Source organism: Narcine bancroftii, chromosome 4 (assembly GCF_036971445.1).
Source record: "Narcine bancroftii isolate sNarBan1 chromosome 4, sNarBan1.hap1, whole genome shotgun sequence".
Taxonomy (NCBI): Eukaryota; Metazoa; Chordata; class Chondrichthyes; order Torpediniformes; family Narcinidae; genus Narcine; species Narcine bancroftii.
In genome coordinates, this window is record NC_091472.1 from 52,401,382 (window position 1) to 52,545,560 (window position 144,179).

The window sequence follows — 144,179 nt, forward strand, 5'->3', positions numbered from 1 at the left end:
TGCCAGTGGGACACTGCCAGGTCTTTTGACTTGAGCCAAGAGGACCACCTTCCAAATGGTGGCATTTTCTCACTCCACCTGACTATTCCACCTGGGGTTGTAGCTTGTGGTCGTACTAGTGGCTATGCCTCTAGCCAACAGATACTGTTGCAGCTTGTCACTCATGAAATAGGACCCCCCGATCACTATGGACATAGTTCAGGTACCCGAAATGAGTGAACATGCTGCAGAGTGCCTTGATGACAGTGGGTCAGGTCATATTGGGACAGGGGATAGCAAATGGGAATCTGGAGAACTCATCTATGACATAGAGAAAATAGACATTTCTATAGGATGAGGACAGGGGTCCCTTGAAATCAAAGGGACATGTGTCTTAGATGAGGTGCACCTTGTTGGGCCGGAAGAAATGTGGTTTACATTCCGCACAGGCCCAGCAGTGTCTGTTCAGAGATCTGACATCCTCAATGGAGTTCGGGAGTGTGGTGAATCTCTGCTAAGCTGCCTGTCTCCCATCTGGCAAGCCTTGCTGAACATTGGCTGTGCATTATCTCTACCATTAAGGACACTTCCCTTGGGTATAACTGTTTGGGCACTCATTGTCTTTCATTATTGTACCATAAGTTTCTGCTAATAAAAGCCATGAATATTGTTTGACCACATCGTCTTTGTCTACTTCATCAATTGGCACTACAATTTTATTCAAGCCAGAGCCACTGATAATCGACCAGTCTGCCCCGAAGGCCAGAGAAATTTTCAACCACTGTATTGCTTGTTTCGATTACTACATGGCTCGAGAAAACATGGTCGATGAGGCAATACAGTGAGGCCACCTGAATTCCCTGCTGGGTGAAGTTCCTTTTGCCCTAACGCAAGGAGCTACCACTCTGGCTATAGCCCGGGAACATCTGACCACTTACTATGTGGCGCCATGGAACGTGGTGCTTGCTTGACACCAGTTGCTGATTAGATGCCAGAAACTCAGGGAAAGTGATGCTGCCTATGCACTAGCTCTCGACTCACTGGCAAACGAATGTGATGTCAGGGCAGTCAATGTGCAACAACACCGCAATGTCTTGAAGCTGGATGCTTTTTGTCAACGGAATCGACTCCAGTTACATCCGACAGAGGCTGCTGGAGACAGAGCCATTAACCTACGATCGGGCAGTTACTCTAGCCAAAACACTGAGAAGTGCTATGCGGTCCAGTGAAATTCTAGAAACCGAAGGGGAAACATCCAGGAGTGCTGGAACCCTGAGGGAAAGAAAAGGGCCATTATCTTCCAACAACAAAAATGTATATTTCCTTACAGTAATCAATGAATATTCAAGGTTTCTCTTTGCGATACCCTGCCCTGACATCTCGTCAGTGTCTGTCATTAAGGCACTTGTCAGAATTTTCAGCATTTTTGGTTTTCCCAATTACATTCATACAGATAGAGGCTCAGCATTCATGAGCGCTGAACTACGCCAAGCCCTGCTATGAAAGGGGATTTCCACCAGCCGTACCACAAGCTACAACCCACAGGACAATGGGCAGGTCGAAAGGGCTAACGCTATAGTCTGGAAGATTGTTAACCTTGCATTAAAGATACATGGTTACCCTGTTACCCAGTGGTAGGAGGTGCTGTATTCTATTCGGTCTCTATTGTGTACTGCAACAAATCAAACAGCTCACGAATGTATGTTTGCTTTTCCTAGGAAATCAGGAAATGTGATGGACTGGCCAGCATGTTTATCTGAGCCTGGAACCGTGCTGCTGAAGAGCCATGCTTGAACGCATAAAACGGACCCTCTAGTCCAACCAGTTCAGTTACTGCATACTAACCCCAGCTATGCACATGTTAAATTCCAAACAGGACCACTGACACTGTACCTCTAAGGGATCTGGCCCCACCTGGTTCACCCCTTCCTCACACCCCTACTCAGAGTTAGCCTGAGAGATTGGACTCAAGCCTGTGACCTCTAGTAAGCTTTCAGATGTTGAGGCTCCATTGCCTCACGCTGACGATTCTGGAGCAGGTCCAGTAGTCCAACCTTTCCACACTATAGACCCAGGACCTGTATCAGTTCCCAAGGTTGCAAAGTGTACAAGGCCTGCATCTGTTACTCTGAGAAAATCAACTAGAATTCGTAAACAACCTGAGAGGCTGCAATATTTATAAAAATCTCATTATATTTTGATTGCTTTGCTAGTTACTGGTGTATTTTGGCTGTCAGAAAATTCTCAATGCCAAATATGGTATCCATGTATTTTTTGCTTAAATTTTACCTAGCACCTGTCCTTTTGATTTTAACCCTTCTTCTGCCAGGGGGAGACTGTGGTAAATCTCTGCTAAGCTGCCTGTTTCCCCTCTGGCAAGCCATGCTATATTAACATTAGCTGTCCATTATCTCTACTGTTAAAGACATTCCCCTTGAGTACTCATTGTCTTTCATTATTGTACCATAGGTTTCTATTAATAAAAGCCATGAATATTGTTTGACCACATCGTCTTTGTCTACTTCATCAACTGGCACTACAGGGAGGTTCCAAGCTTTTATGAAGTTGAACAATCTCGTGACTCCCAGTGGCAGAGGTCATCATGGAGGGACTGGAGGCGGCCAAGATACATGCTAGCACACTTCCCTTAGGATAGGGCATCTGGGATGGGGGGGAGGTGTCATTGAACATTCCTGGCCGATGCAGAATATCATAGTTGTAAGTGGGGAGCTCGATTCTCTACCTCACGATTTTCTCATTCTTTTTTTGAACATCTTTTTTATCATTTGTATCAATACAAAAAGGAATAATTCAGTAATATAGTAATTGTCATAAGTCATACACAATGATACAAAAAAAATTTTCTCCCCAACCCCCTCCCTTCCAAAAGAAAGAAGAAAAGATTGAAAATGAAAAAAACCCACCTACTTCTACATATATAATATTATTAGCATATATAATATTCATTGATTATTTTTATAGTTTCTAATTGAGAGGGATGGGTGAAGTGGAGAAGGTGAATGGAATTTTATTCATAAAATCAATATATGATTTCCAAATTTTATAAAAATTTTCAACTTGATTTCTTAAACTATATGTAATTTTTTCTAAAGGTATACCATTTTGCATTTCAATATGCCATCTGTCTAATTGTACCACCCTCTTAGTTTTCCACGTTACCGCTATACATTACTTTGCAGACACTACTGCTATACATAAAAGTTTTTCTTGATATTTGTCCAATTTAAGTTTTGTATCTTTATCATATATATATATATATTCAGAGCCAGCTCTTCAGCGCTTGACGTCCTGTTTTGCGAAAACTGCCAAAATGTTTGGCCTGGAAGTCAGCCTGAAGAAAACTGAGGTCCTCCATCAGCCAGCTCCCCACCATGACTACCAGCCCCCCCACATCTCCATTGGGCACACAAAACTCAAAACGGTCAACCAGTTTACCTATCTCGGCTGCACCATTTCATCAGATGCAAGGATCGACAACAAGATAGACAACAGACTCGCCAAGGCAAATAGCGCCTTTGGAAGACTACACAAAAGAGTCTGGAAAAACAACCAACTGAAAAACCTCACAAAGATAAGCGTATACAGAGCCGTTGTCATACCCACACTCCTGTTCGGCTCCAAATCATGGGTTCTCTACCAGCATCACCTACGGCTCCTAGAACTCTTCCACCAGCGTTGTCTCCGCTCCATCCTCAACATTCATTGGAGCGCTTTCATCCCTAACGTCGAAGTACTCGAGATGGCAGAGGTCGACAGCATCGAGTCCACGCTGCTGAAGATCCAGCTGCGCTGGGTGGGTCACGTCTCCAGAATGGAGGACCATCGCCTTCCCAAGATCGTGTTATATGGCGAGCTCTCCACTGGCCACCGTGACAGAGGTGCACCAAAGAAAAGGTACAAGGACTGCTTAAAGAAATCTCTTGGTGCCTGCCACATTGACCACCGCCAGTGGGCTGATAACGCCTCAAACCGTGCATCTTGGCGCCTCACAGTTTGGCGGGCAGCAACCTCCTTTGAAGAAGACCGCAGAGCCCACCTCACTGACAAAAGGCAAAGGAGGAAACACCCAACACCCAACCCCAACCAACCAATTTTCCCCTGCAACCGCTGCAACCATGTCTGCCTGTCCCGCATCGGACTTGTCAGCCACAAACGAGCCTGCAGCTGATGTGGACATTTACCCCCTCCATAAATCTTCGTCTGCGAAGCCAAGCCAAAGAACAATATATATATATATTCATATATATATTACCAAGTAAAAATATTCTTAGATCTTTTTTGTATCTTTATCTTCATAATTTGTCCTAGTAATACACTCAAATCATTGCAAAACCTTTTCATTTTTTCATAGGACCAAACCAAATGTAGAAAAGTCCCTGTTTCCTTAGTACATTGAAAACACTTATCCACATAATTAGAATTAAGTCCATTTAATTTATGTGGAGTATAATATAATTGATGAAGAAAATTATATGGAACCATTTGATATCCAGCATTAACTGTATTCATAACACTCGCTGGACACAATTTTGACCATATTTCCTCTTTAATTTGTATATTTAAATCTTTCTCCAATCGTAATTTTGATTTGTATAAATCTTTTTTCAGAGTAGTTTCTGGTACTTTTATACACAATCCTTTATCCGGAACCCTTTGGGGAACAGTATGTTCCGAATTTCGGATTTTTCCAGCCAGATTTAAACCCACCCGAATTGTGCTGCCATATCCACCCCCACCTCTTCCAGTCATGCTACCGTCTCCCCCCACCTCGCCAGCCCGACTTGCACTGCCGGTCTTCCCCCCCTCATTGCCCGCCTGACTCGCGTTGCCAGTCTTCCCCCCTTCGCCCACCCAACTCGTGCTGCTGGTGTCTCCCCTCCGCCTGCCCGACTCACGCTGCCAGACTTCACCCCCTTGCCCATGTGACTCACATTGCCAGATTTAACCCCCCCCCCCCACCCCATCGCCTGCCTGACTCGCGCTGCCGGTTTCCCACCCTCTGACCTCCCAACTTGCACTGCTGTCTCTCTCCCCACTTGCTGGATTTTGGAGCTTTCCAGAATTTAGATGTCCAGATAAAGGATAGTGTACCTGTAATAAATTTCTTAATCATAAGTGCATCTGTTATTATACAGGGTGGCCGAGGGACCGGCAGTACTGGGAGGTGGCAAGGCAGCCGAGGGACAAAAGTTAGGGGAGGTGGCCGGGCGGCCAAGTGACTGCGGTCAGGGAGGTGGCCGGGCGGCCGAGGGACCTGTGATCGGGCGGCTAAGGGACTGCGGTTGGGAGAGACAGCCAGGGGACTGTGAGTCAGGGGATACGTCCGGGTGGCTGAGGGACCAGTGGTCAGGGGAGGCGGGCGGGTGGCCGAGGACCGGTAGTCTGGGGAGATGGCCGGGCAGCCAAGGGACCAGCAATTGGGGGAGACGGCCGAGAAACCACAGTTGGGGGAGATGGCTGGGCGACTGGAAGGGGGTGGGGATGGATACAGCAGTACAATTCAGGTGGGCTTTCCGAAATCCGGAAAAATCCGAAATTTGGAACACAATGTCTCCCTAGGGTTCCGGATAAAGGATCGTGTTTCTGTACCTTCAAATTGACTTTGTTCTGGGAATTTCAAATATATTACTAATTTATTTTTTAAGTATGATTTTAATTGGTGATATCTAAAAATTGTATTATTTTGTAAATTATATTTGTCCTTTATTGCTCAAAAGTTAAAAAGTAAGATCTTAAAAACAATATTTTATCCTCTGGATGTCTTTACTATACCAAATATCAAATAAAGATTTATTCAAATTAAAAGGAATAAATTGATTTTGTTTTAACAACATTTTTGATAATTGAACATTTTTAATCCTTCTCTTCATATGAATTCCATTCCATATTTTTAATATGTTTTAAAATTGGTACCTCCATATTTCCTTTAAACAGTTCACTATTCCATTTATGTACAAAAACAAAGGCGAGAAATCAGACTGCTCAAACTACAGGGGAATCACGTTGCTCTCCATTGCAGGCAAAATCTTCGCTAGGATTCTACTAAATAGAATAATACCTAGTGTCGCTGAGAATATTCTCCCAGAATCACAGTGCGGCTTTCGCGCTAACAGAGGAACCACTGACATGGTCTTTGCCCTCAGACAGCTCCAAGAAAAGTGTAGAGAACAAAACAAAGGACTCTACATCACCTTTGTTGACCTCACCAAAGCCTTCGACACCGTGAGCAGGAAAGGGCTTTGGCAAATACTAGAGCGCATCGGATGTCCCCCAAAGTTCCTCAACATGATTATCCAACTGCACGAAAACCAACAAGGTCGGGTCAGATACAGCAATGAGCTCTCTGAACCCTTCTCCATTAACAATGGCGTGAAGCAAGGCTGTGTTCTCGCACCAACCCTCTTTTCAATCTTCTTCAGCATGATGCTGAACCAAGCCATGAAAGACCCCAACAATGAAGACGCTGTTTACATCCGGTACCGCACGGATGGCAGTCTCTTCAATCTGAGGCGCCTGCAAGCTCACACCAAGACACAAGAGAAACTTGTCCGTGAACTACTCTTTGCAGATGATGCCGCTTTAGTTGCCCATTCAGAGCCAGCTCTTCAGCGCTTGACGTCCTGCTTTGCGGAAACTGCCAAAATGTTTGGCCTGGAAGTCAGCCTGAAGAAAACTGAGGTCCTCCATCAGCCAGCTCCCCACCATGACTACCAGCCCCCCCACATCTCCATCGGGCACACAAAACTCAAAACGGTCAACCAGTTTACCTATCTCGGCTGCACCATTTCATCAGATGCAAGGATCGACAATGAGATAGACAACAGACTCGCCAAGGCAAATAGCGCCTTTGGAAGACTACACAAAAGAGTCTGGAAAAACAACCAACTGAAAAACCTCACAAAGATAAGCGTATACAGAGCCGTTGTCATACCCACACTCCTGTTCGGCTCCGAATCATGGGTCCTCTACCGGCACCACCTACGGCTCCTAGAACGCTTCCACCAGCGTTGTCTCCGCTCCATCCTCAACATCCATTGGAGCGCTCACACCCCTAACGTCGAGGTACTCGAGATGGCAGAGGTCGACAGCATCGAGTCCACGCTGCTGAAGATCCAGCTGCGCTGGATGGGTCACGTCTCCAGAATGGAGGACCATCGCCTTCCCAAGATCGTATTATATGGCGAGCTCTCCACTGGCCACCGTGACAGAGGTGCACCAAAGAAAAGGTACAAGGACTGCCTAAAGAAATCTCTTGGTGCCTGCCACATTGACCACCGCCAGTGGGCTGATAACGCCTCAAACCGTGCATCTTGGCGCCTCACAGTTTGGCGGGCAGCAGCCTCCTTTGAAGAAGACCGCAGAGCCCACCTCACTGACAAAAGGCAAAGGAGGAAAAACCCAACACCCAACCCCAACCAACCAATTTTCCCTTGCAACCGCTGCAATCGTGTCTGCCTGTCCCGCATCGGACTGGTCAGCCACAAACGAGCCTGCAGCTGACGTGGACTTTTTACCCCCTCCATAAATCTTCGTCCGCGAAGCCAAGCCAAAGAAAAAATTCCATTTATACAGAATTTATTCTGGGATAGTTTCTCCAATTTTATTCATTTCAATCTGAACCCAAGCTGTTTTTTCACCCACTTGATAACAGGAGGACAAAAATCTTGCACTTTAGTGTTGAACATAAAGACCACGGTTCGTTGGTCCATCAGCAAGGTAAATCTTTTCCCAGCCAGATAATGACGCCAGTGGCATACTGCCTTAATGATCACCTGTGCCTCCTTCTTGATGGAGGAGTGTCATGTCTTGGGGCCATGGAAATAAATACCACTGGCTTGCCCACCTGGTTGAGAGTGGTGGCCAGGGCGAAGTCAGAGAGATCGCTTTCCACTTGGAATGGCATGGATTTGTCCACAGTATGCATCGTGGCTTTAGCGATGTCTCCCTTGATTTAATTGAAAGCAGCCCAGGCTTCTGCCAATAAGGGCAAGTTCATGGATTTTTCTAGGGTCTAGGCCTTATCGGCATAATTGGGCATAGTAAGAAAAGAACCCAGGCACTATTTTAATGCCTTGAGGTTGTGAGGGATCTGGAGCTCCATGAGAGGACGCATGTGGTCGGGGTTTGGGGTAATTACACTATGTGCCACGATGCATCCAAAGAGGGCCTGCTTACACAGAAGCAGTTTGTGATGCCAGGTCCCAAAATGGCAGTGCCTGTGGCCCGCATGTGGAGGTCATGTTCTTATCGGCAGTGATCACTGCAACGTTGCGCTGGGCAGAATTGAGAGTCCTAGTGAGCTGGAAGGCCCTCTTCAGAGGCAATCTGTCCTCCTCAAGCAGTCGCTGATGGATGTAGTCAGACCCCGACACACAGGCATCCAGGACCAACTCCTCCACTCGCTGAGCTGCAGGTACAGGGTTCAAAACAGTGCTCCAGCAGTCCCTCCCTAGTTTGTACAGGGCCCAGAGAACTCATCCATGGACTCACCGGGCTGCTGTTTCCTCAAGGCCAGCATGTATCATGAGTACACCTCGTTCACCCAGGATCGGTAGAGTTTGCAGAGTTCGACCATGGCCTCTGGGTAGGTTGTGCAGTTTCTGATCGACTGGTACACTTGGTGGCCTACTCCTGCTTTCAGGGCCTTGAGTCTCTTCTCATCCAAGTCTACCAGGCCCGCTATGACTTCGAGAAAGTTTGGGAAGCAGGCAATCCACTACTCGTACTGCTCGACAGCTCCAGGTGCCTGTGGATCGATTTATAGCCTGTTGGATCTCAGCAGCTTGTCCACCCCGTGCGGAAAATTAAAGTGTATTAAATTGATACGCTCTATCAATGACTCCAAAAACTGAGAGGGAGATGGTAGGCTTTAATACACTTTAGATTGTAGCTGGCCCGACTCAATGTTCTCAAATGATTTGAGAGGGGGGAGGAAGGTCGACCTTTCTGGCCAGATCACAAGGGGAGGAGCTATTGGGGAGCGAGTCATCAATGGGCGGGCCAGCCACTCATATACAGCAGTATATAAATATCACCACATTGACCTATTGAGCTTCTCCTGCATTTTGTGTTCTCACTTCAACCACGGTGTCTACAAATTTTCATGATTTACTTCTGTCTCAGTGTCATTTGATAATGAGCTTATTGTAATTTCGATTGTACAATGTACCCATACAACAAAATTCTTACTTGCTGCAGCCAAACAGATACTTCATGAAAATAAATCAACTACACTGAAAAGGATAATAAGTATGAAAGATGGATGATAAATATTCACAGTTACTAGAGCGTAAGAAAAAAATTGCTGTTACGGAAGCGCAGACACCTGCAAAAAAAGATTTTCTCTTCAATATTAGATACATGGAGAAATGTGACTGTATACATTTATTTATGTTTAGTTTTTTTTTGACAATTTTGAGGCAAGATTATTGATTTAGTTTTAATACAAATTAGATAAATCTGATTTTTGGATATAAACACATTGAGTAATGATAATGAATGCAAAGAATTAATTAAACAAATCCTTATCATCAGCTCCATCATGGAAAAGATCACTTAGAGTGGAAGGAGTAAATGGCATAATGATGGCAATCTCACGTGGAAGTGAACAGTCCCCCTCCAAGTAAACGAGCTGGAATGGATGGATACATCCTTATTTAGACATCTCGATGCCGAGGAAGGATACAGTTATGGTTACTTCAAATTTTCTCGTTCATCTCTGACTGCTCACATGTACTTTACAGTTAATTATATCATCACGTTAACGACAGAGCTACTTTCCATAACAAACCAAAGGGCAATATTTGTATTTTTGATAATACTGGAATTTTGTATGCTTTCTTCTGGAGTTTAAAACTCTATCCATTCATGATTGCAGATGCACAAAATAAAAATAATCTTACAATATTGTGAGATCCTGTCAAACTTACGTCAGATAGACACCTAAAGAAATTAGTCCACTCTTCTAGCCCGTTTTTAAAATATTTTGTATCTTTCAAAATTTTAAGGGAATTTCCTTTCTTGCTCTTAAAAGCATGTTTTCGAAATATATCATTTGGACACTGTGACTGCAGCCCTCAAATATTGGTCTAGAATTTGCTGAAAAGTTGTGTAATTCCAACTAATGGTGCATAAACACATAAATGTTTCAGGAAATGGGTTCTAATATTAATGGCATTCTTCATGATTTACCAAGATATATGAGGAACCTCATTATCACTCACCTGTACAAATCCTGATGATTTTCCTGAACCCATTATAATTAATCATGACCACATATTTTCTGTATTTGTGTGTTTCTGTGTTGGGAAATTTAGACCAATTAATAATGTTATGAGTGATAAATATTATACCTTTGCTTAATTCTTAGATTGGGACTTAACAAGTGTCATTCTAAAGGAGGCTGATATCCATGATTCCCTGTTCAATTCACTATGTCACCTCTTAATTTACATAATAGGAAATTTTTGTCCCCATCAGTAAATTGTGGACCATTTTAAGAACATGATGATGAGTTGTTTTAGCAGTTATCCTGCAGTCTCAGTGCACGTGGGTTGAAGCAGTTATTCAGCCTGGTGGTTCTGGCTCTGATACTTTGTCTCTTTTCCCTGCCAGGTGTAGCTGGAAGATGCTGCATGTGGGGTAGTCAGGGTTGTCTCTGATTTTGTAAGCCCACTTTAAACAATGATCCTGGGAAATCACATTGATGTGGATGGCGGGAGGGGGAGATGTAAATCCTAGTGATCTTCTCTGTTATTTTTCTGGCTGTGTGCATTTACTTCTGATGGGATGCTCTACTGCAGTGGTTCCCAAACCTCCTTGGCTTCCAAGCCACATTCCTAAACTCTACCCACCACCCCCTCCCCCCCATCACACAACAACACACACACAACAAACACACATCCACACACAACACACATACACATAATGAGCACACACACAATGAAAAAACACACACAATGAACACATACAAAATGAACACACATACACAATGAACACATACAATGAACACGCACCCACAACAAACACACATAACAAACAAACACACACACACACACACACACACACACACACACACACACACACACACACACACACACACACACACACACACATGCACACATCCCTTTCTTGGTATGAGGACTACTACAAATTTTAAACAACAATTAAACTAACACTATATACAAGCGTATGTATTTTGCAAATAAAACTTTTGGTAAACCAATTTATTTTGCAATATGAAAGGGTAAATTTATATCTCAACTATAACTACATTGTCTTTAGGCTATAAAGAGCTTGATGTGTGGAAGCCGAGGTGAGGATCCACGATTGGGCCATTGGAAGCTTGATGGGCAGGCATTCAGGGAGAGAATCAGCCATTGGGAGTTGAAAGACGGGCTGGAGTGAGGATCAGTCATTGGGAGCTTGATAGGCGAGCGGCCAGGGCACAGAACGTTATCGGGCCATCAGGAGTTCGATGGGCTGGTGGCCAAGGTATGGAGATAATTTGAAATTCTTACAAACCTGGAGTCTTGGCCTTTGCAGATGTGAATGTGGTACATATCCTGTCCAAATCACGTCAACAAGAAACAGACAAACATTCACCACGCCCTTTTCCTTCACCGCCCCCTGATCACTCCTTTTCTCCTAACTAGCTCCTTGGATCTTTCTACTGCCCCCAGGAGGGCAGCAGTGCCCAATTTGGGAATCACTACTTTACAGCAACTGTACTACACTCTGTGATCCAGCCTGCCAGGATATTCTCAATAGAGCTCATGTAGATGGTTGATAGAATGCTACCTTACCCACCGCAGTCTTTTAAGGAAGTGCAGTCACTAGGCCCTTTCATGCAGTGAAACATCCCAACTGTAAAGGCGGAGCTTCTCTGCCCTTAGGCCAAGAGACTTACCTCTATGAATGTGCCGTGGCTGAGCTTCAAGGCGCCGACTGCAATCCTTCTCAGGGAAGTATTATCAGCAGAAAGCTGCGCTCTGTTGCCTCACATGAATGTACAGCCGCTGGCTAGGGGCAGCCTGATGACATTGCGATGACACTGTCAGACAGCAATCCATCTTCCCTCTCTCTCCCACCTACTCACCCCTCCCTCTCCATAATCCCTTCAAGGCATGGGTGGCCAGTGGGAGCAGGCGGGAGCTGTCAGGGCATGGGGGAGCAGGTGGAAGCTGTCAGGGGATTGGCCAACAGGTGCTATCAGGATGGGGCCATTAAGGTGGGGGCTGTCAGGGCAGGGTGAGCCAGAGCTGGGGCCATCATGGTGAGGGGCATCAAGGAGAGGGGCAACAGGGCAGGGGCTATCAGGGCAGGAACATTGGGCAAGGTCATGGGAGTGGCCAGTGTGGGCTGTGACAGCCCCACCAGTCGCTCGGGCAGCCCATCAGGCCATTTCAGCCTTCAGGGCTGCTCGTCAGTGACTCAAAATACGGCAAAGCAATGGCCATCTTCCCTACCCATAATTTCCCAAGCAGCTGCAATCATTATGGGAAACACAGAGTGGTTCCAGCTGCTTGGGGGATTATGGGTAGGGAAGACAGCCATTGCTCCGCTGCGTATTTATGAATGGCAGTGCTATGGCTCCTGTCGCCCCACATCAGCTCTGGAGGGCGCTACAAGGCACCACTCAACATGAATGCAATGCAAGAGCAGCCTTTTAGAGTTACTCTATGAAAGGTAAGTTGTATTTTTTCCTCTGTGCTTATAGCTGGTCTCCAGGTGGACGCTTGGCATGAAAGGGCCCACTGTTTTGCCTTCCTGACAAGTGAGGAATTGTGTGTCCAGGATTGGTCAATTGTTAAGTGGACTCTGAGGAACTTGCTGCCTTGTGTGAGTTCATCCTGGATAGGATTCTCTTTCCCTCAGCCACAGCTACACAAGGGCTCATTCTACAAGAGGAGAAGGAGTTTTCTTTGGCATCAGCCTGTTCTTATCATCAAACTGTTTGTAGATGTTCAGTCGATCTGGAAGGAAGGTGTTGTTGTTGTTAACTTGCAAGATTGTCTTGTGATTTATTATTGTATTAATATCTTACCACTTGCATCTTGCGTGGCCAGTGTTGCACAGCTGACTTTGCATCCCCTCTGCATACCCACACTTTGCCTTCTGGATTGCAAGGGAGAATTTAGCCTTGGCTGATCTTTGTACTAATGTGCCTCCTGTCCTGAAGTCTGCATCTTGAGCTCTGAGATGTGCATAGACACCTGCACCCCACCATGGTTTCTGGTTACCCCTGGTTGGGTAACATTTCATCTTTGTGACATTTTCAATGCACTTGCTGATGTACCCAGTCAGTGAGCTTTTGTACTTGTCAATGTTTACATAGCCTTTGTAGGTGCCCACCTTCCTGAAACAGCTCCAGTCCTTCGTCTCAAAGCAGGTATCTATCAGCTCTGTGCACCACACCAATACCACCCTCCCCCCTCCCCCCCCCCCCCCCCCACCCCACCACAGCCATCCTGATCTCCCTGGGAAGTGGTTTTGTTTGTTTTTCTATCGGTCTATATGCCGATATGAGACCTGAGTATCCAAGGTGGGGGTGGGAGTGGCAGCCTTGTACACTCCAGGGACATTGGTGTACACTTGATCCGCTGGTTGTGAAGTTGACATGCTGTTGAAACCATAATAGAACAGCTTTCAGGTTGGCATGGTTGAAGTTTCCACCTATAATCATGTGGTGGTGAAGGTGAAAATTCTGGGTTTTGTAGATGATACCATAAAGCTTCTTCATTGTGTCACCCTCATTCGCTGAACTGTGGAAATCAGTGTAGACGTGAATTCCCTAGACAGGAAGAAAGGTCTACATTTCACCATTAGGTATCCTCATTCTGCTGGGTAGAAGGTCTTTACATCGGAGAGACTTGTACATCAGTTCTCACTGATGTAAATGCACAGTCTATCGATGACACTTTCCTTATTTTAATATATCCTAATTTCAAAGTATCATCTTCCAAAGGGTGAGCTGTGATATCCCAAATTTAGATCTATTTAATCCAATAAATCAAACTCTGTGGTTGTTATTTTATGTAGTTTTAAGTCATTGATATGCAAGATAAACATCTTTCATAGCTTAGCAAAAAGACGTTCATAATGGTGAATAACAAAGCATTTACTGTATGAAGATACAAAGATATAGAGATAAAAATACTTAAAGAGAAACAAAAAAGTCAATGAAAAATTTCTAGTTCTCATGATTCCTTCTACATATTGTAGAAAAAGAAATAAGCAGTTAGCTTGGGCAGATCTTACGGCATATTACCTCATAGTCACTATGGCAACACTACAAACAATAGTTCTCTTAAAGAGAGTCACAAAATTAACTAAGAATCAAAACACAAGTTGTTAACCTTTGCACAGACCCCCCTCCCTCCCCCAACCCTCCTTGTGTCTTGCCAGCAGCAGCAACATCTCTGTCTACCCTGAGGATGTAGCTGGATCGATGAATCTGGAATGGAGTCCTGGAGCCGTGTTTCTGTAGTCACCAGAGCAAAACAGCCCTGCAGTTCTCTTTGGTTCAGTTGCAGCCCCTGATAATCCATTTTATTCTCTAGTGATCTTACATTTGCGAGTACAGTCATTGGGAGCGCAGGTCTGAATGGGTTAACTATCAGTCTGACACTGATTCCGGCCCACTTGTCGCACTTCGGTTTTCTCACACAGTCCTCCCAACAGCCTCCTCCACCTTTCCAGTGATCCATTCTGTAGTCAAACTTGCTTCCTTCAGTAAGTTAAAACTGCACAGTAACTTACTAGTCCAATCCTCCAGTTTGTAAGTCTAGGTCATATTTCTTATTTTCTTTTGTGTTTCCTGATCATAGACAATATGTGTTCAATAGGGGTCTCTTTATTCCACACATGCCTCCCCCACCTTCCTTCCCACTTGCATCTATCTCTTTCTTCCCTTGTTCTGAAGGATCACAGAACCCAATGTTGACAGTTTCCCTTTTCACATATGCTGGCTAACTGTTGAGTTTTCCAGCATTTTCTGGTTACAGCTCTCCAGCATTTGCACAGTTTTTTTGATTTTAATTCACAGCAGCAGCTTTGCCCTTGAAGCCAATTGATCATATCCCAACCCAGCACGGGATTTCAGATCCTAATTCTGCAGAAAGACTTTGAAGACTGCTTAAACCACACCACTAGGCTGAGTGGACTATCAAAGCTGTCAAGCTGTTCGAATGCTTCTGAATGTCTCTGATAGTTAACACCATCAAAAATAAATAAAAAATGAACATCACTTTCAATTGTTAAAAGCATAAAAATAAAACAACATTAAACTATATAGCAATTACAGTACGGATACAAGCCATCTCGGCCCCTCTAGTCCACTCCGATTTAAGTGATCTCCTATAGTCCCACCTACCTGCTCCCTGTCCTTAACCCTCCAACCCCCTCATATCCATGCACTTATCCAACCTTCTCTTAAATGACAAAATTGACCCTGCTTCAAACACCTCTTCCGGAAGGTCATTCCACTCAACCACTACTCTCTGAGCGAAGAAGCTTCCTCTCATGTTACTTCTAAACTTTTTTTCCCCCTAACCCTTAACTTTTGACCCCTTGTTCCAATCTCATCTACCCTCAAGGGCAAGAGCCTATTCACATCTATTTTGTCTATCCCCCTCATAATTTTAAATGTCTCTATCAAATCCCCCCTCAACCTTCTACATTCCACTGAATAAAGACCCAGTCTCCTCAAACTTTCTTTGTATTCTAGATATAGCAATCCAGACAACATTTTACTAAATAACTGCACCCTATCTACCTTATCCTTCCTATAATTTGGGGACCAGGACTGCACATAGTATTCCAAATTTGGCCTCACCAATGCCTTGAACAGTCTCAACATTACTTCCCAGCTCCTATATTCTATGCTTTGATTTATAAAGGCCAAAGCATACCAAAAGCCTTCTTTACCACCCTATCTACATTGGAATCCACATTTAAAGAATTATGGACTGTTATTCCAAGATATCTCTATTCCTCTGCATTTCTCAATGCCCCCCGCCCCCCCACCCCCATCACTGCATGTGTCCTGTTTTGATTATTCCTCTCAAAATGAAGCCCTTCACACTTATCAATATTAAATTCCATCTGCCACCTTTCAGACCACTCTTCTAAGCAGTCCAAATCCTTCTTTAGTCCCTGAAAACCAATTTCACTATCCACAACTCCCTCTATTTCTGATTCATCCGCATATTTACTAACCCAATTTAACACTCCATCATTCAAATCATTAATGTAAATGACAAACAACACAGGACCTAACATCTATCACTGAGGCACACCTCTCATCTTGACAGACAGTTATTCACCATGGCTCTCTGGCACCTATCTTCTAGCCACCGCTTAACACATCTGACTATCTCAACATTAATACCTAGCACCTGAACCTTCCTTATCATCCTTCCATGTGGAACCTTATTGAAGGACTTACTGAAATCCATATAGACTACATCTACTGCTCTATCCTCATCAACCTTCCGAGTCACCTCCTCAAAAAATTCAACAAGATTTGTTAAACATGACCTTCCCTGCACAAACCCATGTTGGGTGCCCCTGATCAGTCCCTGCCCCTCTAGTTACTTATACATATTATCTCTAAGAATATTTTCCATTTATTTACTGGCCACCAATGTCAAACGTACTTGCCTATAATTACTGGACCTACACTGGGAGCCCTTTTTAAACAGAAGAACCACATTTGTGACATGCCAATCCTGCAGCACCAAGCCTCCCTCCAGTGATTGTTGAAAAATCGCTGTCAGAGCCACTGCTATTTCTTTCCTGACTTCCCTCAAGGTCCTAGGGAAAATCCCATCGGGACCTGGAGACTTATCCACCTTCATATGACTCAAAAGTTCTAACACCCCCTCTTTCCTAATCCCTATATTTTCCATAATTACCCCTTTTGCTTCACTTATCCTATACAATTCCATATCCTTTTCCCTAGTGAATACCGTTGAGAAGAACTCATTCAATATCACCCCCATCTCATTTGGCTCCGCACACATTTGTCCACTCTTTCTCTAATGGACCAATTTTATCCTTCACTCTCCTTTTGTTATTCACATATTTGCAGAAACCCTTCAGATTTACTTTAACCCTGTTCACTATAGCCACCTCATACCTTCTTTTCGCTATCCTAATTTCTATCTTAAGCTTTTTATAATCCATGTATTTTCCAAGCATCTGATCCATACTTGATTGTATTTAAGCTTCTTGTATTTAATGTAGGCATCCCTTTTATTTTGAACTAACTTTCTAATCTCCCTTGAAAACCACTGGTCTCTCGAACCTTTGGCCCTGCCTTTTATCCTAACAGGAACATAATGATTCTGCACCCTCAAAATCTGCTCTGCCTCCTTCCCTTAAAACAAATCAGCTCAAACCACTCCTTGTAAATCCCTTCTCATTTCATCAAATCTGACTTTACCCACTCAAAAAACGTATTCTTCGGACCAGACATATCCCTTTCCATAACTATATTGAAACTAATGGAACCATGATCACTGGATCCGAAGTGCTCCCCAACACACACCTCAGTCACCTGCCCTATCTCATTCCCCAACAGTAGATCCAGCACTGCCCCTTTTCTATTGGGTACATCAACATATTGCTGCAAAAAACTATCCTGCACACATTTTACAAATTCTAATCCATCCAACCCCTTCACAGAATGTGTTTCCCAATCTATATTAGGAAAATTAAAATCCCCCACTAACACAACCCTGTGCTTATTACAAATCTCTGCTATCTCCTTACACATTTGCTCCTCTATTTCTCGCTCCTCACTTGGTGGTCTTTAATACATTCCTATAATTGTGAACTCTCCTTTTCCATTTTTAAATTCCATCCATACCACCTCCCCACCTCCCTTGATAAGCCCTCCAATCTATCTCATATCAGCGGTGCTGTAATATTTTCCCTGACAAGCAATGCCACACAGTGAAATCCCAGAACATTTAGCTGCCAGTCACATCCCTCCTGCAACCATTTCTTACTAATCGCCATGACATCATACTGCCAAGTGTTTATCCACACCTTCAGCTTGTTCACCTTCCTTACAATACGCCTAGCATTAATGTAAATGCATTTCAGAGATTTCCCACATCTCACCTTCCGCTTGTCCCCATCTTTACGGACAAATCTATTATTTATTACCATCATCCCACCTCCATCATGGCACCAATCCTTTTCCTTCACAATCACCTGTCTGAGCACCCCAAAACTTTGACTACAAGCCTCCTCTATTTGCGGACATACCGTCTCTTTGCTGTTCTCCTTTAAATGGATCCCTTCCCTCAACTGTACTAGTTTAAAGCCCCCTTAGTAGCCTTAGCAAATACCCCCACCATGATCCTGGTCCCCCTTGGATTCAGATGCAATCTGTCCATTCGGTAGAGGTCCTACCTCCCCCAAAAAAGGTCCTAGTGATCCAAGAACTTGAATCCCTGCCCCTAACTCCACACCTTTAGCCACTTATTCCATCCTCCACCTGATACTATTCTTGCCCTCACTATCACGTGGCACAGGAAGTAATCCAGAGATTACCCCTTTTGCAGTCCTTCTTTTTAACTCCCTACCTAACTCCCTATATTCATTTTTTAGGTCCACTTCACTCTTCCTCCCTATGTTGTTGGTACTAACATGTGCCACGACCTCTGGCTCATTACCCTTCCCCCCCCTTAGGATGTCATGGACACGAGAAATTACATCCTGGATCCTGGGACCAGGCAGGCAAACCACCATCCAGTTGTCTTTACTGTATCCACAGAATCCCCTATCTGTCCTGACCATCAAATCTCCTATAATTATTGCCATCCTTTTCCTTTCCCTACCCTTCTGGGCCACAGAGGCTGACCTTGTGCCAGAGGTACAGCCACTGGTGCTTTCCCCAGCTTGACTGCCCCCCGAAGAGTACTCAAGGAGGAGTACTTATTGTTGAGGGTTACAGGCACAGAGGCCCTCTCTTGTACCTGAAAGGGTAGCCTTTCCCCCTCCTAACTGTAACCCACTGATTCTCCTTTCGTGACCCTGGTGAGACCACCTGGTTATAACTTCTCTCTATGACGGCCTCACTCTCCCTGACCAGAGCGAGGTCATCGAACTGCAGCTCCAGTTCCCTGACTCGGTCCCTGAGATGCTACAGCTCAGCCCACCTAGTGCAGACGTGGATGTCTTGGAGGTTAGAAGACTCCAGAACCTCCCACATCTGACACTGAGAACAGCAATCTGCTCTCACACACATCCTTTCTCTCTCCCCATCATCTTACAAAGAGAAAAATAGATATAACAAATATACATTAGGGTTGAATTATTTAGAATTTAATAAACTTAAATAATTAGAAACCTATCTCATTCTCTTGTATCTGTCCCTCTGTACTGAACTTAATGGATTTGCTGTGCCTGCACTTGGAGGAGGTGTGGAGCACAGATTGGGAGGTTGTTGAAAGTTTCTCCTATACCACTGCTCTCCATAAGGAGTTTAACACTGAAGTGCAGGTGGTGAAATACCAGTGAGTTTCTCACAGGAAGTTTCCAAGCTCCACATTCTGAACTCATGAGCATACTCACATGGAACGCCAACATATCTCTGCAAAATCTGGACCACGATTAAGGCAATATCTGACTTTTTTTACAATGGACAATTTCAAGGTGAATACACAGATAATTTCAGATTTGCTGTATCACAGAGGAAGTTGGAGAAACGTTAAATTAACTTTTATTGAATTTCGCATGTTTAATTGCATAATGATGCTGACACATCGCATTAGTTCAACTGACCTAAAAATATTTTCTTGCTGATTTTCATTTGCATTCAGCATCTGACGCTTCTCATGTCAGTGTCCAATAGGAGTCGGCCAGCATTGATGGATTCCAGTTGCCCTAATACCACTTTTCCATAGTTGCAATGATCTGTTGAAAACTTTCACCATGTTCATTACTAACTGCATCAAAATCAGCGGGAAAGAAATTCAAGTGCCAATGAAGAAAATGAATTTTCAACTACATGCTGTACGTCATGGTTTCATATGTTTGAAGCATGTTAAAAATATGACAGGAAATCACTAAAATAGATTATATCTTTAAAAAAACACTCCACAATAGGAACATTTTAATGTGACTTTTGTGATCAGCAACCCAAAATCTATAAAATGCACTCAAAAGTATTCAGGAAGCAGAATCTTCATTGTCCAGTGTTTTCAGTTGATAATATAATTACTGTTCCCTGCACATGCATGTATCCAGTCAGCGGTGTGGTTGGCACTGATAACAAACATAAGAAATTATAATGAGCATTAAAATATTTCCTACATTTAATTCAACTGCCATTGGTTAATCCTGAATCATCCCACCTTTGCACTATCTAATGACCATGTACCTAAGGCCTGGGATACTTCATGTTGTAATCTTTTTTTTATTACTTACTCTTGTGGGTGGAACGGTTGGTGTAGGGTTAGTACAATGCCTTTACACCACCAGTGATCAGGACTGAGGTTCGATTCCCATGCATTCTGCAAGGAGTCTGTATGTTCCCTGAGGCCTGCAGTTTCTTCCCACCCTTTGAAATGTACAGGGGCTTGTAGGTCTATTTGGTGAAAATTAGGTGGCACGGACCCGTGGGCTGATATGGTCTGTTACCGTGCTGTATGTCTAAGTTTTAAAAAATTGTAATTAGTCATTATTGAGGTGTGGGAAGCATTTAAGGAACTGTATTATAAAGTGCAGCAATAGTAGAGATAGAGAGAAGAAGCTCATGAGTACTCCAGCATTACGATTACAACACTGGGGTCAACCATGAGCAAGTGCTGCCCATGTCCCATCTTTTTCTATTGGTTTTACAAGCTAAATAACTCAATTTCATTGAGGGTTTCTGGGTAGACTACTTCAGAACTAATTACTGACATGTTATAAAAAATAATTTATGAGAAGAGACAGAGTGAATAAAATATTAATTAACTTAAAGTTAAAGGAAATGAGTTAAATTTGACTTGCGGTTGGGAGGTAATTTTAACGCAGCTTACCTAGTGGAAGCTGAATAGGACGACGTATTTCTTACAACCTGCTTGATTTTAGCTTTCATTGTGTTTAATGGAAAATAAAATCGTCCATTTTCATATAATACTATCATTATCAGTAAAGGTTAAACTTCATTCTTTTGTCTGAATCGAGAGCAGTGCAAAGTTGTAAAAATAAAAGCTACAACAGTATTTAATTTAGAAAATAAACCATAACAAATGTAAATTAAGGGTATTTCAGTCTTTAGAATGAATAAATAATATTTTATTGAATTAGTACCTTTTTGTTCATGTTACATTCATATTTTTGTAATAAATGGTATTTATTAGCTTCGCAATCAGAGAGATTGAAAATTTACAATTTCTAAGTGATAACAATTTACTGTATATGGGAAAAATAATGGATACAAATAGAGATGAAGACTTTTGCAGGGCAAATTGAAGAATGGGGAAAGAAGATTTAGAGGGAGGGAAAGAATGAGAAACACAAGCACAAAACAGTTTTGGAGAACAAAAGAGTTTCTCGAGTCACCTTTGTCTATGGGCTACATTGATTGTCTTTAATCATTATCACAAGATCAATAAAAAGTAAAGGAAAACTTTCTATAGACATCATTAGTTTTTACCCATTTAAGATTAATCATAAAAAACCCAGATCTTTAATTCAGTAATTTGTATATTTAATGACCTGCTGCCGAATCTATGACAGTAATTAGCATAGCCTGAAATCTCATTAATATACAACAGCATGATTAATGCTGCATTAATGCAAACATGACTGAAGTTATTTGGGATATGTAGTAAGTAGATTAAAACAAAAATGTCCTGTTTGTTTTAGTTATCATGTTAATAAGAGAACTGTATGGAATTCAAAAAGTGATTTTAATAACCAACTCTGAAACTATTACTTTACATGAAGAATCTATTCAAAGAAATTTTCACAAGCCAGCCTCACAGTTTAGTATTTCAAATACTTGTCTCATAGTACCAGTTATCTTTAAATATTGTTTGGACTGCGAGCCAAGTGATCTTCATGCAAGAATGGTTTAGGAATATATTGGAGTTAAAATTTGGAGTAAAATACAGCTTTGAAGTTTAGTTCACTGTCTTGTCTGCACACGGAATAGGATTTGTGACGGGTTTGGGAACTACTTCTGTAGAGAACAAGATTTTGTGTTGCTTGAACGTTTTTAGCATTCTGTAAGCAATTTATCATTCACCTCAATCTTCTATATCAAAATTATTCCCAACTTCCTTACATTTTTCACTCATTTCTTTCTTGTTTCTTTTTAAAGGCATTTAATATCTTAAACATTAAATGTTTAAAAATACACCTATCTTGTATCAATTAGCCAAAGATCTTGAGATGCATATATCAATTGGATAACTTAATATCTCAAGTTAACATTATCGGCACAAGTCAAAGCTATAATTTCTAACTGGAAAATAAATGGGCTCTTTGAGTATTTGCATTTGAGGAAAATTTGAAAAATGGCAGATTATCTATTGGGTCAGAACTTGTTTCATTTAAATTCCATGATATTTTTGATGGGAACTTACTGTTATCCTGAGGTGGAGAAAGTACCGCACCCTCCACAGGACATTTAGAATCTATGTTAGAAGGATAAAATATGACCCATCTGCAGCTGATCAATCTACATGCTGTTATACAGTGCAAAGCCTTGTTTTATTTTTTTTTTAATTTTTCACACTATGAAACATATTAATCAAAATACAAACAAACATTTCCCTCTTGAATATACACAGTGGCATTTTCTCCCCTTTTCCCCACCCTCCCTTCCCTCCCTCCTTCCCACCCCCCTCCAAACCCATTAAACATTTAACATATACAATACAATAAACAATGTCGTCACACAATGAAATTAAACAAGAAAATTGTGTCATCTACTTTTACACACTGGATCAGGTCATTTTGTCTTCTACTCATTCTATTATTTTAGGGGGTGGAGGTCCATGGGATTAATTGATTTTGCGTCAATAATTATCATTACCAATTCCCTTAACAGAGAAATTCTTCAATGAACTGAAGAGAATAATAAGAAAATGTTCATGGAAAGGGGGGAAACCGAGGATAACGCTAGATAAATTAACAGAATGGTTCAAACAAGGTGGTTTGCAGTTAACAAACTTTAAAAATTATTATAGAGCAGCACAATTAAGGTATCTATCAGATTTTTATCAAACAAGGGAAAAACCAGATTGGACCAAGATAGAGCCTGATAAAATAGGGGAGAAGGTACCAGAACATATACTTTATAAGTGGGATGAAAAACTGGTGCAATATAGAAGTTCACCAGTACTACACCATTTACTCAACATATGGAAGAAGATTCATGTAGAAAGGAAAAAAAAATTACCAACTACCAAAATTATTATTGAACCAAAGAACTGTTGATCCAAACCAAGGCTTTTATTAACTAGAAGACTGGAGCATATCACATGTAGATCGACCAGTCCAGAATGACCTGGTCTGGCTAGGAGCAACCCTTTAAGACCTGCCAGTAGGCATGGCTATGCTCTCAGCCAATCACAGTCATCCTACACTACAATCTGTACATATATACATTGGTGATAGAATCTGTACTATCATACAGCAATTGTCCATTCTATTTGGAATGACAATTGATTGAATTATGCCAACACATAAAAAGCACAATTGAAAATTTGGCACTACCAACTGGTTTGTGAAATGTGAAATTTTAAGCAAGCTCTTTCTCTCTAATTTTGTTCACAAAGGACCAGTAGACTAACCAACCCAAGGCATGAGCAAAAATAATGAATTCAGTGTTAACTCAGCACATAATGAAAAGTAATAGAACAGAAAAGTTTTGTTTTGCATACCAGTAACAATTAAAAAGCAGAAGGAAAGAGGCTTCAATTCGTACTCGTTGATTTTTCAATGCCTGAGTGCAATAAGGTCGCCTTTATTATCGCAGTAAGCTCTCATCTAAACCCTATCTACTAAAGTGCAGTGAAAATACTCTTGGTCATTTTGTGATGAAGTTTTCAGCCATCTGGTACTGCTAAGCATTCTTCCCAAACGTTTCCATAGCAACCATATTAATTAACCTTTAACTTCCTGTATCTTGATGGAAATGGTTACATACATTAAGGGAATTTTTATTTTGCTTTTATTAATTGTTGAGTTTAAATGAAATACAAAAACTCAAGAATTCATGCATTTTTTAGTAGCTTTAATAACAGCAACATAAAAAGCATAGTTAATTTTCAAAATAAATTTGCTTTGTTTAGAAATTTTTGTTAATTCATTAAAATTCTCCACTAACAAATGTGTTAGAAGATACCTTCATTATCATATTATATTAAAATGGTAATTATTACTAATATAATTATAATTTAAATTTTAGATGAGTGAAATTAGAAATTTAATAGTTATATTGTAGTGAGAAATGATACAGCTATAGAATGGATTGTTGAAATTATCCTTAGTAAAAAGCTAAAGGACGTAATACTTATGTGCATGGAGCATGAAACTGACAAGTTAATACGGTTCTGCACTATAATTATGGGCACCAGTGTAACAGGTTTGTTTTCAGTCAGAATGTGATCAATTGTAGTCAAATAGTTATGGGTTCATATCTTAACAGGAACGTTTGTTTTGATGGGAATGTTTGCTAAGGCACCAATTGAGTCCCCATGCAGTGTTTGATTAATAGGAACAGTTGGATAACGATAATGTTCTATTCACCATGGGGATGTTCCCATTAAGAGGCTTCCACTATATAAGGCTTGCTGAGATGAAAACAAAACCTGTTCTTACTGGACCATCATCATTATTATATATCTCTTTCCCTTCTTAGAATGCTGTGACAACACATTCTTTCCTTGATGATACCACTGGATAGCAACTCAAAAACTGCCATAACCATTGGTGGTAAATATAGTATAATCATTTGGGACCAGTGTGATATGATTTGTTCGGCAACTGGTAACCTAACCAAATAACATGTTTTGTCAAGAGTATCCCTGGCTGTGAAATAAAATTGTATTTTACTGTTCAAATTGAATAGATTATTTGTACAGTAATAGGGAAGTATTGATTAAAAATATGAAAAACAATTGACTTTAAATTATATTTTTTAACCTGATACTTAATGTGGGAGTACACATGGACAGGAGTGTGCTTTCTTCCCCTGTCTACTTTGCTGTGAAATTAGGAAATGTCAAAGCTGTGTCTCAGATTCATGCTCTTCATTTGAAGTGTATCTGCTTTTTCAGTAGAGCCTAACATTATCCAAAATATCAACTTTTGAAGAAGGGAACTCCCTGAGTATCTTGGCTAATCTTTATCTTTCATTGGACTCTAAACATATATAGTCAAATATTTATTTATCTTAAATGGAATTGTGCTTTGCCGCATTTACTATATTCAATGTTAGTCTTCTTCAGAAGTACTCTTTTGAATGCTAAATGTTGTGGAATCTGTGCTTTACAAAAAATCATCAATTTCTGAAATTCCTGAACATTTGACTTGATACAGCACCCCACATCCTCTAGGGCAGGAGTTCTAAATTTTTGTATTTAAAGTATGTCCATGATGCACTATCAATAAACTTCAAAAACTAGAACTTGCCAGAATGATAGGCTTTTAATTGTTTAAACCATATGTATACTCATGTTGCTTGGCTGGAATCCAGAGCTCATTCTGGGGAGGGGTCTGGGTGTAACAGCCTTTATTAGGGGATTCCAAGGGGAGGCGTCACCGGTACAGTCAGCACAGAGGTGGGCCAGCCATATAGACAGAGACGGTATCACCACATTCATCCCCTCTTTTAAAAGGAAGTCCAGCGAGAGAGAAGTAGGTTCAGTCCGGTGGCTTTCTCTGCCTCTGCAAGTGCTGTAGTGGCGGCTGTGGGTCAGCTGCTTCGGCGATGTGATGTGTGTCGGCAGGCTGAGTGTCAGCAGGCTTGGCATCTGGCAGCTGAGGTTGGGCAGTTGGGGTAGGGTTTGGGTCTGGTGTGTGGCGGAGGAGAGGAGGCTATGCTGTGTGGTCGGAGAGCATCCCGAGTTCTCCCGCTCATGCTAGGATGAAGACAGGGTCTTCTCGCCCTTTCGGGTACACAACTTAAACATCTTGGGGGTTTGCATGGTGGAGATGGATCTTTTGACCAAGGAGACAGACATTTGGCTCCTTACATGCCTCCAGAGCAGGACTGGTCTTTGAGATATCAACCAGGATGGCTCCGTGGTCCCTGACATGGACTTTCTGAGGAAGGAAAACAGTATTTCATGTAGGGTGGCATTGGTGGTGGTACATAGGAATGTTCTAATGGCATGGAGTGCTTTGAGGAGGCCCTCCTGCCAGTGGGAGATGGGTAGGCCTTTTGACTTCAGAGCTAGGAGGACAGCATTCCAAACAGCTCCCTCTCTACCTGGCCATTCCATCGGAGGTTGTAACTGGTGGTCCTGCTGGTGGTAATACCCTTTATTAACAGGTACTGATGCAATGTCAGTCATGAAGGAAGACCCCCAGTCACTGTGGATGTGGCTTGGTTACCCGAATAGGGTGAAGATGCTGTACAGTGCTTTTATGATGGTAGCTGTGGACATGTCCGGGGTGGGGGCAGTAAAGGGAAAGTGTCAATGATGTTGAGGAAGTACACATTCTGGTTAGTGGAGGGCAGGGGTCCCTTGAAATCCATACTGAAGCGTTCAAAGAGTTGGGTGGACTTAATCAAGTGTGTCTTGTCCGGCCGGTAGAATCGTGGTTTGCACTCAGCACAGACCCAGCAGTTTCTGGTCAACACCCTGATATCTTCAATAGAGTAGAGGAGGTTTTGGGTTTTAACAAAGTGGTAAGGCCTGGTGACTCCAGGGGGCAGAGGTCATTATGGAGGGCTTGTAGCTGATCAAAGCTTGTACTGGGGAGGGGTCTCGGCGTAACAGCCTTAATTAGGGGATTCCAAGGGGAGGAGTCACTGGTACAGTCAGCACGGAGGTGGCCCAGCCATAAATACAGAGATGGTAACCAATAGTAATACAGTGGTGTCATCACACTCCCTGTATTTCATTTCTAAATGGATATTTGAAATAATTTTAAAATTCCTTCTTTCTGTTTTCACTTCCTCCAATTAGAAATAATTTCATTGTGTTCCCCAGATGAAATCCCTTTATCATTTCAAATGCCTTGATGAGATCACCTTTACTTTGGAAGCTTAAGTAAACACAAGCCAATCTTGTGTAGCCTGTCAATATAACTTAATCTTGTATTTTTTAAATCTTATTGTAACTTCTCTGGAGCAAAGTATCTTTTCTAAAGTTTATTTCCCAATTAAATCCATTATTCAATTACATTGTCAATTAAATCACTTATTGTTGAATTCCAAATATTTTTACATATGCAATGATATCTCATTACTCATTTTAATTTTTTTTACATTTGTAGAATTAATTTAGGTGTATGAGCATCTAAAGTCAGGTATCAGTTTCAGTTTTATCAAATGTAAACCACTTTTATTTACTTGTACATAATCCAAAATAAAGGATATTGTACATCCCCATTTTAAATTCAATAAAGGAATGTGGCCATTCATAGCACACATTTACAGTTTAACCCTGAAAATATTTATTTTCCATCCTTAATTAACCTTAATAAAAGTGATAACTCATTCTCTTTGACAGTTGCAGACTTTTGTGGCAGTTTCTGAACCTCCTGTACTCCCCCACCCGCCATCCCAACTACCATCAGGATGTTGATGGTGAGAGATTAGTAAACTCTCAGTGGCCATTCATTTTAATTCTGTGTCCCACTCCCATGCCAACATGTCTGTCCCTGGCCTGATGAACTGCCAAACCAGATCATTGTAAATTGGAAGTACGATAAATAATATTCCTTCTAGGCATTCCTGAACCAGATGGAATTAATATTGATTTCTCAGGTTTCCATAAGGCCTCTTCCCTGTCTCCTTCTCTTTCCTGAATAAATAATATTCCGTCTAGGCATTCCTGAACCAGATGGAATTAACATTGATTTCTCAGGTTTCCATAAGGCCTCTTCCCTGTCTCCTTCTCTTTCCTGAATAAATAATATTCCGTCTAGGCATTCCTGAACAAGATGGCATTAACACTGATTTCTCAGGTTTCCATAAGGCCTCTTCCCTGTCTCCCTTTCTTTCCCTATCTCTCTGTCATTTCCTCCAGCTCCCCCTAACACTTTCCCCCTTTTCACTTTTGCTGTCCCACCCATATCTACCTATGACCTCTTGTGTCCAGGCCCGTGCTCCTCCCCCTGCCCACATTTTATTCAGGTGCCTGTCTGCTTTTTGCACTTACCTTGATGAAGGACTCAGGTCAAAAATGTTGGTTAGGTATCTTGGCTACATACAGAACACTGCATGACCTGTTGAGTTTCTCCAGAACTTTTGTATATTAAATTAAAATATACCTTTCCTTGCTGGTGATGGTAATTACTTGGCATGTGCGGCAAAATACTATTGTTGTCCATTTGTCAGCCTGCACTTGAATGTTGTTCTGCTGTTGCTGGATGCAGGCATGGACGTTTTAATTATCTGAGGAATGGAAATGATCAATAAAAGGTCAATACAGTTAGGCTTTGGACACTGTCCTGAATATTTCCTGAAATGAAGTCCTAGGATCAGACAGTTGGCCTCGTACAACTATAGACACATTTCTCTGTCCTGCATACATCTTAAACCAGTGAAGATTTTTCTCATTGTTTTCAAATGGTTTTAATTTTAATAAGGTTTCTTGGGGATACACAGTCAAATGTTACATTGATGTTGAGACAGTCACCCTCGTACCACCTTCTTTTCTCGATTTTTGAATGAATCAATGCTAGAATATTTATGGATCTAAGTAGTTTTGATGGAGGATAACTGAAGATCAATCACTGAGCAGTTTTGTGTTGTCAAAGGTATGGACCACAGTTTTGCTGATAGTTTTGAAAAGATTGATGGGATTGTAATTCATTGGATTGGATGTGGTCTCTTTTTAGTGGACAAAGCATAGCTGAACACTTTTCCATATTGTCAGATATTTACTGGTGATGCATTTGCACTCAAACAGCTTGTCAGTGTCGCAGCTGACCCTGCATTGCAGGTGAGAAGTTGTCAGGTCTTGTAGCCTTTGGTCTATCTAGTGTCTCTAGAGAGGGAGAATCTAAAATAGAATGTGCCAGTATTACAGTTGAGTAAAGGAAGCTACACAGGCATGAAAGAAGATGTGGCTAAACATGAGTGGAAGGGGACCCTAGTGGGAAAGATGGTGAAGAAGCAATGGCAGGAGTTTCTGGAAGTAATTCAGAAGACACAGGGTTGTTTCATCGCAAAGAAGAAAGGAGAGTTAGGCAACTGTGGCTGACAAGGGATGTCAAAGACAGCATAAAAGAAGAAGAAAAGGCAAAAATTAGCATTTAAAAATGAACATAAGGCAAATAAAAAAGCACTAAGAGGAGAATATATGAAATATGTGGAAAGCTGATATAAAAAAGGACACCAAAATCTTTTTCAGATAAATAAAGTGTGAAAGTGAGACAAGAGTAGACATTGGACCACTAGAAAATGATATTGGAGAAGTGGTAATGAGGATCATAGAAATGGCGGATGAATTGAATAAGTATTTTGCATCAGGCCTTCACTGTGGAAGACACCAGTGACGAGGCAGAAATTGAAGAGCCAGGGGCCAGAAATGAATGTCATTTCTTTCACAAAGGAGAAAGTGCTTGGCAAGCTGAAGGGGATGAAGGTAGATAAGTCATCTGGACTGGATGAAATCGACTTGAAATTCCTGAAAGAGGTAGCTGAAGAGATTGTCAATGTGTTAGTTATCTTCTTTTCTCAAGAATCGTTAGAATCAGGAGTTGTTCCAGAAAATGGTGAGTGTCTCTCTGCCATTTAAGAATGATAAGAGGCAAAAGACAGGAAATTATATGCTGATTAGCGTAACTTCAGCGTTGGGCAAGATTCTAGAGTCCATTATTAAGGATTAGGTTTTGGAGTACCAGGCGAAATATGTCAAATGACAGCAGGGACTCTTTCAGGGGAGATTTTGGCTGACAAATCTATTGGTACTCTCTGAGGAAGTAACAAGTAGACCAGACAAAGGAAAGCTTCAGAATGTTACTTACTTGGATTCTCAGTAGCTTTTGACAAGTTGCCTCATATGAGGGTGTTAGATCTGAGCCAGAAACAGAATCAGGATTTATTGTCATAAACAAGTCATGAAATTTGTTGTTTTGTGGTTGCATCATTATGCAACATACATATTACAACCATTTTATGACATTACTATAAAAATAATAGCAAGAGTTGTGCATGAAAAGTAAGGCAGTGGCTTTGGATCAATGATTGTTTAGGAAACTAATGGCAGCAGGGAAGAAGCTGTCCTTGTGCTGTTGAGTGCTCATCTTTAGACTCCTGTACCTTATTCCCCGATGGTGGCAGAGTACAGAGGGTTTGGCCAGGGTGGTCGGGGTCTTTGAGGATAGAGGCTGCTTTTTGAAGACACTGCCTCGTGTAGATGTCCTCGATGGAGTGAAGTCTGGTGCCTGTGATGTCGCAGGCAGAGTTAACAACCCTCTGGAGTTTATTCTTGTCCTGAGAATTGGAGCCTCCATACCAGGAGGTGATGCAACCAGCCAGAATGCTCTCCACAGTACACCTGCAGAGGTTTATAAGGGTCTTCAGTGACATACTGAATCTCCTCAGACACCTCACAAAGTATAGCTGCTGGCGAGCCTCCATTGTGATTGTATCAACGTGGAGGCTCCATGACAGATCCTCGGAGATGTTGATAGCCAGAAACTTGAATTTTTTGACCATCCACACTATTGTGCCCTTGATGAGGACTGGGTCATGTTCTTTGACTTTCTCCAGAAGTCCACAATCATCTCCTTGGTTTTGCTGATGTCATTTGTGATTCTGCCGACAACTTTGATGTCATCAGCAAACTTGTAGATGACATTGGAATTGTGCCTGGCCACACAGTCATGGGTGTTTAATGAGTAGAGTAGTGGGCTAAGCACGCATCCTTTGGCTATGCCCGTGTTGATGATCAATAAGGAGGAGATGTTGTTTCTTATTCATACTGATTGTGGTCATCCAATGAGATAGTCAAGGATTGTAGAGGCTCGCTACCTGGGAGGCAGCCCAACACACAAAATGGCGGTCAAACATGGTGATCACAGAAGGCCTGCACAGGCTAATGGCCTTTTCCTCAGTTGACTGCCTGCATGGCAGGAACATCAACCAATCAGTAACTGGAATACCACTGATGTCATTTCTGCCAACAACGGTGAGAAAACCAGGCCCAGCGGCAGGAAACTTGGCCTATATAAGCAGGGCTAGAAAGAGCAATAAACCAGTCTTGTCTATGATTGCATTAAGTGTGTGTCATTCTTACACTCTCTGCTGCAGTGACTCGCTAAATTGGTGACCCCAACCAGTTCAAATGGCATTTGGACCTGAAGATGACTAATCAGTCAATGCTCCACGCAGCTTGCTTGAAGCTATCAATGTTCTGGACATCGCAGCCACTGGTGTGGTTCGAGCAGACCGAAGCCAGTTCCAGCTCTGACAGGTCTTCACTAATGCCATGAAGTAGTACTACGTGGTGATCTCGCTCGACCAAGGCACAACAGCATGATTTGTTGAATTTCCTGCAGCAACCTCCAGAACAAGCTAAATATGAAGCCCCTAAAGAGCTTTTAACCTGAACTCTTGAGCATTCATAGTGCAAGCGCACTTCCCGACTATTGCACATTGATGGTCTAGGAGGCAGGGCTCCATCCATCCTCATGAGCGACATGCTGGCTTTGGCCGAGGGGCACAAGTCTGGTCTACTTTTTGAGCAGGTTTTTCTGGAACAGCTGCCTGAGGATATCCAACTTGCTGCTTGCCAATGAAGACTAAAGTGACACCAGGAAAGTCGTCGCTCAGGCGGACATGCTCTGGAGAGCGAAAAGGGAAGGGAGCTTTGTGGTGGGAAAGGTCATTAGGCCACATATGGAGAGAATGCTAAAGCTTCAACAACTATCAGAAAGGCAAGTGGACAGCCCCCCCCCCCCCCCACTCCAACTGATCAGTACTGCTTCTACCATCAGGGATGGGGTATGGAGGCCTGTTGATGCTGCCACCCCCCCAGCATATTTCAGGGAAATGCTGAGGCCACCTGTCGATAGTGGCTACATTGGTTGGCCAGCGAGGCAGCCTCCTCCACGTCTGGGGCTCACTCTCGATATGGTGGTTTCTGTTCAACATGGGTGCCAAGGTTAGCATCTTTCCCCCCTCAGCCTATGCCACCCAGAATGGGAAACCAGGCCTGGCCCTGAGGGCAGTGAACAGTAGCAGTATAAGGACCTTTGGCACCTACACCATCCCACTCCACTATGTCAACAGCCCCTTCACATGGACTTTCACACTGGCGGCAGTGGCACAACCACTCCTGGAAGCAGACTTCTTCTGGGCCCACTGCCTACCTCAAAGGGTGGCATTTGGTACACACCAGGACTTTCCAGACTTTCTCCCTGGGTAAGGCCAGACTACCAGCCCCCATCTTGACTCTGTCACGGTGCCCAAAAATGAGTTCTCATGCATCCTGGCCGAATTCCCTTCCATCGTGACATGCCAGTTTACCTTGGCCGAATCCTAGCATGGGGTAAGGCACCACATACTGAGACTGGGACTTCATCTCCATGCCATGGCACGCCGCCTTCCTCCCGAGAAACTCAACCTCACAAATGAGGAAATCAATAAAATTGAGGAACTGGGAATAATGGAGTGGTCCAACAATCCCTGGGCCTCCCCCCCATCCCCCCCACTTACACATGGTTCCAAAGGCAGCGGGAGGGTGAAGGCCATGCAGAGACTACCGACACCTCAAAGAAGCCACCACACGGGACAGATATCTTATACCACATATACAAGATTTCACTGCAAATGTTCAAGGGATGCAACTATTTTCCAAGGTTGACCTTATCTGGGCCTATCATCAAATACCATTCCACCCCGATGACATCACTAAAACTGCGATTATCACAACCTTTTGGCTGTTCGAGTTCCTAAGGATGCCTTTCGGGCTCAAGAATGCAATTCAGACCTGCCAGAGACTCATGGACGTGGTAGGCCATGACCTCAAGTTTTCATTCATTTACCTGGATGATATCCTGATAGCCAACCACAATCACAAAGAGCACGTGGCCCACTGAAGACAATTGTGCACTTGCCTAAGTGACTTCAGCCTTACAATCAACCCAGCCAATCAATTTCCTGGGCTACAGAATTAACAGTCACGGGGCGATATCTCTGCCCAAAAATGTCAGGCAGTTCACCAAACCCCATACGGTGAAGGGCCTCTAGGAATTTGCCAGTATGATTAATTTATACAACCGTTTCATATTAGCAGCATGGCAGGGAAAAGAGATCACCTGGGACAAGGAAGTATCAGAGGCATTCCAAATAGCAAAAGATGCACTTGCCAATGTTATACTTCTGGCGTACTCTAGGGCAGATACCCTGTCCGCCCTCACATTAGGCACCTTTAATATGGCAGCTGGCGGTGTGCTTGAACAGTTGATTGAAGGACATTGGCAACCCCTGGCATTTTTTTAGCAGACACCTCTGGCCATCTCAAATACAGCACCTTCAATTGCGAGTTCTTGGCACTGTACCTGGTGGTCCGACACTTCAGATACTTTTTGGAGGGGAAGCAATTCAAGATCTTCACAGACCACAAACTGCTAACCTTTGCTTTCAAAGTATTGGACCTGTGATCAGCCAAGCAACAAAGACACCTGACCTACATATTTGAGTTTACCATGGACATAGAACATATTGCTGGTAAAACCAATGTAGTAGCTGACATGCTGTTACAGCAGGCGATTCAGGCAATCCAGATCATTTCCCAGGAGATAGACTATGCAACCCTGGCCAAAGAACAACAGACAGACCCTGACATTCTGGTATTCCTGACAGCGGTGTCAGGGTTGAGGCTAGGGGATGTCATATCAGCCCAGGCAACCAGTCGCTGCCATGCGATGTGTCCATTGGCAAGCCCCGCCACATCTTACCGGCATCCTGGAGATGGCAGGTTTTCAAAGTGATGCAGAACTTGGTACATCCGGCCATCAGAACCACTGTCAAGATGGTAGCCAGCAAGTTCATCTGGCACGGCCTCCATAAGCAGGTCAGTCAAAGGACTAAGATCTGCACACTTTGTCAGACGTCAAAGTGCAAACGCACACCAAAGCACCTCTCTAAACCTACGAACCAGCACAGCGAACATTCAGTCATGTCCACATTGACATTGTAGAACCGGGTGGCAAGGTATATTTTGATGATGGTCGACTGCTCCCCAAGAGGCCAGTAGTAGTTCCACTGGCGGAGACAAGTACCGAGTCCTGCACCAGAGCATTGATCAGTACCTGAGTAGCAAGGTTTGGGGTACTGGAGCATATGACTTCTGATAGGGGTGCACAATTCACCTTGGGCTCTGGGAACCCAACTCCACTGCAGAAAAGCATATCACCCACAGGCCAATGGTTTGGTGAGTAGTTCCACAGACACCTGAAGACAGATCTGATGGCTCGACTCAAAGGACCACATTGGACAGATGAGCTACTATTGGTCCTCTTGGGTATCCGCACAGCACCAAAGGTGGATTTCAATACCTTGGCGGCAGAAATGGTGTATGGCACACCATTATTCATACCAGGAGAGTTATTGGCTGCTGACAAGCACTCAGAAGAACCATCATCAACAACTTTGAATAAGCTAAGGGAAGGACTAGGCACCTTGGCTCCAATGCAGCTATTGCCTCATGACCAACCAAAGATATTCATCCACAAGGATCTAAAGACATGTAAATACATCTTTGTAGGATGGGGAGCACACCATTCACCCCTACAAGGGGCCCTACCAAGTGACCAGGCACAACAGGACCATTTGTGTGCTGGATATTGATGGTAAGGAAGAGATTTTCACTATCGACTGCCTCAAGGTAGCACACATAAACACCAGCCAACTGGTCATTACACAGGCCCTGTGATGCAGGGGCAGGCCGCCAAAGACAAAGGACAATACTCGGATTGCCGGTTCTGTTGGAGGAAGGGGTTTGGGGTCATGTAGTGGCATGCTGCCTGGGAGGTAGCCCAACGCACAAAATGGTGGTCAAACGTGTGATCACACAAGGGCTGCAAGGCCCGCACAGGTTAATGGATTTTCTGCCACAGGATCCAGTTGCAGAGGTGGGTACAGAGGCCTAGGGTTTGTAGCTTCTTGACCAGTACTGAGGGAATAATGGTGTTGAAGGCTGAGCTGTACTCGATGAAGAGCAGCCATATATACAAATTGCTGTTTTTAAGGTGATCCAGAGCTGAGTGGAGAGCCAGTGATATTGGATCTGCCGAGGAGTGATTGTGACGAAAGGCAAATTGCAGCAGGTCCAGATCTTTACTTAGATATGGATTAATTCTGGCCATGACCAGCCTCTCAAAGCATTACATCACAGTAGATGTTAGTGCTACTGGGCGATAGTCATTGAGGCAGCTCACACTACACTTCTTGGGTACCAGGGTGATTGATGTCCTTTGAAGCTGGTGGGAAGATAGGAGTCCATGAGATTACAGGAAAGGCACTAGAATTGATACGTTTTTTTTTGATTGGGTGAAGGCAAAGTGTGGGAATAAATGGAGCCTTTTCTGGCTGGCTGAAGAAGACTAATGATGTTCTCCAAGGATCGATGTTGAGTCCTCTGTTTTTCATGTTACAGTATACGTAAATCTTTGCCCTCAGACAGCTCCAAGAAAAGTGCAGAGAACAAAACAAAGGACTCTACATCACCTTTGTTGACCTCACCAAAGCCTTCGACACCGTGAGCAGGAAAGGGCTTTGGCAAATACTAGAGCGCATTGGATGCCCCCCAAAGTTCCTCAACATGATTATCCAACTGCACGAAAACCAACAAGGTCGGGTCAGATAAGGCAATGAGCTCTCTGAACCCTTCTCCATTAACAATGGCGTGAAGCAAGGCTGTGTTCTCGCACCAACCCTCTTTTCAATCTTCTTCAGCATGATGCTGAAGAAAGACCCATGAAAGACCTCAACAATGAAGACGCTGTTTATATCCAGTACCGCACGGATGGCAGTCTCTTCAATCTGAGGCGTCTGCAAGCTCACACCAAGACACAAGAGAAACTTGTCCGTGAACTACTCTTTGCAGACGATGCCACTTTAGTTGCCCATTCAGAGCCAGCTCTTCAGCGCTTGACGTCCTTTTTTGCGGAAACTGCCAAAATGTTTGGCCTGGAAGTCAGCCTGAAGAAAACTGAGGTCCTCCATCAGCCAGCTCCCCACCATGACTACCAGCCCCCCCACATCTCCATCGGGCACACAAAACTCAAAACGGTCAACCAGTTTACCTATCTCGGCTGCGGCATTTCATCAGATGCAAGGATCGACAACGAGATAGACAACAGACTCGCCAAGGCAAATAGCGCCTTTGGAAGACTACACAAAAGAGTCTGGAAAAACAACCAACTGAAAAACCTCACAAAGATAAGCGTATACAGAGCTGTTGTCACACCCACACTCCTGTTCGGCTCCGAATCATGGGTCCTCTACCGGCATCACCTACGGCTCCTAGAACGCTTCCACCAGCGTTGTCTCCGCTCCATCCTCAACATTCATTGGAGCGCTTTCATCCCTAACGTCGAAGTACTCGAGATGGCAGAGGTCGACAGCATCGAGTCCACGCTGCTGAAGATCCAGCTGCGCTGGGTGGGTCACGTCTCCAGAATGGAGGACCATCGCCTTCCCAAGATCGTGTTATATGGCGAGCTCTCCACTGGCCACCGTGACAGAGGTGCACCAAAGAAAAGGTACAAGGACTGCCTAAAGAAATCTCTTGGTGCCTGCCACATTGACCACCACCAGTGGGCTGATATCGCCTCAAACCGTGCATCTTGGCGCCTCACAGTTTGGCGGGCAGCAACCTCCTTTGAAGAAGACCACGGAGCCCACCTCACTGACAAAAAGCAAAGGAGGAAAAACCCAACACCCATCCCCAACCAACCAATTTTCCCCTGCAACCGCTGCAACCGTGTCTGCCTGTCCCGCATTGGACTTGTCAGCCACAAACGAGCCTGCAGCTGACGTGGACATTTACCCCCTCCATAAATCTTCGTCCGCGAAGCCAAGCCAAAGAAAAAGAAAAAAAGAAGATACGTAAATTACTTAGACTGTGGTATTCTTGGCTTTGTGGCAAAATTTGCAGTTAACACGAAGATTGGCTAAGGGAAAGATAATGTTGAAGAACCATGGATTCTGCAGAGGGACTTGGATAAGTTGGACTTGGACAACGCACTGCAGTCAAAAGGTTTTGTTGCCCATGTTTGACCCAATGCCATGAGATTTTGTGGGATTTGAGGGCTTCCAGGGCTATTCTCTTGAAATCTCCTGTCCTGTCGATGGTTCTGTGATGGAGGATGATAGATGATAATTGAAAGCTATGATTATGTGAGTATAATTATGTTAGGTGTTTGCTTTTCTGTTGTGCTGTGTGATATAATCAAACCAAGTGTAAGGCAATTTCATATGGCATATAAGATTCAACCCACATTACTGTTACATAAAAAGAGTTTACTGGATGACATAAGAGGACTATATGGTCTTTTAATGAGATTCTAATAAATTTCAAGATCATCAATGCTGATATTAACTTCTTTGTACCAGATTACACAAGTTATTTAATTTAAATTTCCAAGTTATAAAGTGTGAGATTGTGTCTCCAGATCATTAGTCCTGGCCTTTGGATAATGTTGGCAACTTCTATTTCATCTGTACTATTTACTTTGCTGAATATACTGAGACATACAGCACGGTGACAGGCCCTTCCAGCCCATGAGCCTGCACCACGAAAATGCACCAGTTAACCTACAATGTTTAGAAGGGTACGAGGAAACTGAAGCACCAGGAGGAAACCCACACAGATACAGGGAGAACATATTAACTCAGAGAGAGTGCCAGGTTCAGACTCAGGTTGCTAGCAATGTAAAAGCACTGCACTAACTGATACTCTAACTGGCCTCCCCAGATAATGGAATCTTCCAATTTTGATATGAGCCACTCTAGGGTTTTGATTAAATAATTAATCTAACCATCCAAGAAGAAAATTGATTGCCTTCAATTCATAATATGATCTGTCACCTATACTGTGGCAAGATTCAGTTAGTTATTCCTTTACATCAAGAAACCCTTGCATATTGATGGACTTATTGGTATATATAAATGTATATAAGCTGAAATGTTACAAATTGGTAAAAAATTGATTATATCCAGTGTGGCTCCAATAACCTATTGTATAAACAGGATTGAATATTTACTTTCATGCACTTGCTGTAACCAAATAAATAAAGTTTTATTATGAGAAGCTAAAAAATTTATCATGAATGTCAACACCTCATATTGCATAATTTCATTCTTGCCCCTTATCTTTGCACTATTTTAAAACATTTGCACATAAGCTTCCAAAATAGTGGCAAGACGACATAAAATGAAAATAGAGGTGTTTTGAATGCAGCAGGATGTGTACTACATAATATCATTAGGGAAATGTTCCCCTTCCTGTCAGAGAATAGAAATTGGTATATTATCAAGAGGTTTTAATCAAGTTCTAGTTACAATAATGTTTTTATTAGAAAATAAAGAATTGCACATGCAACATATACTTTTCTTTACGTGAAAGAAAGGGAAATAATAAAAATAAACCACATGTTGTGCAGAAAAATCCCAACAGATAACAGGAGTATAGGTCATTGATGTCACATTGTTTGTGTAAAATATATTTCAAAAATTAATTCCAATTAGCTAGTGCTTAATCAAACAAATGACATAGTGGAACAAAAGTTACAAATGAGAAAACCTAGAACAATGTTCGTTGAATTATAATTTAGAAATTATAATTATGAAAACAAGGGTAGCAATTCACCAACATATTTGAAATGTGGATTGCACCTTAATGAGGCCGTTTATTGTTATCTTCTTCCAATAAATTCAAAGCACATTTTCAGTCCTGTGAGGCATTCAGACCACTTTGCTAATGTTTATTAATTGCCTTCCCTTTTTGAATTAAAATAATACTAATGATTTTATTTGAATTGTTTTTCTACAATAGGTATAAAACTCAGCTTCAGAACCAATCAGCTTGATGGGTTTTTTTTTTGTGGGAAACCAGGAAGAATATCATGTGCTATAGCTATGAAATGAGTGTCCTTTATTCCTTTTTGATCCACAGGTACTTGTCAGTCAATAATTAGGCAGAGGGTTAAGAGGAATTTTTTTTTGTTGCCTACATTAAATTATCCGAGAAGGCATGATTTAATAATTTAGCAGCAGATAAACAATAATAGAGTAGTGACAGAATGCTGCCTTAGGATAATTTTGGTACATTTTTATTAGCATTAGGACAGAATCTAGAATTTCACAATTGCAGCTCTTTGTGAAATTCAGCATTGTGCTTTAAAAAAAAATTTGACTACCAAACTGGATATGATTTATCTTAATACCTTTTTTCAAATGTTAAGATAAATGAAACACTAATGTGATTCATTTAGCAAAAGCAGTGGTACATCTCAAGGAATTTTAAAATAGATTAGTCTTTAAGAAATCCTAATTCATATGTATATGATACTAATATTCTTTTTATACCTTTGGGCCGAAGTGAATTATTGGTATTATTGTCCTGGATGAAGTGTTTTTCTGCAGACTTGCAAACAAAACATGTTCAGGATTCTGAGAACATGCGAGGGCCTTTCCATTAAATTCCATGGGTTTGAAATCTCACTCTAATATGATGCATTACAAAATCAGAACATATCATCTTACAAAAAGCTGATCTTGATTTCAAAGCAAAAGAATAGTTCAATGCCTCATTATAAGAATTTTGTGAAATGCTTTTTCAGAATGAATAACTCATTTATTTACACTATAATGATGTTTTGAATTCTGGTGTTGCTACACAGGAAGATAAATGTAATTCATTTGTGCTTGGGAAGAAAATAACTTGTCCTTTCTATGACCAAAGATTGTTAATAGTGGCCTAGATTTTCTGGACAGCAATGATCATTATTTTATTTATCTTTGTGTTCATGCTAGCTCCCAGTAACATGGATATTTGTTCCATTTGTCGTTTCCTTACTTTCCTGTGTCCCTGCAGAAAATTCTCATCTCCTCCTCTGTGATTTTTTTTTTGCCAGTCATCCATCTTAAAAGGGTAATTTATCAGAGATAATTAATCTAACAGCACATTTTTAGGATGGAGGAGGAAACTGGAGAACTCTGAGGAGATCAATGCATCCAATGAGAGACAGAACTTCAAAGTTGTACGTAGACAGCCCAGACAGGACTTGGCCCCTTGAACCTGTGGAACAAGGACTTCCCTTGCTGTGCCACTATGCTTGAAAATGCTTCTCTGTGCATCTTAAAAGTTAAGTGCAGTCAGTATATCTTGATGCAAATATGAATACAGGAAATCAATTACCAATAGAAAAAAAAAGAAACATTTAAAGACCTAACTTTAGCTATATTGTGTGAACTAGAAATGTGATTATTTGACTTTGTTTAGGAACAAATGGATGAATAAAGAAATACAGAGACTGAGAGGAAGTTGTAAAAATGTTAATTACTGGGAATAAATATTGCAGAAACTCATGGGACCCCATGATCTGGACTCAAAGGTTTTAAATGAAGTGGCTGCAGAGATAGTGGACCTGATGATTGCATTTAAAAAAAAATCTTCCTAAATTTCAGAATGGTACCAGGAGATCGGAAAATACCCAATGTGACCCCCTTGTTCAAAAAGGAAGACAGAAGATGGGAACTGTAGGTTAGTTAATCATCTATGGCTGGCAAGATGCAGAAGTCAATAATCAAAGAAGAAACAAATAATCATTGAGGTGAGTTGAGCAGGTCAGCTACTTTTCTGAAAGATAAATCATGGATGACAAATTGCTTGAATTCTTTGAAGAGAGTTGATGGAGGGGAACCTGGACTTGTATTATATTTGTATTTCCAAAAGGCATTTGGCAAAGACTGATGCATAAATTAAGAGCCATGGTATTGGAGGGTTTAGTGGTGTAATTGGAAAATTGAGTGGCACATAGATAACAGAGTAGGAATAAATTAAAAACTGTGGCCAACCATTTCATTTCCATGTCCACTCCCATACTCACACGTCTGTCCATGGGCTTGTGTACTATCCCACCAAGACCACCCATAAATTGGAGGAACAACACCAGATTTTCTATCTGGGAACTCTCCAACTGTGGACTTTCTTAACATCAATTAACAGGTTTTTCTGGATTTTGCTAACCTGGTCTCCCTTCCCCCTTCCTTCCCTTCCCCCTCTCTTATTTCCCTCAGCTCTCCAGCCCCTTTCCCCTCTCTTCACTCTGACATCCCTCCTTCCATTGCTTGATGTTGTGCCCTCTCTCCTTTCTCCATCTATTACTTCCTGCCTTTTCTACCATGCTCTTCCCCTTATCTTTTTATTCGAATGCCCGCCAACATTTTTCCATGCCTCGATAAAGGACTCAAGCCTGAAATGTTGATTATGTATTTTTATCTCTGCTTTATAAAGGATGCAGTTTGACCTGCTGAATTTCTCCAGCATTGTTCTTGCATCAACCACGATGTCTGGAGACTTTTGTGTTTTACGTAGAAATACATGAATCTTTTTTAGACAGGAGAGGTATGATATCGAGTACCCCTGTGATCAGTTCTTAGTCTTAAATTATTAATGACGTGGAGGAAGGAATTCGTATAAAGTTTCAAAATTTTCCACTGACAAAAAAAAAGTAAAAGGGCATGTTATGATGATGACTTTATGATTCTGCAATTAGATATAGATATTGAAAGATTTATACACCAACAGCCCAATATTCAGGTTGTGCAAGACATCTATCTAAGTTATTCCCATTTGCTTGCTTTAGTCCAAATTGCTCTCAACCTTTCCTATCCAGCTACCTGTTGAAATACTTTTCAACCTTGTCATTGAGTCTGCCTCTACCACCTTACCAGACAATTCAATCTATATTTGCACCATCCTCTGTGGAAAAACCTGCCCCCAGATTGAATGATTGAACAAAAACCTGCCAATTGGAGTTTAATGTGAAGAAGTGTGAGGCCTCACATTTCGTTAAGAGGAATCAAAAGGCAGATGGTTATCTAAGTGGAAAAAAGACTGCATGTTCATGAACTTTAGGCCCATTTAGTTCATGAATCATGAAAGGTAAACAGGCAAGGCCCAACAAGTTAAGAAGGCAAATGGCATTTTGATTGTCTTTGTCAAGGGGTTGGAATTTAAAAAGCATTGCACAAATGTGGTGGAGAAACTCAGCAGGTCACGTAGTACAATGGAAGTAAATGATAATCTACCTTTCACACCTGAGCCCTTCATCATGAATTGGTTGGAGTTTAAGAAGAGGGAGGCTTTGTTACAGATGTACATGGTGTTGGTGAGGCCATATATAGAATATCATGCACTGCTATAGTCCCCAAACCTAAATAGGAGTATAACAAATAGAAGCAGGATTTGAATAAGATCATAGTTAATCTGGTCATGGACTTAGCTCCACTTACCCACCTATTCTCCATATGCTTTAATTCCCCTACCATTCAAAAACTGTGTACTCTACTCTTCAAAACCTATCTATCTGTGTCTTAAATCTTCAATGAGGCAGCCCCTACTGCTTCTTTGGATAGAGAATTCCACAGATTTATTATTCCCTGGGAGAAACAGTTCCTTCTCATCTTTGTCTTAAATCTACTATCCTGTATCTTGAGACTTTGCCTCTAAGTTCAAATCTCACTGCTGGTGGAAACCATCTTCCTGCTTCTGACCTATCTGATGCATTCATGAACTTTGATGTGTCTATAAGGCACCCCTCATCCTTTGAAACTCCAATGAGCAGAGTCCCAAGCAATTTAATCTCACCACATAAATTCACCCTTTAATTTCCAGAACCGTAATAGTGCTGGAGACAGTCCAAAGAATATTCACCAGGCTACTTTGCCCTATTAAAGGAGACTAGACAGATCATATTTGTTTTCCTTGGGATGCAGAAGAATGAGGGGTGACCATATTCCACCATATAGGATACTTACGGGATTGATAGAGTGGATATTGAATTTTTTTTTTCATTCATGAGAGACACAAATAAGGATAACTAGCTGCAAAATGATTTAAAAGTGAGATAGAGATTTTTTTTTCTCATATGGGAGTCGACCTCTGGAATTCTCTGCTCCTAAGGGTGGTGGAGACTAGATTGTTGGATTAATTTAAGATAGTGATAAAGAAATATTTCAAAGATCAAGGTGTTGAGGATTATTGGGAAGCACCACAGAAGGGGAATGAGGTCAGCATAGATCTGCCTTGACCATACTGAGTAGCTTGAAGGGCCTAATGGTTTGCTGCTTCTCCTGTTTTCCTGTGTTCTTGTTTATTTTAGGAATTGAAAATATACTTTGGACAGTGTTTTTCAAATATTTTTTGCATTAGTCCAAAAATTTAAACAGCTGTTTCCTGGTCTGAATTGCACTATGGACCCCATGAGTATCAGACATCTATGGATATAATCCCTTATCTTGCTCCTTATTGCAACATTCCAGGGAAAATTTAAATACAGGAGGGGCAAGGGAGGAGCATTGGCTAGTGGGTGATAGGTTCATACAAGTGAGAGCTGGAAGAAGAGAACAGAGCTTCCCCCCACCTTCTTATTCAGACATCTGCCAGATTTTCGGCAAACCTAACGAAGGGCCCACGCCTAAAATGTTGACTGGTTTGTTTTTCATGGATGCTGCATGACCTGCTGAGTTCATCCAGCACTTTTGTGTACTGCATATTTAAACATGTTGCCCAAGGTCATTCGTGTTTATATTAAAATGCTGGACTGGAACTCCTCTAAGGAGTGCTTTGAATTTCTTCAGGCCTTCTGTGTAAAGACACATCCATGATTGCTTTTTCTAGATTTACCTCCAAATTTCCCAACCCTAGACACTGTTAATGGATCTAATTTTCTGATGCTCCCTGATTTCCTTCTCTAGCCCTCATCTAAGATGGCTCTGATATCCCCAATGGAGATATCTGTGTTCATCAAACCATCAATCCTCTCTTTCCTTGCATGAACACCTGACCATCCATCTAGCCCCTGTTACAGTTGATGCAAGTTCCTTTGCATCTTATAATGATATACTGCAGTTTCTTGGCCTCCGACCCTTCATCTATTAACTGTATGAAATCATGCAGAAAATGTGGTGTAATTGATGGAGAATATTACATTGAAGTCCTGTCATTTTGGATTATAGAAATAAATGTTTCTTTGGTGTCAACTTAAATAGCCTTTGTGCTCACTTGACAATTGTTTGTTTTGGAAAAAGTCAACTTAAATGAATGGTTTAAAATTTATTTCTTGGAACTACCTAACAAACGTAATTGCTTCAGAAGAATAAAGTGAAGTCGCCTGGCATTTTGCTACCGATGGAAGTTTAATGATGTTGCAGTGAATTGCATGGTGCACTCGTGCAGCAACCTCACGGATACAAAATGGTGTTCATAATAATTCCGTGAGTTCTGTGAATTAGCTAGATCTACTTTGATGAGATAGCATTCAATAAAATGCTCATTAATTTCGTCATTAGCAAGGGTGTGCAAAGAACAAAACCAATTCCTGTGTCATGCCCAATTAACATCCCATGGTGGAAATCCCATTAGTATTGTTGAATTCACTAATGGGAAAACTAATGGGCATGCTACCTGGGGACATTAATTGGCCATGACACTAGTTCTGGTTTTAATTACTGGACTAGACTAATGTAATGTAATGGGTGTTTGTCAAATAGTAAAGTAGTAAATTTGTAATATAAATGCTGGGAACAGATTATAACTTAATTTCTATCCAGACATATTTCCAAATATTTTTTAAGCAAATGGCATTTTTTTTTACGAACTATCTACATTAGGCAGAATGAATTGATTTGTTTTGGTGTTCTAAATGTAGAATCAGTGTCCATCATTTTGAATATCAATTCATAACCTGAACCCAATAACTCTTTGGGTAGAGACCTGAAATGCTTTCATTTTTCATCCACCTTCTCTTGTGACGTTTCTCCCCAGAACTCCATTTTGTCTTTCTGTGATTGTCAATGACATATTGTCAATGCTTACATGATTGTCGGTCATTTCCACCTGAGTAGCGCTGCTTCCATTTTTTGTCCATTTCAATTGGCCATTCAGATTTAGTTGATAATCAGTGTGTATGTAACAAAAGGTTTATAATGCCCAGCAGGAAATATACTTTTTAATCATTTAACCTTTGTAAAATCAATTTGATTTTGTAGGATTCTTATGGCAATTTTTGTGGTTGTACTGCTCTTTTTTTCGAAGCAAACAGTAAAATTGGTTTTCTTCGGAAAATATCACATTGCACCACATGCACTGACGCCCTGCATCCGTACTTCCACAGTAGAATCCATAAACAGAATCTACATTATTTTTTGTAAAAGAAACAGTGCTCGAGGAAGTTAAAATTTACAAAGATTGTTGTGAATGATTTGTTACTAAGCTCTTCCACAAACACTTCTGTTTTATTTATTTATGGGATATGGGTATCACTGGCAAGCAAGGCTAAGCTTTATTACATTTATTGATGCCTCTGGCTATTAATGTCGCAACTCTTCTAAAGTGTTATATGCCTCAGAATTGTATCAGACTTCCCTTGGGTGCATCAGTCACCTAAGGAGTCAACGTTTGCTCAGTGATAGTACTCTCACCTCTAAGTGAGAAGGTTTCAACTACAAAGTCCATTATAGAGACTTCAGCATGCAATTTATGCTTGAAGTTCAGACCCATATTAAAGGAATGCAATACTATAGAAAGATTTACAGTTCTATACTTTTACATGTGACTTTAATCTCTCCTCTCCTGGGATAAGAGAGATGACCAACAGGGAGCTTTTCCTCATTTGGCAACATTCAAACAGATCATCTGGTCGTTTATCTCACTGGTGTTTTTAGGGCTAAGCGCTCTGCAAGAAGGCCCCTACACAATAGCAGGTGCGTGCATTTTATAATTACTTTATTAGCTATGAAATATTTTGAGGTCAGTGGTGCCGAGGGTGTGTGTTGTTTCTTCTACAAACCAACCAATTAATGTGTTTCAAGCACATCACCAATGTCTTGTTAGCACAATCATTTTATATCTTCCTGCCCATGAACAACTAACAGTGGAAAGGCACATTAGGATTTTATGGTATAAAAGAGTATTAAATAATTTTTTTTAAAATTTGAAAATTTTAATACATACAGCACAGTACAGACTATTTCGCTAACGAATCCGTGCTGCCCAATTTACACCCAATTAATTGGGTGTTATAATCTGGTGTGTTTCAAACGGTAAGAGGAAACTGGAGCCCCTGGGGGAAAAACCATGCAGACACAAGGAGAATGTACAAACTCCTTACAGACAGTGTTGGATTCGAACCCTGGTCCAGTCCCGTTTGCTTGCGCTTACAGCGCAAGCAAACCACTCCGCCAACTGGGCCACCCAATCTGTTTAACATATTTAAATTATATTATTTATAATTAGAATATATGGTTCTACTTATATTAAGTATGTATCAAATGATATTATGTTTAATTATGCCAAATCGATATTAAACTCTGGTCCCACTCAAGAAATTGATCATATAAGTTAAGACCACACATGACTGAGGAAGTGCTACATTGTTGAAAGCACTTGGTTTTGCTTGAAAATATCCATCAAAGCCTTATCTGACGATTCAGATGGACATAAAATATTCCATAACAATTACATGGAGAGGAAAAGGAATTTACTGTCCACTATTTGGTTCCTACCCTTAACTGACAGTTATTTTTTTAATGAATTTCTTCACAATTTACAGTTCCATTCTATTAAAAAGTACTCTTTACAATAATGAGCTGGTGTTTAAGCAAGAAAACCTATAACATCTACGCAGTATCAAATGAAAAATATAGTTTATTGATTCATCGGATTAATCATTCAATGCACCTTCAACTACTTGTTTGGAATTGGCCCATTTAACAATATAAGCTAACAAAGATGTATAAGAATTTTAATTGCGCGAAGTTTTTGAAAAAAAATCAGAGGCTTAAAAAATTTATGACTTCAGGAGAGATCAGAAAGGGACATAACTAGATAAACATAATAAATGTAGATGCTGGAATCTTGAGGAAGACAATAGAAGCTGGAGCAAGTCAATGGGTCAGGCAGCATACATGGATAGAAGGGGTCAGAAAACATCTTGGATTTCAGTTGAACCAATAAATGTAATCTGATAACATATATAGGAGCTACAAAACAGAATGTGTGGGAAACATGCCAAAGGTCAGCCAGCACCCATGGAAACAGAATATATTCCAGCACATTTATGTATTTGCATTTAAGTAATTTGGTTATTTTGAAACGTGACTATTATTAATTGACACTTGCAAAGCCTGGCAATTTCTCACCTCTTAGTTTCTCCATGTTTGAAAATAAAAGTTTTTTTTTCCCTCAGGTAGGTATGAGCTCAACCTGACAGTATATTCATATTATTTTGTTTTCAATATTTTATGCGATCAGCTTGTGTGTAAATATGACATTGAATTATGCTCTAAGTTGTGTCTGTCTGGTACTATGAGTTGCTCTGCCACTTCCGAATTCAAAGATTTCCAGTTAAAGCATCGAATGAAGACTTGCATTCAAACCTAAGAGAGTGGTACTTTGAAAGAGTGCCATTCTTTGGCGAAACCATTAAACAACGTCCAAAATGTTTGTTGCATTCAGATCGCATTTTTATATGAAATATGAAACTACTTGAACAAATATTGCGAGAAAGATAGAAATAACATGGGTTGCTAAAAACTAAGACCATGTTGTTCTAAGAAAGTGCATAGTATATGTTGGTATCATTCCATGCCCCCATGGCCTGGTTTAACGTAGCTACTTAGATTGGGAGATGGGGAAGTACAGAGAGACCTAGGGGTTCTTGTGCACCAGTCACTGAAGGCGAGCATGCAGGTACAGCAGGTGGTTAAAAAGACAAATGGTATGTTGGCCTTCATAGCAAAAGGATTTGGGTATAGGAATAAGGATACCTTACTCCAGTTGTACAGAGCCTTGGTGAGACCCCACCTGGAGTATTGTGTGCAGTTTTGGTCACCTTATCTAAGGAAGGATGTTCTTGCAATGGAGGGATGCAGAGGCGATTCACCAGGCTGATACCTGGAATGGCAGGAATAACTTATGAGGAAAGATTGCGCAAATTGAGATTGTACTCGCTGGAGTTTAGAAGTTTGAGAGGGGATCTCATAGAGACATATAAAATTCTGGCAGGATTGGACAGAATGGATGCAGAAGAGATGTTTCCGATGGTGGGGGAGTCCAGAACCCGGGGCCATGGTTCGAGGATAATAAGCAAACCATTTAGAACCGAGATGAGGAGGAATTTCTTTACCCAGAGGGTGGTGAATCTGTGGAATTCATTGCCACAGAGAGCAGTGGAGGTAGGTTCATTGAATATATTTAAGAGGGAATTAGATATATTTCTTCAGTATAAGGGAATTAGGGGTTACGGAGAGAAGGTGGGGACGGGGTACTGAACTTTAAGATCAGCCATGATCTTATTGAATGGCAGAACAGGCTCGAAGGGCTGAATGACCTACTCCTGCTCCTATCTTCTATGTTTCTATGTCATTCTAAGATGATTTATCCATTTATATAAAGAGTTGCCACACACAAAGGTCCCATGCAATTCCATAGATGGGCAAATTATGAAATGGGTGTTGTATTCAAATTTTGTTCAACTGAAATTTCCTGGAATATTTTTCTTGCCCATTGTGAAAATTATATGTTTACAATGCACCTTTATGTTGTGTGTTTAATGTGTTTGACAATATTTTATGCCTGTTATTTGAATGTATCCAAATAAATGTATTAAAATGTTATATTTTGATAGGGTTCTGTTGTTGCAGTAAACTAATGACACAGGGTTAACATGCAATGAAAATCTGTGCTCCAAATCTCTGCTGCAGGATCTTGGGCTGCACCAGTAATTGTTGTGTAAGATATATATGCAGGTAATATTTTTAAAATATAATAATTAGTGTTGTAGATTGTAACAGGTAATGAATGTCATACAGACATGGAGTAGATCTATTAGATAAAATTTAATTCTGACAATTGCAAAGTAATGCATTTTGTGAAGACAAAATATGGGTAAAATGTATATAGTAAAGAGCAGGGCACCAAAGAATGAGAGTGAACAGAGGATTTTGGGATTAATCTCTGTAGTTCACTCAAAGTACTTGCACAGGTTGATAGGATAGTGAAGAAAGAACAGTATATGTCATGTTTGTCTCATAGGTTAGAGCACAGAATATAAATATTGAGATATTGTAGCCGACCGCTACAAAAAATAAACACACACACACACACACACACACACACACACTATGGCAGATTAAGCTTACTCCTTTATTAGGGCTAGAAAGGCTGCTTTTATATACTGATCAAGTTTCTGCCATTTTTTTGCTAATTGACTGAGTCATCCACATGAATAACAATAGTGGGTGGGAACATCCATGCATATGAATGCCCTTCCCCAGACTGTTTCTGCTGAGTTAGCTGGGTAGCTTGACCAATGCCATTTTAGGGCTGTTGGCCTGATGCTGCCCCAGATTCTACTCCCGCCGGTTCATTGTCCTGGGAGTCGCTTTAGCGATCTCTGTCCGCGTCTGCTGCCGTGCGATGTGCTGGCCCGATCTCCGCAATTGCTGGCTGCCACATTATGTTGAAAACTTCACAAGCACACATGGAGTATTGTATTCAATTCTGGTTGCCACACTGCAGGAAGGAAGTGATTGTGTTGGAAGAATATAAAATATAAGAGGCATAGATCAGGGGAGATAGTCAAAATCTTTTTCCCATGGTTGTGGCATGAAAGACAAGGGCATAGACCTAGGGTGAGAGGAAGGAGCGTAAAAGGGGAATTGAGGAGAAAATAGAGGAACTTTGATGTCAGTAATATGCTGCAAGAGAAGGTGCTGGAATCGCATACAATCACGATATTTAAGAGACACCTAGACAGGGACAGACACTTAAATAACCAAGCCATAGAAGTTATGGATATAATGTGGACAAATAGGATTGGGTAGGTGGTCAAAAATGATTGGCATGGACGTGGTGGACCATAGGATCCATTTCTTTGACTCCATGATTATGACATTTATTACTGATATTTCTAAACTTGTAACTAAAATTGCGTGGATTTATATAATGATAGGTTTAGCATTTAATTCAAGTAATGAAGCTAACAGTGGCAAATTTATAGTAGGAATAACTTTTATTATTTACATGAATTTATTATTTCTACAGAGTATATAGATAAAAACATTTTTTTCTACTTATTTGACTCTATTTAGCAATAACACTTTGTGGAAATTTCCACAACATTTTATGGATGTTTCTTCTAAATGTAGTTGTTCGAATTAGAAACAGCTATCTTACTTTGCCTTTAAGCGTAATTTGATTAGGAATTTTAATATGTGGGAAGTTCAAAAGTATGCAGTAAGCCAGAATAATCTCCCACCCCAAAATATTAATTCCCTCCATCACAGATAGAGATTGGCTGCATATTATTCTACAAAATGCACTATCAGAGAAGCAGCTGATTCTCGTCATCATTAACTAGTGCAACTAAGCCAGTGCTCAACAGAGAAATAGTAAATATTTATCATTATTCTACTGCTCTCAAATTATTGCAAAGTCTGTGGAAGCAGATCAATTCAACAATAGTTATATAATTGGAATACTCTTTTCAAAGAGATTTAAAAAGATTTACTTTATGACAATTTTTCAGGTTAGAATTATCTCTGCCCATTTTGAAATGTGGTAACAATACAACTGAATATGAAAGCAAACCCTTTTTGCTGCCGTGACAGTACAATGGCTTGCATAATTATCTCTACTGTAAAGAATCTATATTTATTTCAGGCCAGCACCTGTTTAAACCTTGACTATAGGATAAGATTGTAAGATTATGGACAAAGAATATTTTATTTTGTTCAAGGCAACCAATTGGAAAGCTTAATTCAGGTATTGCATAAAACCACAAAGGAGACCAGAAATTTGAAAAACAGTTTAGGGTGGTATATTTAGCGTACCATTTTGTGTAACGCTATTGCAGGGCCAGTAATCAGGAATGGAGTACAAATCCCATGCATTCTGTAAATAATTTATACCTTCTTCCCATGTCTGCGTGGATTTCTACTGGGTGCTCCAGTTTCCTCCCACCATTTAAATTATACTGGGGATGATAGGTCAATTTGGTGTCATTTGGAGGCATTGGTCCTGTTCCTTTTTTAAAATCTTTCCATTCAGGTGATAAGACTATTGATCAAAAATCTAGATATATTTTTAATCAATAAGTCACTTGTAAAATTTACATTATATGCAGTCTCAAGGCACAGGTCAAGTATGTTTTTCTTTATTGCAGGTTTAACATTGAATTTAAACTTTTGAAAAATAGTTTTAAAACATTTCAATGACTTTATTCAATTGAAATTTGATTTTTTTAAATGTTCTAATGTCTGTAAATTGTTCATAAAGAACAGTGGTTCTCAACCCTTTTCTTTCCACTCACATATTACTTTTAAATATTCCGTATGCCATTGGTGCTCTGTGATTAGTAAGGGATTGCTTAAGGTGGTATGTGAGTGGGAAGGGAAGATTGAGAACTACTGCTCTAGACCCAATTGTTACTGAAATGTTTTCCTTGAGAAAAGAATGTCATTGGCCCATTTCCTTTGGAGTTGTGAAACCGTGCATATAATGAGTCAATTAGGTACAATTAAAACTTTTTCTTTCCACTCTTCCACAGAAATTCTTATCTGTTCCCTTAATTATATAATTCCCATATCACTACAGATCAGCTCTTCTCCTCTCTTCCCTTCTTAGCCACAGGACCAGCCTCTGTGTCAGAGACCTAATTACTGTGGCTTGTTCCTGGTAGGTCGTCTCCCTGAACAGAATTCAAAATGATATATTTGTTATTGAGAAAATGGCCACAGTGGTGCCCTGCACTGCCTGCCTTTGTCTCTCCTGACTGTCACCCATATACCTTCCTCTTGCCTCCTAGGTGAGATAGTGTCCCTGTAAATCCTGTCTATCACCTGCCCAGTCTCTTGAATGAGGCATACTGCTGGCTTCCCCAATGACCCACATTCTGAAAGAGGCATATTTCCCTGCCTTGGCTGCCATTCTCATTGCCTATGACTAGAGTAAAGAATATATATGATATTTAAAATATGCCCTTACCTGTCCCTACTTGCTAATCTTCTTTGTTCCTCTATAGGCTGGCCCTTACTTCAAGTCCTGCATCACCACCTCAGCCTCTTCTCACCACTCTGACTTAGTCCACTCTGATGATGACCACTTGCTCCATATTTTGTATTCATGGTTTTTATGTTTTAAGCCATCATAGCACAGAAAGAACCATGAGGAAAATTACAATATTTTCTCATTATAAATTTGGCCATCAAATACAGAAACCCCAATTCTGCACATTCAGTCATAATATTTATGATCTTAATCCATTCAGGTGACATAAAAAAAATATTGCAAAAGGTTATGTGACATGCAAATAAAGACAGAGATTCCAATGAAGATTTGGGAGCCATTCAACCAGAATTGTGCTGAAGAAAAAATTGGAATCATCACAGGTTGGGTGGGGGGGGGGGTGCTGTGCTCATGTTCTTGTGGGTGGAGCACACTTCCCAGGACAAGGTAAAGGGAATTAAACATCTGTTCCCATTGGGCTGGAACAAAGAAGTAATATTGTGTCAAATGTTCTATTATTACACAGGATAAATGCATGGCATTAACAATTCATGTTTGTGAGCTAATGTTCAACAGACGTGCAACATCATGAATTGACGTTCCATTATGATGAAGGTGAACTGTCCAATTCACACAAGCTCATATAAACCAAAATAAGATATTTCCTTCATCCAATAAATTTTCATTATCAGGTGCCAGACTTGAATCATTAAAATTAACCTGAATTTTAAGGAACCTTATGAAGTACACCCAAAAAGGCAAGAAAGTTGGTTCGCTGAATGTTTTTTGTAATTTTTGTAATAATGCCCTGTGACAAATTCTCCAAGGCAGTCCCATGGGGAACAAGAATAATCTGCTTTCAACTCCTTATCTGTGGGTTTTGAAGAGGATGAGAAATATAATATTGGATTTGTAGACTCTGCTATAGGTGGGGCAAGTTGTGCTCTAAGGAATCGGTAGGTAGTTTGGGATGTCATGTTCTTTGTCAATTAGAGAACATTTGATTTTGTTCAAAAAGATGTTGAGGAAATTAGGGAATCATTTTCAATGTTGTGGCGACTATCTTCCTTTATAGTCACTTGGATAGATTAGAATGTTGTTGTTGTTTATGACTCATTCAGACTAATCTGTACTAAATGTGAATTGAGTTTTCCACAGTTTGTGAAACCTTATTATCTGATAATACATTATTATAAGCTGCTAAAAAAGACATTGTTATACAGTACAAAAACAATAATTAAATGATGCTTAAAAAAGTCAATAAAAGTTTTCGGACCATTCCAAGTCCCTTCATCTTCACAGAACAAAGGAAATCCAAAACTGACTGTTTATCTTAAACACGCAGAGAAAGAGGCCTTGGCTAAGAAGACGTTTCTATGGAGACACTCAAAGAATATAAACAGCATCTACACAGATTGCTGTAGAATCTGCTTCCAACTTGCAGTTTAACCCTTACAATACTGCCCCCTAATTATTATATCCAAAAATAAATGACCATTACAAAGAAAAAAAATCAAACATCATAGTATATGTCGATTAAATATTCAAAAGAAAGTGAAATTAAATTTATCAAAGCTTTCTGCTTCTTGTAAAAGACTAATTTTGGTAATTGGTCTGTTCAGAAAGCCAATTTTAGTCTTAATTCGAACTTGACAAACAAGTCCTCTTTTGTCCTGGTTGATATCAACAATCTTTCCCATCAACCCGGAATTTTGAAGTGTTGAATTTTCCATGACATTCATTCCCTTTTTCTGACTTAAAATGTGTTGGACTCTGGCTTTAATTTATTTACTCTTAATTTAGTCTATGTGTGAGCTGAGTCCAGCGCGTTCGTTGAATGAAGTGATAGGAGAAGGTATTCGGTTCAACAGTCAGTTTATTACACCACACAGCACAGCACAGCACAAGAATAAAACTTAACAGAGCTCTGGGTCAGTCTGTTAGTTCATAGGTCACCTGCCAGTGAGCTACTCCCCGAGACTGACCCCTATTGTCCAGTTGGCACAGTTTATATAGGTCAATCTTATCACACAGAACAAAAGTTGTTTTCCCTGCTAGATCTTTTTGCATAAGGGTTATCACAAGTCATCTCCTGTTTTGCAGATTTCTGGGGTGTAGCCTTCCCATGTTAATCCTCCAGGCCAGACTATCCTGTTGTTTAGATCTGAAATTAATTCATCCCCAGATATTTCTAATCACCATTTGGTCCCTGTCTGGCCAATTTCTGCTGTTCTCTTTAACACCTCCTCGTGCCTTAATCTTCCTCCTAGACTGGTTTTCCATTCCCTTTGATTCTTGCGGGCCATTCTTTGTTCTGATCTGGCCTGTGTCTCCTGTGCTACTTCCCACCTCCTTCAGTTGAGCATTCCTCCTAAATCGTTTTATGCATATCCTCTCCCTGTATCTTGGGAGCGGCCAATTTCTGTTCAGCCAACTTTGCTCCATGCTGTGACAGCCACTTAGCCACATTCCTCTTTCCCTGACTCATGCAGTACAAATAAACTTATTGATTAATCATTTATTTCATAATGTTTTAACCCCTAGATTCCAACAGTCCCCCTTTTGGTCTCATGAAAATGAGACCAACCACCAGTTAACTTATTAGATAGAGAAATCCGGGTACATGCCAGGGTTGGCATTTCTGATCCCTTGTAATCATTACACTCTTGAGAGGGCAGTAGGGACAAATACATGCCTTGGGGTCTGGGGATGTCTCTATGTGACAGCGCTCGTTGAATGAGGCACTGGAGGCAGGGAAGGATGCATGGGATCAGAATCAACGCCAAAACTGCAAATCCAGCAACTAGCACTATAGTATGTATCCATCCCCAGTCTCCAGAGAACAAATTTCCCAGCCATGCGCTGCCCAAGGGTCGCCAGGTCTGAACCGGGACGTGAGCTAATTTGCGAATACCTGAAGAAATCTCCTTTACTGCTTGCCCATTGTCATCGATTTTTAAACAACAATAGATTCTACCATCAACAGTCCCCGGAGTCCAATATGTTCTTTAAAGGGACCCGTTCAGAAAGTTCTTAGTCCGTAGTTGCTCACAGGTTCTCAGTCGCCGCCGTACGAATCTGTTCCAGTGTCCGTGCTGGTGGGTCCGTGGCTGCACACTGACTCCAATGATACCACGTCTCGCCTTTTCCCTGTAGTCGAACCGCGTGGGACGTCCTCTCCACCACTCGGTAGGGTCCTGTCCACCTGGGCTCCGACCACTTTCTCTTGATGACCTTTAGCAGAATCCACTCCGCGACTGAAGGTATCGGTGTTTCCCCTTCTCTGTTGGGACTTGTGACCTGTTGTGAAAAATCTGACACCAAAGCCGTTAGTTTATCATAATACAGCTTGCATCCCATTGAACTTACCTCATTCTTCGTAGTCTGACTTCCGGCTCCCGGTCCCGGGAACTGGTGCCCCGTTCGTAGTTCATATGGAGTGAATCCTGTCACAGAACTTACCAAACTCCTAATTGACATTAATGCCAGAGGCAACGCATCCACCCAATTTAGTTTGGTCCGTGCCTGTACTTTCCCGATCTTACCTTTTATTGTTTGGTTCATCCTCTCCACTATTTTCTGCCATGTTAATGCCTTCATGGGTAAACGTAACATTTGGAGCATTCAGGATCTTTTCTAGTCTCGTCTGCCTTAACGAAGTCATTGTAAATGCTGTGGAGCTCACAAATGCTACAATACTATGTGTTGTTAATACTGTCAGGCCATGTCCCATTACTATGTGTGCCACCTTTTGTAGAATCTTTGCTACTCCTGCTGCATGTCTTGTACATGGTGGGTGTCTGTCTTCCGTTGGGTCTAGTGTGATACTCCCATACATGAGCACACATCTTCCACCCCCTTTTTTCTGAAAAAGAACACCATCAATTGTGTGTGCTTTTTCAGAAACATCCAAAAAGAAAGGTAGTTTATAATTTGGAATAGCCAAATCTATAGCTGTTGTAAGAGCTTGCTTCAATAGAATAAAACTCATCTCAGCCTGTGCAGTCCAATCCAGTGTAGCTCCCAGGTTCCTCATCCCCTGCTCATTCACCAAAGTTCGCAGTGGATGTGTCAATTCACCATACGATGGGATAAACTGCCTACTATAACCTGACAAACCCAAAAACGAAAGCATCTCTTTAACTGTCTTTGGTTTTGTATGATGTAGTATCGCTGTTTGATGTGCAGGGGAAATCCCTGTGCCTTTCGCTGAGACCATTCTCCCTAAAAAGGTGACCACCTGTCTGCAGCATTGCAGCTTTGAGCGAGAGACTTTAAAGCCTGCCTTAAACAGCTGCACTAGCAGGAGACAGGTGGCCTCCAAACAGGAAGCATGATCAGGTGCTGCTAATAGGATGTCATCTACATACTGGATCAGAACTACCCCACCTGGCAGTGCTAGCCCCCCCAGCTGTTCTTTCAACACCTGATAGAAAATCCCTGGAGATAAAATAAAGCCCTGTGGAAGCCTAGTATACCGCAACTTTCTACCTCTATACGTGAACGAAAACACATCTCTTAATGGTTCTGCCAGCGGCAAGCAAAAGAAAGCATTCGCTAAATCAATGCAAGAGAACCACTTGTGGTTGGGGGTTAAAGCAGTCATGGCAGTATATGGGTTTGGTACTGGAACTGTGGGTGTACTCACAATACCATTGATGCGCCTTAAGTCATGGGCCATCCGATATTTGCCCGTGTCCTGTTTAGGAACAGGTAAGATGGGTGTATTCCAACTGGAACCCGAATGTTCCAACACCCCTGCATGTATAAGGCCATCAATGGTACTTGCCAAACCCTCCTCAGCGTCAGGTTTGTGGGGATACTGCATCTGCCAAATAGGGGTGAAATCTGACAGTTCGAAGGTTATGGGATCAACCTGCTGACAAAAACCCACATCTGCTGGTCCCACTGACCACAGGTTCTCAGGGAGAGAATCTAGCATAGGGGCCGAGTCGGGGTGATCCATCTTCTCTCTACCATGAAAGCGTTCAATCTGTCTATGCTCAAGGAGGACTTGATCATATGTAATGGACCAAATTCTGTATGCCTGAGCAGATGAGGAGAACTGCACTGTCGGTATTTGAGTGTCAGACCAGTCACCCAGGGACCTCAAGTTCCGACACATCGGTCCCAAATCTTTTGCCTGGTGCGTAGTGCCAATTGCAAGGGTGACATGAGGAATGGCCTCACCTGCCATCTCATACCATTCCAGCTGCTCAGATGTCAGTGCCACCGCAGCGGCCACTCCCTCCTTTCCTATCACTATGTAGTCCGAATTAATTTCCCATTGCCTGCCCTCTACCTCTTCATAAAAGGCATGCTGATACATTTCATCCCCATCCCTATCGTAAAAGAGGGTCATATGGGGAGGGTCCGAGGGAGGGGTATACGGGTGTAACGTCTGAATCCATGGCTTCCATTGATTATACAACTTTAGCAGCCCTACCTTCTGTGGGTCCTCTGTTTCCAGCAGCCCCCAGTAAATGTCAGCCCATTGTCCCTCAGACACGGATCCTCCAGCTGCTGCCAACAACATTTGAGAACCGGAATGAAGTGTAGTTACTGAACAGTTCATAGAAAATGCATTTGGAAAGGTGACCTAGGGCACCTGGCTGACAAAATGTACTGATGTGTAAAAGTCTGTCCTGCCACAGAAGTGACTAGTGGTGTAGAAAACGGCAGATTTTCTGGTGTACCCGAGAACCCTATCAGCTGGACGCTAGAGGATGATGTTTTATCTTGAAACTCAGCGCCAGTGAGTGTTGAAAACCTGGCTCCTGTATCCACTAAAAACGATACTTTCATGTCCATGACTTTCATCTGCAGGAAAGGGTCTGCCAACCTAGCCTGCTCGTGGGTACTCGGGCTCCGTCACTGTGGGCAATATTGCTCCTCCTCTGTCAGCAAAGGGAATTGTCTCCTCGGAGCTAGAGCCGCATAGGGTGCCTGATGTACCGGGGGTGGCACTGACGATCTCTGGGGCTGGACCCAAGGCTCCTGTTGTGGTGGTCCATAGCCCCTTGCCCCTGGGTCCCGAGGCTCCCAAACTAGGGGACAGTCTCTCTTCAAGTGTCCTGGCTGACCGCATCCAAAACATACGGCTGGCTGCCTTCGTGGAGCACTCCGAACTCTCCCTCTTACTCGGAATCCCCCCATTGGACCTCCCATTCTGCCCCCATCGGTGGGACCCGGTGCCCAATATGGGGCCGGGTGCCAATTTGTATCATTCCCTTGTGGTGGCTGCGGTGGCTGCTGAATCATCTGGTTCGCACCCTTTGAGGAAATCTTTTTTTCCTCATTCGCCTTTTGCCTAGCCTCTGCTAATTGAAGCTTAAGGAGTTGCACTTGTGCCGACTCCGTAGTTTGTTTGTCCTCCTTTTGCTTAGCCCTGTAACGTTTCAGGTGATGGGTCAAATGTTTTTCCCATTGCTCATTCGAGCAGCCAGGAATATCAGGGTTATTATCTAACGTCTCCCTCACAACAGCTGGCAGTCCGCTTGTTACTGCCGCCCTAAAGAGAGTAGTCTGCAAGGGATCTGCGGCCGGGTGTACTCCTGCTTTATTGGTCCAATACTCCTTACACTGACTCAAAAAAGTAGAGATCTCCTCATCCTCCTTTATGGAAAAGGTCAGGGACTGCATGACACCGGGGGGAACGGGAAACTTATCCCGCATTGCCCCTCCTATTGCCGTAGCATGGTTGGCACATGGCTCAGCATCGAGGCACCTAGTGATTCCTGCGATCATTTCTACCTGCTGAATCTCCCACAGCCCAAGCTGTTTCCCCAATAATGCTCTCCAATCCCCTATGGCTATCTTATGTCCCATCGTAAGTTGGCAGAACTTTCCCATCCACGCTCCCCCTCCCTCAGTCGGAGGTGGCATTTTGTCCAAAATACAATTCATGTCAGTGAATGAGAAGGGTTGATACCTTTCCCCAATTTGCGGACCCTCATAAATTAGCAGCATCTGTCTATATCTTTCTGGAAGCCGTACTTCCCCCCTTTCCCGCAACGCATATCCCAAAGGGGAGCAAGGGTTCTCCTGACCCTGTCTTCTGTGTGTGATCATGCTTCCCCTGATCGTGACTGGCTGTTCCTCCTCTTCACTCTCAACACTCACACTAGCTATTTCAGTTTCCTCGTTCTGCTCTCTCTCCCGCTCCCATCTGACACTCGCTGGGTCATATCCCTTCCTATTCTCTTCTTGTCCCAGCTCTCTCCCCGCTGTGTTTCCTAAGCACCTACTATGTTCCCTTACTGCAGCTATCTCATTCTGTCCTTCGTGTACTTGCTCTCTCTCATTTGTTTTTTCCCATCGCATACTAGTCTCCCTTACTTTACATACATCATTCTGTATTTCCTTTGTTAACTCCTTCATGTCCTCCACCCTTTCCTGCATAACTCTTTTAAGTCTCTCCTTCGCCTCCTGGAGTTCGTGACCTGCTAATTCAGTGACCTCCACTATTCCCTCATTTATCTGCATCACGGGCATTTGGGAAATAGGATAAGGTGGTGGCCATATCTCTGGTAACTTTGGATATAGCGGGGCTGACGGCTTAACCTCCCCCGTATTCTCCTTAGTGATATGGGATCCTTTTTTAATATCATGTAGAAGGTTCAGTTCCACAGCCATGCAAGCCAATGTCATATTGTGTAAATCTGCCCTTCTCTGTTCCTTCACTCCTTTCTGTTGTTTGAGCCTTCTTTTATTCCATAAAGACCCTTGTGTCTTTGCCTCATGTTCCTGTACCTCCTTGGCTGCTTCCCTCTCTGCTTCTCCTAAGTACAGTAACAGCCGGATTTTTTCAAACCCTCGTGGTACCTTCCCCTGACTCTGCAGCTCTTTCCAAATCTGTTCGTACCGTTCCATAGCCTGTACCTCCTCTCCCTTCGGTAATCCTCCCAGTAATTGATTCCTTGTATTTTCCCACTGTCTGTCTACAGATGGGGGAACTCCTCTGTCTTCCCCGAACTCTTGCCCTACATCCCTTATTACTCCTTCCATCTCTGTTCCGATTTTTATCCCTTTAGACCTCGTACTCCCTGGCTCTCTCTCCTGGTAGGATTTTGACACCCTGCACTCTACTTCGACCCTTTCCACGTTATTATAACCACCAGATGACCAGCAGCTCCCTGAAAACAGGTGTTCCCCTTCAGGGATGATCAGAGAGAGAGCCAGGTGGGGGATTATGTGTCTCGTGGTTGTGTGAAGTGTCTATTGTTTGTTTTGCGGTTAGCTTGTTAGTTTCCCCCTTTGTGTGAAATGTACATTGTTTGTTTTGCGGTTAGTCTGTGTACACAGGTGCCTCACTGTGTGACTGCCTATCCCCACTGTGTTTCCCTGATCCGTATTCTAAATACCTTGCCTCTATGCCCTCTCTACCCTGTAAAACAGTACAATCTGTAACCTCTGCTACCCCTTTTTCAGAAGTACTTAAAACATCGAGAGTAATACAGTGATATACACAGCAACAATACCAGCGTGCATGAAAAAACAGTTAAATGCCGAACACCTTATACAGATACTTATTACTATTATGGTACACGATTCTTAAACAAATACTTATTATACACTACTATGGTACACGATTCTTAAACAAATACTTATTACACACTATAGAAACAAATAACTATAACACAATACACCTTATACAGATCCTTATTATACACTACTATGGTACACGATTCTTAAACAAATACTTATTACACACTATAGAAACAAATAACTATAACACAATACACCTTATACTACTTGGCCAAGTGTCTAAATCTACCTCTCGAGATTGCTACAAGGGGCTCCAACCCCGTTCTACTAGAGGGACCTCAACCTCCTTAGAGGGATTCCAACCGGACCTCAACCTCCTTAGAGGGATTCCAACCTTTTCCTAGAGGGACCTCAACCTCCGTAGAGGGATTCCAACCTCCTTTTCCTAGAGGGACCTCAACCTCCGTAGAGGGATTCCAACCGGACCTCAACCTCCTTAGAGGGATTCCAACCTTTTCCTAGAGGGACCTCAACCTCCGTAGAGGGATTCCAACCTCCTTTTCCTAGAGGGACCTCAACCTCCGTAGAGGGATTCCAACCTCCTTTTCCTAGAGGGACCTCAACCTCCGTAGAGGGATTCCAACCTCCTTTTCCTCGAGGGACCTCAACCTCCGTAGAGGGATTCCAACCTCCTTTTCCTAGAGGGACCTCAACCTCCGTAGAGGGATTCCAACCTCCTTTTCCTAGAGGGACCTCAACCTCCGTAGAGGGATTCCAACCTCCTTTTCCTCGAGGGACCTCAACCTCCGTAGAGGGATTCCAACCTCCTTTTGTTTTATTCTTGTCTTTAACTAGGTCTTTTGCAGAGTAGTGACAACACACAATTTTATCTTTGCCAATCGCAGAACTTCGTTTGAACAGGCGTCTGCTTACCTCACTCTGTTGAATGGTCACTTGTTGTTATCATCACCCCACAATCGACCGGTGTTTCGTATCTTTTCTTCCGTCACTTCTCCATCTTCATCACGTCGGGGTCACCAAATTGTTGGACTCTGGCTTTAATTTATTTACTCTTAATTTAGTCTATGTGTGAGCTGAGTCCAGCGCGTTCGTTGAATGAAGTGATAGGAGAAGGTATTCGGTTCAACAGTCAGTTTATTACACCACACAGCACAGCACAGCACAAGAATAAAACTTAACAGAGCTCTGGGTCAGTCTGTTAGTTCATAGGTCACCTGCCAGTGAGCTACTCCCCGAGACTGACCCCTATTGTCCAGTTGGCACAGTTTATATAGGTCAATCTTATCACACAGAACAAAAGTTGTTTTCCCTGCTAGATCTTTTTGCATAAGGGTTATCACAAGTCATCTCCTGTTTTGCAGATTTCTGGGGTGTAGCCTTCCCATGTTAATCCTCCAGGCCAGACTATCCTGTTGTTTAGATCTGAAATTAATTCATCCCCAGATATTTCTAATCACCATTTGGTCCCTGTCTGGCCAATTTCTGCTGTTCTCTTTAACACCTCCTCGTGCCTTAATCTTCCTCCTAGACTGGTTTTCCATTCCCTTTGATTCTTGCGGGCCATTCTTTGTTCTGATCTGGCCTGTGTCTCCTGTGCTACTTCCCACCTCCTTCAGTTGAGCATTCCTCCTAAATCGTTTTATGCATATCCTCTCCCTGTATCTTGGGAGCGGCCAATTTCTGTTCAGCCAACTTTGCTCCATGCTGTGACAGCCACTTAGCCACATTCCTCTTTCCCTGACTCATGCAGTACAAATAAACTTATTGATTAATCATTTATTTCATAATGTTTTAACCCCTAGATTCCAAAAAATGTCATCTGCAAATCTCTTCCTCTGGCAGAAGCAGATTATTTTCATCTCAGCATTGATCAATTCTTTAACTGTGAGATGTCCCTTTTTTTGAGTCTCAAGATCACCTGTCTTTTTTATGTTAGATTTCCTTGATGGATGTTATCCAATGGAAACAGGGTCTTCTGGTAATGTTTCTTTAAATTTATCAGGATTTTGAGGCCACTCCTATTGAGGCTGTAGAAGAAGTCAAGGCCCTGACACCTACATTTCATTGGTCAGAAAAGACTTGGATTTCAAACCTCGGGAAGCCAGATTGGAAGGATTGTTAACTGTGTTAACATACCTCCATTGTATTGGTTGTGAGACTTTATCAATTTTTCAGTGATTTTGTTAGCCACAAAAGCTTGAAACCTTCTGGTCTTATTGTTGATATACTTGAGCACAGAGGTGCTATCAGTCAAAAATACGGAGACTGTGAGACTGTTAGTTTAATCTCCAAATCTCCTTTCAACATTGTGTCCATTCTACACAGCTGTCAACTCCATTCTTGGGGTAGTGACTGGTTTAAATGGAGCCACTTTGGCCTTTCCCATTGAAAATCCACAAGGATTGTTGTTATTCAATAACAAGAAACTAATTGTTCCATAACCATCTTCACATTCATCAGCAAAATGATACAATTGAGTAGATGTAACAGTTCTGAAAAATGTGGGTTTGAAGCATCTGTCAATCTTGAAGTCTTCCAGCTTATGAAGATTCTGTATTCAACATGTCCATTTTTGTATAATGGATTCTGGTATCTCATCATCTCAACCAATCCTCTTCCTACACAAATCTTGAAGGATCTACTTGGCAGTCAGGACAACTGGCGCAAATATCCGTAGAGGATCATATATCAAACAGTTGATAGAATTCCCCTTCTCGTGGGAAGTCAGTGATTTTGAACTTAAAAATGTAACCCTGAACACACCATTGTACTCTCATCATCCTCTCCACAGGAAGGTGATCATGGTCTAAGTTTAAATTCCTCATTTATTTTGCTGAATGTTTTGCTAAATGAAAGATACTTCTCTTTCAGCTGTGGCACCCAATACCTGGCGACTGTTGCCTGTCTATTTGGTCAATAAAAAAACCTCTTTTGTTGCAGATCACATTTAAGTCACATAAAGCACTATTGCTTCCTTTACTGTAACTGCAGAAGTGAGACAGTTTTCCACATAGAAGTTATTCCTGATGGTGCTTATAGCTTGAGAGCTAAATTGCTCCATAGTGTCCTCAGCCCACTACGAAGGGCCACATTCGAACAACTTGATGATGAATTCTCTCCAAATAGATGCCCTGTCATTCTGTATTCTACTATGTTCTGATCGTAATCTCCATCAGGCCACCAAAGGAATTATGATAAATCATGGTCATCATTCGGTACTTTCACCCGATGGAACATTGCTTCAATGTCTGCAGTGATTACAACAAGTTCTTCATGAAATCTAGTTGAAACTCCTATCAACCTACTGGTCAAATCAAGGCCCTGTAAGAGTTGAGAATTCAGTAAAACCCCCTGAAAGCTTGCTCCAAAATCAAACACCACACAAAGCTTTTTTTTCTTTTATGGATGTAAAACCCAATGGTGTGGTAAGTATCATTTTTTTTGCCATCACTTCATTCCAAAATATAATCTGGTACTTTTTCTGCATATCCTTTGCATATCATATCACACAAGCATTAGGTGTATAAAAGGAAGAATCTTTCTTGAAGCTTCTCATTAAATTCTGTGTACATTGCTTGATAACACTTCTATCATACCCATTTCCCTTTTCTTCAAAGGAAATCCAATGCAATAATGATCATTAACCAGCTTGGCAGATATTGATACCAATTCCAAAAACTGCTGGTCTTCCTTTGAAGGTTCTTTGTCATCTCTGAGGCTCTCAGAAAAGGCATTCTTGAACTGCTGCTCCCACAGCTTATCAAGCTTAGCAATCAATATCTAGTTAACACTTATAGCTGACTGATTTTTAACCTCTTCTTTCTCCTAATGGTCTATTAATCATCCAGCCAAGCATACTTTTGACTGTGTAAGATCCATCTCCCACACTCTTTATCATATCTAGTGGTTCCAAAGACTTTTGTACATCTGAACCAATCAACAACTCAATCTCAGAGAAGATTTCGCATAACTATATAACCATTACAGTACAGAAACAAACCATCTCTGATCTCCTCTAGTCCTACCTACCTGCTCCCTGTCCATAAACCTCCAATCCCCTCACATCCATATACTCATCCAACCTTCTCTTAAATGACAGAATTGATCCTGCTACAATCACCTCTTCCGGAAGTTCATTCAACTATGCCACCACTCTCTGAGTGAAGAAACTCTCTCTCATGTGACTTCTAAACTTTTTCCCCCTAACCCTTAACTTATGACCCCTCATTCAAATCTCACCTACCCTCAAGGGAAAGAACCTATTCACATCTACTCTATCTATCCCCCTCATAATTTCAAATACCTCTATCAAATCCCGCCTCCACCATCTACACTCCAATGAATAAATACCCAGTCTACTCAATCTTTCTTTGTATTCTAGATACCGCAATCCAGGCAACATTTTACTAAATCTCTGCACCCTCTCCACCTTACTGATATCCTTCCTATAATTTGGGGACCAGAACTGCACACAGTATTCCAAATTTGGCCTCACTAATGCCTTGAACAGTCTCAACATCACATCCCAGCTCCTATATTCTATGCTTTAATTTATAAAGGCCAGCATACCAAAAGCCTTGTTTACCACCCTATCTGCATGAGAATCCATTTTCAAAGAATGATAAATGGTTATTCCAAGAACATTTTTCAAATGCATCCTCTGTTCCATATCATTTTGAAGTGGGATTTTTCCTTGTGCTCAGGAATAGTCTTCTGAGTGTATATGCCTGAGAGTTCACAAAAATCATTACTATTCAGTCCAATGATCTCTAACCCTGAAAACAAGTTTAGTTTCGATGTGTTTAACTTGACCTCAGTAGAATTTTTGAACTTCTTCCTTGAAGATTAAGCTTATTAATTAGCCCCATAGTGCAAAATGATGCAGTGCTTCCTGAGACAAGAAATGCATTATTACACTTCCTTTCTTGGCCTTGACCTGCATAGTTACCATCAAACGTTTGCAGTTATTTTCTCTGGCCCAAGTCAAACTATTTGTCAATATTGAGGTTTCGGCACTGTTTTCATCTTCTTCCTTTATTGTTGTTTGTTCCTTTTCCATATTCTCTTCCTGGAAGATGTGTAACATTTTGGGATGCTTTTGACTACACATGTCACAGCTGAGTTTTTTTTTACAATTTGTGCTAGCATGACCTTCAGCTATCAGATAGTCAAAACATACTCCATTTTCCTTCATAAAAGTGATTTTCTCACTATGTACCTTCTTTTTAATCAGTGCACATTTTTCCAAATTATGCTTATCATACAGAACAAACATTTCTTCACAACAGGTAAACTTTCATTTTTGTTAATTTCTTTATTCACCACTGCCAGAGAGGTGGCAACTGTACTGAATTAAAAATTTTGGTTGAAGATATGATTTGGACCTCTCAGCTTCTTCACTACTGTTTGAGTGTCTTTGATTTTTCCAGACACTGGATCTGTGACAAGGTCCACTTGGTCTTCAATGAACTCCACCAAATCCTTAAAAGTAGATATTTCATCACATTTTTCCAGGTATTCAACAACTTGACTTCTCTCATCCAGAAGAGTCATTTATTTACAATAATTAGCATATTAGTAAATATGTTAAGAACTTGAAGATGGCCAACCTCCATCATGATTTTGCAACATCCTCTTAGAAAGAGAGCATAAGGTTACGTCATCCACTTATTGATACCTTCTGTACATAAGCTGTTGAAATTTTTATGCTTATTGCCAAAATATTTTTTAGTAAAAACTTACCCTTTTGGTATCCTTCTTTTGGAGCCAGATCTTTGAAAGATCTTGTGGTTGTCCAGGAGTGAACTGCTGCAAATAATATAAACTATCTTCTGAGCTTTGACACTTAGTATCAATACTACAAGCAAACCTTTTCTTAAATACTTGCAGTTTGAAGTGGGTCACTGTCAAAAACTGGAATCTTTCTCTTGGGCAGAGAAGAGAGAGTCTGTAACTGAATTAATGATTCAGCAAATTCATCTTGCCTTCCCATGCTTGGGAAATAGTTACTTTATTCACCCAGATTTCTATTAGCTGCTGGGACCAGGCGGTATTCTGTTTCATCAGATGGCTCACATCTCTGTACAATAAGGTCAATATTGGGGTTTGAGATTTGGCACCATGCATTAACCTGTCTAGTTTAGGACCAAACAGGTCTTACAACTGTAGCGCTTGCTCAGCACCATGCCTTAAACTGTCTAATTCAGGACCAAACACTTGTTTCCCGGCAATGGCTGCTATATTATCCATTCAGCCAATCGTGACCCTCAGATATCAATCATCCACAACAATAACTCCAAAGCCAAAACTATACTCAATGACAAGCAGCAGTTTCTCCAAATAAACACAAAGAAGGAATCCTTTAGTAAGGCTTACCACTTCTTCATGCTGCTGATATCTGTGCTTCTTTCTTCAAAATGCTCTAAACAGAGCTCAATCAATCCAGTTCGAATTCCAAATCCAATTTCCAACTTTCTTTTGTCTTAATTCCATCTTTTATTGAATAAAAAGTCAATTGTTCTTTTATTGACTAAATGTCACGTCTATTTTCCTTAATAGTCATGTGGAGAGATTGAAATGTCATTGTTGTTTATGACACGTTCAAACTAATCTATACTAAAGTTGAGTTTCCATGATTTATCAGTTACTACATTGTTACAAGCCATTAAAAACTTTGTTATACAGAACTAAAATTATGATTAAATGATGCTTTAAAAAGTCAATAAATGTTTTCAGACCTTTCCAAGTTTCCCCCTTCTTCACAGAACAGATGAAATTCAAAACTGGCCATTTATCTTAAACATGTAGAGAGAGAGAGAGACCTTGATGAAGATGTTTTTTATGGAGGCATTCAAAGAATGTAAACAACATCTACAAAGACTGCTTGCAGAATCTGCTTGTAACTTGCATTTTAACCTTTACATCTTCCTTCCAGCAAATCACTTGCTGGAATGGACCTCAGCTTGTGGTTTTCAAGAGTCTTTTGTGTCTGACAGCAGATAACATTGCACACCCCTCAGAAATGGTTGGATGTGATCATATTCACAATGGTGGACATTTTGGCCTCAGAGAGAAAGCCAACAAATAGTTTTGGAGGAATTTTGTGGAGATTACATTGTTGAAACCTTCAGCACTTTGCTGCACTTTATGTCGATTGCCCATGTCCCCAAAGTAGAAAGGAAGTCAACAGTAAATGTTTTTTGGTAGATAATGAACTTTGTGTTGGCGCTGAGTTCTTATTCCTCAATGTCTGACTTTGCTGTAATATGAAGTCCCACATTTTCTATGATTTTAAACTTTTAAAATTACTTCTGTAAATTTGTAAACTGGAAAAAATTATGCACGGAAAACTGATAGTGGATGAGTTGAACTTGACCACAAAGAATAAACAGGAACCAATTCGCCATTGTCTGTTCATGATGAGTCTTTTGCTTGGCTTCTTTAACCTTGCTTGTTAAGATCATCATTGCACTAACTTCAGTGGGTCGTCTTAAGCTTTTACTTTGGTCGTTTGTGTGGTGGTAAGTAATTACACCACTAGGTCACCAGGGGTCATCCCGGTGACCTTGTATATAAAGCAGTCCAGAACTACAGTCTGGCCTTCTGGGTTCATCTTGCAGAGAGACAAGACCTCTTAGTGTACATATTAGTTTATTAAATTATACTCGCACTGCTGGTGTGGTTATTGTCAGTACAGTTTGAACACATTATTGTCTTCATTTTCTATCATTGGTTCTCCCAGTTTTCTTCCAATGTATTTTTGTTGGTTTCATATCTAATAATAATTATAATTTGTTACTGTTCAATTCTGTATGCACAGTCGACTTGACCAAAAGATCAAAAAATACTGAAAGCTTAAATTGATATTATGATGCAATTGGATGTCATTTGTTTAACAAATTAATGCTATATGTCAATTGTATTAATGCAAATAAGCACAGAATACAACTTCCATTTTTAATTTGAGAGTGAAATAACTGGTATTCAAAAAGTGTAACCAATGGTGCTTTGAATAAGGTTGCATTGCTCAATTGTATTTGTGGTCTATGGGCACACTATATATTTAAGCATTGATTTCTGTCCATTCATTCCTCTCAAAAGATCCCTTCCATTTTCTGAAGAATTGTTCTGTTTAAGTAGAAAGATAGAAATAGAAACTAACACAGGTTATTGATTTTAAAGTATTTTCCTTTAATAAATGTTAAGTCAATACTACTTTGTGCTGTGCCAATACAACTTGCAACTATGGTAAGTTTATAGATATTGGTACGGTATTTTTTTATTTTTCAGTTGTGAAATGGGGATGGTTGTTTAAATGTTATAAAGATGTTTTTTTTTGCCTTAATGGACATTTCCACCACACTTAACCACACTAACCATTTCACTGGTGCTGAACATATGTCTAAAAACCCTTATAAAAGGAGAGTGATGTGTGGCTAAGGTAACTAAATACATTTGTTTTCTACTTCTCCTGTGTAGTGAATATGTAATGAATGCAAGGTAGTTTGATACAGAATAAAACCAAGATTACCAAGTTCATCAGTCAAATCATTTTAACAGTAATTATATTTAAATTTAGTCTAATTTTATGAAATCAAAGAAGGTAGATCCACTTCAGAGACTAAAAGAGACTTAGTTATATAAGTCTGTAAAGCACAGTTGTGGATGATATACTATTCACTTTATACATTCACAGATAACCACGCAAGATTTGACTTCAAGCTGCCGGACAATAAGCAGCCTCTGAGAGCCATAGCTCAGGATTCAAGAGCTTAAACAACCTTCAATATAGATTTTCACTTGTTCTTCCTCATTCATTGTCTCTATTTTGTGAATTTATATTGGCATTTACTGCACAGAAAAGTTGTTGGTTGAGGCCAGAAAAGTCTGTGTTTGGGGAAAGAAATTTGGCACATCTTGTGGTTCAAATTCAAGTTTAAATTTATTATCTGATCCATCAAGTACAACATGATGAAACAGTGTGCTCTAGTCCTCGATGCAATATCATGCACACACCGAACCAGACATTAACACACACACACACACACACACACACACACACACACACACACACACACACACACACACACACACACACACACACACACACACACACACACACACACACACACACACACACACACACACACACACAGGGTCTTCAGCCTATATCAAATTTGCACATCTCTCTGATCTTAGAATGAAATGAAAAGCCTGTACCCATATTGTGAACCTTACACAAAATGTATCTACTTGCACTGAATAAACTTAGAGTTGTCTTCATGTGAATGTGAATCATTAAATACCTATTGACTCATCCTTCACTTACCAGTACATTGTCAGTATCCTACAATACATTGGTGATAAATGTTGCTGGAGTAACAGGTATTAACTGAAATTCATTTTACATATTCATTTATTGCTAATTCCCTTTCAGAAAGAATGGGATTACTTCTTTGCACGACACAGACCTACCTCTGAAAATTAGCTGAGGCCAGCACCCCACAGAGAAAACTTGCTTCTGGAGGCCTTTCTGATAAAGTCTCACTTATTCCAGATTGTGAGAATGCCATGAAAACCCCAAACTCCTTTGAGTATGGATATTCAGAGCCATGGAGGTGTCAATGTGATTGTCTGCTGTGGGGCAGGGGATCAGTACAGCATTAAAAAATTGGATGACTTTTGTGACTGAAAGAAGTTCTGGAATGAGTGATTTGTTTTTAAGTGTTAAAGCAGAGATAGCCACTTTTTATATTCTGTTGCAGTTTGCTTGATGCTCCAGTGATCAAGAGCTAAACTGGAACAAGACATACACTTTCCCCCATTCTTAACATAATGCTACATTTAAAAAAAAGGTTCTTATTTGTCCAATTAATGCAACAAGATATTTTATTTTTTTAAATTTTCTTTCATTTTTTTCTTAATCAAATTAATACAAATATTTTAAAGAGAGAAATAGTACATATATTGTTTAGATATTAATTATATAACTTTTATATAATGTAATACAGAATATGAGCATATATAAATTGGCATATAATTCTCAAAAAAAGTGCAAAATTCTTATGAAAATTGCACCTCAGATTCTCTTATTGAAATATACCTTGTGATTATCCAAAAAAGACCAATCTCCTCTAGTTATATTTAAAAAAATAAGAAGAAAAGAAAAAAAAACTAATCTACCCCCTCCCATTAAACACGGTCACCTGCAATTAAATTGTAAAGAATCGAATATCGGCACTCGGACATCAGATAGAAAACCCCCCAGAGCACCCCTGCCTAAGTAATCAAATAATGATAATGGTCCATGAATGGGCCCCATATCTTGTCAAATTTAACCTTGATTTCTTTAAAATTAGATCTAATTTTCTCCAAACTCAAGCAAGTCTTAACATTCTGTAACCATCGCATACAAGTTGGTGCTCTGTTGCCTTTCCATCTTATCAAAATTGCTCATCTGGCCACCAATGAAATAAAAGCTACTGTTCTTTTTTGAGTTGAATTCAAGGAAATCCTCTCGTCGAGAGAATAACCAAACAAAGCAATAAAAGGACACAGTTCTAATTTAATCCTAAGAATCAGTGATAGAGTTTTACAGAATTGTTCTCAATATTCTTGTAGGGTCAACATCAAGATAAAAACAAGATCATCTAAATTTGGACATATGTTTTCTATGTACAACATTAAATTGTACTAAACAAGACTTTTTTTTTGTCATTGGTTTCAGTATTCTACCAAATGTCTCCTCATCAAAGACAACGGTAATTGTGTATTTGGCCAAACTTTCAGGAAGCAGATAATTGAGCCCCTTTCTAGCTGCAGGCTACTCATCCCCAGTGTTTTGTTTTTTCTTTTGCTGACTTGATTCTAATGGATTCTAAACTAATACATGGATACCAAAAATTGAAACACTACCATGATAAGTAGTCACCAAAACATATTTTATTCACTTCAAACCCATTGAGTCCCACAGTTACCTTGGGCACACCTTTTCCCACCCTGTCTCCTGTAAGGATCTCATACCTTTCTCCCAGTGTCTCTGTCTGCTGCATCTGCTCTCAATACGAGGTCTTCCATTCTAAAATGTTCTCCTATCCAGTGAATGTGGCTTTCCCTCCACTGTGGTCAGCAGGCAATAATCCTGCCTTGCCTCCATTTCACGCCATCAAAACAGAAGAGGGATAGGGATGCCCTTTAAGCCCACTAGCTTCTGCATTTGGCAGATTGTCTTTCATCATTCTGGCCAGTTGCAACTTGACCCCACCCTTGCCCTCCCCTTTCCAGCTTCAGCAGGGATTGTTCCCACTGTGACTCACTTTTCATTCATCCCTCCCAAAGCACCTTTCTGAGATCTCTGTTACACTCCTACAATTCTGAGGTACATTTTTTGTCCTTACACCTGCTCACTTGTTATTATTCAGGGATCTAAACAACTCTTCCAGAATAAGGCAATGATGCTCATGTTCCCCCTCCAAGGTAGAACACTATAGTGCAGGAAATAGGCCATTCAGGACTTCTAGTCTGTTCTGAACCATCACTCTGCTAATCCCACTGACCTGCACACATTCCATAACCCTCTAGGCCACTTCCATCCATGTATCTATCCAATTTATTCTTAAATTGTCTATACCCATCATAATTTTGTAAACCTCCATCAAATCTCCCCTCATTCTTCTTCACTCTAAGGAGTAGAGTCCTAACCTGTTTAATCCTTCCCTGTTACTCAACTCCTGAAGATTGGCAACATCCTAGTAAATCTTCTCTGCACTCTGTCAATCTTACTGATATTTTCTTGCAGTTTGGTGACCAGAACTGCACACAATCTCCATATTTGGCCTTACCAATGTTTTATACAACCTCAACATAACATCCCAACTCCTGTACTGAATACTTTGATTTATGAAGGCAAAGATTCCAAAAGCTTTGCTTACAACCCTGTCTACATGTGATGCCAATTTCAAGGAATTCTGCGTCTGTATTCGCAGATCCTTTTATTCCTCAGCACTCCTCAGTGTCCTAATATTTACTGTGTACGCCCTATCTTGGTTTGTCCTTTCAAAATACAACACTTCTCACTTATCTGCATTAAATTCCATCTGCCATTTTCTGTCCCCTTTTTCCAGTTGCTCCAGATCTCTCTGTAAGCTTTGAAAGCCTTCCTCAATCTTAGTGTGGTGATCCAAATTGCCACATTATCATCCAGATCATTGATATAGACAACAAACAACAATGGTCCCAGCACCGATCCCTGAGGCACCCCACTAATCACAGGCCTCCACTCTACTACCACTCTCTGTCTTCTCCCATTCAGCCAATTCTTAACCAGTTTAAAACTTCTTCATGGATGCCTGGTGTTTGAACCTTCTGAACTATCCTCCCATGTGGGCCTTACTAAACTCCATGTAGATAACATCCACAGTCTTTCCTTTATCTACCTTCTTGGTAACCTCCTCAAAAAATTCGAAGATCCATTAATCTTGATCTACCATGCACAAAGTCATACTGACTATCCTTAATCAGCCCTTGGCTGTCCAAATATTTGTATATCCGATCTCTCAGAACACTTCCAATAATTTTCCCACCACTGACGTCAGGCTCACTGGCCTGTAATTTCCTGGTTTAATTTTGGAGCCTTTTTTAAACAACAGAACAACATGAGCTACCCTCAAAATCCTCCGGCACCTCACCCATGTCTAAGGACATTTTAAATATATCTGCCAGTGTCTCTAGTCTCTAGTCATTAGCCTCCCTCAAGATCCAAGAAATATCACGTTTGGAAGTCCCAGTGAGTATGTAGAAAGTTAAAAATCTCCTACTATCTCAATTTTCTGTTTCTTGCATCATTCTGCTATTTCTCTATAGATTTACTCCTCCAATTCTCTCAGACTATTGGGCAGCTTATAATACAACTCTATCAGTGTGGTCACACTTCTCCTGTTCCTCAGCTCCACCCATATGGCCTCTGTAGATGACCCCTCTGGGCTAAGCACCGCTGGGATTCTTGATCACTCTCACAGAACCTCTTATCTGTCCCCCTAACTATCGAATCCCCTATCAATACTGCAGTCTTGTTTTCCTTTCTTCCCTTCTGAGTTGAGGGTTCAGTCTCAGTGCCAGAGATGTGACCACCACAACTTGTCCTTGGTAAGTTGTTCCCACCAACAGTATCCAAAACAGTATACTTATTGTTGAACACAGGGGTGTTCCAAACTCTCTGTCTATCCCCCTTCCTTCTCCTGACAGTCACCTGTGTCCTGACCTTTGGGGTCAACTGTCTCCTTGAAACTTCTCTCTATCACTACCTCTGCCTCCTGAATGATCCAGAGTTCATCCATCTCCAGCTCCAGTTCCCTAACTCGGTTTTTCAGGAGCTGCAGCTGGATACACCTTCTGTAGGTGTGGTCATCAGGGACAATTATGCTGTTCCAGATTTCCTGCATCCTGAAAATGGAGCAATCCACTACCCTAGTTGACTCCATTACTCCTAATTTAATTAAAGGACTAAACTTCCTCACCTGGCTTTACCTCTCTGGAAGCAAGCTCTTCCTCACCTCTGCTCTCTAAAGTCTCTCAAGCCTGAACCTCAAAGCTCCGCTTCTACCCTGAGCCACTCACACACTGACTGCTCCTCCCTGGCCACTCCTCTTAAGCTCCCCTTCTTTTTATTGTATCCTTTCATTTCATCTTCTACTGTATTTGGTGCACCCAATATGACCTCCTTTATAAGTGGAAACTTGGGGACTGTTTCACAGATTTCTCTCCAAAACCAGTATATTTTCAAATAAGGAGACCAGAATTGTTTCCTTAATGATAGCTACAAGTATTTAACTGACCTCAGCTATTAAGTAATTGTCCTCTATAGTTACCTGCCTTCTGTTTACATCTTTATTTTTCAAACAGTGGAGTGACATTTGTTTTTTTATTTAGACGTACAGCATGGTAATATTTTGTCCCACAAATTATTGCCACCAAATTTACACTCAGTTAATCTACAAATCCGGTATGTTTCGAATGGTGGGAGGAAACTAGAGCCCCTAGGAAAAACCCACGCAGACATACGGAAAAAGTACATGGCCCTAACAGACAGCATGGGTTTCAAACCCTGTCCTGATCACTGGTACTGTAAAGGTGTTGTGCTAACTGCTACGTCATACGTGCCTCCCTGACTTCCAATTTGCTGGGACTTTTGCCATGTCTTTCAGTAACCCAGAATGCATTCTCCAGTAATGTAATTACAGTGCTATCATGCTTCATTGGCAGAAGTAGGCAGTGGAGCTAGGGTGAGGGATCAGAGGGCAGGTTGGGCAGGTAACTGTCAGAGGATTACTTTTGGCTTGGTTGAGGAAAGGATTGGGTGATATTTATGCTCTAGGACATTGTAATGGTTAGTGTTGGGGCATGGGAATGAAGCACCTGAGGTATTCCATGTAAGTACCTTACTTAAAGTGGATCTATGAAAATTTGCTTCTGCATCAATAGCTTACAACAGAATGGATATGCTTTGGTGGCATGCAGCCACTGCACTGTTCTGGCACCTTATTCCATTGTCTGGATTGACCCACAGAAGGAAAATTGTGGACCATGCAACTTGCAGCAAGGTCAAAATTTTATACTTGGAATGCATTGGACAAATGGTGCAAGTTAGGGCAGTATGATAAAGGGGGAGGACCAAATGGGGGACCACCCTCCCAACTACCTGTCTATTTGGGAAGGAGAAGCAGGAGAAACAATCCATGGGGAGGGGGTGACCATGGTGGCGGACCAATGAGGGGTTCTGCAGCTGAAGAACACACGGGCTGACTCAAGGCAAGGAACCTGCACAGGCTGCGGACTGCTGGTGACTGTGGTCGAGGGATTCACACCAGGCTACGGACTGAGACTGACTTGAGACTGGCTAAAGGGAGCAGATGCATAGTATGGGAATTAGGGTGTATGAGGATGTCCAGGGCATTGAAGGTTTCCTGATCATGTCAGAGATTTGGATATGGAGTTTGGGCTGCTTATGGTTTGGACTGGACTCTGTGTGGTTGCAGTGGCCGTGGCAGCACCGGAGGCAAATCCACGACACTCAGGAACTCTGAGGAGACTCTCTTTTGCCTCTCTTCCTCTGACTATAAGAGATACTTCAGGCAATTTCTGCTGATAGCAAATCTGTCTGCATTATGGCAGATGAAAGTGATTTCTGCAAAATATTGCAGTCTTCATTGCATGACAATAAAGGAACCATGAATAAAGAACCTTTTAAGATTAGCAAGCTTGTTAAGACAAAACATTTTTTCTATGAATTATTAATGTCATCAGCTTTTTATATTGGCATCCAATCTGGATATTTTGAAAAGTTGTGTTTTATTTTCCATAATCTAGTCATTTTAAGGCCATTTAAGGCTGGGGATTGAGTTCTTTAAAAGAAGTCCAGGTACGACCCCTGGAGGGCCACCTCTGAAGCAAAGTGTCAATTCCAGAGGAAGCTAGAGACAGAGACAGATACATGCCAACTATGGCAGGGAGTGCAGACCATTAAAGCCTACAAAGTGAAGGTGAACACTATAGAGGGCTGTGATGATTCACTACCCAATGAACTGAACACCTTCTATGTCTTCTCTGAGAAGAAGAACCGAACAATGCCTACTAGAATCCTGAAATGACTGAGGACTCTTTGATACTGTCTCTGAGGGCAACGTCAGAATATCATTCAAGAGGGTGAACCTTTGCAAGTAGTCAAGCCCTGACGGCATACCTGGCATGGTACTGAAAATCTGCACTTACTAACTAGTTAGAGTGTTCACATACATTTTCAACCTCTCATTGTGGCAGTCAGAGGTTTCCACCAGCTTCAAAAGGGCGTCAATCATCCCATAGTAGTGTTAGAAATTAAAGTACCTTTAAAGAAATTGCTCGAGACAAAAATTGAGAACAAAGAACATTTATTACAACAACAATGCAAAGTTGGGTGCTTCCCCTTACCCTGGGAATACACACACATACTGGGGCTCACCCAACTTTTATACAGTCAATTTTAGTATCAGAGTGCCCTCCCCCTTACATTCTTCTGCCCCCTGGATGGGTTTGGCATAGGTAATCCTTCCTGCCTACGTGCAGTTTCAGTACACTTGGAGGACCAGGGGGTATCCTGTGGGTGTCCCATCATGTCATTGTCCTTATTCACACCTTCCTGATTCTCGGGGCTACAATCTCTTGGTATGCGGAGTTGACTCATTCTATCTAGGGTTGGCTAATTTCATATGTATAAATCTGTGTATGGTTAGCTAATTAGATATGTAGGACTTGGTACTTCTGTCCAGGGCTAGGAGACCTTTATCTGATCCAGACTACCTCAACTTCCTACATTCTATTGTACCTTACCATTCCTTTTCTTAGTCTTATGGTCTTGTCACAAAGACTAGAAGATTCTTATGTTAATCGTGCTGACTCTGCTTTCCTGCATCCTAACCCCCAAGCTTATCCTGTTTGTACTGGTTACAGCCATTAACTGATGAATTTTAGTTTCTTCCATGTTCATAATTTTAGATCAATTTTCCCATCTCTCACAATCCTCACTTTTCTTTTAGATCAGTAATACTGATCTTTCAAGTGTAAGGTGTTGTTTTACCCAGCTGGTCAATAACCGAATTGTAATCTCTGTGTAAAGTCTTTAGGTAGGGGAGCACCATGAAGGTCAGAGTAGCGAGTCCAGCTGCTTATTAGGGTTGCGAGTATCAGGCTCCAGTTCTCAGTAAAGAGTCTAGTCCATCCCACATCAGTCCGAAGTTGCCACGTCTGAACATGGGCATGGGCAGATTCACGTTGAAACATTGAAGCAGTGTCTTTTAACCACCCGACTTTTGTAAGCATTGTCCTGACGAAGTCTGTGAGAAACGCTGCCTTCAGCAGCGAACGAGTAGCAGTCTGTGAGAAACGCTGCCTTCAGCAGCGAACGAGTAGCAGTAGTCAGGCGGTTCCGTTGAATTGTGGCTAGTATCTGATGTCCTCTTCAGCCCCGAACCCTAGGGCCACCGATCTCCGAAGGCTGTCTGGAGCCTGATATTAAAGTGTCAAGCAGCTCACGTTGTTGGTAACTGGTGCTCCCCTTCACGGGGTGATGAAAAGAGACCAAGCTGGGGGGGGATTGTTTCTTGTGATTTAACTGTGTGTTGCAGCTTGTCTGCTAACATTAGCATATGTATTAACTCTCTCTCTCTGCGACATGTACAATCCTGACTACCATTCTGTCTGTCTTTGTCCCACCATGTCCTTTGTGCTATCGCCTTAAAACTCCTGTCTTTAATACCTGTGTAGGCTAAGATACAAATTAGATGTACTCCACTAAAGCTGTTCAGTTCCCCTGGTCCGTATTGGAATCCCTTGTTAACCCATATCCCACTATGACTATACATTAAATCTATGCCCTGTCTACATTCTAAAGGAGCACAATTGTAACCTCTGCTGCCCCTATTCCAGGAGGACTTAAAACATAGCGAGTAATGAAGTGACATAAACAGTTAACAAACAATACCCCAATAAATGAATAAACAGTTAAAAAAATAAACAGTTAAAAATACAACAATAAATGTATAAACAGTTAAAAAAATACAACAATAAATGTAACATTACGGCACTTTGTCACGGCGCAGTGTAAGTTTCAGGTCTGAAGGATGAGGAACTGCACGCCAGGTTGAGGGTTGAATCTGTGTGTCGTGATGTTGTGGTTCAGAAGCTGGTTTAATTCTTTGAATGTGGGTCCAGCCTTTCTCTCTTGTTCTTACTGCGGTGTCTGTAATTAAAAGTACACAGAAGGGACCATCCCAGGCAGGTTTTAGTTGATCCTCTTGCCATGCTTTTACATATAACCAATCACTAGATTTTAATAAAATGAATAACAATCTGACTTTCCTTTGTGTTAGTGTAAAAATTGTAAAATGAAACACAAACCATATTTGCATGGGTTTTGAATATGTTAGACCTTATTAAAATGCAGTTGGAGCTGCTTGTCTGTATGGGGCACAACCCTCCAATTTGTTAGAGTACATAACAGACATTGTAGCACAAGAGCCTCTGCAAGAGAACTTGAAACATATTCAACCTTTAGTTCTGCCTTAAGTAAAATGCCTTGTGCCACAGCTCACAACCATATTCCACATAATAACCATATAGCAATAACAGTACAGAAACAGGCCATATTGGCCCTTCTAGTCCGCACCGATTTACATGATACTCCAACTAGTTCAACCTACCTACTCCCTGTCCATAACCCTCCAACCCCCTCACATCCATGTACTCATCAGTGCCACTGTAATATAGTTGAACTAACCGCTACACTACCCAAAGTGAGACAAGAGCCCATGCATTTTCTGACTAAAGGTCACAAGTGCAGCCAACAGACTACTTCAAGGCACTTTCAGCCTTGCTCCTCTGTGCAGCCATGTAATCTTTGAGAAGAGGCAAACATAACCAAGGGCATTAAAAGGGTAAAAATCTGGCAATTTTCTCTCCACAGAGAGCATTGAGGAGCCTGGAACCGATTGTTGATTTTGTAAAATGAAGTTGAACAGGCTTGTCCACATTTTCAGACTGCTTGTGCAGTGAGTGCCATACACCATGGTCTTCTGATTCATTGGTGAGGAGGTGATCAGTAAGATGCAGCAGTGGAAGCGCTTGCTCAAAGGGTGGAGGAAAATTAGACTTAGACCTGGATTTGTCAGAATGATAAGAGTTTATCTAAAGCTGGCTTTAGATAGAAGAACATCACAGGTGCTCCTCAATTTACGATAGGGTTGCGTTCCAGCAGACCCAGCGTAAGTTGAAAAAAAATCTTAATTGGAGACGTACCTTGTCTAACATTAACAGCACTGTATCAGTCCTCATACTGATCTCACTACCCTGCTCTCTCCCAACAGTCCCTGTAAGCTTTCCGAAAATGTGATTAACCAACGAGGCTACAAAAAATTCACCTTAGAGAAATTATCAAAGTTTATTGGAAAAATCAATGATGCTTGTGATGACCTTTAACACATTATATGAAAGTAAATGACAGTCATGCTATTGTGTCATCGTAAAATCATAAGTAGGGGAGCACCTGTATTACCTTTCATACTTTTGCAATGTTGATTGCACACACAATCATTTAAGTACTGGCTAGTTTCTATAATAATGCACTTAGAGTTTAGCTGCATGAATCCTGGAGCTTGTGGAGTCATTAGTGAATCAAGAAATATTGGTGCCCTGGCAATTTCTCTGTACCATGTCAATTTCCCAGTCCTGAAGCCGGGACGTAGTGAATAGTATCAGGTACAAGATCTGTGAGTAATTAATGCTATTATTAATCCTATGCGCCCAATTGTTCTGAACGATGCCACCAATTTAAATCATATTCCACCTATTGCAGTACTCACACACCACCATAGACCAGTTCGCAGGTTTATTTCTCCATTAAGCTGAATCCAGTCGCGCAGGGTTTACCTCCGTGATTATTTACAATGTAACTTCCGCACTACCGGATTTAAATATAAACCTGATGAATGGGGAAAGTTATCATGAATTAAATAACAGCGGCAATACAGAGAAATTGTGTTGAGGCATTAATTTCACTCCGGAGGAAAATGCACCAGAGAAATGAATGATTAAACTTATAGGAATCCCCATAGGAATCCCCAGAGGTATCTTTATTCTCCATAGGTGGGTGATCTTTAAACTCACGGACCTTGACTGCTGAATGTGTAGAAGAAATACCTCTAACTGCAAGACAAGAGCCTGAAGCCTCAATTTCAAGTGCCACAGTGCACTTAAAGGGACATGCACACTCCTCCTTCAACTGGCTGATCCAGCCACTTTACACATCAGATCCTTTCTTTATCTTACATACACTTAAAATAAGATGTGTCGAACTCACCCTATTTGCGCAAACATTTCTCCCTGCAAATGTTATAACATCACTCAACTCTCAGGTACTCCCTGTGCAAAATCACATTTGAATACAATTTATTTCATAAATTGGAATTAACTGGTAGTTAAATTCGCTAATTCTACAGTATTGAAAAACGATCATTTATGACATTTAATTTTTAGCATGAATTTTAATCAATATTGGTCAGTGACTGAAGTGGGAAGTCATGATTTATGAAATTATCTCTGGTCTCTACTCTCCCACTCCCTGCACTTCTCCCAACATTCAGGAGCTGGCACACAGTCCCTGCCTTTTTCCATGTTACTCATCTACTATTACTTTAACTGCTTGCATCAAAATGTTAGCCTTTGCTTTCTGCTTATCCTCAGATGTCTGGACAAATGCTTTTTGTGTGATCTGTAGAAGCTGGGTTATTCCCTGCTCATGCCAATTTTCTGTCTTTTGTAATTTTCTCCTAATGTCTGGGGCTGAGTTGGTAACAAAACCTGTTAGTACCAATTGTTCCCCTGCTGGGGATTCTATGTCGAGACCCCCATATTATATATATATTTGGTCCCAAAAATTGGTCTAACTGTTCGGCACATCCCTGGGGATCTTCTATCAGGGAGATTAATTCTTTCTTGAAATTACGTACTTCAGTGCTGGTCAGGGGCACATTTACGAACCCCAGACCTTCTCCCACGGGAACCTCCCGCAGGGGTCGCATCCAGCTAATTTCTGGTTTCTTAGATTTGTGTTCCTGTTCCCTGAGAAGTGAATCGCAGGGTTCTGCCACTTCTTCCTGAGGGATCTCACGCTGTTCTGAATTACAATGTTCTACCTCTACTGTTAACGGAGGTGGTAATCGAGCGCTTTGTGAGCGAGTCACCATACCACTCCGGTTCTCCTCTTTCTTCTCTAGTGGTGGGGGAGGAGGGGGAGGTGCAGAAGGGTAGGTCATAGGAGGGGAAGGAAAGATAGGAGCCGGCATAGGAGGAACATAAGGTGGAGGGAGGGAATGTAACACATCCCAACCCTGTGATTCAGGGACAAAAGGTTCCTCCTCTCTCTTATCCCTGAATTCTTTCTCATTCAAAACCAGTTGTTCAATGGGTCCCTTGAGCCAGCAGGCTGCATATTCCCTGCTCTCAACATTGTCTTTCTGGTTTTGATAGAGCCAGATGTTCAAAGCTTGACACATCCATTCATCCTCGGATCCGAACTTTGGCCAGTACACGGAGCTCCCTTTAACCGGGTATTTAACCCATTCAATACAACAATACCTGACCATTGTCAGTTTGTCTTTCCCACGGGTCTTTCCTGTGCCCCACTCAGATAACATCAACCCAAGCGGGCTGTACGTAGCTATCTGGTGTTCACATCCTGAACCAGGACTCTCTTCCTTGCTGCTCATTATTCCCATACTTATAAACAAGTAAAATTACTCTTACCGAGTTCCAGTAGCAATGCTCTAGCGCGCTTCCTTCCGTCGTTTGTTCTCAATGCCTCTTCTCGGATATCACTCGCTTCTTCCACTGACCAGCCACCCGTCGCCCGTGAGTCCAGCTGAATCAGCCGGGGTGCACCTACTCTCGTCGTCGGGGTACTCTGTCAGTGGAGGGAGTGTGATCCCGGACGAGCTCCCATTTGTTAGAAATTAAAGTACCTTTAAAGAAATTGCTCAAGACAAAAATTGAGAACAAAGAACATTTATTACAACAACAATGCAAAGTTGGGTGCTTCCCCTTACCCTGGGAATACACACACATACTGGGGCTCACCCAACTTTTATACAGTCAATTTCAGTATCAGAGTGCCCTCCCCCTTACATTCTTCTGCCCCCTGGATGGGTTTGGCATAGGTAATCCTTCCTGCCTACGTGCAGTTTCAGTACACTTGGAGGACCAGGGGGTATCCTGTGGGTGTCCCATCATGTCATTGTCCTTATTCACACCTTCCTGATTCTCGGGGCTACAATCTCTTGGTATGCGGAGTTGACTCATTCTATCTAGGGTTGGCTAATTTCATATGTATAAATCTGTGTATGGTTAGCTAATTAGATATGTAGGACTTGGTACTTCTGTCCAGGGCTAGGAGACCTTTATCTGATCCAGACTACCTCAACTTCCTACATTCTATTGTACCTTACCATTCCTTTTCTTAGTCTTATGGTCTTGTCACAAAGACTAGAAGATTCTTATGTTAATCGTGCTGACTCTGCTTTCCTGCATCCTAACCCCCAAGCTTATCCTGTTTGTACTGGTTACAGCCATTAACTGATGAATTTTAGTTTCTTCCATGTTCATAATTTTAGATCAATTTTCCCATCTCTCACAGTAGTGTAGGTTGCCTCAGCGACTACCTCCTGGGAGCACTAACTTCTACTGTGATGGAATGGTTTGAGAGGCTGGTCATAGCCAGATTTAACACAAACCTGAGAAAGATCTGGACCCACTAAAATTGACCTATCGTCACAATCGCTCCACAGCAGATGCATTATTGGTGGCTCTCCACTCAGCTCTGGATCACCTCAAAAACAGCAGCATACATACGATTGCTCTTCATAGACTACAGCTTGGCCTTTATTCCCTCAGTGCTAGTCTAACTCTAGGCCTCTGTACCCAACTTTGCAACTGGATCCTTGACTTTCTCATTGGAAGACCACAGTCACTACAAATTGGAAACAATGTTCCTCCTCTCTGATTATCAACATGGGCATACCTCAAGGATGTGTGCTTAATCCACTGCTCTACTCACTATACACCAATGACTGGGTGGAGAGGCACAATTCCAATGCTATCTAGAAGTTTGCTAATGACCACAGTTTTCAGCAGAATGACAAATTGCAAAGAGGAAGCGTACAGTAGGGAGATAGATTAGCTTGTTGAATGGTGTAACAACAACAATCTTGCGTTCAACATCAGTTAAACCAAGGAGATGATTGTTGACCTCAGGAGAAAGTCAGGGAACACAACCCAGTCCTCATCGAGGGCTCAGTACGGAGAGGGTCAAGCACTTCAAATTCCTGAGTGTCAACATTCTCCAAGGACCTGTCCTAAAACTTCCATGATGATGCAATCATAAAGAAGGCTCACCAGAGGCTACTTTTCATGCACAACTATTGCTATTTTATTTTTTATAGTAATGTTTTATGATGGTTATAATATGAATGTTTGGACCATGATGCTGCCACAAAGCACTGAATTTCATGACTTCTTCATGACAATACATCCTGATTCTGATTTTATTGGTTTATTTGAAATTAGCCTGTTCCCTGTGCTAGTTGCTGTAGTTGAAATTGTTATCCTTTTTCTTGGAGAGACTTTGATAATTTCATAAACATCAAATTCATCACAAACTTGTTCTCCTGCTGTCCAGTTTTGAATAATTTTAAACTTTTATGGGATTCTGTATCATTTTAATCTTTGTTATGCATCAGATCTTTTTGAGCTACTTCAGCAAAAAATAAGTGTGGAATAAAGATTTTCGTTCTCTTCAGTTACATGTTCGCCTATAGGGACAGTTATCCAGCTGAGAGCAATCCCATGAATTTTCATTCAAAGTGCTTTTCAGCATTTAATTTCTTTTTTTTTATGAACAAATTGACATACCAAGTTTGGTTCTACTAAAGTAAGGGTTAGCATCTAATTTAATTCAAATCTGGCCACTGATATTTTGGGGGTTAAGCTTTCAAATATCTACAAAATTAAATCTTGAGTCTGAATACTGAGATGGACAAAATCTCAGATTTTAAGTAGAGTCCACCCGAGTGATCAGTGTAACTAACCAAAGAGTTCTGGCCCTGATATCCATGTAAACCTTAAAAATTTCAGCCTTACTCTACACCACGGATGATCTCTGCTGCATTGAATTTCAGTGTTAGGCATCAAGATTTGCTCTGAAATTAGCTGTTGGAGGCATTTGGGTTGCATTCATGAATTGATTGTCTTTCTCAAAATTCTTGCAATACTCAGTAAGTGCAAATGGCAATGATTGGACTGTCGAATTACATGACAATAAGTGGAGTCTTAAAAAGTCTCCATCATTTCATGAATTTGATTATTCACATCATGCAATGTCAAACATAATTTCTCTTTCCTTCAAGGAAATATTTTTCTCTACAATTTTCATTCCTATAGAAGCTTTAATGTGGGAATAGTCTGAAAACATTTCACAGAAGCACAATTAAGATGTTTTAAACATTTAGACATTCAGCATGGTAAAGGCCATTTCAGGCCATAAGTCTGGGCTGCCCAATTTACACCTAATTAACCTATACCCCCCCCCCCCTGTACGTTTCAAAAGGTGTGAAGAAACCGGAACCCCAGGGAAAATTCATGCAGACTCGGGGAGAATGTACAAATTCCTTACAAACAGCACAGATTTGAACCCCGGTGCTATTTGCTGGTGCGATAAAGGCGATGCACTAATCGCTACGCAAACAAGGCTGCCCCAGACTTTTGATTAGCATCAGAGATTTCAAGCGAAGAGCTTTATTTTCCTCTTTTAGATTGCAGGGAGAAATGTTCCTCTCTCTACCCGAATGAGAAGTGGCCATGAATTTCAAGAACTGTGGTCACTGCTGGAGGAACTCAGCAGCTTCATCCGCATCAATGGGAGAAAAAGAATGGTCAATGTTTTGAGATGAAACCCTTTATTGAGATTGGTTAAATATAGTGGAGAAGCTTTCGTTGTTACATTTAAATGATCTCAGCCTGAAATGTTGATTCCCCCCCCCCACCCCTCCCAACACTGATGAGGCTTGAACTGCTGAGCTCCTCCAGCAGTGACCACAGTTCTTGAAATTCATGGCCACTTCTCATTCGGGTGGAGAGAGGAACATTCCTCTCTGCAATCTAAAAGAGGAAAATAAAGCTGTTTATTCTTTAGATTTCACTTTAGATTTTAGCATCTGCAGTCTCCCGTATATTTCCATGTTTTTATTGCTGGCCCCTTGAAAGTGAATGTCACAGTGAACTTCAACATTTTATTTTTTTGACCTTTCTAAAAATAAATGTGAGCACTGTTGGAATTGCTGTAAAGGCAACCTTGCCACTGGTGTGGACCCGGGAGAGCAGGGAGTAGAGACACGGCACTGCTCCGCAACGTCCTACCTCCCGAATGCTCATGGCTCCATACAGACTTCAAATGGCTTGTTAAATGGTGTTTATTTTATAAACTCCTGCAACTGCAGGGTTCGTGCCTTAGATGGCAGTGCCTGTGCTTGGCAAGGGGTTGTGGACTCCGGGGGAGTAGCAAACCAGGGTAAAGCATCAGAAACAGGGAGAACACTCCACCCCTATTCCCCCCCCACCCCCCCTTGAGAAGGAGATGCATGGGAGATGACCCTGGGTCACTGGTTTTCAAACTGCTCCCTTAAACTCAGATTGCACCTAACGATTATTAAGGGATTGTTTAAGGTGGTGGAAAGAAAAATGTTTAAAAACTACTGTTTTAATCATACCTGGTTGACTTGTTGTATGCACGGTTTCTTAACTCCAAAGGAAATGGGCCAATGACAATTTTTCTCAAGCAGTGGTTCTCAATCTTCCCTTCCTACTCACATATTATCTTAATCAATCCCTTACCAATAACAGAGCACTTATGGCATAGGGATTGCTCAAGGTGGAATGTGATTGAGGAGGGCAGTTTGACAGCCACTGCCCTAAAGGGAAGGTGACCAGCAAGAGGCTTTACAGATGATGGACCCACACAGCTGCTGGTGACTTATGGTTGAAGGACCCACACAAGTTGCATTCTGCAAGAGACTGGCTCATGGAAAGCAGGCATCTGAATCAAGATTTAACAGGGTGATGAGGGAAAGAAAGTATCCCAATGTGCCTCAGTCTTCCTGATTATATCAGAGGTTTGGATCTGAAGCTTGGTTGCTGATGGTTTGAACTGGAGTCTGCACACCAGCCAAGGCTGATGGAAGGGACAAATCCAAGGACACTGTCTCTGAAGGACTTTGTCTTCTCTTTCTTCTGTTGTTAGGAGCATCAGGTAATGATCATGGTGACTCTTTGCATTACAGCAGGCAAATTTTGAAGTATATCATGAATATTGCATTTTAAATGCATATTTATGTAACAATAAAAGAAACCTTTGCACCTTTTGAACCCTTTCTAAGTAGCAGTAGATGATGTAACCAAGCACTTACCACTTACCAATGGATTATAATCCAATTCATGTTCAGTCTGAGGTTTCAATTATGGATGGGTCTTTGGAAAGAAGTTGTGTTCTGTCTTTTGCCCCTCAGTTTTACTTATTGGGGTTTTTAGAACAGACTTTTACTGCAATGGCCATTGTGCCAAATGCTACTAAAGAGTTTATGTAGACTGATTTTGGCGTCCATGTGCAAAAATGTTGTTCTCTGGATTAAACGTTTAACAGTGAGGTTCTTGTCTACATACATTGATAAAGATTACTCCTGTCTTCAGAATATGTCTTCATCCTGTGCCCTACCTCTCTTTAGTTCCAATGATATTTCTATTCCCTGAATAAAGACTGAGAAATAAGATAGTCTGTCCAAAAATTAGCAAAGCATTCTTGTGGAATGATATGGTGAATGTTACTGTTGCACTACCCTAATGCCTGACAATGGCTATTTCCATCAATAGGGAAGTCTCATATCATCTTTTTGGCATTTCCTGTTGTTACAGTCATCCTGGTCATAACTACTGACCAGAATCTAAGCTGAGAGAGGTTTTAAAATGCCTTGGCTGCATGAGTGCATCAAAGGCTGCACATATTATAGGATTACCGAATGCAAACATTTACTAAATGGTTCAGGTCATGGGTGCATTTGGCACAATGACCATTGCAGTAAAGGTCTGTTCTAATAACCCCAACAAGTAAAACTGAGGGGCTATAGACAGAACACAACTTCTTTCCAAAGACCCATCCCTTATTGAAACCTCAGACTGAACATGAATTGGATTATTTGGAGAAACATGCAATTTTGGTAAAGGCAGATATGTGATTGGCCAATTGCTAATTATAGTTATTTTAAAAGAAGGTCAATCATGTTGTGATTCATTGATGAACACTCTCCTTTATGTTGACTGAATGGTGCAAAATTATTTTCAAAATTAAGAATTTCTTCTGTATACGTGTAGCCAAATGTCAGAGGATAACTAACAATTCCTGATTTTCAAAATGTATAAAAATCTTTCTGACACCAAGTTCCCATTTAAAAAAAATAATTCCTTAATCTTGGAAAAAAAAATCATGGTTGGAATAAATCAAACAAACTGAAGAAGAACATATCCCAAGTTCTATTAGAGTGTTGAAGGAATTACAGAAAGATTTATGCTTTTATGCAGGAAGGGCCCGAAGGGGTGGGCAGATGAATAGTTTCTGAGCTGATGAATTCCCATTGGCATTTTACACAGGCTTTTGTGTAATTCTGAAGCACTGCTTTGAAGCTTTCAAACCATCCTAAATGCTCTTTTTTCACTGTTAGTTGGAAGCCAGAGGTTCCCAAGAGTCTGTGGAAATGATGCACTTCTTCAAGGAACATTGAGTACGTACTTGCATGCTTTTTTCCATTTGTTTGGAATCTCCTTCAATTATGAACTTAGAGAAGATTGTATCAAGGGTTGGGATTAGGTCTGGCCAACAGAGCTAACTTAGAGTCATGAGTCAGAGAAATGAAAGCTGATTGGTTCATCAGCTTAATAGTAAATTTGGAGGATTTTGCCTGGAAGTGTCTTTTGTAAATTTTCTGGGTCTCAGAAGCATACAGGAGGGTAGAAGCATATACTGTTAACTGGTTGTGTAATGGGTTTGAGGGCTTGATCTTTAATTAGCCTTTTCCTCAATTGACTAAAGAATATTCTGTGGCATTTTGTTATCAATGTCTGCCCTTGTTGAATGATGGCTTGAGAGATGTAGGTAATGGTCCATGTTTTCCAGGGACCCTTCATGAACCTCGATATTTGGTGTAGTGCTGTGAGAGGCAGGATGAGCCACTGAACTCCTCAATCTTGGAAGTGAAATTCTTAGTCACAAATCTATAATCTAGAAACAGGAAAATGCACAAGGACATTTCAGAGCTACTATAATCATGGATTCAAGAAAGAGTCTCACTGTATTAACTTTCCAGTATCATTTCCCCCTATTGTCTACTGCAGGTACAATGAATACAAGCTTCACCACACCGTAACTCCAAGAAATGTTGAGGATCCTTTAGGGCTGTAGAGAACTCAGATATTGAACTCAGATATTCAAAACTGAAATCAGAAACGTTAGATAAAAGAAAGGATATAGGAATAGAACAGGGAGGTTGTGCAAGAGGTATAAGATTACCCAAGATCTTATGAAATGAAAAAAAAAACAAGCTTGAGACTGAATGGACTACTTCCTACTCCTTTGTCCTAGCTAAAATGGATTAGCTCATCTATTAACAGAAAGAAAAATCATAGATCAATATGTTTAGCCAAAGCAAATCCTAAAATTTGCACGGTGGTTGGATTTGCATTTGAATTTACTTAGTTCAGGAGAGATTTTGTCATTTCATTTTAAAGCTTTACAATAAAACTTTTATGATTGTTTTTACATAGGCACTAGATGTTCATATTATGAAAGTGAGGAAGGCTTTATTTAGGTTGCAAGATTTAATAGTTTAGTTCTAGAACATTTCATTAATAAGAGCAATGACCTGCTCTGAAGGACAGGCCATGCTAACATCTATGAATAATGCAGACTCTTTAATGTAGTTTTACTTCAAGTGATTAAAAATACTGAAAGTAACAGCAAATGGTCAGATGAATTGTGATATAAATAAATTGTAGCTATTAAGGAATTTATGAGATTTGTATAAAAATGGGGTACAGTATTGGCCTGTCATTACTATAGGAAATCTATGGTCATTAGTATCTACAAACAAAAAAATGTTTATATCTTGCAAGGCATATTCATATTTGAGGCTTTTTGATACGGAAAAATAATGATGAATTCAAATTCAGACTCTCATGAAATAGTGATTATTCTTGTAATATCTTTGGGTCACAATTGCTGAACTCTCAAAAGAATGATTCTCCTTTTATCAATTATTTACAAATTGTGCAAGAGTTAAAATCACTTTATTTTGTCACATGATACCACGTTGCCTGTAAAGAAAGTACTGCAATCTTTATTTCATATGCTTCAAATTTTAAATTTTATTTTCTAACTTTTGGTAAATATTACAGATGAAATAGTTTCATTTGTTTGGGTCTATCAATGGATTCTTACTCCTGCAAATTTTAGATTTGCTTTGGTTCTCTTTAGTTCCACTAGAAATTTGTTATTTTCAGGGACAGAAAAGAAATGTTGCAACAGAATTTATTTCTGCGATTTTTTTTATCTGGCAGGATCAGCAAGTTGATATAATGATATTCTATATGCCGTTTAACTATTTCATTGAATATGTTGCACTCTTTTGGTTTTTCATCCATTATTTGCAGTGCAGCTATACAATAGATGATAAATCTCAAGCAGTTAGGTGTTAACTATAAGGCAATCCATCTGTAGAGTTTGCAAGTTAACTGCCTAATAATGTTGTGGGGAACTCAACAAGCAACAAAATAAGTCTGGTCGGGGAGGATAATAGTTCCTGGACAGAACAATCCATGGTGTTTTTGTTATATATTGAATAGAATTCTTCTTGCTTTTGACTCTAGCATTTAAATGGTTTAAAAAAAATTGTTATTTTTCAGCTACATCATCGAGTCATTTGGAACTGTGATGCAGCTAGATCAGCCATGATCTTATTAAATAGTTGTACAGTCTTGACGGTCCGATGGCTTAGTCCTGGTTCTATGTCTTGTGTTCTATTTTTTTGTTTCTCATGGAAAATGGTCTGGATGTGGCTGGAAGAAATGTCGTTTCATTTTCTTCCAAAATAGAAACCTGGGTGCTATGTATGTCCTCAATCTTTGAACAGATAGGGCTTAGAACCCAAAATGGATTAATGTTCTTCAGAGCCAATACATAAGGAGTACAGATGTCTTGCTTTCACTCCAGTTCTGTGGAGTTCTGAGACTATTATAGGCTCCACAATCTCTGTTGGGGCAGGAGGTGCATGATTAAATAGGTGAGTCACTTGGGAAATGGTACATTCATCTTAAAATTATGCTGGGCTTCTTGCAAGCTCCTAAAAAGGAACTCTAAAATACCATTGCCAATTGTGGACCAGACACTCCCACACATCTGTAGGGATATTACACTATTTTCAAAGTAGATTCGGCAGCATCATTCAATCATTTCTCAAATGACTTGTTCGCCTTTAGTCTGGATAGAGCAGGAAATAAGAATCTTGTTTCAGTGGATTAGTGTTCGGTATGTAAATGAAGGTGGCTTCCTATTGGACCCAGCCGAGTGTAACATGTCTTAAGGTTAGAGATGCTAATATGTTGATGATGAGCTGCTTATTCTACCAGTGGATTGAGAGTATTTTGTAGAGATGGCATTTGAGATGCCTCTTCAGTCCTTTGAAGTGCCTGCTGTAGGTAGTCCATATTTCAATGGCCAAAGGAGAGCCCCCACACTGAAGCAATGGTAAATTTTATCATTATCTTATTCTCAAGATATGCTTTCCAGGGTCTCATCAAGGATCTACATTATTACAGAATGCTCTTATGCAGCAGTAATAAGTTGTTACAGGACCTAAGTTTGTAAACATTGCATGTTCTTACATATTTAATTCAACAACAAACAAGTTGACAGTATCCTGAAGCTTAGCATCCAAATGTATATTGTAGCTCAATGAGTGAAGTTGATTCTGAAGTAGAGTTATCATTTGCTGAACAGTTTCCATTTTTTTTTTCTCCAAGAAGCTTGCTGGAAATGAGATGTAATATTGTGGTAAAAAGGATTGAAAAGTGATTGATATTCTTCCTTGCTTGACACCAATCTGTGTTGCGATTGGCTCTACTGCATGTTCATTGATCACATTGAGCGTGCCATCATGTGGCTGAAGGCAGCCTAATTTAAGAAAGATGCACCCTTGCCTCTCAATACCTCGTAAGCAATCAACATAAAACCATATTGTCTGCTTTCAGAATGATATCAGCTGAATGAAGACTGAAATAAGGTGCTCATTTCTTTGTAGGAGTTTCCATGCCATTGAGCTAGTGATAATCTTCAGCATTACAATAACAAGTGGATTGTGATTTCCTTGGGAGTGTTTTAATCATGATTACCCTTCCTCAAGAAAGTGCATCAGTTGGGCCTACTTGTGGCCATATTTGTTACTGATGCCCTTTGACAGAATCAAATGAAGAATAAATACTCATTCTTATTTAATTTAAACATTGATGAATATCAATTCTAATTTGTTCCATATTTTTGATCATTAGGAATACCTGGTAAGATGCCTAAGATCGGACAAATGTCATTATATTGGATACAAAACGATTGCATTGTAATTTTGTTGTTCTACTGTGTTCTCAGTTTGTACATTACTCATTTTAAACTTTCTTAGAAGTTTGTGGCATTTGAATTTTACTTAAATCCTTGGTCATAAAATAAAACATCAGGTAATATATTCATCTTTTAAACTTAATTCTTTCTATAATTGAAAGCTTTTATCTTGAATTATTTTATTGATGGTTATCAGGTCCACAGACAGGTCAATCAACTGTTGGTATTAATCATGGTTGATTTATGTATGCATTTGCTTCATGGAAGAAATGGCCTGTGGCTACAACTTAATTTCCTTTTGAAGGTGGTATCTGGGTTTAACATTGCTTCCAATATTTGTTTTGCCTTTTATTTTCAATATCTTCAAATTTGCATGAGCTACTGGGCTGCCCTTAGGCTTTTATCAGTCTACCGTTAGCAACTAAGGTTCAATTAATTCCTGTGAGATGTGATAAATGATCCCAAAGGTATCTGATTGATACATTAGATCTGATTCTTCTGCTCTGCAGAATTGAAGTTTTAAGTCCTACAAAGGACCTCATTACAAAATAATTCTAATCAACAGCATTAACAAATTGAGTTTATATGGCATTTACAATATAGGAAGATATTCCATAGTGTTTCAAAGGAGCAAAATCAGGCTGAGACTGGCGATGGAAATAATCTGAGCAAGCACTAAACCGTCTGCAAGCCTTAATCCGCAATGTTATATTATATTTGAAATGTTAACAGAGCCATTTCTAACAACTTATTTCTTTGTAATTTTGAACAGTGTAGATTTTGATTTGCTTTCAATTCTTATTTGTTCACATATTTATTCACTTTTTGTCACGTGGATGTCACTGGCAATGGGACCTCTGGATGAACATTATCTTTGACACTGTCATCCTGGTCATTGTTGACGATGGAAATGTTTGGAGTGTCCTCTTTTTTTTTGTTGGTTTTTTTCAATTGTCCCCGCAAGATACGGCAGAATTGCTGAGTTTTGATGTGACCCAATTATTGTGGGCTTGCTCAACAAAGTCATTTCATGCTATTTTGTTTTGCTGTTTAACTTGCCCTCTATTGATGCTTTGCCAGTTTTCTAACTGAGATTTAAGTATGTCATACTCTTGTCTTGTTCTTAATAGTAAAGTGAAGGATATGCATGTTATGAGGTTACAAATTGTGGTGGTGTATATTTCTCCTAATGCCTCTGATCTGCTGTATACATGGATGCCTAGTTTCAAGCTGCCAGATTCGTTCCGAGTTGATTCCATTCAATGGATTGTTGTGCCACACATTGTGACCTGAATCATATCCAGCTCAGCATTGGAGAAATAAAGATCAGGAAATTGAATGTGTGACTCAAAAAAATGGTGTGAGAGAGATGAGTTCAAATCCATGGGATATTAATAATGGTATTGGAGAAAAAGAGAGCAATCCCACTGGGATAAGCTATACTTGAATCAATCTGGATTTTCTTGCTCTAAATAAGGTTTGAAAATGAAATGTTTGTGTGTATGTGTGTTTATGTATGATTGATTGGTTCTAGTGAAGAGAAATTACAAACTTAAAGTATCAGGTAGAAAAATGGATAACCAGACTCTATCAGAAAAGGACAGTTCATGTTTATTGTCATCTGATTGTACATATACACATGCAACTCAACAAAATCGTATATCCCTGGACCATAGTGCATACACCTTCAGACACACAGTACACCTGACACACAAACGACTTGTATGTAGCGTGATCCAAACTAATATTTCTAAAAATAATTTACAGTTTTCTAGTATTGTTCAACTGTCTCACCACCTGCTGGAAGAAGCCTGACAGACCTGGTTTCTGTGCACCTGGCTGGATGGTAATGGTCCTCAGTGATTCCCTGAGCCTTCTTTAAGCAATGCTCTCTGGAGATGTTGTTGATAGAGAGAAGAGAGACTGCATTGATCCTCTCACCAGTTTTAATCACCCTCCATACTGTCCACCAAATCAGATGATTTCCTGCTATCATGCAGCCAGCCAGGACACTCTCTATTGTGCTCCTATAGAACATTGTTAGAATGGTGACTGGTACCCTTGCCCTCCTCATCTCCTGAGAAGTGTAGGCACAGCTGCACCTTCTTGATTAATCAAGAGATGTTGGAGGTCCAGGATAGGTCATCCTTTAAATGGACACTATAGAATTTATGCTACCCACTCTCTGTCTGACAAAGTCATTGATATGTAGTAGGGATTTGGCCCTCATCCTCCTAAAGTCCACAATCATTTTTTTTGTCTTATTCATGTTAGACTCAGGTAGTTGGTCTTGCAGCTCTGCACAAACCCACCAGTCTACTCTCTGTAATCTGACTCCTCATTGTTGCTGATGAGGCCAACTACTGTTGAGTCATCTGCAAAATTAATGATTCTGTTTGACCTGAACCTAGTAGTACAATTGTGAGTTTGGAGCTTTAACTGTAGCAGGCTGATCATGCAGTCCTTAGGTACACCAGTGCTCAATGTGTTAGGCTTGAGGCTTTGCTGCCAACCTAGATAGACTATCGTCTTGGCAGGTTGGTCAGGACAGAATGGAGGATGCAGTCTATTGCATTGTTTGTGGATCAGTTTGGCTGATATGCACAAAGGAATGGATCTATTGTCACTGGTAGGTGCTCTTTGATGCAGTCCATTACTCATTGCTCAAAGCACTTCATGATCATGGAGATCAGTGCCACTGATTGGTAGTCATTTAGTCCAGCTACCATCACTCTCTTGGGCACTGAGATGATGATGTCTTCCTTGAAACCTGTAAAGACATTGGACTGCTGGAGTGAGATATTGAAGATGTCCATAGGGACCTCATACAAACCTAAGATTATACCTTCAATTAGAGTCCATACAGGGAAAAGGAGCTCTATATCTGATTGTACATGACATCCATAATTAATGTAATGTTAAATAGAAATGAACATGTGTTGCCTAATGATCTTGATAGAGATGGTTAGGGTTAGGTATTGAGTACTCCAGCGCATTTCTCTTTTAGAGGAGATGGAGAACTTGGAAAATAAAGGGACAGGATAGCCCTGATAATAAATAATTGGATAAAGGCAGAAAAAAGTAAGTATATTAGCTCAGAAATCTGGCAAGAGAATCAATCTGGATGAAGATAAGAAAAAAACAAGAGGCAGAAGATATTGGTAGGAGTTGTCTCAAAATCTTCGAATTGTGGTGATGTAAAGCCTTATATAAATCAGAAAATTAGACCATAAGTTAGAGGAACAGAAATAATCTAGTCAGCCCATTGATTCTGTTCCAGCATTCATTCCATAGAACACTACAACAAGAAAGCAGGTCACTCGGCCCTCTAGCCTGTGCCCAAACATGATTCTGCTAGTCCCACTGACCTGCACTCATTCCATGACCCTCCAGACCTCTCCCCTATATATATATTTCCAATTTGTTTCTTAAAACTTAAGAGAGCCAACATTTACCATGTCAGGTGGCAGCTCGTTCCACACTCCCACCACTCTCTGAATGAAGAAGTTCTCCCTAATGTTCCCCCTAAACCTTTCCCCTTTCACACTAAAACCATGTCCTCTCATATTTATTTCTCCTAATCTAAGTGGAAAGAGCCTACCGCATTTACTCTGTCTATAGGCCACATAATTTTGTAAACCTCTATCAAATCTCCCCTCATTCTTTTATGCTCCAATGAATAAAGTCCTAACTTGTTTAATCTTTCCCTGTAACAACTTCTGAAGACTCATCAACATCCTAGTAAATCTTCTCTACACTCTTTCAAACTTACTTATATCCTTCCTATAACTTGGCAACCAGAACTGCACACAATACTCCAAATTTGCCCTCAGCAATGTCTTATACAACCTCACCATAATTTCGCAACTCCTGCACTGAATACTTTGATTTATGAAGGCGAAGATGCCAAAAGCTTTTTTTACAATCCTATCTACATTCAGGAAATTATATATTTGTATTCCCAGATCTCAGATTCATTTTACCACTCAGTCACACTGCCCGGCCTTCTCCCCATAATCTTTGAGTCCTGGCTAATCTGTCATAAATACACCCCATGATTAATATGCTCATGGCTTAGCCAAAGTGCATAGAACAAAGATATTACAACTTTCTTGAGGTATTTGCATGTACATATGGAATGGACAAACCAAATGAGTAGAAATATAAAGGATAAAACTTAATTGAATATGTGGAATTGCCATCAAAGGGACAGATTATTTTTGATCACCAGATCTCGCATGATTCTTGGAGAGGACTAGAGAGTCAACTGTGGTGATTGGGAGTTGGTTACTCTCCTAACCACTACAGACCTTTGGATGTTGAAGGTCCCACCTTGAGCTAGATGTACAAAATGGATGTGTCCCACTAGGTCATGAGTTGATAATAAAATATAAGTAATACAAAAGAATCCAAGTTTCTTTATCACATTGGAAGAAATATTATATGGTAGCAGGAGTGGGTATCAGTGGATATCAGCAAGAGGCATGGAAAGTGTGAAGCTGGCTGACGCTGTGAATTGGACTGGGAATGTCGACTATGACTGGCGGTTGTTCAAACCACAATTCATGCTATATCTGCAAGCCATTGGACTCGATATCAAACCGGATTCAGGGAACATACAAGTACCAGAGGCTTTCAACATGTTCCTTTTCACTGAGGAAGATGAACAGGGCAAGTTTGACAAGGTTATTGAGACATTTGATGGACACTGCTCACCAAAGAAAAATGAAATGTTCAAGAGGTACATGTTTCACTCAAGCACACAACTGTGGGTAGAGAGCTTTGATTTTTTTTTAACAGACTTGAAATTAAAAGCAAGAATATGCAATTTTGAATTGCTGCAAGATTCAATGATCTGTGACCAAATTGTGTTCGGAATTATTGACAAGTAAGTGAGAGAGATGTTTCTATGAGAGACACAGCTTACTTTAGCAGAGGCCGTGAATATATGCCACACCAGTGAATTAGTTCTGGAGTACACAATAAAGTTCAGTGAGAGTGCAAGGGCCGGTGAAAATGAAGGCACAGCCCCACCGTGTCTGGACGCACACACAAACAGAGAATAGGAAACATCAAAAAGATGGAGAGGCATTCAATTGCAAACTCAACATGCACCAAAACAATGTCCAGCCTATGGAAAAGTCTGTAACAAGCATGAAGGACAGAATCACTATGCAAAGCAATGTCTTTCCAAAGGGAAACAAAACAAAAGTGAGAATGTGCACACTGCAGAGGAAACTGCCCCGAGTGATACATTCTTCGTGGACATGATCATGCAGGAAGGTTTCAAACCAACAAACACTGAACAATCAAGCCTGAAAAGAGTTGATGGTGCCATTTCATGCAAACGAAGTGTATATTCGTTTCAAGTGAACCCAGGAGCAAAGACAAATTTAATCTGTGAGTGCAACATCAGTGCAATAAAGATAAAGCCAAATCCATCCAAATTCTTTTCAGCTCAAGACCTACAATTCACAGCACATTGACACGAAAGGCACATGTAGACTCAGGTAAAGTTAAAAGTTCATGTTTGTTGTAGTCCCAGATGGACATGGCTGTGATGATATGCTGTGGTACATCACTCGGCCAACAGGTGGCCTAGAGACTAGAAATTTTTTTGTGAGTGGAATAAAGCTGTGTTGCCCCTAACAGTATTGTGCCTGTGTTTTCCTTTGGTGCAGCCTGCAGCAATTTATTCCACTCACATATATATGGCCAGCAGGCAAAGATCGCCCCCGACCTGGGTGATCCCACTCAAGCATGAGGAGGAGATCAAGGAGGGGGGCGAATCCTTCATGGTTGAGATGTATGCGAGCCGCCCAAGCCCGGTGGAGACTGGATCAGACACGGAGATGAGAGCGAAGACACCGGACCCTCAGTGGACACCTGCCAGGTAACAGCGGTCCCTGGGGAGTCCCACGTCTGTCAGTGGAGGCAACAGTCCCCAGCCCCAGCGTGATCAGGGTGCCTAGAAATGAATCAATGGCATCACCTCTCAATGATGCTATGGCCAGAATCCCTGGAACTAGATCCCCAGGCCCCCGGTGAATGCAGGCACTTCAGCTGCTGGAGACATTGTTTCCTGAACTACGCTCACATGACGATGCTGACTGCGCACCCGGAAGACCATTTCATGCTGCTAGTGCCTAGCTCGGAGACCTCCCATATGCGTTAGTCCAGGACTGTGCCTCATACAGGGAGGCTGTGGATATGCTCCAGTCCTACTATCTCCAAGGAGGAAGCAAAGTACACGCGAGACACCATCTCCTGACCAGAAGACAGCAACCAGGGGAGTCCTTCCAGGATTTCACGCTCTCAGTAAGACCCCTAGCACGGGCATGCAACTTCCACGCTAGAACCCCACAGCAAATAGCACAGGACCTGATGAGGGACACGCTGGTGGCGGGGGTCCAGTATAATGAAATCCGCTAGAGGCTGTTAGAACAAAGCACGGTGTCCCTGGAAGAGGCTGTGAGGGTGGCAGAGGCGATGGAGACAGCTAGAAACAACTTTGGGGAATACCTCCCCGACCACAGCACCAAGCACCCCACTTCAACCCTGCTGGACTCATTGACACTCTGCCAAGATCAGGCCGATAATGTGGAGACGACAACGGCTACAGCAACGGCGGCTCAGCCGGATGCGATGCATAGATTCTGGTTCTATGGCCAAAACCATGATGCCCGGCCAGAGACGTGGACTGCTCAAAATGTAGAAAACAAAGCCATTATGCTCATGTCTGCAGCGACCACCAAGACCCAATCTTATATAAATGGGCAGCAGGATAGCTCTGCTTCTTCCCCAGGACAGCCAGGATAGAACACCATGTGCGCTCAGAGGGAGCGGCCATCTTGGACCCAGGATACAGAGGAGGAGCACCATGACCACGGACACCATGAGGAGACCGAGGAGTGCACTCTGGCTTCCCTCAGGATCAATTAGGTGAGTCTACACAATTTGTCAGAGGCCAGGGTCTCCGTGCAGTTGAACAGGTTGAAATTTAAATGTCTGTTGGATAGCAGTAGTATGGAGAGTTTCATTGAGCTGAAATTAGCCAAAGTCAACGGGTTCCCCATATACCCCAGCAACAGGCAGATTCTCCTAGCGTCCAACCACCACTCAGTGTAAGTAAAGGGGTACTGTGTTTTATTAGAAATAAAAGGAAGGGTGTATAGGGACTTCCGTCTGCTGGTCCTGGAACAGCTCTGCGCCCTGGTGCTGTTGGGATTAGACTTCTAGTGCCAGCTTGAGAGCCTCACGGTAATCCACAATGGACCACAGCCAAAGCCTCCATAAGTTCACATGCATACCCTCTCCCCCGGTTTAGCGAGATAGTGAATATGATAGCCTAGCATAAGGTCTTCTCCACCATCAACCTTAAGGCTGCGTACCACTAGGTGCCCATCAGGAGGAGCGACAGGCCCTATATGGCATTTGAAGCCAATGGTTGACTCTATCAGTTCCTCTGACTCCTGTTCAGAGTCACTAACAGGGTATGACTGTTCCAGAAGGAAATGGACTGACTGGTGGATGACTACTGCCTGGAGGCTTTTTTCCCATACCTGGACAATGTTACCATCTGCAGGCACTCGGTGAGCGACCGCAACACAAACCTAAAGAGATTCCTGGAGGCAGCAAAAGAATGCAACCTGATATACAACAAAGACAAGTGTGTGTTTGGGGCTAGGAAGCTGGCTTTGTTGGGTTATGTAGTACAGAACGGGGAGGTGGGACCAGATCCGGCTCGCATGCAGGCCCTGATGGACCTACCCATCCCTACTATGCCCAAATCGCTCAAAAGGTGCCTGGATTTTTTGCCTATTACATACAGTGGATATCCCAGTATGCAGACAGCATATCCACTGATGAGAGCAAAAGAATTCCCTCTGCCCAGTGAGGCGGTCCAGGCATTTAACAGCCTGCGCGACCACTTTGCACTCATCAACATGAGGGCTGCAGACGAAACACTACCCTTCCAGGTGGAGACCGACGCCTCAGATGTAGCCATAGCAGCCACCCTGAACCAAGAGGAACGCCTGGAGGCTTACTTTTCTTGAACGCTGCCAGGCTCAAAAACCATGCCCTCAGCAGTGGAGAAAGAGGCCCAGGTCATAGTGGAGGCAATAAGGCACTGGAGGTACTACCTGGCAGGCAGCCAATTTACATTGGTCACAGACCAACAGTCTGTAGCTTTCATGTTTGACAACCAGAACAGGGGGAAAATTAAGAATGATAAAATCTTACATTGGAGGATTGAACTGTCTACTTACTTGGGTGACATCCGATACCACCTCGGTAAGTTCAATGAAGCCCCGGACGTGCTGTCCATGGGTGCTTGTATGGCCACTCTTCACATGTCACAGCTGCAGAACATCCACAGTGAGCTGGGGCTCCCTGGAGTGACCAGGATGTTCCACTTCATTAAGAATGTCAACCTGCCATTCTCGGCAGAAGAGGTAAGGATTACAAGGGGCTGTTGTATATGTGCAGAGTGCAAACCACAGTTCTACCGCCTGCCTGAGGCAGCCCTTATCAAATCCACCCGGCCATTAGAGCATTTCAGCATCGATTTTAAAGGCCATGTCCCATCCACCAATAACAAATAACAACTGTTACTTCCTCACCATGATAGATGAGTTCTCCCGGTTCCCCTTCACCATCCCCTGCACAGATGTATCCACAGCAGCAGTGATTAAGTTCCTGAAACCCATCTTCAGCATGTGTGAATTCTCTAACTATATCCACACAAACAGGGGGGCAGCCTTCATGAGTGCCGAGCTGCAGCAATACTTCTGAGAGAGGGGGATTGCTACCACAAGCTACAACCCCCAAGGGAACGGGCAAGTAGAGAGGGAGAATGGTACAATTTCAAAGACGGTCCTTCTGATACTAAAGTCAAAGGACGTCCCGGTATCCAGGTGGCAGGAAGTGTTACCCGAGGCGTTACACACGATGCAGCCTGCCACAGTGGCTCACTGCTTGGTGACAAAGTATGTGAAAACTTCGGCCTAGTCAAGAAGGTGTACCACATTAACAGTGCCAATGCACAGATCAGCAGAGCAGAAATACTGGATCAATTTCCAGACATCTTCAAGGGGTTTGGAGTCTTACCATTCACCTATAAGATACAATTAGAGGAGGACACACAGCCAGTAGTGCATGCCGCAAGGTGGGTTCCGGTACCACTAAAATACGAGCTAAAACAGGAACTTTACCAAATTACATCACTAGGAGTGATAAAGAAAGTGGAGGAGCCTACAGAATGGGTGAATTCAATGGTTTGTGTCAAAAAGAAGAATGCTTGGACCTAAAAGACTTGACTGCCAATATAAAGAGAGAACATTATCGGATTGCAACTAGGGATGAAATTACAAGTGGGATGGCTGTTGCAAAGTTTTTCACAAAATTGGACTCATCCCAGGGCTTCTGGCGATTAAAACTGTATGAAGATAGCACAAAATTCTGTAACTTCAATACTCTGGCCGGTACTCTTGTTTAATGACGTCTTTTGGAATTTTATGAGCTCCTGATGAGTCCACAGGACAATGGAGCACATCATAAAAGGTTTAAATGTGGTACACATGCACCTGGATGACATGATCCAATGGGGATTCACACAGGAGCAACACAAAGAGAGGCTCATCAAAGTGTTACAACGCATCCAGAAATACGGATTAAAGTTAAACAGAGAAAAATGTCAGTTTGGTGTAAAGAAAACTATCACTCTTGGTGATAAGCTGTTGGAGGCAGGTGTGGAGCCAGACAAGAGCAAGGTGAAAGCAATTTGAGTGATGTTTAGTCCCACTGTCAAAAAGAACATATTGAGAGGGTTGGGAATGATCATTTTCATAGATAAATTCCTACTAAACCTGTCTTCCACAACGATGTACCTGAGGGAGTTGTTACATGACAAATGTGAATCAAATGGCGGCTAGACACGAGGAAGAAGGGGGATGACTGAAGACCATTCTAACTACAGATCCAGTGCTTTCGACATTCTTTGACCCATCCAGATGGATGAAATTATGTATGATACTTCAAAAGATGGAAAATGTGCTGTACTACTTCAGTCTGTGAGAGAAGATTGGAGGCCAGTTGCATATGTATCAGTGATGATGACCACATCTGAAGGTCAATATGAGCAGAAAGAGTAACTATGTCTGATCCATGGACTTGAGAAATTCCACATCTATGAGTATAGTCCAGCAACATTCGTGGCAGAGACAGACCATAGCCATTAATAGTCACAATCAAGAAAAACCCCAGTGAGAGGTTACTGCGAATCCAAAGACTGATGATGAAGCTACAAAGTTATGACTTTGAACTGATGTACACACCAGGGAAACCTATTGTGCTGGCTGATGCGCTGTTCTTGGCAATGATCCAGAGTGAAGCGCTCTGGCCTTCTTCCTTGATCTTGAAAAATAGATGTGATGTTTCTTCTATTGTGACAAAGAAACTTGGGTTCTTCTGAATTCCTTATATTTAATTATCAACTCATAACCTCGTGGGACACATCCATTTTGTGCCTATAACCTGAGGTGGGACCTTTCATCTCTGATGCCTTCTAGTGGTCAGGAGGATTACCACTCCCAAGTGTTCCACAGAGACAGATGTAAATCTCCACGTGAACCTGATCACTGCATTTCTTCCCATATCTGACATGAAATACAAACAGATCGCAGCTGAAACAGAAAATGACATAGTTCTACAGAAGGTCATCAAGAATCTTAATGAAGGTTGGCCTCGAGGTGAACGTCAGCAATACTATAACATAGAAGCAGAGCTGAATGTTGTCAATGGGCAGACTTATCATTCCACAATCACTGTGACAAAACATGCTGAAAAGGGGCACCGTGGAATGGAAAAATGCAAGAGAATGGCCAGAACTGCAGTTTATTGGCCAGGGATAAATGCTGACTTCGGCAGAATGGTCTCAAGCTGTGAGACCAGTCTGAAACATTACATAAAGCAACCAAAGGAACCCATGACCATAAATGACACCAGAGGAGCCATGGCAGAAAGTTTTGACTGATCTGTTCCAACTGGATGGATAGAATTACCTGCTGGTAATTGACTATCGAACTATCCTGAGATGAAGCTCTTTCCCAACATGTCAGCTGCCTGCATGATCAGATACGTGAAGTTGATCTTTGCCATACATGGAATACCTTGTATTGTCTACAGTGGCAATGGATCATGCTACAGTTGTAGAGAACTCCAGAAATTTGCAGAAGGGTATAATTTTCGACATGTGACTTTAAGTTCTGTGCATCCCCAGTCAAATGGTAAAGCAGAGAAAGGAGTTCTCATAATTACACAGCTGCTCAAGAAAGCACAAGACAGTAGCTCAGATCCTTATCAAGCTCTGCTGAGTTACTGAGCTTCCCCACTTGAACATGGCATGTCACCCGCTGAGCTCCTGATGGGACACAGACGACGCACAACACTACCCTACAGACCATAACAAGAACAGAGATGTCAAACAGAAACAAAAGCATGAGCAAAGGAGGCAACTGGCAAACTATCATGTCAGCATGAAGTTTAGGGCCACTGGCAAAACTCGACACAGTGAGGCTCAGAGATTCCAACACCTGGGTCACGAAGGCCACTGTTCAGGAGGAAGGAAATCCAAGATCCTGCACTGTCAGAACAAAGAAGGGTCAAATACTGGAGAGGAAACACAAAAGCCTGCTGAAAATGCAAGAGACACTGCAAGAACAGACAGATGCAGAAGATCCAGCCTGCACAGCAACAGAGGGAACACCATCAATGCTAGACAGTCGTGGACCAGTGGAGTCAACACAAGCACCTGTGTTGTGAAGATCCACACGTGTTATCAAAGCACCTGACTGCCTGAATCTCTAAAAGAAAAAGAACTGCACAAAATAAATTGTGCTGTTGATGTTTGTGTTGAGCTTTTAAATTGAAATCAGTACTGTATTACTATGTAATGTTGCTTGATTGAACATCTTAAGAAAAGGTGATTGGAAGTTGGTAATCCTCCTGACCACTAGAAGGCATCAGAGATGGAAGGTCCCACCTCAGGTTATAGGCACAAAATGGATGTGTCCCTCGAGGTTATGAGTTGATAATTAAATATAAGGAATTCAAAAGAACCCAAGTTTCTTTGTCACAATAGAAGAAACATCACATCTATTTTTCAAGATTAAGGAAGAAGGCCAGAGAGTAAGCATGAAAAGGAGGGGGAAGTGCTAGAGACATATCAAGAGTAGACCAAATGAAAGTAAGAAAAATGGAAAGAGACCAAAAGGGAGAGTGAAGTTGAGAGAATGTTCGAATGGGCTAAAAAAAAGGAGATAAAGAAGAGGTTTCCTGTTCCACTGTTTCCATGTTTTCTTTACCTCCTTCCGTTTTCCTGTTAACTGATTCTAGAAATATCAGAGCCAACCAGTTTTGTGGTAGGTGGTCAGTCCTTTAATATTTAGCCCAGATTATGCACTGATCTGCTTGAAATTCCCCACAGCTCTGCATTTTGCATTCATGTATGTTTTCTCTCTCTATCCACTGTGATCTTATTTTTTTCTTCATTTATGTTAATTTCATGAACAATTTATCTGAATGGCAAAAATGACCTTACCCTATCAAATAAAAATCCCTTTGACTTATTCATCCTTCCCACCCTCTCTGCACCCTGATTTGTCTCTTTTCTGTCAAAAGGTCTTTGACTCAATTCTGCTTTCCTCAGATGCTGCCAGACGTGTCTGTTTTCCTCCAATATATTGTAATGCATATTTCCCACAATCTGTGCTGCACAAAAATATCAGAATAAGAGACAGAAAGGGGCATGCACAGGTGCTAACAATATATTTGCATCTCTTTTGTATGTTTGTGAAGGTGGGGGAAGATGGCTTCTGTCCTTACTCCCTCTCCTAATCTCTTCCTGTGCATGCTGCTGTGGCACTGATACATACAGGCATGGCAGAGGAAATAACAAGAGAAAAGGTTGAAACAATGAAAAGACAGCTGTTTAAATGAAGGAGTTTAAATTTAAGGCCTCTAGGCAGGATGCCAGTTTCAGTTTGTGAAAATGGAGTTGCAAACAGGATATAGACATCATCATTTTGCATATAGGAGATTTGAATGGCTGCAAAAACCTAACACTGTGATAAATAAAGATAATAATGGAAATTATAGATTTAAACAAGAAAATCTGCCGACACTGTGATTGTGATTTACATGAAAATGCTGGAGAAACTCAACAAGTCATGCAGCATTCTTTATGTAGCAAAGATAAAGATACCAACATTTCAGGCCTGAGCCCTTCATCAGGGTACAAGCAAAATGCAGGTGGGCACCTGAATAAGCTGGTGGGGGGAGGAGCACCAGCTCACAGACAAGAGGTTATTGGGGATGTGGGTGAGAGAGCATAAGAGAAAAAAAGTTGTGGTGATAGGGGAGTGGATAGCTCTCTGAATGAAGAGGGGAGTGGGTGCAGACCTGGAGGAAAGGAGACAGATTGATGGGGAGGAGAGAGACACAGGGGAGTGGCCTAATGAAAACCAGAACAGACAACCTTAATGCCATCCAGTTGGTGAGTGCCACACAGAATATTAAGTGTTGCTCTTCCAATTTGCGGGTGGCCTCAGTTTGGCTATGTATGAGTCGCAGTAGTCAGGCACGAAATTGAAATGGTGGGCCACTGGGAGATCAGGATTATAGTTTCAGTGTGGAGGCAATGTGAAGCACGATTGTAGAAAAGGAACCACTAGTTTTGATGATGGAAATCTAATAAACAAATTGTTTTCCATCACATGTCGAAATTTATAGCCTGGCTTATTCTTCACTTTATCACTATTTCAACCTAGTGGACAAATCCTGTTTCTGATAGGTGTGTGGAAGAATACCTTAGAAGCGACACCAGGAATGCTGAAAGTGAAGAACCCAGCATGGAAAAGCTAAGTAAATTCTAGCAAAAGGAGCATGGAATAAAAGGACCCAGGGGTCATGAATCAGATTAAAGCACTTATCAGGAGGAAGAGGATCCATGATTCATGTTGTCGGTGTTGGCAGATATCCGTGCTGAGAGAGAGGCTGAAATAGGCAGAATTTGAAATCAGTTCTGAAGAAGGAATCTGACCTGGAATATTAACTCATTTTCTCTTCCACATATGCTGTCTGCAGACTACTTATAGATTTTTCTCTCTTTATTTCAGTTTACTTGGCCATGTTCTTTTTACTGTTGTTTCTTCACGTAACTGAGGCTGATGATGTAAAGGAAAAGTTGATAAAACTTATTGGGTGTGAAGACCAAAATTTTGGAAAATATGGATTAGCTCAGCAATCTTATGGTTAAACTATCTGCATTTTAATGACCTCCAATTCATCCTCTTCTCTTCATCCCACTTGACATGCTGGTCTTCTAATAACAATGCCTGAACCTCTGGAATTCCTAATCTAATCATCTCCACCTTTCCACCATTCTTTCCCTCCCTTCCCTGTAATGATTTTTTTTTAAATTTGATCAAACTAATGATCTTCACTGCAATCAGTAACTTTCCAGGTAATGTTGACAAAATAAAACTTAATAATTCAAAGGTGAACAAACATTTTAAGAATCTGTGAGGAGAAAAACAGCTACCTGGAAGATATATCAAAGAACCAGCAAAATCTTTTCAATAGTACTGATTAGAGGGAATCTAATTAAGGAGTAATGATCGTTGCATAAAAGAATACTGATTCCAGTATATCTATATTTCAATTACATATTAGAACCATAGAACAATAGAATGTTGCAGCACAGAAATAGGCCACTTTGGACTTTCTAGTCTGTGCCAAACCATTTTTTTTTTTGTCTAGTCCCACTAAGCTGCACAATCCATAATCCTCATCCATCCATGTACCTGTCCAAATTCTTCTTAAATGTTTTATTTTTGGTTCTCAAACACATATCACATACATTTTTAACATACATATAAAAATATTATATACACCAAAATAATCTACATATTACTTACAAATAAATATATAGACCTTCTCTCTATCTTTTTATAAAAAATATAAAAAAGTACAATTTACATAAATATATATAACAAAACAATATAAAAATTCCAAAACAAAACAAAAGGATTCGAGCTCCCTCCTCCCCATTACCCCTCTTCCCCTTAACTTAAACAAGATAAATGGATACAGAGCCTTTTTGTCTACCGCCAAGGCTCACAGTCTATTTTACAAGTAAAAATAATGGTATAAGGTGTTGAGGATAGATCACATGCTTAAAGCAGCAATATTACACTTGTGTACCAATAAAGTTCAAATATAGTTGCCAGGTCTTCAGGAATGTATCGTGTCTGTTTCTTAAATTATATGTAATCTTTTCCATAGGAATACAACTGTCCATTTCTGATATCCATCTCTTCAGAGAAATCTGTCTATCTGATTTCCATGTGATGGCAACACATTTCTTAAGTATCGCCAATACAATCATAGTAAATGAGATTTGGACTTCAGTTAAATGATTACCTGATGTCTATAAAATTCCCCAACAAATATAAATCTGATTGCCAGGGAAGTTGACTCCTGTAATCTTAGATAACACTTCTGATACTTCCTGCCAGAAAACATTTACTTTCACGCACGACCAAACAGAATGGAGGAATGTTCCTTCTTCTATCCCACATTGGAAACATCTTTCAGATATTTCGGGTTTTGATTTGTGCAGTCTTTGTGGAGTCAAAACTAATTGATGAAGAAAATTGCATTGCACCAAACAGTACCTCACATTAATAATAGATGTTACCCCTTCTTTACGCCATTCAGCCCAGGAATATTCTGATATGTTCACTGCTAAATCTGCTTCCCATCTTTCCCTGGACCTATGAATTCTGAGCTTTTTCCCATCCGTCTGGAGGGTAAACTTATTTTTATTACTCACCCATAAAATGAGTTCCAATTGACTTGATCTCTGAGCAGTAGCTCTTAATTGCAGATAGCAAAGAAAGTTACCATTTGGGACATCATATATTTGCTTCATTTGTTCGAATGATATTAAAGTTCCATCTTTATAACAATCTGCAATATGATTAATCCCCGTCTGGGACCAAATATTTAGAATCCTTTTCCCCATTATCATTGGGCAGCAATGGATTGTTACATGATGGAGGCCTTATAGAAATCCCAGTTTTCCTTCCTATTATGTCGTTGGTGTCTTGCCATATTTTAATCAAATGAATCAATATAGGTTTAGAAGACTTTTTTCTTAATTAGTTTCAAGTTTCACCTATAAATAAAATCTTTGGGTGATGCTACCTCCCACCCGTAAAGCACCATGTGTACCCAATTCGGAGATTCCAATTCGAAAAAAGAATGCCAAAAGCCTCAGCTGTGAAGCCAGATAATATTTCTTAAAATCCAGAAGCCTCAAACCCCCTGATTTGTAGTCCCACTCAATTTGTCCAGTGCTATCCTTGACATTTTATTGTTCCATAAAAATTGCCTAACCATATTATTTATTATTTTAATAAAACTTATTTGATAAATATATTGGTACTGATTGGAACAAATATTGGATCTTTGGCATGATCTTCATTTTAATTCAGTTAACCCTTCCTATTAAGGTCAGGGGCAGGTCTTTCGACTTCTGCAAATCTTTTTCTATTTTTGCCAATAAGGGAGAGTAATTCAATTCATAAAGATTTGTTCAAATTGTTATCATGCAGGATTCCTAAATGTTTAATCCCATCATTTTTCCATTTAAGCATACTGTTTACTTTAAACCACTCATAATTTTGGTTTATTATAGGTAAAATGTCACTGTTTTCCATATTTATTTTATATCCTGATACTGTAATTTCTCCATAGAACCCTTGAGTTCAGACATATACAGCCGTGCATCATCAGCAAATAAACTAATCTTGTGCTGAACTTGTCCGGCTTTGAGGCCTTTCATTTTAGGATGACCTCGATAATTTCTGCCAGAGGTTCATTCACCGTAGCAAATAGAGCTGGAGAAAGGGGTAAGCCCTGCCTGCTCAAGCAGCTTAATAGAAACATTCCCTCATCTAGTTACTAGTTATTAATTTTGCCTGTGGATTTTGCTATAGAACCTTAGCTCAATTTATAAAGCCTCAACTAATACCTAACTTTTCCAATGTTTTAAACAAATAAGGCCACTAAAGTCTGTCAAATGCTTTTTCTGCATCTAGTGATACTACTGTATTGGGGTCTTCACTCCACCACATTCATCTCAGGGACAAAGCATGCTGTGGGTGATGCTCCAGTCATACAGGAAGGAACTGATTGGGAGGGCTCCTCTCACCACCAGCCTGCCAAAGTCCAAGTAGTTGTTTTTGAGCACAGGCGATGGAACATTGTGCCAAATGACCTAGATGGTGTATTATATTAAATAGTCTTGCCAAGTTATTTGACGATTACCTCCCTTTAACAAATTCTACTTGATCTACATGAATTAATTTAGGTATAATTGTCCCAATCTATTTGCTAATTCTTTTGCTATTATTTTGTAAACTTCATTCAAAAGAGATATCGGTCAATAAGATAAAGTTTACATAGGATCTCTGTTCTTTTTGGGCAACACAGTAATTAATGCTGTTGAGAAGGAATCCAGTAATTTCTGGGTTTTCACTGCTTGTTCTATTACATCTATAAACAGGGGCATTAACAACTCTTTAAATTCTTTATAAAACTTGACTGGAAATCCATCCTTGCCAGGAGCTTTTTTACCTGAAGTGTCCCCAGTGGTTTTTTTTCAATTTCTTCCCTGATAAATTGTAAATTTAAATCCTGTCTGTCCTCATCATTCAACTTCAAGAGTTCCACTTCATCTAAAAACGTATCTATTTCGGCCTCATCCCCTGGCAAGTCAGATTTATATAAACTTTGTAATATTGAGGAAATATTTAATTTATCTATTTTTGATTGTATGTAATCATGTCATTTTCCTTTTGTATAGCATTTATAGGTCTCACTGATTCTTCAGCCTTCAGTTGTCATGATAATACTTTCTCTCAAATCATAGTTTTTCTGTTTTGTATTTAATGTAGTCTTTTCTATTCTATATATTTGTAAAATATTGTATTGGATTTTCTTATTTTCCAGTAATCTATATATGTCTTTATTTCCTGTCCTTTGATGTTCCTTTTCTAATTCCCCTATTTCCATCTCCAATTTATTTTTCCGCATTAAGTTCTCTTTTAATCTTTTTTGAATATGACTCAAATATGCCTTTAATATATCCCCTATTAGAAAGCTATTGTCCGTTGATCTCAAATTAGTTTCACAAAAAAGTTCAATCTGTTGTTGTATAAATTGTTTAAAATCTTCCCTTTTTAATAACATCGTATTTAATCGCCATTTGTATTTATTTTCCTGCTTCTCTGATAATTGCATTACCAAGGTTAGAGGTGAGTGATCTGAGTGCAGCCTAGTAAGTATTGTTACGAACCCAAAGGACCCCAAAACCCAGCAGCAATAGACATTCACAAAGACAAGTGATTTTAAAGTTGTTTTTAATCAATTTTAAACATGAAAACAGAATCAAACTTTAACTTATCTCTATACTTAACTAACTCAAATTAACTCCCTTCTAAATCTAACCACATGTGCATGATGTGTGTGTAAATTTAAGAAAAGTTCTTTGGTTCATAGCTCAATCTCACTTCTCCTTTTCCAAGTTCTCTGGATGCAGGAAATTCTTATACTGTGCACAGAATTTTAAAAGTATAAAGTTCACCAGGCTTTGGTGCTCGAAAGGTAAATGTTTACTGCTCAGGAAGGTTCTTGTAGGGTTTGCAGAGAGAGATTTGTTGTTCCAGGATTTCCACCACTGAGGTACCACCATTAGTCTCTCAATGTCTCACTGATGAATCTTGCCCCATCAGGGTTTTCCAGATGGTAACCTCTTTCTTTCAGGCCACCACATAGTTCCTTTCTGTTCTCCTTATTCCAAGAAAAACATCAGACAGATAGCACTTCCAGCCATTCACTGCTCTGAAGTTTTTCATCAGTTTCAACCAGCTTTCTGGCTTGCACTGTTCAGCTGCTTTTCAGTGTTGCACACCCTAGCTGGGAGAGCTTGTTAACTTCTCTCTCTCTCCCTCTCTCTCTCTCTCTTTCTCTCTCTCTCTCTCTCTCTCTCTCTCTCTCTCTCACTGAGACTGCTAGAAAGCCAATGTGATTTTATCACTTGCAAAAACCCCCACCTTCTTCAGCAAAGTACAGGAGTTCTCCCCCTTGATCAAGCTGTTGTCTTAGTAAACAAAACCCTGGAGTGATCTTTCTGCGAGCATTTTCCAGAAAGGTACTTGTAGCCAGTTTGTCATCTTCAAAACAATGGTATTTTCATTTCATGACATCATTTCAATTTGCACCTACTTGTGAAATGTGCATCATGTTCTCCAGAGATCTTGCAATGTTACTAAATATGAATTCTTCAGTCTTTCAATTAAGATCTATTTTAAAATCTGTGTATATATGTACCCTACTCTAAATCTTACCATATTCCTAAATATTTATAATCCATTACAGTATTCAGTTTTTAACTACTCAATCTTTCAGACTCGACGATAGCAAAAATAAATCTGCTATGTAAGTGATTTTTTTGAATAAAATGAATAATCTCTCTCCATAGGGTTAGACTGCCTCCATACATCTATCAAGTTTAAATCTTTCATATATGAGAGAACTAATTTAGCTGCCTTGGCTCTTGTTCCCATTTTTGCTAATTTATCTAGGATTAGATCCAAACAAAAATTAAAGTCGCCTCTAATTAATATATTTTTCCTTCTCTCTGCGGCTTTTAAAAATACATCCTTCATAAAGACCTTGTTGTCATAGTTCGGGGATTAAGTATTAATTAACGTCCATGATTCTGAGTAAAGTTTGTTCCATTCTCAGTTTGCTCTTCCAAAATGCAACAACTCTGTCTGCATTAAATTCAATCTGCCATTTGTCATCCCATTTTTCCAGTGGTCAGATCCCTCTGCAAGCTTTGAAAACCTTCGTCACTCTCCACAAAACTTGCTGATCTAATTTACCCCATTATCATCCAGATCATTGATATGGATGGCAAACAACAAAGGTCCCAGCACTGATCTTTGAGGCACACCACTAGTCACAGGTCTCCAGTCTGAAAATCAATCATCCACCACTACTCTCTGGCTTCTCCCACCCAGCCATTGTCAAATCCAATTCACTACTTCACCATGAATACCTAGTGTCTGAGCCTTCCTGATTAACCACCCAGGTAGAATCTTGTCAAAGGCCTTACTAAAGTCCAGGTAGACAACCTTCACAGCCTTTCATTCATCAGCTTTCATGGTAACATCCTCGAAAACTCTATAAGATTGGTTAATCATGGGGAAAGTCATGTGATGCACTAGGGTTAAGATATAGAACCTAACCCTACAGGGAAAAATGTAAAAAAAATGATTAAGTAATGTTTTAGTCTTTAAAAGTTGTTTATATTTAAACACCTACACTATTAGACATGCCACCATTAAAAAAAATCACTGCCACTGCCTAATCTGAAGCCCCTTGCAATGAGAAAACAAGGAAGAGAAAGGGCCTGCCATTGGAAAGAAGCAGGGAGCTAGCACCCACACTGCTCCCAGGGTGAGTGATCCCCTTGAAGATCCTTCTTTTGTTGTTGCTCTCCAGTAGCGTCAGAAAATGGCGTCAAAGAAGAGGAAACCAGAAGTGGTACATCGAGCATGCATGAACAATGGAGGCCTTCAGCAATGCTGACAGATGAAGACTCGGGCTCGCAGACATCGGGCAGTGAAGAAGATGAAGATGCAGAAGAAGAAGAAGAAGAAGTGGAGGTAAAGATGTAAAATAAAATTACTAGATCCGTAACAAATATACTTAAATCTAAGGCTTAAGGACATACCAAATAATGAACCGTGGCAAATATAAAGGGAAAAATAAGTAACGTGCTTGAGGCTGTTGTGACAGAGTATATAGAGTATATAGATATGTTTTAGGGAGATAAATTGGGAAAGGTTTTTTAGAGTAGGTTACATACAAACACTTTAAAACAAATCTTATTTGAAATACTGGAGCTCTGCTAATGCTAGACATATTGGTTTCTCACACCTTTTGCAGGAGCTTTGAACATAGCTGGGACTGGAACAGGACAAGCTGGCAAGTCCAACTGGAAGACTGCCTTGTCAAAGCCCTTGTGGTTAATGCAAGAGGAGAGGAATGGCTGTCTAATGTTTCACTCTGAATAAGAGAAACAAAAAGGAACTCTGTGGTGACCTGAAAGAAAGAGGTTATCATCTGGAGAACCCTGAAGGGGCACATTTTGTCAGCAAGACACTGGAGTGGCTGATGGAAGTACATCAGTTGTGGAAGTCCTGGAATAACAAATCTCTCTCTTAAAACCAATAAGAACCTTCCTAGGCACTAACCATGTACCTTTCGAGCACAATAGCTTGGTGAACTTTATACATGTTAAATTCTGGGCATAGTATAAGAATTGCCTGCAACCAGTGAACTTGGAAGAATGAGAAGTGAGATTGGACTCTGAACCAAATACCTTTTCTGAAGTTACACACACATTACATACACGTGCACTTAGAATTAGAAGGGGGTTAAGTTAGGTTAAGTAAGTTAGTGATAAGTTAAAGTTCGATTCTATTTTCACATTTAAAGATAATTGAAAGCAACTTTTGTTTAAGTAACCATTGTCTGAGTGAATATCTATTGCTGCTGGGTTTTGGTGTTCTCTGGGCTCGTAACATGTTAACAAAATGAAGAATGAATAAATAAGTTAGAAGGTTCAAGAAGATATGCAGCAGGTAGAAGATTGAGTAACTATTGTAGAAGAGCATAGTGCTGCTTTAACTATGGAGAACAATAAATTACAGCAAAAAGTGGAGAAACAATATTAAGATTGTGGGTCTTAAAGAAGATGTGGAAATGCAAGATACGATTGATTTTTCTTCTGGAATGGTTCCCTGAAACGATGAGTCCTGAACATTTTGACTGTCCTATAAGATTGAAAGAACTCATAGAGCTTTCAGACTCAAACAGTCTCCAAATCAAAATTTATGATCTATATTAATTAAATTTCTCTGATATCAAGATAAAGTGAAGATTTTATCTCTGGTAGCTGGAAGGGTGAAATTGACAGGAGAACCACTTGAGTACCAAGGTCATAAAATGTTATTTTATCCTGATTTAAGTACAGAGTTATTAAAAAGGCAAAGAGAATTTAACCTAGTTAAGAAGACTTAATGGCAGGAAGGATACAGGTTAATTCTGTATCATCCTGCATCTTTGAAGATCTTCATACCTGGAGAAGGAAACAAGTTATTTTCAAGTTATGCAGAAGCAGAGCAGTTTGCTCAAAGTCTTCCAGTTGTCCAGAGGGAGTGAAGAGAGTGAAGATTTATGAATGCTTTGATTCTGATGGACTAGTATTTTTGTAGTTCACTATTATGAGGTGTAAATGAAGACACCCTATATTGACCATTTTTCTCTTTACTACTGATTTATTTGGTGTATTGCATGATTATTCTTTTAATTAAGTTTAGATTTAGGATTTAATGGATTTTAAATTAAAAAAATGAGGAGTTGGGGGAAAAAAGGTGTTTTTGACATCTACGTATCATGAGGGTAGTTATAACTTTGGTCACGGCCCATAAAATAGAGGGAGGTGGTGTTGGACTATATTACTACAACACCTATTGCAGGGATTTTTTATTTATATATAGTTATATGCATTGTTATAAGTTTATTTTGAAAAATTCTTATTTTTTTTCTTTCTTTTTATCTGGATTGATAGAATAGAAGTGTGTAAGCATGTTGAGTTGAGAGTTATGGGAGGAAGATTTATGGGCAGATGTGGAAGAAAGTGTTAACTAGTAGGATGAGTAATGCTGTTAAATTCAGAAATAATAATGTTAATGGTTTAAACAGATCTGTGAAGAGGAAAAGAGTATTAATATACCTCAAGAAGATGAATCTAGATAAAGCCTTTTTGAAAGGTACTGAATTGACTGAAAATAATGAAATTGAAGAGAGATTGGGTTGGATATGTAATTGCTTATTCTTTTAATTCTAAGGCAAGAGGTGTGGCTGTTTTGGTTTAAAAAAATTCCAATTAAAATACAAAACCCAGTGACAGATCCACCTGGAAGATATGAAATGGCACATTGCCAAATAATTTCTGAATTATGGACACATCTAAATCTGTATGCACCAAATTTAGATGATGAGAGATTACTTCAATATATATATTTTTTAATTTAACAAAAGTACACAATAATATTTTGATAGGTGGGGATTCAACTTTTGTTTGGACCCGATTTTAGATAAAACTACAAGATGAGTAATAAGAACTAAAGCAACAAAAGTATCTTTGGTTTTAATGAGAGATTCAAATTTGATAGATGTGTGGAGAAAAGTTCTTCCCAGGGAAAGAGTTTACTCCTTTTATTCAAATACACATGATTCTTATTCTAGAATTGACTTATCATTTTTAAAAATATCTGCACAAATACAAGAGAGGACATTGGATGTTGAATATAAAACAAGGATATTATTTGATTATTTGCCATTGTTAATTACTATAATAATGCCAGACAAGAGGAAAAAAATCAGTATATAGATGGAGATTGAATTCAACGTTATTAAAAAGTTAAGTTTTTGTGATTTCATTAGAAGGCTTTTAAATTATTGATTACTAAAGAAGAATCAAATAAATTTATCTCTGCAATGTACAAGTTATTATAAAATTAAAAGCCTAAATTGAATGTTCATGAATCAAGAATGAATTGGGAACTTGATTTAAATAGAAAGATAGATGAAAATGCCTGGAGAAATTTGTGAAAAGATAAGGTTATAAATGTAAGATATAGATAAGTACAATCTAACTTTTTACATCAATTGTATTTAACTCCTCAAAAATTAAGGAAATTTAAATTAAATTCTTCAAATTTATGCTTTAGATGAGGACAAGAAATAGATACTTTTTTCTTCACTTGACTTGGACTTGTTCTAAGGTTAAGAATTTTTGGTTACAAGTTAAATTGTTTTTGGAGTGAGTATTAAAAGTAAGTTTACCATTTGATCTAATATTATTTTTATTAGAGGATATTAAGTCAATTGCTTTAGGTTTGAGATTAATTATGGTACCAAATCAAATTTTTATGTTTTGCTTTGGATGTTTCTAAAAAAATGTTTGGCTATTACATGGAAATCTGATTTAGTTTTAGGACTGCAAAGATGGCATACTGAAATAAAATCTTATATTACTTTAGAAAAGATAACATATAATTTGAGGGATAAATATAATGTTTTTGTAAAAGTATGGACCCCATATTTAAAAACTCTTGGTATCAAAATTTGATCTTCCAGTGGATTTCTCAGTTTTCACAGCTAAAATGTTGATTATGACTGTTTTTAGTGATGATCTCTGTCTTCTTTGGCTTGGTTTCGCGGACGAAGATTTATGGAGGGGGTAAAAAGTCCACGTCAGCTGCAGGCTCGTTTGTGGCTGACAAGTCCGATGCGGGACAGGCAGACACGATTGCAGCGGTTGCAAGGGAAAATTGGTTGGTTGGGGTTGGGTGTTGGGTTTTTCCTCCTTTGCCTTTTGTCAGTGAGGTGGGCTCTGCGGTCTTCTTCAAAGGAGGTTGCTGCCCGCCAAACTGTGAGGCGCCAAGATGCACGGTTTGAGGCGTTATCAGCCCACTGGCGGTGGTCAGTGTGGCAGGCACCAAGAGATTTCTTTAGGCAGTCCTTGTACCTTTTCTTTGGTGCACCTCTGTCACGGTGGCCAGTGGAGAGCTCGCCATATAACACGATCTTGGGAAGGCGATGGTCCTCCATTCTGGAGACGTGACCCATCCAGCGCAGCTGGATCTTCAGCAGCGTGGACTCGATGCTGTCGACCTCTGCCATCTCGAGTACTTCGACGTTAGGGGTGTAAGCGCTCCAATGGATGTTGAGGATGGAGCGGAGACAACGCTGGTGGAAGCGTTCTAGGAGCCGTAGGTGGTGCCGGTAGAGGACCCATGATTCGGAGCCGAACAGGAGTGTGGGTATGACAACGGCTCTGTATACGCTTATCTTTGTGAGGTTTTTCAGTTGGTTGTTTTTCCAGACTCTTTTGTGTAGTCTTCCAAAGGCGCTATTTGCCTTGGCGAGTCTGTTGTCTATCTCATTGTCGATCCTTGCATCTGATGAAATGGCAAAGACGTTGATCCAAACCAAGGGTTTTATTAACTAAAAGACTGGAGCATATCACAGGTAGGTCAACCAGTCCAGAATGACCTGGTCTGGGTAGGACCAATCCTTTAAGACCTGCCAGTATGTGTGGTTACACTCTCAGCCAATCACAGTCATCCTACACTACCATCTGTACATATGTACATATACACATTGGTGATAGAATCTGTACTATCACAATCTCCTTCTTTCTTTGTAGGTGGGTAGGGGAGGAGGGAAGGTGTTAGTGGGGTGGACAAGGGAGGTTGGGGGGGGGGGGTTCATTTAATTACATAATGTTTGTATTGTTATGAGCCCAAAGGACCCCAAAACCCAGCAGCAATAGACATTCTCAAAGACAAGTGGTTTTCAAAACAAAAGTTATTTTTAATCAACTTCACACATGAAAATAGAATTAAACTTTAACTTAACTCTATACTTATACTATATACTGTCCCAAATTACCCCCTTCTAATTCTAAGCGCACATGTTATGTAATATGTGTATAAATTCAAAAAAAGTGCTTTGGTTCAAAGTTTAATCTCATTTCTCCTTCTTCCAAGTTCTCTGGTTGCAGGCAATCACAATACTGTGCACAAATTTAATATGTATAAAGTTCACCAGGCTTGGTGCTTGAAAGGTAAATGTTTACTTCTCAGGAAGGTTCTTATAGGGTTTGCTGAGAGAGATTGGTTGTTCCAGGAATTCCACAACTGAGGTACCACCATTAGTCACCTCAATGTCTCGCTGATGATACTTGCCCCATCAGGGTTTTCCAGATGGTAACCTCTTTCTTTCAGGTTACGATAGAGCCCCTTCTCTTCCTCTTATTCCAAGAGAAACATCAGACAGATAGCACTTCCAGCCATCCACTGCTTTGGAACTTTTTATCAGTTCTTCCTGGATTGCACTGTGTCACACACACACCAGCTGAGCGGGCTTTTCTTCTCTCTCTCTCTCCAACTGAAACTCCAAAGAGAGCATGTGACTCATGTCTTGCCAAAACAACAGGAGTTCTTTCCTCTTTCAAGTTGTTATCTTAGGTAAACAATCCAGAATTGACTTTTCTGTGAGCACTTTGCAGAAAGGGTACTGATAGATAGCATGACTCCAGCAAGACAATGGTCAAGCATTGAGGTCAGTTCAATTAACACCTAATTGTAAAAGGTGCTTACATTCTCCAAGAAATCCTGTAAATGTGAATTCTTCAGTCTTTCAAATAAGATCTGATTTAAAATGTGTGTATATATGTGACCTACTCTAAATCTTATAAATTCTCCCCAAATAATAATGTTGTTACAGTATTGATTATATTATAACTGATTTAAAATTGTAAGTAAAATATTACAAAGAAGGCATATTCAGTTATTTTCTGATACAAATTTGAATTCAGTAAATGATAAATTTGTGATATGGCATGCCTTCAAATCTTTTCTGAGAGGACAAGTTATGTTTCACTACAAAAATTATGAAGGATTATATGAAAGAAGTAGATAAGTTGGAGAAAGAAATAAAAATATTTGAAAAAGATCTCCAGAAGTGAGGCTCAGAAGATAAGCATAAGCAAATGAATAATTAAAATATTACAATATTCTTTGGCTTGGCTTCGCGGACGAAGATTTATGGAGGGGGTAAAAAGTCCACGTCAGCTGCAGGCTCGTTTGTGGCTGACAAGTCCGATGCGGGACAGGCAGACACGATTGCAGCGGTTGCAGGGGAAAATTGGTTGGTTGGGGTTGGGTGTTGGGTTTTTCCTCCTTTGCCTTTTGTCAGTGAGGTGGGCTCTGCGGTCTTCTTCAAAGGAGGTTGCTGCCCGCCAAACTGTGAGGCGCCAAGATGCACGGTTTGAGGCGTTATCAGCCCACTGGCGGTGGTCAATGTGGCAGGCACCAAGAGATTTCTTTAGGCAGTCCTTGTACCTTTTCTTTGGTACACCTCTGTCACGGTGGCCAGTGGAGAGCTCGCCATATAACACGATCTTGGGAAGGCGATGGTCCTCCATTCTGGAGACGTGACCCATCCAGCGCAGCTGGATCTTCAGCAGCGTGGGCTCGATGCTGTCGACCTCTGCCATCTCGAGTACTTCGACGTTAGGGATGTAAGCGCTCCAATGGATGTTGAGGATGGAGCGGAGACAACGCTGGTGGAAGCGTTCTAGGAGCCATAGGTGGTGCCGGTAGAGGACCCATGATTCGGAGCCGAACAGGAGTGTGGATATGACAACGGCTCTGTATACGCTTATCTTTGTGAGGTTTTTCAGTTGGTTGTTTTTCCAGACTCTTTTGTGTAGTCTTCCAAAGGCGCTATTTGCCTTGGCGAGTCTGTTGTCTATCTCATTGTCGATCCTTGCATCTGATGAAATAGTGCAGCCGAGATAGGTAAACTGGTTGACCGTTTTGAGTTTTGTATGCCCGATGGAGATGTGGGGGGGCTGGTAGTCATGGTGGGGAGCTGGCTGATGGAGGACCTCAGTTTTCTTCAGGCTGACTTCCAGGCCAAACATTTTGGCAGTTTCCGCAAAGCAGGACGTCAAGCGCTGAAGAGCTGGCTCTGAATGGGCAACTAAAGCGGCATCGTCTGCAAAGAGTAGTTCACGGACAAGTTTCTCTTGTGTCTTGGTGTGAGCTTGCAGGCGCCTCAGATTGAAGAGACTGCCATCCGTGCGGTACCGGATGTAAACAGCGTCTTCATTGTTGGGGTCTTACAATATAATATATTACAAACTTACAGAACTGAAAAAAAAATTATCACAGAGATATTATGAATTTGGTGAATGAGCACATAAAGTACTCGTATGGCAATTGAAATCTGAGCAGGCCTCAAGAGCAATTAATGCAGTTAAAATGATTTGAATATTATTAGTTATAAACCTCAATAAATAAATGGAACATTCAAAAACTTTAATTTAAAATTATGTAGTGTAGATTCTTTAGAAGATTATAACAATATAGATAGTTATTCATCGAGAATACATTGACCTACATTAGACTTGGGAAAACAAATGGAAATAAGTGCACAAATTACACAATTAGAGGTAAAGAAAGCAATAAGCTTCAGGGGAGGATGGTTTTTCACCTGAATTTTACAAATAAATCAAAGACGAATTGATTCCTATTGTCATGGAAATGCTGGATCAAGCATGAAGAACTTATACCCTTCCAGTTTCTGTTTCAACAGTGCTTCCTTTAGCCATTTAAATTGAGTATTTCTTCAACAAAGAGTATAATCTCATTGTGTACGGGGAAAAAATTTACTTTTATTCTGATTTATTTTATAACATGAAATCTTGCCATATTCCTCTAAATTTAAATGTAATTTACATAAGGAAGTCTCTGGTTCAGTCAAATAAATCAAAACATCATCTGCAAATAAACTCATTTTGTACTCCTCGTGACCAACCTTAAATCACTCCCAATTATTTCAACCACTGGTTACCATAGAGAAACACAGGGATCCTTTGAACCCCTCTTCTTAAAGACCAATTTCATTATTGAATGCCGATTATAAAATATTAGCTAACATATTTTGTGAAGAGACTTACTAAATTATTGCCTAAATCAGACAGGATTTGTTAAATAAAAAGATAGTCAGTGGAAAATATAGCCAGATTAATTATTATAATACATTCAGCACAAAAGAGGAAAGATTTAAGTGTAGCAGTGGCGTTGGATGTAGAAAGAGCTTTCAATTGATTGGATTAGGACTTTCTGTTTAAAGTATAAGTTAAATTTGGGTTTGGACATTTTTGGACATTTTTTTAAATAAATTGAATCAAGGCATTATATAAAAATCCTAAGGCAAAAGTAGTAACTAATTGATAAATTTCTGATCCATTCTATTTGGTGAGATATAGCAGACAAGGTTATCCTTTATCTTCAGCTTTGTTTATTTTAGCAATCAACCACTGGTTGAAATAATTGGGAGTGATTTAAGGTTGGTCACGAGGAGTACAAAATGAGTTTATTTGCAGATGATGTTTTGATTTATTTGACTGAACCAGAGACTTCCTTATGTAAATTACATTTAAATTTAGAGGAATATGGCAAGATTTCATGTTATAAAATAAATCAGAATAAAAGTAAATTTTTTCCCCGTACACAATGAGATTATACTCTTTGTTGAAGAAATACTCAATTTAAATGGCTAAAGGAAGCAATTAAATATTTAGGGATTCAAATAGATAATGATTTAAACAATTTATATACATTGAATTATTTAACATTGCTTAAAAATGTTGAAGAAGATTTGAAAATAAAATGGATGACTTTGCCAATAACATTAGTAGGTAGGGTAAATTGTATTAAGATTAATATATTTCCACAGATACAATATTTTTTTCAAACTTTACCTATATGGTTACCATAAAAGTTTTTTCAAGAACTAAATAAACATATGAGAACATTTCTTTGGAAAGGTAAAATGTCAATCATATCTTTAAAAAGCACTAACATGGAAATATGAATTTGGAAGTTTGCAACTTTCCAACTTTAAGAAATATTATCAAGTAGCGCAATTGAAGTTTATTTGAGGGATCAGGAAAACCAGCATGGGTTAAAATAGAGAAGGATAAAACAAATGCTTAAACATTTGATTACTATTTGGAATAAGGTAAATAATAAAATAGGAGCAAAAAGGAAGTATATCAACTAAAATACCTCTGATTCAAAATAATCTTACACCCTTTACTAAAGATAATCCTTTTTTAAATATTTGGTTTCATAACGGTATTAAAAATGTAGAAGATTGTTATGAACAAGGTCAGTTGATGTTGTTTCAATAGTTAAGAAATAAATATGGAGTTACTCCAAATATACTCTTTTGTTATCTTCAACTGAGGGGGTATTTGGGGAAAACATTAGGTCCAGCAATGTGTTTGCCAGTTTCTGGTGATGTGGAAGTTCTTATTAGGAGATGTTATACTAAGAAATGTATTTCTATAATGTATATTTTATTACAAGCAGGTACTATTAAAAAGCAATACATACATTAAACAGAAATGGGGGTTGTTAAAAATATTATAATTGATGAGAAAAGATGGGCAGAACTCTGCAAACATTGTATGACAAATTTTATAAATGTTAGATATAGTTTAGTTCAAAATAATTATTTGCACCAATTATTTTTAACACTACAAAAATTGCATCAAATGAAATTGGATTGATCAGATAAATGTTTTAGATGTGGTGAAGACGTAGAAACTTTTTTGCATTCTACTTGACCAGGTTGTAAAGTTAGAATTTTTGGATGGATTTAGGCAAGTTTTTGAACAGATTAGTGGGATTGTTATTCCATACGATTCAGATTTACTTTTGTTGGGCAATATAGAAAAATAAGATCTGAATTAAAACTACCATTTTATTAAGTTAAATTTATTAAAATAATCTTAGCAGTGGGAAGAAAGTGTATTGCAGTGACTTAGAAATCAGATGTGCATTTGGTCATGGAAAGATGACATTCAGAAATCCAAAGTTGTATACCCTTGGAGAAGATTATATATAAATTGAGAAATAAAATTTCAACTTTTGTAAAAATATGGTACCCTTATATGCAAAGTTTACAGCCAAATATGTAAGAATGTACTTCCCACCTCTTAAGAACTGTATAATTTTCTTTCCTAAAGTCATTTAACATTGTCCTAGGTAAACTTGTACCTCTCACTTTGTTCATTTTAGATTGGTCACAGTGTTTGAGCTACTGAAAGAAAACAGACACACACACCGAGAGCACTTCAGTTTATACAAATCTTTATTACTAAATCTAAAGCTGAATTCAAACCACAATATGCAAGCCCTTCCCAATTATACTTAACAACACCTGGACTGGTCCCAACTTCCAAATCGAGGCAACGACTGCACACTTGTAGTAGGTTGTCTGGGTGCCGGTAGCAGCTTTTCCACCTCCCCCGACCAGGACGTTGGTTGGAGTCTAGAAGTTCTTCTTCTTGCTGAGAGACGTTGCCATCTCTCGGAGTGTCTCAAACTTCAGCAGTGGGACCATGGCTTATACTACCCAAAAATTGTTTATCATAGCTTATCACTTTAAATAAATGATTTAATTATCTTCAAGGTCTCTTGACCGTCTGCGACCAACAAAAGACAACTGCATCTCTGGGCCTCATGGTGGAAATTAGATAATGTCTACTGATTCACATGCATCCTGGGCCTCATGGTGTAAAAATTAGATTATATCTTCCGATTCAAATGCATCCCTGGGCCCCATAGTGGAATTTAGATTATGTTTTCTGATGCAACTGTATCCCTTCTTGCATAAGCTGGTCTAAATCCTCCATTACATTCCACCTCTTGGTTGCAGCCTGTCACTTACAAGACCTTACAAGCATTTGAATATAAAAGGAGCGAAAAAAAGAGAAACAAAACTACAATAATCACAAAGAAAAGCAATAATGCGAGCAACCAACGGAGAATAGTGTGGCCCAATCCCCAAAATGTATCAGTTAACCATGAAAAAGGATTCCAATCAAGGCTCAAACTATCCTTGTGGGCCACAATACCCAGACGCTGAAGCTCACGAACAGACTTTGAAACATGCTGAACGATATCGGATATATTAGTGGATACATCGGGCCGTGTCCCCCACGGGCAACTTCCGAGGAACGTCCTTGACATTTCAAATCCAATTGCTGGCATCAAAGCAGAGGTTAAGCCAGATCAGCAGGAGCGCAAGATGGAGGACCTAGAACAAAGAAGCCTGACATATGTCACTTACGATGCCGTAAGCATTCAGTATTTAAACAAACTAAACCATCCTGTCCCTCAATAGCTACCTACCAAGTGTTACCCTGGGCAGGTGTCACTATTTCCCCTTTTACCTGATGGTGCCACTCATACCTTTTGTCCGGCATTCTCTAGCTCAGGAATGGGGGGCAATGACTGTTTTTTCCTCTGGAATAGGCTGTAGTTCAGAAGCGTGAAGAAGTCGGTGGAAAGGTGTACCTCCCTTTAAAGGGCGATGATTCAAATTGTCGACTGCCTGCTGCAGCACATGGCACCACCCCTTCAGGGTCCCCAGTTGTGTTAATAAACAAATTTGTTCCTTCAGTAAGCCATTCATTCGTTCAACTAACCTGGCAGCCTGCGGGTAATAAGGAATATGGTGGACCCATAAGATACTGTTGTCAGTTGCCCAATCACAGATTACCTTCCTGGAGAAGTGTGAGCCATTATCAGACTGAATCTCCTCTGGTACATCATAAAGAGAAATTAAACGGTTTAGTCCTTGGATAGTGCTAGCTTGGTCAGCCGTCTTGGTGAGTAGAGGAAAAACCAGGCCCGAAAAGGTGTCAACCATTACTAGGACGTAACGTTTATCCATACAGTCTGACACGGCAACCTGTTCTCCAGTATGCCACTGAATTCCAAGGAAAATAACTGTCTGTGATGGGCCCTGCACCTTGGCGGGGTTAATGGCCCATCCTCTTTGCATCAGGGCCTCTCAGACATTCTCCATACCTTCCTGTACCATCTCTTCCGTGGCCCCTTGGATCATCACATCATCAATATAATGGTGAATGAAGAGAGAAGGTGATACTGGCACTGCCTTCAAATCACAGGCAATTAGGCTGTGGCAAATAGTGGGAGTGTGTACATAGCCCTGAGGGAGGCGGGTGAAGGTATACTGGCGCCCCTTCCAGGTAAAGGCGAACTGATTCTGTGAGACCTCAGCTATAAGAATACTGAAGAAGGCGTTAGCGAGATCAATGACTGCATACCATGTTCCCGAGTTCCCAGTAGCAATGTTTTCAATAAGGGTAACAATATCCGGAACTGCCGAAGCAAGTGGTAGGGCATGTTTGTTCAAAAAACGATAATCAACTCTCATTCTCGAGGAGCCATCCGGCTTCTGGACTGGCCAAACAGGGCTATTGAAGGGCGACATTGCGGGCCTCACTACCCCTTCTTCTTGCAAAACATCGATGGTGGCAATAATCTCTTCCTGCCCTCCAGGGAGGCGATATTGTGAATGCATACTGATTTCAGGGGGGTGGGGGAGGCACCATCACAGGATCCCACTTAGTCCGACCCACCACTAGTCTTTTTGTAATAGTCCGAATTCCAAATGCAAATCCCCCTTGGCTAGTATTAAGGGCCGTACCGGCCAACATATTAATACCCAGGATACACTCGTCAGTGGCAGCCACCAGGGCATGTAACCATACAGGGGAAGGGCCATCACCCACCATGGCACAGACTTTTATTTCCTTCACCAGGGTGATCGCTCCTCCCATCCCCTATATACAAAATGCCGGTCCAGTCCAGAGGTCGGGGTTACCAGGAATCACCGAGTGCTCCACACCGGTATCGACCAAGGCCAAGTATTGGCGGTCATTACCCCCACCCCAATGGTATGTAGGGCTGCGGGTCCCTGTGTATCCGCAGTATCTCAATGGATTAATCCCGCCTGGACCCTCATGCCTTAGTAGGGTTTGGGGGCTTCCAGGATCACATGCTACTATTATCCATAAGAGCCTTTTTAACCAATTGTTGTATCTCATCACGGGTAACTTGAGCAAGAGAAGCTGGCTCGATAGAAGCAGCAGTGGGAGCAGAAGGCACAGCTGGACCAGGAGGACTCAACAGCTGGGTATGGTGTTCCCCTGCCTTCCTCTTATAAAGGGCATGAAGGACCGCGGTAAGTTTCCCATCAATATCACTTTTAGATACGCCTAACTTTAACAAGGTTAGAAAAAAAGGTCCTTCCTTGTCGGTCCGTTATTAGCAGCAGTCCCTCTCTTTTCATCCTGCTTGTCTGATTTAACCTGGGTTGTACGTGAGTGGATTTTACCTCCCAACTCTAATTCTCTAAGCCCAGATAAGGCGTGCACCGCCTCAGACACAGGGTGCCCAATTTGTGGACTAGTTACGGACAGAACCAATCCCGGTACAGTGGGTTGGGCAGAACGAACCAATCGGGTATGCATTCCGGCCATGAATATCTCTTCATTAGGGCTCCCCCCATGTACCCACAGCCTCAAACACCCTGCATACAAGGCAGAGGCCAGGGCCTGCTGACGAATTACTGCTATACCCTCCTCTGGGATGCCCCAATTGTTCTGCAAATGTAAATCCCAATCGATTGGTGATGGGTATACTAATAGCAGGGCATCCCCTAGAGTGGCAAGTAAGTAATCCACCTCTCTTCCTCTACCCCGCAGCTCAGCAGTGACGCAGATATCAGTAGTCAATGTTCCTAATCCCAACAATTCCTCAGGGATTAAATATACAGTACCCCCTCCTTGCTCCCAAATATGCAGGAGCCAGGCTGCCAGAGTTTCTCCCGCCTTTTGCCTAAATCGATCTCCAATGGTAGCCAGCTCTTTTATAGAGAAGTCACGTGTCATTGACTGCTCTTGACCTCTGCTCCCACTTTGGCCCACAGGGTCCTTTGCCCAGTGGACGGGACGAGGCCTAGGTTTTCCCGTAGAGGGGGTGGGTCATTGAGCATAAGCAGGGGTTCTGGTACCTTCCCCTGAGTCCGCTTGGGAGGTTGGGACATCATCCCCCCCTTCCGTCTTCATTTGTTTGGGAAGTCCACTGCCTTGAACAGCGGGTGGAGAGGGGAGTACGTCAGGCACATGCCAAGGGGTATCTGCATTATTACCATTGTCATCATTCCAGATATTCCCATCCCATTCATCAATTACATCAGGATCGTCGCCATTCCTTATCATGGCACGAATACAATGTGGATTATGTTCTGCCCCTTGCTTTTTCTTATCTGCACAGACCTGCTGCCGGAGTTTAATATTATGGCAAATCATTTGGACATGGTTATCCTCCCATTCTTTGGCTCGGTCCTGACTGGTGCAAACAATCTCGCTCATCATGGAACAGCGTTGTTGCATGGCTTCTTTCTCCTCCTCCAGTTGCTCTCTCTTGTGCTGGGATTCTACTTCTCGCTGAACAGATTCTGCTTCATGCTGAACGGCGCGGCGTAATGCTGTGGCCAGCAGCCAAAAACCGTCCATCAGCATCTCCTTTTTAACAGGAAATTACTTTCTTGAAGGAGTGGCAACCCGCTCTCCCAGAGGCGCACTTGAAAGATCTAACCTCTCATCCCAACTATTGGGTGGTCCCAACAAAGACAGGGTATTGGCCATCATCTTTGGAAGTCCATCCCGGAATCAAGAACTGCTCAGGACTCACCTCTTTCTTTCGGCGAAACATCTTGAGACCAATCCTGCCGACTACGCCAATTGTCCTGGGTAAACTTGTACCTCTCACTTTGTTCATTTTAATTGGTCACAGTGTTTGAGCTACCGAAAGAAAACAGGCACACACACCGAGAGCACTTCAGTTGATACAAATCTTTATTACTAAATCTAAAGCTGAATTCAAACCACAATATGCAAGCCCTTCCCAATTATACTTATCAATGCCTGGACTGGTCCCAACTTCCAAATTGAGGCAACGATTTGTAGTAGGTTGTCTGGGCACCGGAAGCAGCTTTTCCACCTCCCCCGACCAGGACGTTGGTTGAAGTCTAGAAGTTCTTCTTCTTGCTGAGAGATGTTGCCACCTGTCGGAGAGTCTCAAACTTCAGCAGTGGGACCATGGCTTATATTACCCAAAAATTGTTTACTCATAGCTTATCTCTTTGAATAAATGATTTAATTATCTTCAAGGTCTCCTGACAGTCTGCGACCAACAAAAGACAACTGCATCTCTGGGCCTCATGGTGGAAATTACATAATGTCTACTGATTCACATGCATCCTGGGCCTCATGGTGTAAAAATTAGATTATGTCTTCCGATTCAAATGCATCCCTGGGCTCCATGGTGGAATTTAGATTATGTCTTCTGATGCAACTGTATCCCTTCTTGCATAAGCTGGTCTAAATCCTCCATTACAAACATAAATACTGTAAGATTCCAGTGTGTGAACCAACCCTTTGTACAATCTAGATTGATATTAATTTTAGTTTTTTTACTTTTTATAACTGTTTACTGCATCAACTGTTATAATTATCATTATAGTGGCTGGGGATAAGAGGGAGGGAAGGGTGGGTTATGGAGAGTGTGGTTAATATCATGTAATCACTGTAAATTTTAAATCTTATTATATATTGACTCTGTATAAGTACAATTACATGAATGAAAACTTTAAATAAAATTTTCCAAAAACAATTGGTTAAACACGACCTACCTCACACAAAGCCATGTCGACTATCCCTAATCAGTTTCTGGCTATCCAAATTATTGTTTATTTGATCTTTTTGAACACCTTCCAATAATTTGCCTACTACCAATAGCAGGCTCACTGTCCTATAATTTCCATGGTTACTTTTAGAACCTTTTTTAAAGCAGAACAACATGAGCTACCCTCCAATCCTGTGGCTAAAGACATTTTATATATTTCTGCCAGAGCCAAAGCCCCTGCAATTTCTACACTAGCCTCCTTCAAGGTTCAAGGGAAGATCTTGTCAGGCCCTAGGGATTTATCCATCCTTATTTGCTTTAAGACAGCAAGCAACTTCTCTTCTTTAATCTGTATTGGTTCCATGACTTCACTGCTTGTTTTCCATGCTTCCTATGACTCTGTGCCCATTTCCTGAGTGAATTCTGATGGAAAAAAAATAATTAAGATCTTTCCCATCTCTTTTGGCTCCATACAAAGCCGACTACTCTGATCTTTAAGGGGACCAATTTTAATCCTTTCTATCCTTTTGCTCTTAATGTACCTTCAGATTTTCCTTCATAACATCTGCCAAAGCAACCTTATGTGTTATTTTAGACTTCCTGATTTTTTTCTTGAGGTTTTCTTGCATTATTTATACTCCTCAAGTACCTCATTTACTCCATGTTGTCTCTATCTGCTATTCACCATTCTCTTCATCCAAACCAGACCCCCAATATCGCCCAAAAATGAAAATTCCCCATGCCCGCTAACCTTGCCTTTAATCCTGACAGGAACATACAAACTCTGTACTCTCAAATTTCACCTTTGCATGTCCTCTACTTACCTCACACATCCTTGCCTGAAAACAACTTATTCCAATCCATACATTCTAGATCCTTTCCCATTTCTTCAAAATTGGCCTTTCTCCAATTTAAAATCTCATCCAAAGGCCCAGGCCGACCCTTCTCCATAATTAATTTGAAACCAATTAAAATACGATCATTGGACCCGTAAAAGGAGATTCTCTCTCATTGTTACCTCAATATATTGATTTAGAAAACATTCCTGAACACATTTGACAAACTCTAAGCCATCCATCCCTTTTACTGCATGGAAGTCCCAATCAATATGTGGAAAATTAAAATCTTCTATCACAAACTTATGTTTCCTGCAGCTGTCTGTTATCTATCTCTACAGATTTGCTCCTCCAATTTTTGTTGAAAAATTTGGTCTATAATATAATCCCATGAGTGTGGTCATACCTTTCCTTTTCCTTAGCTCTATCCATATAACATCAGTAGACAAGTCCTCTAATCTGTCCTACCTGAGCACAACTGTGATATTTTCCCTGATGAGCAATGCCACTCCTCCCCCTGTCATTAGCCCCACCCCTCACCCCAGTTCTATCACAGCTGAAACAATGGAAACCAAGAACATTGAGCTGCCAGTCCCACCCCTCCTGCAGCTAAGTTTCTCTTATGGCCACAATGTCATAATTCCACGTGCCAATCCTCATTTAAGTTCATCTGCCTTTCCAACGATACTCCTTGCATTGAAATAGATGCACCTGAGAGCATTTCCACGATATTCAACCTGTTGACTTTTAACGGTGCAGGCAATTTTCACATCATCTTTTCCCTCCTCCACACCTTTATCTGCTCTGGCACTCTCATTCCCTTACAAATCTAGTGTAAACACACTGAGGCAATACTTGTAAACTTTCCCGCAAGGATATTATTCCCCCTTTGGTTCAGAAGCAAACTGTCCCATTAGAACAGGTTCCACTTTCCCTGGAAGAGAGTCCAATAATCTAGAAATCTGAAGCCCTCATTCCTGCACGATGTCTTTAGTCACATGTAAAGCTGCATATCTTCCTATTTTTAACCTCACTAGTATGTGGCAGAGGTAGCAATCCTGAAATCACAACCCTGGAGGTCCTGTCCTTCAATCTAGTATTTAACTCCCTGAACTCTCCTTTCAGGACTTCCTCACCTTTCCTACCCAAATCATTGGACCCTACATGGACCATGACATCTGGTTGCTCACTCTCCCTCCTGAGAATGCCATGAACTGAATCAGAGATGTCTCAGACCCTGGCACTAGGGAGGCAACATACCAACCAGGATACTCGATCTTTTACACAAAATCTTTTATCTGTCCCCTAACTATGGAATCTCCTATCACTATAGCTCACCTTTTCTCATTGCTTCCCTTCTTAGCCACAGGTCAGACTCCATGCCAGAGACTTGATCATCATGGTTTGTTCCTGGTAGATTGTCTCCCCTTCCCCCCCACCCACAGATTCCAAAATGGTATGCTTGTTATTGAGGGGAATGGCTACAGGGGTGCCCTGCACTCCCTACCCGTTCTCTTTCCTTCTCCTGACTGTTGTCCATCTACCCTTCTCTTGCCTCCTAGGTGTGATCATATCCCTGTAACTTCTGTCTATCACCCCCCTATGCCTCCCAAATGACCCAACTCCAGCTCCGATTCCTTAACTCAACTTGTCAGGAGCTGCTGCTTGGATGCACTTCTTGCAGATGAAGATGTTTTTGATTCTATTTTTGTTGCTTTTTCATGATATGAGCTGTTTGATTAACAGAACCAAAACTAAACTTCAGGCTACGATAAGCTGGTTCAAAACAAATCTGAAAATATTGTCAATAACAAAATGAATGCATTTCTAGATCATGTTATTTTATATCCTACTTAATGAGTTGTGTTAAAACAAACTTTTGTAAAGCCATTGGTTTTAATATACTATTATTTTATTCTGTGTTCAAGTTCTTGCTAAAATCATTCCATGGTTTCATTTAGGAACTCAAGGAACAGTAGCCAAATTTGATTAAAAAATGGTAATTATTCTTTCACAGTACTGCAAAGTAAATCTATTATATGTTTCTGCAGAAGAATCTGTTCCTTGGCACTAGAAGTTTAAGTCATTTGCAGTTCCAAATGAAATTTATATGGCAGGGGTTGCGGTCTGCACTGTCTTCACGGATATACTGCATATTCAAGTCTATCATTAGACAACATGGCAAAATCGAAACCTATTCCCATAAAAGCAGCAGAAGGAGCCCAAACAATGAACTTGAAGGTTAAATAAAATGTGTTGAATAATGTGGTAAACTTGAATGTACTAAGTAGGCTTAGCAAAAGAAAAAAAATCTTTGTCAGTTTAAGCTCATGGAAATCAAGCATTTGATTTCCAATTTCATACTTTGTCGTACAATCAATTCTTTTTAGTCGGACTGTCTTTAGATTTACTTCCCTGCTGTAGTAAAATGAAGAAGCTTTCATTAATCTTTCAGATGCCCCATATTAACGATGAGGCTCTTGCATGAACAATGTAACAGCAATTAAAAAGCCCATTAATCTGCATTACAGCTATTAAAGATGCATGTCATTAAACGGTATCGAGTTTGATTCATTTTCTCACCAAAAATGGAACAATTATGACCTGGCAATGTACTTTGTCATCAAATTAAATTGGAGTTTTCCAGGAAATGGCTTTGCAATTCTTTAATTCCTCACCTATTTTAGTTTTCACACTTAAATGTGAGAGCAAAACCTCTTAAATTGGTTTACCTTCCATTTTTTAGAGGTTTCTGTGTGTGTGCACTTTATCCACTGTTGGTGAAACTGCACACAACCAGTATTATGCTATAATTGTAAAATGGATCAAGTCAGTCAAGTTTTCTATAAAGGGAACAAACAAGAAATGGCAGGTATAAATTACTGTATTATGTAGAAATAATGGTTTAAAATAATCAAATTAGAATATTAAGCACACAACATGCATAAAATGTTCAACAAGAACACTTCTCTATTTTATGCTGTTATAGCAGTGTCTGCATAGCCAATATTCACTTCAATCTATCCCTCTTCATTACATTAATCTGTGGGTGGAAAGATTCTTGTCATCTTCAAGTAACCCCAAATAGCAACAGTAAATACCTTATCCTGTCTTTTATTGTATATCCGTGTCATACTGCTTTTAATTCAATTACAGTGGTCTGCAATGCATTCATTACCCAACAATTTTCTTGGTCATTTCATCAATCTGTGAAATTTAGCTGCCAGAAATTGAGTGGCAGTAATGTGGGCCCTGACAAGGGGTGTTCTGGGATTGTACTCATTCTATGCTTTGAAAATGTACTTCTCAATTACACCTCTGACCTCAGCAGGCTCATCTCAACTCACCTCAACTCTGGAACCGTTTATACCATGAATCCTTGAGGGAGTCGGCACACTTTGTGGAGCTTGGAAGAAAGAAATAAGCGATGGATACAAGACCAGCATAATATGTCTGACAGCCTTAAAGGCTGTAATAAATTGAATGAAAAAATTAGCATAATTCTTCCAATTTATGAATTGCAACTCTCTATAATAGTTCAATACAATGAAAACAGATTTATTTTTTGGATTTGCACAAAAAGTTTGCATACTTTAATTTTTGAATTAATGTATTACAAATTCATAAAAAGAGTATGAAGATTTTCTCTAGTATTAACTTTATAATCCTTATTCAAAGCATTTCAAGATGTTTAATACACTGCTACATTGGCTTACAACTGAGTGTGACTGTCATGTTTCATAATCCTGTGTAAGACTGTAGTGATCTGCACAATTATTGCTCACTCATTCCTATGTTTCAAAATCTATCAAGCATGAGTGCATTTGAGTATTAATAACATAGTTTTATCAAACTACAAGAGCCACAAATTCAAATTTCGATGGTTTTTCCTCTCCCCTATAATGCAAGGTTATAGTATGAATCATATGATATTATTAACTGTAAACCAGGAATCCAGGTGAAAAACCTTCCAAAATAAATTTCTCCTGAAAAGTAACTTTGTATGTAATTTGCACGAAGTGTATTTGATGCAGAACGTATTGAGTAGCACAAGCACTGGAAGTCTTGAAAAAGTGCAGAACCTTTTTTCCTTGCCTCACGAAAAGGCAGAATTGAGAGATGACAAGGAGAAGATCATAAAAAATTAAGAATGTGAAAAGGTGTAAACACCTATTACAAATCAGTTAATAATACCTGCCCAGAATTTGATTGGCTCGCCTAACAATTAGACAAGCTATTTAACAGCATGATATAACACTTTCTAGTATACTGTAGATTTAAAAAAAGCAAAAAAACTCTTCTACGAAGCCTTTAAATATAACCAAATTCACAAACCACATTCTATCTTGTACATGATATTGCATGCATATCCACCATCATTTTACTTTTGTTCCATTTTTAGCCTTGAAAATCAAAGGTATCAATATTAAACATTTAATATTATTAGAGAGAGAGAATGCATTGATTTTATGTAGTATGCAGACAGCAGTATTAAAGAGCTGAGAAAGGAATATCAGTCACTTCGAATATGTGCACATATAACAATGCTAAAACTAAAGTCAGAAAAAGGTAATGTTAGATGAATACTGGTAAGATAGTAAGTAGTCATGTTCAAATAAACGAATGCCCAGTCTTCACTGACTCCCTTGTTGCCAATGTTGCCTCCATTGTCCTCTGCTACTCCTTTCCTGCTCAGCATAGGTTTTCACTTTAGTATTGATAATAATGGAAATTCTCAACATGGTGTGAAGAAAGGAAGTTAATGGTTGGAGTCAATGATGCTTTTAACAAAATAGAAGAAAAGGCTTGCCCTGAAACATCTGTTCCTCTCTCCGAAGAGGGGGCCTGACCCATCTTCAGCACTTTTCGATATCTGCAGAACAGTCAGTAGACTCCTTTAGAACATCATCAGATGTATCTGTCCAGCTGGGCTTGGGTAAGAGTATTAAATTAATTGCTAGTCCTAGGGCTGAGGATAAATGAGCTAATTCTTCATAAGTAACCCACCCCACTCTGTTAAAAATAACTGTTAACATCTACTCAGATGGAAAATATTTTCATTCTCTTAACTCTTGAAGATCTTTCCTTCAGTTATCACTGTACTTGATTACAGTCGCTTGGACTGGAAAATGATCAAACTCATGTAGATGTGCCTGTATCTAATAGGAATGAAATCTGGGAGCGAAACTGTTACAAGGGCTGTAATTCAAAGAGTTTTACTGAGCATTGTAATTGTGACAGCTCTTTGAAGTTGCAATTATTGTCAGCCATAGACCTATTGTGAAAGAGTATAAATTGGGAAAGGTTTGTTAGGGTAGGTCACATACAAACACTTTAAATCCAATCTTATTTGAAATACTGGAGCTCTGATAATACTAGAGACATAGTGGCTTCTCACACCTTTTTTCAAGAGCTTTGAAGAGTGCTCAAAAGAGTGCTAAATGGGTTCTTGTTTACCTAAAAGCAACAGATGAAAAAGAATGTTGGTTCCTATTGACTGCAAGATACTTGCTGTTGTAAGAGGGTCATGTGGTATTGCAAGCAGAGAGAGTCAAACAGGCTTTCTCTTGGTCTCTGTGAGAGAGAGAGAGAGAGAGAGAGAGAGAGAGAGAGAGAGAGAGAGAGTGAAGCAGGACAAGCTGGCAAGCTTTTAGAACACAGCCTGGTCAAAGCCCTTGTGGTTAATGGAAGAGGAGTGGACTGGCTGTCTAATGGTTCACATGGAGTAAGATAAACAGAAAGGAACTCTGTGATGACCTGAAAGAAAGAGGTTATCATCTGGAGAACCCTGATGGGGCAAGTTTCGTCAGCAAGACACTGAGATGACTAATGAAAGTATATCAGTTGTGGATATCTCAGAACAACACATCTCTCTCTAAACCAACAAGAACCTTCCTGAGTGGTAACCATTTACCTTTCAAGCACCAAAGCCTGGTGAATTTTATACATGTTAAGTTTTGTGCACAATATAAGAATTGCCAGCAACCAGTGAACTTGGAGGAATTAGAAGTGAGATTGGACTGTGAACCAAATAACTTTTCTGAACTTGAACACACACATTACACATATTATATAATTTGTATTTCCAATGTAATCATTGGTTACATTTAATTTCAATACTTGCACTTTTTTTTTCCTATTTGGGAGATGGGAGATATCTGACAGAAGATCTCATGGATTGTTGGTTTGAACTAAACCTAAGCTTCCATGTGTCTATTTACAGATGACATTCTTTTGTGTGCTATTTCAAACTCTCTCATTGTGTGAGATATTCTTTTTTCAGCCTTTCTTGATCTTCTGTTTAACTCCACTCAGGATAATTCTCATTCTTATTTATTGTTCCGTAATCAATATATGACAGGTACTTTACACATCACCTTTAAAATCATACTTAGTTATGCTCTCCCTATACCTTATTACCTTAAACCACTTGGCCTCTTGGGGGGGAAATGGGTGAAATGGAAATCACCCTCTCCTGTCATTACTTATATTTCTCTATGTCGTGCTAAGCTTGCTTTTTTATAAGCTGATAGTACACTGCACTTAATAATTTAGTTCATTTGATTTATAAATGCTTGTGTACTGTTCGCAGCTGGAAGAAATAAATAGCTCTCACAACTTGCAGCCTTTTTTCCTGTTCACCTCATTTGACTCATGAATGTTTAGATATTTTCCATTAGACAAAACAATGTTGTCATACTTCAGATTGATACCCAAATTTATTGCCTGATGTGATAACATTTTTGACCAGATTTACTTCTCCCTTCCCGTTCTTGCAGTAAATCTGCCACTATCAGGTGGTTTATGGTAGGATGGCCCACTGCATTGGATGGAAATTGTAAAAACAGCTTTTCTTTATGTGTATTAGCAAAATTGGAGAGAGTTTTTGATATGCATTCTGTAGATGCCGGTGTATAGGATGACCCAAACTTTAAAAATGTCACCTTAAAAATCAGGGTAATCTTAAATCCAAAGATTGACAGCAAAGTCTCAACACAACTGCCATCTTCCCATAAGCTTTGACGCAATCTTGCATGTCATGTTAGTTACGAACAAAGTCCCAGCGCTGCCATGCAGGGTCCATCTGCCAAATCTGACTGCCATTGGCTCTGTACAAGCTTTAAATGGCTTATCACGGGAGCCAGTGGTTATTTTAAAATTTGCTAATAAAAATTGAAACTTTTATAGGGTAATTTGATATTAAAATATTGTGATTTGCTTTTAACAGCATCCACTGGTCAGCAGTAAGTGCCAGATTTTGGCATCATCATATACACAGAAGGAATTACTCAAAACCTACATTTTAGGTAAAAATTCCATGTTTGTCTTAGATAAGAGTTATCCTATATGCTGGCATATATGGTATTTATTTCCTCTCTATATCAAGTCAAAGACCTAACTATTCATAGTAGCTTGATGAATCCACAATGAAAGCAACAATATTTGGGGTTAATTCTGCCTGTGAATTAAACACAAGAACCACTCTAGACTTTTCTTAAAACAGAGATGATGATCAAGTCCAAAAGGTTGAGAATCATCTCGTGTGGCATAAAAGAAAACACCAGCACCTACTACGGGCTTGGTATCTAACACATCCTCCTCCATCATTTCCACGCATCCAACACATCCTCCTTCTATGTGATCCCACCACTAGACACAGGAGTGTTCCCTCTGTGACACCCTTGTTCACTCCTCCCTCCCCATTAATCGTCCCCTTGGTACCTACCCTTGTGACCACAGGAGGCACTCCACCTGTGCCCACACCTCCTCCCTCACCACCATTTGAGACCCCAAACACTCCTTTCAAGTGAAGCAACATTCACTTGTGAATCTGCATGGGTCATTTACTGCATCTGGTACACCCAATGAGGTCTCCTCTACATCTGAGAGACTGCATGCAGACTGGGAGATTGCTTTGTTGAGCACCTCGCCTCTGTCCATTACACTAGTGTGGATCTCCCATTTCAATTTGCCTCCCCATTCCCTTGCTAACATGTCTGTCCATGGCCTCACACACTGCCAGAGTGAGACCAAGTGCAAATTGGAGGAGCAACAACTCATCTTTCGACTGAGCATCCACCAAATGAATGGCTTTATTACTGACTTCTCTGGATTTCATTAAACCCCCCCCCTTCACTTCTTCCCCTGCCACCTTCCCCTTTTCTCTCTCCCTTTTCCCTGATTCCTTTTGCACAGACATAACAAATTGTCATCTCTCCCCTTACTATATCCAATTAACACATTTTGTTGGTTTGGAATCCTCCTCCAGTCAGCATTGTCGGCATTCTGCGATTTCTTGCTTTTTGCTCATTCTGATTAATCATTGAAGAAGGGCTCAGGCCCGATACGTCTGCAATATATCTTTGTCTCTTATGGACTCTGATAGACCAGTGAGTTCCTCAGCAATTCAGGGTGTTTTTACTATACTGAAAGACCTGCCCGTTTGTGTAATCCTCAATAACTCATGTTTCCTGTTTTTAAAATTGTTAATGACACACTCATTATAAGCAGAATAAAATGTAAGAAAAACATAGATCTACAAACATTATCCATTGATTCATTTTTATAGCTGACTCATAATTTTGATGATTGTGGATCTTGACAAAATTCAGAAATATGCTCTTTCATTCGGCTAAACAAATCCATAACAGCTTTTAGAGCATCCCATCAATATCATTCCCGTCAGCTGTTTGCCTGTAATTCACTTCCTGTCATACACCATCAACTTCACCCTGATTCTCCTACTGTAGTGTGCGTCGAAAGAACCAAAGACTTGTTGATCCAAACCAAGGCTTTTATTAACTAAAAGACTGGAGCATATCACAAGTAGGTCGACCAGTCTGGAATGACCAGGTCTGGCTAGGAGCAATCGACCTGCCAGTAGGTGTGGCTACATTCTCAGCCAATCACAGTCATCCTACACTACCATCTGTACATATACACATTGGTGATAGAATCTTTACTATCACAACTACCTCCTAATTTTAACATGGGAAAAATTTCAGGACCTAACTAACTTACCCACCAGCATGTCTTTGAAATGTGAGATGAAACTGGAGCCCCAGAGAAAACTCCAGAAAGTCATAAGGAAAATGTACAAACTTCATATAGAGAGTACTGGAAGTCAAAACGAAGAACACGTCCCTAGGCTTGTGAGTCAGGACCATTATCTTTTGAGTTTAAGTTTATTTGGCACAAATACATGGTATAATGAGGAGAGTTCATCTGCGAACAGACCAGCAGGTTATTTTGAACATTAATGCAACTGTGTAAAGTGAACAATTTTCAGAGCATAGAATTATAATAGAAAGGAAGATCAATTAGCACCAGACAAGGGTAGTATGGTGGCATTGTCATTATGCTAATTCAGGAGCCTGATGACCCCAGGGAAGAAACTGTAGTTAAGCTGCTGGTACATACTTTCACGCTTTAAGAGAGAGAGACAGAAGATAGTATGTTTTGCGGTTTGTTGGCTGCCTTTCAGAAGCAGTGGGAGAAGGAGCCCATGGAGGGGTGCACATTTTTCATGATGTTCTAAACTGCATTCATTATCTTTTGTGATTGCCTCCAATGCTTAACAGAGTGCTTCCCATAGCATGTGGTGATGATTCAGTAAGTAAGCTTTTGAGAGTGTCCCTGTAAAAATTGTTCAGGGACAGGGCAAACATGCTTAACTTTCTTTGTCATTATAGAAAGAAGAGGTATTGGTTCACTTTCTTAATCATCATGTCAATGTACTTACCCTGTCAAATCAATGGAGATATTTATTCTAATTAACTTGAAGCTAGCTACTTACTCTTCTGACTTCAGCATTCTTAATGTGAACAGGTGAGTGGACATGTCACCCTCTCCTGAAGTAAATGATCATCTCCTTCATCTTACTGACATTGAGAGACAGGATGTTATCTTGGTACCATGTCCCTAGACCTTCACTCTCTTTTCAGTATTCCAATTCCTCATTTTTGATGCTCAGCCAGGCACTGTGGTGTCTATCTGTTGTATTACTGTGCTGCTCTGCGAAATGGGGTGAATGAGATTGCTCTGAGAATGCCATAGATTCGAAAGGCTGAATAGCCTCCTTCCATTTCAAACCATAAAATATTACAGCACAGAAACAGGCCCATCAGGCCTTCTAATCTGTGCTGAGCTATTCTGCCCCATCCCACTGAATTGCATCCAGTCCCTCCCTCCCATCTATGTAGCTGTCTAAATTTTCTTTAAATGTTAAAATTGACAGCTTGTTCCTATATCCACCATTCTCTGTGTGAAGAAATTCCATCTAAATGTTCCCCCTAAATGTTTCCCCTTTCACCCTTAACCCATGTTATCTAGTTTGTATCGTATGTAACCTCATGGAAAAAGCCAATTTACATTTAATCTATCTATACCCCAGGGGTCTATAACACAGGGTTCTGTTTGGGGCTGCTTCTTTTTATGTGGCTTTGTGGCCAAGTTTGCAGATGGTACAAAGGTAGGTGAAGGGAGAAAGTACTGTTGAGGAAACAGTCAGGCTACAGAAAAATTAAGAGAAGTAGCAAATGAAATACAATATCAGAAAGTGAAAGGTCATGCAGTTTCATAGAAAAAATAAACGGGCAGACTATTTTCTAAATGGGAAGAACATTGAAAATATCCAGATGCAAAGGAACCCGAGAGCTCTCATGCCTGAAGGTAAACTTGCAGGTTGAGTCAGTGGTGAAGTAGGAAAATACAATGCTGCCATTCACTTCAAGAGGAATAAAATACAAGAGCAGGGATGTGATATTGAGGCTTTATAAGGTGATAATGAGACATCACTTGGAGTATTTTGAACAGTTTTGGGCTCCTCATTTAAGAAGGGATGTATTGACATTGCAACGGTTCAAAGGAGGTTCACAAGGATAATTCTGGGAATGAAAGGGTTATCATATGAGAAGTGTTTGGCAGCTGTTGATCTGTACTCATTGCAATTTAGGAGAATGAGGTGGGGAATCTCAAGAAACATTTCAAATGTTGAAAGGCATGGACAGAGTAGATGTAGAAAGATTGTTTCCGATGGTGGGAGAGTCTAGGACAAGAGGTCACAACGTCAGGAGATTGAAGGGTGTCCGCTTAGAAAAGAGGTGCAGAAAAATTCCTTTTGCCAGAAAATGGTGAAACTGTGGAATTTGTTGTCACAGGCAGTTGTGGAGGCCAGGTCATTAGGTGTGTTTAAGGAAGAGATTGATTGGTTCTTTATTAGTCAGGGCATCGAACGCTATAGGAAAAAGGCCGGGTAGTAGGGATGTGGGAAAATGATTCAACTCACAATTGAATGGCAGCATGGACTCAATAGTCTATATAGCCTATTTCTGCTCTGATGTCAATGGTCTTATAGCCATAATAATTGCTAAGAAGATATGACATGGACAAATGTGATAAAAGTATGATTATAAAGAGATCAGCAATTGTGCTATTTGTGAGGGAGATTACTGTAATTAATAAATGAATAGATGAAACTTTGTACAAAATATGAGATGTGGGTGTAAGTCCTTTGTGCTAAATATGGGAAGTGAAATGATGCATTTGAATGATAGGTTTGAGTCATAATTGCTGGATGCTGCAACACTAATTGTTTGTAGATGAATGATCAGAATGTGGTTAATCAAACTCTATCTATGACCATTGGTAGAATTTGTTGTATATTTTAACTCAAATACATTCTGTCGTTGACCACCCGTAAAGGAAAGTTCAATTTCCAGAAGTATTGTTTTTGTGGGGTTTAACTCCACAGTCATCTGCTCCTGCTTTCTTTGGAGTGGATTGCCTGTAGAATCAGAATCAGAATTTATTGTCATGAACAAGTCACAAAATTCAGTATTTTGTGGCAGCATCACAGTGTATTCACATTGTAAACCATCTTACAACAATAAATATAAAAAAAAAAAAATATAATAGGGCATGAAAAGTAAGGCAGTGTCTTTGGTTCATTGATTATTCAGGAATCTGATGGCAGCGAGGAGAAAGCTGTCATTGTATTGCTGAGTGCTCATTTTAGGCTCCTGTATCTTTTTCCCGATGGTAGCAGAGTGAAGAGGGCATGGCCTGGGTGGTGGGCGTCTTTGAGGTTAAACACCACCTCGTGTAGATGTCCTCGATGGAGTGAAGTCTGGTGATACATGATAGAGGAATAAGGGGATATGGGGAGAAGGCAGGTAGGTGGAGTTAGGTCATAAATTAGATCAGCCATGATCGTGTTGAATGGCGGAGCAGGCTCGATGGGCCATTTTTGGCCTACTCCTGTTCCTATGTTCCTATGTTCCTATGTGCCTGAGTTAACAACCCTCTGAAGTTTGTTCTTGTCTTGAGATTTGGCACTTCCATACCAGACTGTCCCACTTTCCACCTCATTCTAATGGATAGAGAAAAAAACTGAGATTGTCAGAAATGATTACAATGAAGCTTATTGCAATGAACAACATCTTCCCTTCTGGACAGATGGCAGCCTTCTGGACTCAATATCAAATTCTCCAAAATTTGATAACGCACTTTTTCTGTCAGCATCAGAATTGGCCATTTGTTCTGTAAATCATCAGTCTATATTCGCAATGTGTATAATCTGTCCTATTGAGCACTTCCACCAACCCTGCATAGCAACATTGAATACCGGAAAAACATCTCAACGTACTTGGTCTCATTATGCCTGGTCTCACCTCCCCATAACTTGTCCAAACTATTGGTCCCCACTTTCTTTGTGACTTAACACCACTCTTCCCTCTTTCCTCAACTTTGATAAAGGCTCTTCAAACTGAAATACAAACTGTTTTCTTTCTGCAGACGTTTCCTGATCTGCTGAGTTTCCAGCACTTACCAATATTTTTTTCTAGAATTTCCTTTGCTTAATTACTCAGACTCCCACATTGTAATAATTAGAAAAATGCTTATCATATATATTACTGGGTCTACTTAAGCAGAAATGTGATTTGGCTTAATTAGTTGAAGGGTTTCAATTCATTCAGTCTTACAAATCTAGGTAGAATAAGTTGACATTTTGTGACATAGATGCTACAGAGAGCAATGTGCCACATCCTGCAGGTTTAACTATCTGTCATTTATTCCTACTATCTGCCAGTCAGCCAATTTTAAGATCAGATCAATAACTTTGACAGCAGTTCAGAGTTTTAAATTTGCCGATAATCTTCAGAAGCAACCAAATGACTTCCAAAAAGTCACATGAATAAAAATCTCAGACAATCGATTACAATTACACTTCGTCAAAAACATAACCAGGGTTCATAAGGGCTGAATCTTACTGATCGATGAAATTTTTTCAAAGAATTCAATAAATGTATTCTTACTTATAAATTACAGCTGTTTCCTGACAACAAATGTGATCTTTGACTGGCAAAAGACTACCAATTCCTTTCTCTCACCTTCCCTAAGTAGCAAAATATTAACCTATAGGAATGGTTACTAAATTAAAGAATGTTTTCAGACTGTAAACTGTTGGCTTATTGCATTTGACTTCATCCAGTTTTGGTAATCTTACAATTTAATTGCTCATCTTACATTGTTTCGTTTCCTATTATTTGTGAACTCCAAAAGCAACTCACTTATCAAATTGATGTGAACAATGCCTAACATATTCTGGAGATACACAGGAGACTGCGGACATGGTCTTGGTGAAGGGTTCCAGCTCCAAATGTTGATTGTCCTTTTTCTCCCAGTGATGCTCCCACCACTATTGTCCTCCAGCTGTTTGTTTGATGCATAACAAATTCTTCCTTTTATTTAATTGTGCAACTAATTACATGGGTGGCTTTTCAAAAATTATTCATTTAATATTATAGGTTCTATTTTGATACACTTGTTGCATTGTTTGGATGTTTAATATGGATAATGGAAAAGGTGAAACCTATGTAGTGTATTATATTGGACGAGGCAAGATCTTTACTGACATCCACAGCAATAGTTCAAGCCCAGGTTATGTTCACAGAGGAAGATCACTCTATTGCATGAAACCTAATTCATAAATATTAATTAAAAAGGATTGTAAGCAAATTTTATTATGTATTCACAAAATACAGTATGCACTATATACAATAGTCTATAGTATATGGTCCATAGTATAGCCACAGGATGCCACCTTTACAGCACCAGCGATCAGGACCAGGATTTGAATCCCATGCAGTCTGAAAGGAGTTTGTACGTTCTCCGCCTATCTGCATGGATTTTCCCCTGGTACTCTGGTTTCCCCCACCATTCGAAAAGTACCGGGGATGTAGGTTAATTGGGTGTAAATTGGGCAGCATGGACTCATGGGCCGAAATGGCCTGTTACCGTGCTGTATGTCTAAATTAAAAAAATTTAAGACTCAAAGGTCTGTCTGTCTGTCAGTCACACCTTGATTATAATGATTGAACAATTTTGCTGGCCACAATGAAATCATTGGAAAAAGGAATAAAATATGAAAAAAGGAAACCACTGCCAAAGGGAAAATGGAAATATTCTTCCAGACTACTTTAGGCAAATGAAACTAATCCTTAGAACCACATAAACATCCACTGTTCAATCACTTACTTTTTACAAGAAGCTGAAAGTATTCTATTGCTTTCTAAGAAATTAATCATATCTGCACACTCATGAAGGCCAGGACTATATTTCAATTTTTTTATTAAACCAGGCACATCACTTCTAATGTGTGAAATTATTTGTCAATACAGTTCAGAAAAGTTTTCAACACTCTAAACTAAACTATTTGTCAAAAGTCTTTACCAATTTCTATTTTAAATTCTTACTG

At 40.5% G+C, this 144,179-nt stretch overlaps 1 long non-coding RNA gene across 3 annotated transcripts; it reads left to right on the forward strand.

Moving 5' to 3' along the window:
- Window positions 1-13,326: 13,326 nt before the first annotated feature.
- Window positions 13,327-70,619, forward strand: LOC138759840 (uncharacterized). Of its 3 annotated transcripts, none has more exons than XR_011355138.1 (5): window positions 13,327-13,390; window positions 40,835-40,980; window positions 46,015-46,135; window positions 49,060-49,180; window positions 70,384-70,619. It is a non-coding gene; the product is annotated as an uncharacterized lncRNA (long non-coding RNA). The 3 variants fall into 3 exon arrangements; XR_011355139.1 differs by lacking the exon at window positions 70,384-70,619 and adding an exon at window positions 52,456-52,693; XR_011355140.1 differs by lacking the exon at window positions 49,060-49,180.
- Window positions 70,620-144,179: the final 73,560 nt, after the last annotated feature.